We start from the raw sequence: 144179 nt of genomic DNA, 5'->3' as shown, positions 1-144179 counted from the left end.
CAAGACTGGAGTGAAGTGCAATCCACCCCTCCAACCCTTTTCTGTGCTCCTGGACCCCAAGACAGCCTTAGGCAACAGGTTCATCCTGGGCTTGGTGGACCATGCCACCCGGTACCCGGAAGCAGTCCATCTCAGGACAATCACAGCACCCGTGGTGGGCCGTGCATTGATGGGGATCTTTTCCCACGTGGGGTTCCCCAGAGAGGTGGTGTCCGACCGGGGTACCAACTTCATCTCTAGGTACATGAAGTCTCTGTGGGAGGAGTATGGGGTAACTTATAAGTTCACCACTCCTTACCACCCTCAAGGAAATGGGTTGGTTGAAAGGTTCAACCGCACCCTAAAAGGTATGATTATGGGACTTTGGGAGCCCATGAGAGGGAAGTGGGACGTCTTTCTTCCATGCCTGTTGTTTGCCTACAGGGAAATGCCTCAGAAACCCTTAGGGTTCAGTCCCTTTGAACTCCTGTATGGCCAACCTGTTAGAGGACCTCTCACACTGGTGAAAGAGGGGTCGGAGAAATCCCGTGGGAAAACCCCCCAGGATGTGTTCAGCTATGTGCTGGCCATCTGCAACCAGACACAACGCTTCAGGAAGCTCGCTCAGGAGAACCTGGAAGCTAGCCAGGAAGAAATGAAAAGATGGTACGACCTGAATACCACTCTGGTCGGATTTCAACCTGGGCAGAAAGTGTGGGTGATGGCGCTAGTGGAGCCTTGTGCGCTCCAGGACAAGTGGACTGGGCCATATGAGGTGGTGGAATGCAGGAGCGAAGTAACCTACCTGGTTAACTTGAAGACTCCCAGGCAGCCCCTGGGAGTCTTGCATGTGAACCGCCTCTAACCACACTTTGAGAGGTCTGAAGTGACAATGCTCATGGCTACAGATGCTGCAGGGGAAGAGGATAGTAATCCTCTCCCTGACCTCCTGGCAGCTAAAGAGCAAGACGGGTCCTCTCGCCCACCCTGACCCCAGAACAGCAAAGGGACTGTCCCCAAGTGTTGGGTCAGTTTTCCTCTCTGTTCTCCCTGAACCCAGGTGTCACCAATTGGTGCATCCAGGATGTGGACACTGGAGATAGTCTGCCTGTGAAACAGAAATTTTACAGGGTAGCTGACAAGGTCAGGGCCAGCATCAAGGAAGAGGTTTCCAAGATGTTGGCGCTAGGGTTGATTGAGCCCTCCAGCAGCCCCTGGCCTAGCCCAGTGGTCTTGGTACCAAAAGCTGCTGCACCCGGTGCCACTCCAGAACTCAGGTTTTGTGTGGACTACTGTGGGCTAAATGCGGTCACAAAGGCTGATGCACACCCCATCCCCAGAGCTGATGAGCTCGTGGATCGGTTGGGAGCTGCCCAGTACCTCAGTACATTTTATTTGACTTCTGGGTACTGGCAGATTGCCTTAACTGATGGGGCCAAAGAGAGGTCTGCATTCTCAATGCCAGAAGGGCACTTCCAGTTCCGAGTCATGCCCTTTGGGTTGAAGAATGCCCCTGTCACCATCCAGAGACTGGTTAACCAGGTACTGACCGGGCTGGAGGAATTCAGCGCCGCATACCTGGATGACATTGCTGTGTTCAGCTCCACGTGGGAGAAACACTTGCAACACCTGTGTGAGGTGTTTAAGGCTCTGCAAAGGGCAGGCCTCACTATCAAGGCCAGCAAGTTCCAGATAGGGCAGGGATCTGTGTTGTATTTGGGACACCAGGTGGGGAGCGGCCAGGTGGCGCCCCTACAGGCAAACATTGATACCATTCTGGCTTGAAATCCCCCCAAGACCCAGACTGGGGTGAGAGCCTTCTTAGGACTCACCTGGTATTACAGACGGTTTGTCAAGGGGTATGGCACCATCGTTGCCCTCTTGACAGAGCTGACCTCCAAAAGGCAGCCCAAGAAAGTGAATTGGACCGAAGCCTGCCAGACTGCTTTTGATGCCCAGAAGACTGCCATGTGCACAGCACCGGTGCTCAAGGCGCCCGACTTCTCCAGTGAGTTCATAGTGCAGACAGACGCTTCAGAGCATGGTATGGGAGCAGTACTCTCACAGATCAATGGCGAGGGATGGGACCAGCCTGTGGCTTTCATTAGTAGGAGGCTACTCCCCAGGGAACAGAGGTGGAGTGCAATTGAAAGGTAAGCTTTTGCTGTTGTCTGGGCTCTGAAGAAGCTGAGGCCCTACCTGTTTGGGACTCACTTCCGTGTTCAGACAGACCACAGGCCCCTCAGATGGTTAATGCAGATGAGGGGTGAGAACCCAAAACTGTTGAGGTGGTCCATCTCCCTGCAGGGAATGGACTTTACGGTGGAACACCGCCCTGGTACAGAACACGCCAACGCTGATGGTATGTCCAGATTTTTCCACCTTAGTGAAGAGAACTCCCAAGAGGGTGGTTAGTTCTCCCCACTTTCAGCTGGAGGGGACAAGTGTTAGACCTGGCATCCTGGGCGTGGTTCCCCCCTATCTTTTTGCCTCTACCACCTGTGTTTTTGATGCTGTGCTGGATTTCATTTTTGCTGGTTTAGATGCTTTGGACACTCTGCCACTGCTGATCAGTGTCAGAGTGTAAGTGCTCCTTGTGCAAATTGTTATTATGATTGGATATATATGATTGGCATATTTGTATCACCATGAAGTCCCTAGTAAAGTGCACCGGGTGTGCCAGGGCTGGTGATATCAAATGCTACTAGTGGGCCTTCAGCACTGATTGCCACATGAGTAGCCCTAAAATTGTGTCTCAGGCCTGCCACCGCAGTGCCTGCGTGCAGTCTGTGAACTGCCATGTCCTCCTGGTCAGGGTCCTCACTGACCAGGCCTAGCCCTTCACTTTCTGTGCACATTGGGCACCCCTCTTGAAGGGCAGGGTGCAGTGTATGTGAAAGGTACAGCATGTACTTGTGCTGTTCAGGTGACATGCTCTGGTAGTGAATTACAGCCATTTTTGTTTTTTACTGCTGCAAGGCTATCTTGCTCCATAGGCTATCATGGGGGATGCTGGCTACAGTGGCTACCAGCATATCTTCCCACAGGAGCAAGATAGGACATAAAAGTCTGGTATCCCTGAACTCAGAATTTAATAACATCTTTTAGGAAAGGTGGTTTTTAACTCCTGGGTTTGAGAATAGCACTTTTAGAAAGTTGCTGTTCTCTTGCCTGACCTTTCTGTGTGCCTTGGCCTGTTTGTGGATTGGCTGTCTGGTTTAGGAGTGACAGGGGCTGGGGATTCCCCAGGAGGCTGGCTGAGTCAGCCCTAGGCTGAATGACTGCATTTGCAACTTGAGTGGTGGGAGGAGATAGCACCTGGGCCTGAATAGGGCTGTGCCTGCCTTTCACAATGCTGGCTCCACCTCCTGCTGGGCGGCTGATGACCCTTTCCCTCACTCTCAAAGGAAAGGAGAAGCCAGGGAAACAAAGTGCTCAAGGAACACCCATAACTGGTTCAGACCGGGCTCAGAGCCCCCAATGCACAAAGGGAACAAAGACTTTTAGGGGTATAAGTACAGGACCCCTGACAACAGAAAATTAGATCATCCTGGAATCAAAAAGGAACCTCTGCCGAGGAGAAAGATGAATCTGAAGAAGGAAGACTGTCCTGCTGTTGTGCTGTGTCCCCTTTCTTGAAGGAATCTCCAAGGGCCTGAGAAGAGCTGGCTCCCTGTTTTTGAAGTCCCAGGAACAAAAGGACTTCACCCCCAGCTTCCCTGAACTCTGCTGAGAGAGTTCTGTCGTTCCTAGAGTGCTTGGGCCAGTTGTGGTGCCTCTGGAAGTTGTACCTGTGCTGGGGAGCTGGAAACTAAGATTGAGAGACTTTTGCAACTGAAAAGTTATCGCATCGCTCGCTGCGGAGCGCATCCCCGACAGTGCGAGAAAATTCCTGCCTCTACGCAGGCCGACATCGCCGCAGCGGCTGTTGCTGCTGCCTAAGACGACGCATCCTTCTTTTGTGGGAAGATCACCATCGCTGCGAGTTTCTTCGCAGAGCCTGTCATCGCTGAGGGAGATTTCCGCACCGCCGGCTTGCGGACCGCATCACGTCACTGCGAGCATCGTCGCAGAGCCATCGCATCGAGGAGCTGCGAGAGAGAGGATCGCCGCTGGATCGCGCATCGTCGCCCCGGAGATCGTCGCAGCCCCTACGAGATCATCACATCCTGCCTTTGCAAGAACACACTTCCTACGGAACCTACGCACCAGAATCCATACAAGTGGCCTTCCTCCCCATACAGACTGGAGTCATCGCAACACGCCCGCTGGTGCAGCGGGGTTGTCGCAAACTCCTCCCCAGGGTCGCAGGACCAATGCATCGCTTGTTTTCCACCGCACCAGCTTCTGCTTTTGGAACTTTGTCACAACTACAGGGACTGTTGGCTAAACGTGACGCAACTGTGAACTTTTCACGCATCTGTGGATTATTTTATCGCAACCTTAAGAACTCTTTTGAAACCATATTCTTGAACTGTGTATGTTGGATTTTTGTCCTTTTGGTCTTGTGTAGTTTAGATTAAATACCTTTATTTTTCTAAACTGTTGTGGAGTCAGTTTGTGTTGTTTTCACTGTGTTACTGTGAGTGTTGGTACAAATACTTTAAACATTGCCTTTGATAAGCCTTGACTACTCTTGCCAAGATACCAAGGGGGTGAGCAGGGGTTACCTCTGCCAACTAGAGACCCCCAGTTCTAACAGTATTAAAGCAATATTTCAGCATTATCTTCCTGCTAGGCAGCTCAGTGCTCAAATAAGAATATTTTAACAGTGCTGAGGTTTAAAAAGGCAAAATGGGAAGGCAGAGCTTTTTCTACTGCTGCTTCTAAGTTGTGGAACTTCCTCCCTGAAGATCTCTCTGGTCAGGTCTCACACTCTCTCTTCTGTCAGGCCTTGAAGACCTAGCTTTTCACACAGACCTCAGTCTGAGCATGTCTGTACATTGGTCCTGCTACAGCACCTTCACGCCCTTGTACTAAGTTAGCGCTTTGAAAGTTTAATATTCATTCATTCATACAGCCTGTGTTTCCTGAGTTGATTCCCAGTTAGGGGACAGGGCCAGAGCCTATTGTCTCGGCTGGCTCTGCCCTGTTACTTATCTTGCGTGCGCCATGCTGCTATAATTTAGATTGGTGCTTGGGGCCTATTACCTTTGGGCCCGTCCCACTGTCCTTTCGGGTATTCCATCCAGCCACAGCGTTGTCTTTATGCGCTCCCCGAGCGGGATGAGTACCTGTTTCTCCACTGGTCACCGGTTTGTCTGTCCCATTCGCTATCTCCCGGGGCTTCGCGTTCAGCACTTCTGATCTCGGGGGGCCCCGGCGGCAGGAGCTTTGCCGCGGGATCGGTTCTCGGAACCCTTCCAAGGGGTTTCCACACTTGCCCAGCCCCGTCGCCAGTGACCTGGTCCGTGTAGGCCGGTCAGAGCTTACAGCCGCCGCTGGGTACTGCTACGGATTTTGTGGCCTCTATTGTCGATCTAGATACGCCCCCACTGCCACTTGAACTTGGGCTTTTTTCTACGCCGTCTGCATTGAAGTTTGAAGTTTATTTTTATTATGCTTGATTAATTAAAACCATTGCATTCAAAAGATAAAAATTTCTTGTGTTAAAATTGTTTATATTAAATGGTTTTACTTCGTATTAAAATAACACAAATTATTAAAACATTCTGTACATTAGCCTTGCTCATTACTAATATTATTTTGAGTATGGCTATTCTTGTTACGTTCCAGTCCAGCCCGCAGCCCGTCTGCATTGGATGGTCTTCTGTTCATCTATTAGCTGTATTTAGCTCATTGCAGAGGATTATTTCAGGATATTTGGGGGTTTACTAGGCTCAGTCTGGCGGAGCTTCTCTAGCTTGTGGCCATTTTCGTTAGTGGCAAGCCACGCCCCTGACAAGGGCTGTTTCTGATGTACAAATTCGAGTTGCTGGCAGCAGAATCCTTCTGCCTTAAATGTCATTAAAGGAGCTGGAAATGTACTTCCCTGATGGATGAACCATTTTAATACACTCTAAACTTCTTAATTTAAGAGATTTAATCGGTGGATCTATGCCTCCTTTGGAAGGATTAGAGGCCTGCTTGACTGTTGAGTTAATCACAACTGGGCATGACGTGGGTCCCATTCTGGGGTTGGTTTGGAAATATATTTCGGGGACATGCAGTTATCTGTGAGTTTGTTGTCCCCTTGGACACCACTCTCTGACAAACTTTGACTCACATCTTTGGGAACTCCCATGTTAAATTGTCCACCACAATACAGTCATGGTCTAGGCCATATGTAACTTTCTCACCCAAAGAGTAATATTGAGAACCATGGGGGATCATATTGTGATGACACAGCAAAGATTGAGATTTCATTTGAGAGAACATGGGAATATGCTACCAGTCAAAAAAAAGACCAAGCCCCAGATTCATCAAAGTCCTGTTTTGCGAGTCCTTAATAGCTATTTTTAAGGAATCGCTATTAAAGATTCGCAAAACGGGATGCATGTAGAAATCGCAATATTTTTTCCGATTTCTACTGCTTCCTTATTTGCGATTCGGAATCGCAAATAAGGAATGGCTTTCCCATTCATTCCTATGTGTCTAAAGGCCTAAAGATATCTTGCATTTACTGTATAATAGAACATGCATTAATTAAAATTGCATTTTACACGTATAACGTGACTATCAATATATTTGTATTCACGCAGTTATAATGTGTGTTGAAATCTTAGCTTTACCTAAAGGCCCATAGGAATGAATGGGGAGTCATTCCTTATTTGCGATTAGCAATTAGCGAATCGCAAATAAGGAAGCGATTTCAAGGGTGCCAGGGTGTCCAAAGGACACCCTGTAGCACTCCATAAATGGTAATGTACACTGGTGTTGCGCACACACAAGTCCAAAGGACATGGGTGTATGTAACATACAACATAGAAAAATGCACTTTTGCACTAAAGTGCATTTTTCTAAGTTTTCGCTATTTACCACGTAGTTAGAGTTCACGGTAAATAGCGGCCCCAGATTGCGAATTCGCAATTTTAAAATGGTTCATGAATTGCATTTAAGGAATCACAAATTGAGATTCCTTAAATGCAATTATTCGCAATTTAGCGATTTCTAGAATTGTGATTTTTGCATTTGGGATGATGAATCCCAAATGCAAAAATAGTGCTCGCAATGGGCCAGATTCTCAGAATCTGGCCCTTAGCGAGCAGATTTTGGCTTCATGAATCTGGCTGCAAGCTCCTTGAGTTTAGCACAATTATACAATTGGAGCATATGTATGAAGTATACGTTTCTGGTTGGTCAGAGAAATCTCAGGAATTGCACAACAGTGAGATCTTGATTGTTCACAGAGATTATCAATTGCCAATGAAGTCAGCAGCTGACTATTCTCTCTATGGCGTTAATGCTGAGACAGTGGCTGTGCCAGAAACAATCTCAATTTCAGAGGATGAAGCGGAATAGCCATAATAGCCTGGTGAGAATGAAGAGGAATGACAACTGGCACAGAAACATGGGACTGATGCAAACATCCAAGGAAAGGATACACCTAAAGAATGACCCTTTCTTGTATTTCACATGATTATGCGGCAAGACACCTGACACATAGCGCAGCATCTCTGGCACAAGCAACAGGGCGTATGGAACAGGAGTTACTAGATGGCAGCCTTTTGTGGCTGCGCAGGAGCATAGCAGGGCCAAACATTAACCCCTTCGCCTGTCACTGCTTAGGACATGCAGGCTTGCACTGAAACAAGCATAATAAAACATATGTTCAGATAGTCATCCGATGCGAATATGGCATTATCTGAAGAATAATCCTACATCCTTTCACCCCCGATAAAGGAGAGGCCACTGAGGTCTGCAGAGCCAATCTCTGTCCTGTTCACAAGTCATTCCATAACATGGCCTATCACAGGTGCAAGTATACCAAATCACCATTGCTGGAAGGAACAGAAATCCATTGAGATTCCCAAATGCTGTGACTTCCTTTAGTTGTTTTCCCATAGCAGTGTTCGGGGGCAGATGGGATTAAGGATATGCAGGAGGGTTAATGTGCAGTAAGCAAGCAGTTTTAGAAATGGATAGAAGAAGGGACTACGAAATGCCTGGTAGCGCTCAGTGTACGAAGTCACATGGGGGCAGACACTCATCCTCAAAGGCTGCTTCCTAGCTGGTGACCACACAAAAGATTGCCCCCTTCTCAATTTGCTTGTAGTGAAGGACCAAATGAAAATTAATTAAATCTAGTCCGGTATATTTATTTTTACCTGTTACTCGTATTGTTTCATACAAACATGATTTCAAATAGCAAAAAGGAATTACACAATACAAACAATTATTAACATTCTTACAGATTACAAACTACCAAAAAACGAATTATAAACATTCTCCAACACAAAATGACTTCAATATTACATCCAATAAATCATACAGATTGCAATGCAATGATTTCACATTACATTAAACTATTTCATTGATCCAAATTCGATAACATGGAAAAAATTACTTGATCACAAGAGAAAAAAGATGCATGTGTCACTTATTACTTTAGACTGCACTAAAATGTTACAGTTAGCTCTTGCTGAAATTGCCGACGCGTTTCAAGTTCGGGCCGTTAATGTCCAAACCATCATCAGGGCGATGTTATTTTTCTGTTGGGATGCACAAAACGAAGTTTTTAATACAACCTATTTACCTCTTATCTTAAAAACAACCGTTCGAATGAAGGATAAATATACCTGTATGTTGTTATATAGTTGACCAGGAATAGCTCTTCCGGTCTCACTAGGGCAACTTTATCCACGAACAAATCTGGGGAATGAACAACAAATCGTCCATATTTACAGGACGTACTAGTGGAGTAACTTCTCAACCCAATATTATATTTAAGGGAAAGTCATACCTTAATCTGAACAAGCTTGCGATGCAAGGAGGGGCGGAGGAGTATCTTTGTCTTTTTTCTTTTCTTTTCAATCCTGATAGAACGACACACAGCTTGCTTTTACCAACTCATTATTTATAGATCGAAATCGAAATGCTAATGTGCAGATAACTACTTCTCATACCTGTAGTGCACACCGTTTGGGACGTGGTCAACTGCTCCGTTTTTCCAATAATTGTTGCCACGGGAACCTATTTGGGCAATACACTTGTGAGTGCAAAGGTTTTAACAACTTATCAACAAGCAATGCGTTCAGCTTTGGACAAAAGGTGCCGGAGGATCGCATACCTGTGTTAGCGTGGAACGAGGCAATGCCTCTCGCCCCTCGTCTACTGACCCCGTCCGAGGCTAAGTGTCTCTCTGGTTGGACTTCTCTTTACTACTCGCATATGGCCGTGTACACAATCGTTCTCTGGAAGGAGAAACAGATTGTCAATTACTTCGCGATAAAAGGGGCTTGCAAAGCACTGTAATACAACCCGCGCGGTCGTGTATGGGACGTTACCTGCTTCTGCAGTCTGCTTCTTAGCGGTGCGTTTCCGCGTTGCTTCTCACCCGGTCGCTTGCTCGAGTATGGAGCCGGCGGCCATACTGCCAAAGTATAAAGGAACTACTCTTTAGCCCAAAGGCTTGTGGGAATTGTAGTGCGTTTTTTTCTTTCCCCCCGTAAAAGCCTGTGCACAGGTTACAATTCAAGGTTCTGTAGTTTATCTCAAGTGTTTCAGAGTGGGCCGCAAGTGTGTGTCTCTGATCGGGTAAATTGCATAATTGAAAGTCAATCGGCGCAATTGTTGATCAGAATTTCAGATTGCTTAATTTTTACCAGAGTCTTTAGCCTGAGCTGGACACCCACAGCAGTGTGGCGCAAAGTCTCAAATTCTTAACAATTCAGACATATTGTTTAGGCCAGTAGTTATACAGTTAAATTTCAAAATGAGGTATGCCTCCTTCTCAAGAAGCATCCTCTCAATGTCACCAGGGCGATGTACGTTACTCATAGTATGAATGACAGACCACCTGAATTCATTCTCACTATGTGACATTTCAACAAAATGTTCAACCATAGGCGCTGTAAGTATTTTGTTTTTAATCCTTGACCTGTGTTGTCCTATTCGGAGGTTCACCTGCTGATTTGTTTTGCCTATGTAAATCTTGGGGCAAGGGCAAATAATTATGTAAATTACGTTTTTGGTTTTACAGTTAGAAAAACCAAGGTGCTTCCACTTGACTCCTTGATGTTGGAATTCATTTCCTTCGATAGTACTGTTGCATGAAACACAATTTCCACACCGATGGTGTCCTTCTATTGGTTTCATGTCCCATAACGCAAGAAGATCATGTTTAGGTTGGGACTTCGGGAGGTCTGCTCGCACAATTTGTTGTCCCAAACTCTGATTTTGGACAACAAATTGTGCGAGCAGACCTCCCGAAGTCCCAACCTAAACATGATCTTCTTGCGTTATGGGACATGAAACTAATAGACGGACACCATCGGTGTGGAAATTGTGTTTCATGCAACAGTACTATCGAAGGAAATGAATTCCAACATCAAGGAGTCAAGTGGAAGCACCTTGTTTTTTCTAACTGTAAAACCAAAAACGTAATTATTTGCCCTTGCCCCAAGATTTACATAGGCAAAACAAATCAGCAGGTGAACCTCCGAATAGGACAACACAGGTCAAGGATTAAAAACAAAATACTTACAGCGCCTATGGTTGAACATTTCGTTGAAATGTCACATAGTGAGAATGAATTCAGGTGGTCTGTCATTCATACTATGAGTAACGTACATCGCCCTGGTGACATTGAGAGGATGCTTCTTGAGAAGGAGGCATACCTCATTTTGAAATTTAACTGTATAACTACTGGCCTAAACAATATGTCTGAATTGTCAAGAATTTGAGACTTTGCGCCACACTGCTGTGGGTGTCCAGCTCAGGCTAAAGACTCTGGTAAAAATTAAGCAATCTGAAATTCTGATCAACAATTGCGCCGATTGACTTTCAATTATGCGAATAACCCGATCAGAGACACACACTTGCGGCCCACTCTGAAACACTTGAGATAAACTACAGAACCTTGAATTGTAACCTGTGCACAGGCTTTTACGGGGGGAAAGAAAAAAACGCACTACAATTCCCACAAGCCTTTGGGCTAAAGAGTAGTTCCTTTATACTTTGGCAGTATGGCCGCCGGCTCCATACTCGAGCAAGCGACCGGGTGAGAAGCAACGCGGAAACGCACCGCTAAGAAGCAGACTGCAGAAGCAGGTAACGTCCCATACACGACCGCGCGGGTTGTATTACAGTGCTTTGCAAGCCCCTTTTATCGCGAAGTAATTGACAATCTGTTTCTCCTTCCAGAGAGCGATTGTGTACACAGCCATATGCGAGTAGTAAAGAGAAGTCCAACCAGAGAGACACTTAGCCCCGGACGGGGCCAGTAGACGGGGGGCGAGAGGCATTGCCTCGTTCCACGCTAACACAGGTATGCGATCCTCCGGCACCTTTTGTCCAAAGCTGAACGCATTGCTTGTTGATAAGTTGTTAAAACCTTTGCACTCACAAGTGTATTGCCCAAATAGGTTCCCGTGGCAACAATTATTGGAAAAACGGAGCAGTTGACCACGTCCCAAACGGTGTGCACTACAGGTATGAGAAGTAGTTATCTGCACATTAGCATTTCGATTTCGATCTATAAATAATGAGTTGGTAAAAGCAAGTTGTGTGTCGTTCTATCAGGATTGAAAAGAAAAGAAAAAAGACAAAGATACTCCTCCGCCCCTCCTTGCATCGCAAGCTTGTTCAGATTAAGGTATGACTTTCCCTTAAATATAATATTGGGTTGAGAAGTTACTCCACTAGTACGTCCTGTAAATATGGACGATTTGTTGTTCATTTCCCAGATTTGTTCGTGGATAAAGTTGCCCTAGTGAGACCGGAAGAGCTATTCCTGGTCAACTATATAACAACATACAGGTACATTTATCCTTCATTCGAACGGTTGTTTTTAAGATAAGAGGTAAATAGTTTGTATTAAAAACTTCGTTTTGTGCATCCCAACAGAAAAATAACAGAGCCCTGATGATGGTTTGGACATTAACGGCCCGAACTTGAAACGCGTCGGCAATTTCAGCAAGAGCTAACTGTAACATTTTAGTGCAGTCTAAAGTAATAAGTGACACATGCATCTTTTTTCTCTTGTGATCAAGTAATTTTTTCCATGTTATCGAATTTGGATCAATGAAATAGTTTAATGTAATGTGAAATCATTGCATTGCAATCTGTATGATTTATTGGATGTAATATTGAAGTCATTTTGTGTTGGAGAATGTTTATAATTCGTTTTGTGGTAGTTTGTAATCTGTAAGAATGTTAATAATTGTTTGTATTGTGTAATTCCTTTTTGCTATTTGAAATCATGTTTGTATGAAACAATACGAGTAACAGGTAAAAATAAATATACCGGACTAGATTTAATTAATTTTCATTTGGTCCTTCACTACAAGCAAATTGAGAAGGGGGCAATCTTTTGTGTGGTCATTATAATAGGTTCCAGCCCTCCCTCAGCCCCGTCAAGGACCTACCTCCTTTTGCGCTTCCTAGCTGGTAGCACATTTGCTAGGCTATCAGATGCCAGCATGAACTCTTCCATTGGATAGCGGCTAAGTCAAACCAGTGAGTTCATACTCCCCTTCAAGTCAGCAGTGACAGGCTGTGAGCCAATTTGTACAATGTGGCACTCAGGGTATCACAATCAGTGCAGCAGCCCTGGGTGGGCACTCTGCCTTACATGCCATAGGTAGCCTATGCTAGGAAATTATAGGGAAGAGAGTTTCTGCTAATCGAGGACAGTCATTCGACATATAATTTAGGATGGGTTAGAACGCTGGCACTGATGTCAGGTTAGCGGGCCTCAGGGCACTCTCAACCCAAAAACTTTCAGTGATAGTCCAAAGATTGGGAAGCATGAACACACAAAATAGGCAATTCCTTAAAGTACACCGCCCATCCCCATATGGCAGAAGCAATTAGCGATGTCAGAAAAACAACTAATACTGCATGTAAGTAGATGAGTCTATATCCCGCCTAAGAAATAATAGGGTTGCCAAACTGGTGAGCCTTGGGATGCATAACGGTAGGGACGCTAGAATGGTGCAACAAAGGAGGCAAGGGGATATTTGCAACCTACAGGTGCGCTCAAACTAGTGGAATGCCCTGGAACAAAGTATCTAGCCAAAAATGGGGGAGCTGTCGGAGGTAAAAAAAAACACCACCAGCATGGCTGAGAGTTACAAGGTTTTAGCAAGAAATAGATTCACACATGGACGTAGGAAAGTTGTTCGAACAAGATCCTTGGGATGCCTCATGGCAGGGACACTTGAGGGCAAAGAAAAACAATAAGAAATGGTCAACGCTGGGTGGACACACCACTTGCAGCCCGGCATGGCCACAGGGTCACAAATGCTGGACATTCTGTAGCAAGAGAAGCCTCAAAGCAGGAATCCGCTGTACCGAATAATCGACAGAACGAGAGCTGTCAAAGCAGTTGAAACAAAAGTGACTTATGACAACCCTTAAAGAAACATTATTCAATTCAATTCAAAAAGTCTTTATTCGATTTTTTCAATCATAAAAAGACATTTACATAATTAAAAAAATGTTTGTTTTTACCCCCCACACCCCACAGAAAAATACAAGATCCACCATGAGTCATTTCACATAATATTAAAATATCAACCTAGCTCATCCTTATTTACATAATTTTTAAATATATTATATTAAGAGATTAAAACAATCATTAAGAGAAAAAACGAAATTCATCAGTGCATAATATGTCAGTTACTTATCAAGGTGTGCATAATATATCCTTTACTTAATACAATGTGCAAATTTGAATAGCAGCATATAACAACTGGCCTTAGGGTTATTCCAGGCTCATTTTACGAGCCCGAATTATCCACATCCAGTGAAGAAATTTAGACATGGCTATAACAATTAGCTGCGATGTATCAGTTCTTAAAATCCTAACAGCCTCATTCGCAGATTTAAGGCCCAACTGGGCACAAATCGGTTTTAGCCATGATCGTCTGGGGGCATTATATTCAGGGCAAGCAAACAAGAAATGGCCAATATTTTCTTTTTGATCCGGACAAAAGGGGCACCTCGAAGTTTGATTCTTATACCATTTTTCAGTTAGAGCATTTAAAGGTAGTGTCCCCACCCTCAGCTGATGATACTTCTTCCGGTCCCCTGGGACGGTAATCAAGTCCCAATAAAGTTCTAGAGCCGGTGAATGCTTGAGATCTAGAAAGTCGGTAGTAAAAGATCGATCAATACGACTTTCAAAGCACTTGGTCTCAACCATATTCCAATACATATCTCGAAGTATTTTCTCAGGTGGGAAGGCATTCCTTTCGGGGTCGTCCCATAATTGAGATAAACCCATAGCCATTTAAATTGTTTTTACCTCTCTCATCCATTTTATTTTTCGAGTTTTGTCCAAGGCTCTGACCTCAAGGAAACCCTGAGCGTACTGGAGGAGTTCTGGAGTAACCCATAACCTCCTCCAGTAGGCTACTGATCTGTACCTGGCCATATCCTCAAAGCTATGGAATCCCGGATCATAATGGAGAGGTAACAAAGGGGTTGATATTGGCAGACCAGTAATGTTGCAGAGAAATTTATTTTGAGCTACCGTCAACTTTGTAAGATTACTAGGCCCCCAAAGTTCAGCCCCATAAAGGACTGCTGCTCCAACCTTTGCATTATAGATATTTAAGACCGGACGAATGGGTCTAGTGTGTGAAGAAAATAATTCCTTAATGAGAGCTCCTGTCAATTGTGCATGCCTCGTAGCTAACTGATTAATATGCTGCTTCCAGTCTAGTTTATATGACAGGGTAATGCCCAGGTAATTAAAAACCTGGGTCTGTTCTAGTTGTACCCCGTCCATAATGACCTTCCCTCTTATATGCTTCCGATTGTGCAGTACCATAAACTTTGTTTTACTTGTATTAATGACAAGGCCATGGTCTGCGCAAAATGCTTCAAAAACTCCAATGGCTCTCTGGAGTCCCTGCTGAGTCTTTGATATTAGTAGGGTGTCATCCGCGAACATCAACAGGGGGATCGGTCTTCCTGCCAGCTTTGGTGCATCAGTTGGTTGTTGTTCGAAGTACCTGATCACCCTGTTGATGTATAGCTAGAAAAGTGTTGGAGCTAGGACACATCCTTGACGTACTCCCCTAGCAATGGGGAATTTATCAGTAACGCTACCCTGCTGATTCCATCGAACTTGTGCAAAATTGTTCTCGTGCAATCTAATTAAAAAGACAAGATTTCATTTGGAATGCCCTGTTCTTGTAGGATATTCCACAGCTTAGCACGAGGAACCAAGTTGAACGCTGATTTTAGATCAACAAAGGCTGCGAAAAGCATACCCCCCCAAGAGCACTACGCGCCAGTATAATAAAACAAATCTAAAAACTTGGTCAATGGTACTGGTGTGACTACGAAATCCTGCCTGCAAGGGTGACAATATGTCCTGTTCATCTATCCATCCATGGATGCGCTGCAGTACAAGCCTCGCCAATACTTTTTGTATGCATGCGATAAGGCTAATAGGCCTATAGTTACCTGGGTCCGAGCATGGCCACTTTTTAAAGATAGGAATGATCTCGGCACCCTTCCAAGTCTCAGGGATAGGCGAGCCCTTCGCAATACCATTGGCTAACAACTGGATATAGGTAGCCCAAAGATCTTTGTCATGCATGAACAAATCTGCAGGGACAGAGTCTAAACCTGGGGCCCTAGCTTTAGGGATGTTGTTTAAAACTTTTAGGACATCAGTTTTAGTAAAAGATAGGTAGATCGTAGTAGTAGTATTTACAAGTAGTTCACACCCTTCTTCTTCTCTATCCTCAGGAGCAAAATGGGTCACATAATGGGAAACCCACGCGTCTGGTGACACATAATTCGTGGGTTCTCCTCTTTTGGCCCCCCTTCCCCATTTGACGATGTTCCAAAAGGAGGTCATAGATCTTTCTTTGCTGGCTCTTAGGAGATCACTCCAAAAACCTTCCTCCCATTCCCCCTTTGCCCTTGTTTGTGTTTTTTTATACATGACTCGGGCATCCTTGATCTTAACTTTGTCTTTTGACTTAACTGCATCAGACAGGGCCCTATAGGCAGCCCTGCAGGATTTATCGTACCATTGATCTTCCTTTCGTGCTGGCCTGCGCTGTTTTTTAGTAACTTTTTTGACAAAGATGAATTTCAATTTATTAAAAAACACATCGTGGATCATGCTAACTTTAGTTATCGGAGTCTCCATAGTGGAGTTACTCCTTATTTCTGTGATAGCCTGTGTTGTCAAATCCCTCATAGCTATTATGTTTTCCTCATTGGCTGCACAGTTTGACCATCTGATACGTCTATTATCATTCGAGAGGGCTATTTGAACATTATCCCTCAATTCACCACTTTTCAATAGGTCAAACAATTTAAATGTTAAAATTAATGGGTCATGGTCACTTTCGGCCCTTGGCTCTATCCACATGTTATTGACACTGGCCCAGTTCTCCTTATTAATCAGGATATAGTCAATACGGCTATGTGAGGTGCCATTATTGAAAGTAAGGGCACCCTGTTTATCCGAGCCCGTTCTTCCATTAGTGGCCCTTAGCCCATGCTCCATACATAAAACTTTAAGTTGTAGTGCAGCCTCTGTCCACTTTTTAATAGGTATTAAAGACAACTGCGGGATTTCCCAGATATAGTCCTCTTCTACCGTGAGATCTATATCATGGTTGTCTAGGGGTTCAAAACAACAATTAAAATCACCGCCAACAATTACATTAGCGTTCAAACAATATTGTTTTAAGAAAGAATCTAACTGGTTAACTGCCTCAGTGGGTTTTCCACCTGGCAGCCCCCTGGAGTAAATATTAAAAATATAAAGATCCTTGCAATGTAATCGCTGTAGTTTAACCAGCAAAATATCAGGACTATTAGTGACCAATTGGAGAGCAGAATGGCCACTATTCTGTTTGACCCATGTCACCAGGCCCCCCTTAGGCCTTCCCCTTAAGCTTGGTGTTGCCGGGATATAAAAATGTAGATATCCTTGTATAGGTTCAGGGGCTATCTGCCAAGTTTCCTGGAGGAGGATTATGTCCTTTGTATCCAGGAAAGTTAGCCAGTCCAGTGATGTCATTTTACTTTTTACGCCTGCAACATTCCATGACATTAAAGTGTATATGGCAGAAACATTATCATTGGAAGGTTTCGTGCTAGTGGGTTGATTATCCCTATATTGTTGAGAGTAATCATGTTCACATGCATAACTCTCAATTGCCACACAATTTGAAGATAACTTTACATTTGGACTGTTATCAGTGATGTGGCCTAGTCGGCCAGAAGAAGAATGATGGGCTTCCTCTGAAGCCATCAATATGTCCTGTCTGCTCCTTACTTTAGTCTGCGGTGTGGGAGTATCAACTAACACAGCATTTACCTGAACTATCGAGTCTCCCACTGTATATTCACCAAAAGGATTGGGGCAAGCAGTGTTACATCCCCAACCCAGTCAATCACAATCATTTAGCCCCGATAAAGCTTCATACCTATTTCCTAAAGCCATTCCCCATTCATTACATGGAACCTTTATTCCTCTGTTGTTCCTAACAATGTCCCACACAAGTCCCGGAGTCTTGGGGAATGTTACGTTTTGTTGTTCGCCATAGAAGAATTTAAGAGTAAGAGGGACAACAGTCCCAGATCTTCTTTGTGGCGGGAAAATATTGTTTAAGACATTGGGTAATACAGCCTGATGGGAAAAAGTCACTGTCACACAATCTCCTGTAAACCTTTTCGGTCGATTCCCAATCCAAGCAACCCTTTTCACTGTCTTAATTTCACCTGCAAGCTGTTGTTTTCCTCCTGGTGCCATATGCATATTTCCTGTTAACCAATGCAGTGCCTTACTGGACAAAGATGCTGGCGATTCCAATTGACCATTCGCTAGAGGTGGAACATTGCCCAGCACCAATACCACTGGAGATGCTTCTTCAATGAATTGAAAAGGATCAATTTCCTGGCATATTACTGGCGGTATGTTTGATGTTACTGGGACACCATCTGTGGCCAGAGATTGGTTGGTACTATTTAAGGAAATTTGAGCAGGACAGGCAGTAGGCGTCGAACCGTTCCCCTTTTTTGTAGTACTCCCCTCATTATCCTCAGTTGACTGAGCCGCTTTTATTACTATTGTTGTTAGTTTGTCCACCCCATCCACAGCCTTACTCTGGATTCCACTCAATTTTTTTACCTCCGCATTTAATTTGTCAATCTTAGCAACTAGAGGTTTAATGATGGTTTTGATTTTGGAATCTATCATATCGGCTATCTTGAGGAGCAATTCATCATCCCTGCTGCATTTTTCATTTTCATCCCCATATTCAATGGTTCTGACCTTAGTTTTCCCGGGAGGTGTTGCCCTTTTTTTCCTCATTCCTGAACGTAGACCTGTCCTTTTTTGTTGTGTTTTTCTGCGTGTTTTTACCGGTCTAGTTTCCTGCTCGGAAGAGGAGGCATCATCATCAGAGTTAAAGACCCTAATCTCAAGATCAGAATCGATATTTTCTTGATCAGTTGCAACTAATGTTGCTGTGTCAACTAACGGGAAGCTATTTTGATCAGCAGGGTTGTGACTTGAGTGTACCGTAATGTCTGTCAAATCAGTGGGGGCGTCAAGCAATGTAGTATCAATCAGTGAGGAGTTTAAAGTTGGACTCAAAAGCTGCAAATTAGGAGACTGACTTAACCCCAGTGACTGTCTCCTCTTGCTATTAATTTTTGTAACCACCTGAACCAAGTAGTTGTCCATTGTTTTAGTATTGGCAGGAAGCAATTTTTTTGGCATGTTGAACACCGAAATATAAAATTCCAACAAGTGGCAAATTAATAGCAGTCAAATTTCCTTGCTTCGCAAACAAGTGGAATGGCTAGGTCGAGTCGCAGACAGACTCAAATTGTCTAGTAGATTTAATTGGCGAAAATATACCCAGTCACAAGTGCAGAGGGGACATATCATGAGGAAAAGGATACTCCACTTAATTTCCCAATAAGATAGTGAATGATTCCTTACTTGAATGCCACGGGATATGGCCCAGTCCAGTCGCGGACAGTCTCGGACTGTCTAAGACTGTCCGCCCTTTGTCCGGGCTTCGTCCGGCGTCCCGCACATGCGTCCCGCTATGCGTAAGGGGGCAGGTCTATATAGGAGGGGCAGGGGCGGGAAGAGTCACCAGGTGCGCTGTGTTTGGTTGCGCAAGGTCCTCTGGTACTCGCAGTCCCGACCCCTGGGTGTAGTCCGAGATTGATGTCCGGGTTAACAACTAGTCCCCCACTGCAAGGCTCCCAAGCGCTCCGCACCATGAGAAGGCTGAGGCTGAGACTCGATTCAGGTAAGACTCCCAAAGAAAGAAAACAGCGGCGAGCGGCTCCCGCGAAGCGGGGGCCGCGAGCTGTAAATGCGCGCTAGTGCAGGGCGGGGCAGGGGCGGGAAGAGTCACCAGGTGCGCTGTGTTTGGCGTGCGCAAGGTCCCCTGATACTCGCAGTCCCGACCCCTGGGTGTAGTCCGAGATTGATGTCCGGGTTAACAACTAGTCCCCCACTGCAAGGCTCCCAAGCGCTCCGCACCATGAGAAGGCTGAGGCTGAGACTCGATTCAGGTAAGACTCCCAAAGAAAGAAAACAGCGGCGAGCGGCGAGCGGCTCCCGCGAAGCGGGGGCCGCGAGCTGTAAATGCGCGCTAGTGCAGGGCGGGGCAGGGGCGGGAAGAGTCACCAGGTGCGCTGTGTTTGGCGTGCGCAAGGTCCCCTGATACTCGCAGTCCCGACCCCTGGGTGTAGTCCGTGATTGATGTCCGGGTTAACAGCTAGTCCCCCACTGCAAGGCTCCCAAGCGCTCCGCACCACGAGAAGGCTGAGGCTAAGACTCGATTCAGGTAAGACTCCCAAAGAAAGAAAACAGCTGCGAGCGAAACATTATTCCTTTAAAGATGATGCATTGCAAGATTATACAAGTTGTGGTTATTAATATGCAATAAAGATGAGATGTACACTGTACATGAACAGAATGAGAGATGCCATTGTGATAACTTATGTGCCAGCTTATGATGTGAATAAACTGTGGCCGTTCTACACAATAATGGTCTTGGTGTCCATGATTGATGGGAAAGATTGGAACAGCATGTGATGCTCGCACAGCTGAGGGGAGGTTAAACACTATCAATGGTTGGGTATGAAAAATATCTCATTCTAAAAATAATTATTTGTGCTGCACATTTTTAATTGGCCAACACTATCCACGCTAAATTCGTCTGTAGGAGAATTGCCTAACAGACATTACAAAAAAAATCTTATAGATTTGGAATAATTTTTTTGCTAGGGTGACTTTGATATGCTTCCCCTGTGAGATTTCCAGTTGCTACTGTAAATGTCTCTGATGGTATTCATTTCTTCGGACAGTTCCTTGTTTCAATCAATATAGCACACTCTTTACCGCTGAGCCTGGGTCACCTCATGCTGCCCATAATGGCTCCCTAGGGATGAATATAGGGAACTGAGGGTGATAGGTGAAAACAACAATTATTTCATTCTAACAATTTCCTCTTCAGCACTATATGTGTTGATAAGTATGCATATTCCTGTTTAGGACTGTGCGCGCATGTTTAAGGGGCTGTGCAAGGCCAAGCATAGCTGTAACTAATGTAAACCACTTTCTACCCATTTTCTTTCTTTTCATTTACTAATACCATATGTCCTGAGCTTGATTAGTACAAGAAGCCTGGACGAAATTGCACGCGTTTTTTTATATCAATTAATGGAATTTAGCAAAAAATATAGGAAACTATGCAAATGCCTCACAATTAGGTCTGTGCTCAGTTCGCATAATTGATGAGCCTTTACGCTGAAATGCAGGGAATGTCCACATAATTCCCAAAAAGATCATAAAATACCTTGGCCCGGTATGTCTCCTCACTTTTAAACAGAACACGTGGGGGCCTCATTTCGTTCCCCAACTCAAGCTGCACAGCCGAGTGACTGAATGAATCCAATCAATTCAATGCTAAACGTTTTATTCTTCTGTCAATCCATAATTTTTTCTATTTCCTTTTCCTCCTGTTTTTTCAAATATCTTCAATTCATTTTATTCATTCCAGTCCAATGCATAGTTGTTCATGCAAACACAGGAGGCGTAATAGTGTCCAAATGTCACGGCTTTATTAAAACGACCCAATGCATTTCGGGAAAAAATCCCTTCATCAGGGGTATCTAGAATACAGAAATTAATATATATATACCATTAGCATAATTAATGTACATCAAAATCGATAACAAAACTTCCACAGTTCATTGGGCTCTGTATTTTGTCTCTTTATCAATTATACTTGCTAACTAAATAACCAACTACATTTAAACCACCAGGGTCATACAACAAACTAAAGCAGCGATCCCCTTTTCAAAAATACCCACATCGTTATATGCTGCCTTAAATATCAAATTAAACTTCCTGCGTTAAGAAGACGCCTCTCCCATATTTATTCAAAGCACCTCTTCAAATACACTTTTTTTCAGGCAATTGAATGTCTCTCACATAAAAGTTAATCTCGGTACTGCAGGAGACTGGGTCGAGCTGAAAAACTCTCTCTCGGAGTCCTTTTTTGCTTGAACCCGTCTCATTTGTGCAAAAGCTCATTGCAAAATGGAGAAGATTTTAAAAAAATGTATTTTGATGGTATCTCGTAAGAAATGGTCATGTGAGACAGGGGTGCTGGAAGTAGGGGTGATTTTCTTACATATTTTGTATACGAACCTAATCATCACTTACCTCTTAATCAGTGCATGATACACGGCAGCCATGCAAGTCGAAGTAGGGTTGCTCCTGCCAGTGAAAGGCCATCTGTGGCTTTGAGCTGAAATTGAAGCTATGGTACAAGGGAGCCTTCAATGTAATCTAAGGGCGGCCGGCACAGGTATGAGTGGTGCGGTGGAGAAGGGAAGAGTCGACAGATGACAGGAACGGTAAAATAAAATACAAAATAAATAAAACCGATTAGTACAAGGGAGCCTTTAATGTAATCCAGGCGTGGCACCACAGGTAAGTGCGGTGAGGTGGGGCAGGTGGGAGGCAACAGGCGACGTGATAGGTAAAATAGAATACAAAAATAAATAAAACCACTTAGCTTGCGCTTGTTGCATCGCTGAGTCAGTCTGTTTTTTTTATTTTTTTTTATTTGACCTTACCTATCCCGTTGTCTGTCGACTTCCCCCACCCGCTGCGCCCCACTGCCCCACTGCTCTTACCTGTGCCTGCCGTGCCTGATGTAATCTGATCAGATCAGGGCATGTGCAGGCCAGTTATTTACTATCAGATTATTTGCTTCAGTCCAGTAAGTAGCTGTATCATTAAACAAACCCTGGGGCAGATTTAGCAAAGGTTTTGTGTCACCCTTGCACCACGCAAGGGGATCCAGGGCCACGCAAAAACTAGAATGGAGGAGTTCAACGGGTGGTATATGGGTGTTACGACTCAATCCACTCATGGATTTTGCCATATTCCAAGATTTATCTTGAGTTGTAAACCTGGAAATGTGTATAAATGGTGCGCCTTTCCAAGGGAGCCATTATGAGGAGAAATATGTTTATTTCTCCTCATTCTTTCCTCTTTCTCCTTGTGCTGCACTCTGCAACACACTTAGAAAGAGAAAAAACCTCAATGGACTGTTTTTGTGCATAAAGATATCACTTCCTGCACAAAATGAATTCTGCCTGGTTTGACACCAGGCCGCACATAGTGTGCCAGTGCAAAAAGGGGACAGGAGTGCGCCATGTAACGTGATATATGGCACATCCTTTTCTTCTCCCTGTCAAGCAACGCAGCACAGGAAGGTGTCTTGGTGTTTTGTGTTGCATAACATTTTGATAAATCTGCCCCCTAGTGAATGGCGCATGCAGAAGTGCTAAATAGTTTGAAGATCAATTATTTTTTTAAATTTCATTTATTTCTCAGAGCTCCTTCAAACTATGAGTGTCTTTCCCAACAATGCATGGGTTAAGACAGTACTACTGGTAAAAACAAAAGGCCATGTTTCCTTTCTCTGCTAATGATAATTTAAAATGGAAACTGAAGGGGCGTGCACATATGTTCCTGAGCATCAGGGCCAGAGGTAGAATTTTCAACTTCTTCTAAGAAAAAGACTGGTCTTTTATTCATGTTTTCCAAGTTTGTAAGCATCAGTAGCTGTTATTGGAGTAAAATGTAGTATAAAATTCCATGTATTTTGTTTAACCCCAGTCCTATGTGTTTGCTTTAGGAATAATTTAAATTTAGTTTAAACTGTTTAGACGCACTGAATTAATTTTACCTGATTTAATATTTATTTAAATATATAAATGTTACATTTTAAAGAAGAAAAAGACCAACTTTTTCTGATGTTCCCTTTTTTTTGTACTGGATTTAACATATAAGACAGACCACGGCGCTAACATGCTTACCAGATGGCACCCTTACCAGAGCATTTAGCACCATTTGAACATTGGATTCACTTGGCCAGCATCCACACTCGTAGGTAAAATCACACAAAATATTTCAAAGCATTTAAGGAACAAAAACTTGGGCACTGAGTTGCATAGCAAACAATGCCATTTAAGTAATCATAATCTCAACACATTTAGCACCATTGTGCATCTTAAGTAGCCTTTTCAATTAGCTCCTTTGCCAACCGATACTACGGTTCAGTCATATTTCCAATCTGTCTGCTGTGCAAAAGACACTGGAACATAGAAATACAATCAAGATAATGAAATAAAAAGTTATTTGAATGGAATTCTTATTGAGGCAAAATGGCACACTAATTATGCAAATACTTGAGAGTATTTTTAAGTCAAGAAGGGTGACCATTAAGAAAATATTTCTTTTAAGTATTGAGTTCTATTAATCAGATGTGTGCACCAGAGAACCGGGAGTACCTTGGACTTTTTGCAACTGCGTCTGTGGTTTTAACATGTCACAGAATATGTCTAGAGCACAGTCATATTTTTGTAGATTCACTACCCAATTAATATAGGGTCACTGAAAATATTGCTGTATTGGATGATGTGTTCGCATGCAGAACTATCTTTATAAATTATAACATTTTAACCAATGCAATTGAAAACCTATTTTAAGGCCTCGCCTCTCTAAGTATTTCTCCACCAAAGCACCCCTAGAAATCCTTACCTAGTCCACTGTTCCCTCTTACTCTGTAAAACTGCCATTGCTAGCTCCTATGCTGCTTGTGTGGTGTCACTAAAGCCCTCACCCTCCTCAGAAAATTGGTCCAGGACCATAGACGTAAGGGCATATCTTAAACTTAAAAGTGACACAACATACCCTCAGATGACTGGTTTCTCTAAGCAAGCAATTTTCTACTCCAACTTTTAGCCTCAAAGCAAAATCATGGAATAAATACACAGCTGTGTATGCCTTGTAGAACTCCAAGGTGTACAAGGAGTTATGGGTGGAATGCTTGAATGAATCTCAGCCAGTTGTAATTACTCGGGTCAAGCTGCATCCCAGTCCATTGTTATTTTGCACACCATGCCACCTTAGGGGCCCATTATGATGGCGGTTTTCCCTGGAAAACCACTGCGGACTGAAAAAGACCCCCGCCAGATTAGGATGGCTGGGGGATCGTTTTTCAGTCCGCAGCTTTTCCGCCGCGGTCGCGCAATAACATGGCTGGCGGTGTCTATCAGACACCACCAGCCATATTATGATGGAGTAGAATGTATGCTTTTCCACGGCGGCTTTTCCGCCGTGGAAAAGCATACGGACCTTCACTTCGGGGGCCCGTTGCGGGCCCCCTGGGTGAAGGGGGTGTGGGGGGTGCACATGGGTGGTACCTAAGGTAACCCCCCTGCATTTGCGTGAACAAAGCAGCAGGCACCGCGCGGTGCCTGCCGCTTTGTGCACGCAAATGCGGTGCATGCATTTTTAACATTGCGGCGGGTGCAGCTTCAAGCTGCACCCGCCGCAATGTTAAAAATACAGGATGTGACCGCCAGGGTGGCGGTCACATCCTAATTTGCACGGACGGTCCCTCCTACTTTATAGTGGCGGACGGACTCAGGTCCGTCCGCCATCATAATCGGCCCCTAAATTCGGACCTACATATTTGCAAATCAGTCTTGACCCTACTCCAATGGGAACTGTGCAGCCCTAACTGCCAAGCCAGATTCTCACTGAACCAGAACACAAGCAACCTAGCACCAGTTTGCCCTAGCTAAGTGCTCACCAGATAAACCCTTGCTGGCTTTTAATTCCTTGTCAATCGATATAGGCTCATTCAAGAACTCTCTGGGACTGTTTTCCAGCCAGACAAGGTTGATCTCGTCAAAGTATTTCTCAGTTGTTCGAATGGTATATGAACTTTTGATGTCCACAACCATCTACAATACCTAACAAACCTGCCACTCTGTTTTATTAGCTGTTAGAGTCACCTCCCTTCCCCTGGACCCTCCAATTAAACAGCAGGACTGCAAGGTCCATTTCTCCATAATAACCAGGCCAGTATTGCACCCGATATGGGACAGCGCCCAGTAGGCATTCAGGCAATTTGTCTGGCATTGCTTTTATGATGAGATTGTGCAAGTGGGAAGATTCAACGAGAATTAATGCATCAGTCACGCCAAAATACGGATGGTAAATTGCAAATATCTATGGGGATTTGATGTCTTACTGTTACTACACAATAGCACAAAAACCTAACACAAAATGCTATAAAAAACGATTCTCTGTAGCATTCTAAAGTGAATCGATACATTGTATGCTTTATTATGAATTCCCATGCTCAACTGCCTTTAAAGGTTAAGAGGATCGGACAGCTTGTGTTTTTGGCATTCACAGAAAAAGCAAGACATACCACTCTTTTGGAATAGTTTAAGGTAAGACTGAAGTGGCTCATGTGAGGGGATGAGCTGAACTTCCTTTTTAATGTGTTGGCGATGATTCGGGGCACGTGCTTCCAGAAGTCTCAGAGCAGTAATTGATTGACTTTAGCTTAAATGTCAGCCAGCAAATGTTTTTCACCCTGCCATCTCTTTGATTCTTTTGACCCTCGATTCTACCTTCTGAAATCTATGTCTTCTCATTTAAAGGTCTAACTCCTTCGGGGAAAAAATATGTCCATCCAGTTCACAATAACAAGGGCCCATTAATGTGTTGGTTCCCTGCTCCAATGTAAAAAGAGAAGCATTGAAACAGGTTATTTATTTGGAATGATTATGATTAGTGGCTTTAATGGAAAATACCAGATGAATATTGTGACTTTAGAGGATTATCCAAACTTCCTTTGCTTAATGTTTGGATGCACACCGCAAATAATTGTCTCAGACTGGTATTTGGCCGGAATTAAAGTAAGAATACTCCAGTGAACCCTTTACATGCAGAATATATCATTTTTTTGGTTCATTTGAGTCCTTCCTATTTACGTTGGCACTCAAATCTCTATCTTCTCATTCAACTGGTGGTTCACATAGAAACAAAAAAACTCCGGTGCGGCCCCAGATGGACATTTCCAGAAAAGAGTTGCAACTTCACATTATGCAATACCATGTATTCTCATTAAGAATTTTTGTACCTCTGCGTGTCTTCCCTATTTTCCATTTTAAGTAACTGTAATTTTGAGGTGTGTGGGACCTGTGCCAGCTTCATGCCGGGCACAAAGATGAACATTTTACCTCACCTTAAAAAAGCGTAGAAATTCACTTAAAAAACCAATGGTTAAAGAGACATTATTGTTAGGAATTGTAATAATGCCATACTTTATATTTACGAAATACTTTAGAAATTCCCTGAGAAAGCTAAAGGTTAAAGGGATGCTACAGTTTGATAAACATGTCAGTATAAACATACTAACAAACTACTGAAATGCACTCGTTATAGTTCTCTAAAGTAGCTATAAATCATGCCCTAAAGTAACTATAACCAATCACCATGCATTGAGTATAACCTCACATATTGCATCACTCATGACATATTCTATAACATCATTGAACACATCACGGCAACATCTGAAACGACATCATTGATGACAATACTCTGCATAATGGTTATACTGATATCATTCTTATTGATGGTGGCTTGTGAGTGGTACTCAAAGAGAAAATCATAAGTTGTTTTTGATAATTACCCATATTTTCTATAAGAAGAAGAAACCTGTGCAAAAGGGGGACTCTGTTGCTTCTAGTTGCGCCTTCCAGGTACGTCTTGTCTACTTAATAATACCTTGTACATATTTTTAAATGAGTTGGTCTTTTGTCCCTTCTGGGTTAATCTGCATGGTAGATAGTTATAGTTTACCTTGGTTGCAAGTTATTAGAAACTTCACATAAGAGCAAATACCACCCACACCACCCACAAGACATACATCCCTCCATGAACTCAAACAATTACCTTTGACAAAATCTTAGATTCATCCCAGACACTCAACACTTTCTATCCAAAATAATGTACCAAACTTTTAACAACTACTCAAAAGTTACCTGTGCATCTATCCACCTCCCTCCATAAAATCTAAAATGCCTAAAAAAAACCCTCATCACTCTTCATAACTTCTGAAAACCCTGCCCACCCGCAACACAACATACAATCTTCTACCAACTTATGATCCTTCCCATAACAACAGAAGACATGTCTAACAATACGCTACCAACCAGGATCTTTAAGATGGTGGATTTCACAGTTCCTCTGCGCTGACTGAAATGGTTTAAAGCGCAGCTGAGTGATAGACTAATATGGCCTTAGAGCCTGACCTAACGGGCTAAAGCGCAGCTGAGTGATGGACTAATATGGCCTTAGAGCCTGACCTAACGGGCTCTACCAGCCATTAAAGGTCCGTTTCAGCACGAAAGGCCTGAGCCAAAGGTGATGGCCTTTAACAAGGGAGCAAGCCTTTAATGGCCAGTAGAACCTGCTAGGAGGGCTCTAAGGCTATTAGAACATTAATCCACTAAAAGGCAGAATGTTCTAATTAGTAAAAACGAAGGCCCCTTGGAGCCCAAGGGGGTTTAAAACCCCTCAGGCTCTTAGAGGCCTTTGTTCACAGCAGCAGCTGTGAAAGGAAAACAATGTGGAATGTAGCTCTCCGAGCTTCTACCAGTCAGTAGAAGCCAGGAGCACTACATTGTCTTCAATACAGTGCTCATTCCAAAGTTCTTATTCTGGATACATTCTGTTTATATAGTTTATACCTCAGTTTTGTGAAATCAGGCCATATGTTAGAAGGTCTAGCTTCTTGGTCTAATTGCTGGTAGGTTTGCAGCTTCATGTCTTGTGACTCTAGCCAGTGATGTCTGTTGCTGTAACAAATTACATGCAGCAGCAGTGGTGGGTTACATTACTGACTGCTCTTCCTTCTCTACCTACCACCAGCAACAGTTATGGCATCAGTGTGTTTGATCTAAAATCGCCTGGTGATGGCCTACCTTCGTACTGACATTTTGTTCTCCTTCTGCATCGCTGGGTAGTTAAAAGCACCCGTTACATTATACACTGCATGTTGGACTTGGCCTTTTCTGCAGGGTCATCCCCGAACGTTTTGCCATTACTCCTCCAATGTATGCAGATATCGTTTTGTTGTCAATAGCACTCGTTGCACTTTACAACTGCTAACCAGTGCTAGAGCGCTTGTGCTGTCTGCTCAAAACATGGTTACAGTAATACACCTGGGAATCATACCACATACAAGAACACCAATGTGGACCACCACAGACAAATCAGAGCCACCAAAAGGGATTTCATCCACAACAAAATCCTTGCCAGCTCCAGCAACTCCAAAGAACTCTTTTAATGTCATCCAAGAATTCACCAACCCCCGCAGTAAAGCCTCTGACATCACCCTGTCCTAAGACCTCTGCAACAACCTCGGATCCTACTTCCACCTGAAGACCAAAAACCTCTATGACAACTTCAACGACCATACGCCCGACTATGCAGCCAGTGCGCCCTCCATCCACACCAGTCTGCCCACCATCTCCTCCTGGACACCCATCACGGCCGAAGAGACCGCCACAACCATGAAAAGCATCCACTCAGGGGCCACTACTGATCCCTGCCCACCACATATCTACCACAGACCTGCCACCGCCATTGCACCCGAACTGCAAAGTTCCATCAATCCCCTTCAAACCCGGCACCTTCCCTGCCGACTGGAAATATGCAGATGTCAGGACCCAGCTCGAGAAGCCCTCAGCCGGCACCATGGACCTTAAGAACTACAGGCCTATCTCCCTTCTCCCCTTTGCTGCTAAAGTTGTGGAGAAAACTGTAAACGTAGAACTGATGACATTCATCGAAGGCAACGACATCCTCAAAATGTCTCAATCTGGATTCCGTTCCAACCACAGCACTGAGACCACCCTACTCGCTGCCACAGATGGCATCTGCACCCACCTTGACCATGGCCACTCTACATCCCTGATCCTACTCGACCTATCAGCAGCTTTTGACACCATCTCCCATCGCACACTCAGAGCCAGACTTCACAACGCTGGCATACAAGGAACCGCTCTCAACTGGATCCGAGCATTCCTCACCGGCAGAAGCCAAAGGATCAGACTGCCGCACTTCCTCTCCAACCCCAAGGAAATCACCTGCGAAGTCTCACAGGGGTCATCTCTCAGCCCAACGCTTTTCAATATCTACATGGCCCACCTCGCCGCCATAGCCTGACAACACGGACTCAACATTGTCTACTACACCAAGCTCATCCTCTCCCTTACCAAGGACCCCACCCTACCAGACTCAACTTCCTGAAAGAAATGCAGGATGTCGCAGCCTGGATGATCAGCAGCTGCCTAAAGCCCAACTCCAAGAATACAGAAGTCCTCATGCTCGGAAATACCCCTTCAGCATGAGAAAAGCACCCACCGACCCCCACGGACCACGGCAGGAACCTCTGCATCATTCACGATGCCTCCCTTGCCATAAACCGACAAGTCAACGCCGTTGCCTCCAGCTGATTCAATACCCTTCGCATCCTCCGGAAGATGTTCAAATGGATACCTCCCGATTCAAGGAAGACAGTCACCCAAGCACTCATCACCAGCAGGCTGGACTAAGGAAATGCATACTACGCCGTCATAAACAAGTCCTAATCCACGAACTCCAGATGATACAGAACACCACCGCCAGACTCATCCTCGGCATCTCTAGACATGAACACATCAGCCCACACCTGTGGAAACTCCACTGGCTCCCCATGGAGATGAGAGTCACTTTCAAGATCCTCTCCCAGACCTACAAGTGCCTACACAACACTGGACAAAAAAACCTCAACGACAGAGTCACCCTCAACGTACCAAAGAGAAACCTCCAATCAACCATCCTCGCCCTCGCCTAAACCCCCTACATCCACAGACCCAGAGCAGGAGGAAGTGCCTTCTCCTACATCGCAGCCAAGACCTGGAACAAGCCCCAGACAGACATCAAACGCGCCCCCTCCCTGAACACCTTCAGGAAGATCCTTAAGACCTGTAAACAGAACTGCTGACCCCCCCACCCACTCCCAGCGCCTTGAGACCCTCAAGGGTGAGTAGCACACTTACAATTCCCCTGATTGATTGATATGATCAATTGACATTTAATTTACTTATAAGTCTTTAGGAAAGCAGCACTACACGTGCCCAGGGACTGTAAATTAAATGCTACTGGTGGCCCTGCAGCACTGATTATGCCAGCCTCTTAAGTTGCCCTTTAACCATGTCTCAGGTCTGCCATTGCAGCCTGTGTATATGCCGTTTTAAACTGCCATTTCAAAATAACAAAATAGACCTTATGTATGTAACTAGAAAACCCTAAGATAAACTAGAACTAGAGCACACTACTGAAATCCCAAGGGCTGCATGTTGATAAAAAACGTGTGCAAACTTGTGGTGTATGTTCAAAAATCTTTAAACAGTAAAGTAGTGGCACTATCATACACAGTTTATTTATCTGCAAAAAATGGCCATATTTGACATTTTTGACCAGTTTTTTATGCAAGTGGTAATCCACACTTGAACAAAAAACAAAAAAACAACATATATCGAAGTGTTGTAGACAATCCTAGCGTGATTCTGTAGATGTTACCCAATGTATTCTGTGTGTGAACACCCTTCGTCAGGGGTAACTATAAGTAAACAAAGATATCATAATCCGCATTCACAATGTGAAAACAAATGTATTACTTGAAAAGAACAATATTTAATATCCAGGGGTGCGCAACAACAAGACAACTCAAAGAGGTGCTGTCCTCTGCATGATTGCAAGAGTAAAGGCCAAGTGTCTCAGAGACAACCAACAATATCCCATATAGAATCCTGCAATCATCCTTTTTTTTTGTCCTCATACTGCCAACACTCATATTCGGATTCCTCCTGTCTCTCCTTATAAACCTGTGCCAACCCTCGGTGGAGAGAGCTTCTCGGCAAAGATATTTCTGTTTCTGTTTCCCACTCCTGTTCACTTTAGGTGCTCCGGAATGTTACTAAGGAGACCAGGACCAACAGTAAGCTTGGGATTGTGCTGCTAGTAATCTCAATCGGTGTACCATTCCATTGAGCTGGTCTGCTGAGTGATGCGAAGCGGAGCAGGAGCAGGAGCTGGCGCGAAGAGGCGGCTTGCTTGCGGTTGTGGCGTAAGCGGAGCAGAGAGAAGTGAGCTGCGAGTGAGCCGCGAGCCGCGAGTGGTGACAAGAGCGAGACCTCATGCGACCATTTCGCAGCTAGTACTTGCAAGTGCTTGTGCGGTGACGGCAGCGGCTTGTGGGCACGGTCTTCGGCTGTTGGTGGGCGAAGGGCCATAGCCAGGGCCAGAGCTGCGAGTGGAACCTCCCGCAACCGTCAACCATTGACAGGCTCCCGTGAGTATTTGTGAAGCTGGCTAAGGGAGTTCTGTGGCTCTCACTGGTTTATTTGCCTGGTTACGCTGCCTGCCCGCCTTTCACATGGCTGCTTGTCTCTCCGCCTGAACTTGTGCTGAGCCCCGAGTGCTCTTCTAAAGGAGTCTATAAGACATCAACTGAGCATACGTGAAGCATAGCAGCTGTGCTCCCCCCTACTGAGTTATTAAGTCACTGAGCCACCTAAGGCCGCTGGGAGCAGGAGAGAGCAGCAGATTTGATTGTGTGGGTGCCGCTACTTCGTGGTTCGTTGTTACCTCCACTGACAGTTTTGCCTCAGTGCTCACTTAGGTCACTCTAAACCGGGTCTTCTGATTGTCCGTTTGTTTCCATTCCTGCTCACCTGCGGTTGGAGAGGAGAGGACGCAGAGGCAAGCAGGGAGCCAGAGACAAGCGGCCATATACTGCATCTACTGCATTTACTGCATTTACTGCATTCTCACTGCCCACTGCTCACTGTGCCCTTAAACGCCACAAGCACAGCAAACAGCAAACTTAAGCCATTCCAAATGCTTGTTCACCTAGGCAAATGGAGCGTCTGGAGTGCAAAAGACTTGTCAAAGTGCTGCAAGGGCTGTAGGGCTGTTAATTTACTTACAATCTTTGCGCCTTTAGGCGGACTTCATGCGAAGTCATGAGGTCGGGAAGAACTAGGGAAACCCTTGCGTCTAAACCAAAGGGGAAAAAAGAGAAGAAGTTAAACCCCAGTGTAAAAAATATTGCTGAGCCAAAACTCATCACAATCGAGCAGGATCCGGTCGAGGATCAGGGTACGGCAGCAGTAAAACTGCAAGTCACAAGCACAACATGCTGCGACCAACCAAAGATCTACACAAATTTCAGCTTTTTAAAGGATGCGGGCTCTGCCATTTTTCCCAGCAACAAATCCCTGCAAGGCCTGCAAACACCATTGCTACCAGCATTACCACCTTCAAAAACGCTAGCATTTGCCACAAGCCCTTTGCCTCCAGACAAACTAATGGCACTACAGCACCAAGGCGAGACTTCAAACCATAGAAACCAGGGTAGTTTCCATAGGAGCCTAATGAAAGGAGAGTACCCCCATGAATCAGTTGATGCTCCGCCATTACCTCTGTCACAATACACAGACAGATCGGAAATTAGTCACCTGGGCAGCAGCTAGAAGATTCCATCTGTAGAATACAAATTACAAAAAACAGTTATTACATCACCACACCTAGATGCTAAACCGGTAAACTGGTCCACCGAAAGATCTAAAACCAAGCAGGAGCCTGGGGCAGAACTAAGGATAAAGGAAGAGGAACAAACCAGGGAAATAAATTTCAGCCCCTCAACGAGCATGCTGACCAGAGGCCACAGTACGCCGATTAAGATAATAGATCTAACGATCAAAAGACCATCATCAAATCTAGATCCCCACGCCCATGCCCAAAGTAGCGTGCCTACCAAACTGGGAGGATCAGGGGTAGGGTCTCAGGACCAAAGCCAGAAAGAAGAAGGTAGGGCAATGGTGTCTTACCTAAATACACTAGAATGGGAAGACATGCTTGCAACTTACAACTCAGACCAGAAAGAGCACCTTCAACAAAAATCCCCACAGGAGTCTCCCCGGGTCATCAACCGGGCAGTCCACAACGCCAACAGACGCATGAACGAGAAAGAGCTCAGAAAAGAACAAAATTCTGGCACCTGGACCTCTCTTTTAAATACAATCCAACTGGCCGTCGAAGCATTGTAATTCCAATCAGAAAAGATGGAGATACAACTAACACTTCTGAATACATTGGCAGTTTTTACAGCTGGTATTGACGAAAAGCTGGGAAACCTGAACGGCTTGATAACGAGAGCACAAACAAACACCTATCTTAGTTGTAACTGCAATCAGGTTATCGACAAATTTTCTACTCTGCCCTCAATGCTAAGTGGTCTTATAAGCGATATTAAAAATTCAACAGCAGAAAACACAACAAAAGATCTGGGCACCACCGAAAGCGCAGAGGGAATACCCAGTAGGAAAAAACTTGGCAAAGGGCTAAAGGACAATTCTGAGGAGCACAATGTGGAGATGGCACGGACTGGAAACGGGAAACTTCAAAAATTCAACGGCAAACAACGTCATCAACAAAAAAAGGAAAGGGCGCAACCAAAAGCTACAAACAAATACAATAAAATATTTTTCTATTTTCACAGGGTCCCAGAATAAACATGCAACTAATGTCATCGATGTAGGGCCAATACATCAGGCAAAATTGTTACCACAACAGCAAAAACCAAATAGAATAAGCATGGATCATGGTGAAATAAAGGGCCACAATTTGCCAATAAAAGAGAAAACAGAACAAAATCAAGAACAAAATCAAGAAATAAGGAAGATGCGTCCGTCTTTAAAAATTGGCAGTGGCAAGATCAGTCAGGGGAAATACAGTCAAGATCTAAGGAGAGAACCAAGACTCCCATCTAATGAACCTGCACTTTTAGGGCAAGCATGCGGACAGATGTGCAACTCAGAGGCAATAAGCCCACTCGAAAGCAAGCAAACAACCCCTACTTCAAATCCCAACACAGGGGACAGAAGAAGAATCAACGGACCAACGATTAGGCTAAATCAAGATTTATCAATAAGGGACACAGAAACGTTGTTTACCTGCTGTTAATCCCCAAAGCTTGGAGGCAACTAAGACAACTTGGACCTCAAGCAACATTGCAGACTCGGTTTTAGCTGAGCTGGAGCTTTTTAATAACTGGGGCATTAGCATTGCCCCCTTTCAAAAACCAGCCTACCCTCTACCATTTCTGAGCATGACGAGCTCAGTAATAAAGACACATCAGGCACACTCTAACAGTGTACTTAGAGGCGCACGGGGAAGTTCGCCAAGAAGGAGCACCAGTAGCCAATGGGATTGACTAGATTTATGGTAGAAGGCAGCTGCTCAGTCATATCAAGGCCCAACAAGGGAAGCACTGTCTCGTACCATCACCATACGCCCCAAGGAGGACGGACGCTACCTACAAGATAGTGTTTGTAGTAGGGGAAAGAAACCAATCCTAGGCCTATGCTCGTGGAACATTAAAGGATTAACTACAAAAATAGACAATCCGGATTTTCTGCACTATGTCTCCCTTTTTGACATAATATTGCTCCAAGAAACCTGGCTCAAGGACCCACAGCACCTCAAGGGCTACACATGCTTTGCCACACCAGCCACAAGGACCAGCAGGTTTGGCCATCACTCAGGCGGATTGGCTACCTATGTCTCCATTACAACAATAGCGTCAGTAACCCTTTTGGACTCAATCTCAAATACAACACTAGCAGTTAAAATAAGCATTGTCCTTGAGGGAAAAGAAATGGAGGTCTGCATCATCAATTCATATGTACACCCAAAAAATAAAGCAAAAGATTCAACCAAAATCAACTGGCCGAGTACGTCACTCAGATGGAAAATCCACTCTTCCTTCTGACAAGGGACCTAACTCAAGATCTTATTGGATCGGCAGAAGGGGAGGAGGTACAGGCTTTAAACGGAATTTACAATATACCATCACAAAGCGTTCTACTGAACAGAAAAAATGTTGCAATAGTCGCTTTCTCAATTACCTAGAACATCAAAATCTTCGCTCATTGAATGAAGATTTCCAGCAGACTCTCCTCCAGTTAATTCTTTTTAGTCTACTACAACAAGTTCCATTCTGGACTACACCTTTGCTAGCCTCTCGCTTTTCCCACACATCTCTGGGTTCAGAATGGGTGATATGGGTGACAGCGATCATCTCCCCCCGGAATTTTATATAATACAAATATGCCGACCTTGATTAGGTCAGATACAAAAATGGGGCTGATCCACTCCTTGAATCAAAAAAGGATTAAATGCATGATTACCAAAAAGAACTTCCAGGCCGAAGCTGCACTTCAACTTTTCGATATTCAAGCATCGACTATAGCCGGCCACATTACTTACTAAGCTCACTTTACTGCTATACTGCTAAAAAGCTTGCAGCTACTTCCCTCTCAAAAGACAACCTTCGTAAAGAGGGTAGCAAAAACAATTTAAAGAAAGAACAGAGAGTACAATTAAGGAAACTCAAAAGATCAGTAAACTCGACTCTACGCAAGTTGAGAAAAGCCCCTAGAAACATCAGCTTACAAGTATTTTTGAAACATCAAAGGGCAGCGCTCAAACGACTAAAATGGACCATCAAGAGAGATGGTGAGAACGAAGTTTGGGCTAAATTCTTATACGACATAAACAGTAACAACTGTGCCCGCTTTTGGAAAACAGTAAACGGGATAATGCGTCCGCAATACAAAGAAATAGGGTCTCACATCTCTGAAGAGATCTGGATAAAATATCTCTCCAGTCATTTCAATGACCACACAGAACATCTAGGAGTCCAAATGGGGGCTAGCGGGATTCCAAAGAGAAAACGGGGAACAAGCATGCCAGAGATACGGTAACAGGCCTATTCAAGCATAAATATCAATCTTTAAGAGACATCGAGGAGCCAGCAGTTAGACTTAATTAAAAAAACAGATAGCTAAAGGCAGGAAAGAAGGCACCCCGGGACCAAATGGCATTCCACCTGCCCTTTACAAAGCAAAGAACAAAGAGTGGGCGGATATCCTGCAACCTCTATTCTTGGAAATCAGGTCGTTAAAACAGAATTCCAGAATCCTGGAGGGGTTCAACGATTGTTCCAATTCACAAAAAAGGAGACAAGGCTGATCCAAACAACTACCACCTAGTAGCTCTTATTGATAACAAGGCTAAATACTTTGCAGGCACCATACTAGAGGAGCTTACACTTTGGGATGAGTCAAACCTGATAATACCGCTGAATCAGACAGGTTTTCGAAAAATGACTGGAACATCAACAAACATTCTCGCCATCTCTTTAATATTTGATGCAGCAAAATCATATAAGATTCCTTTACATCTGTGTTACATCGATTTTAGCACCGCATTTGATAATATTGAGAGTGGCAGACTATGGGGGAAACTGGCGCAATGGGGCCTACCACAGCCGACCCTAAACATGTTGATGCTCCTACACACGGACACCTCGGTGCAGGTGAAACTAGGAAGTGGCACTCACCTGTCCTCAAAAGTACCAACTACTAAAGGAATGAAACAAGAGTGCATGCTTGCGCCAACCTTGTTTAATCTTTTTATGGCGGACTTACCAAAAGTGCTTGATGCCTGCACCTCCCACCTGACCAACCTTATGTATGCAGACGACGTAGGGCTACTCAGTCATACCTACATTGGACTTCAACGACTACTGACTGAAATGCAGAAATACGCCACAGAAAATAACTTAAAAATAAACATTAGCAAGACACAAACAATGTCAATAAATAACAACAAAAAACAACAGAACATTTGGGTTCTTGGTGTCACAAAAATTGATCCAGCTTGTAAGTACAAATATCTGGGAGTCACATTTGACAAAGAAGGATCTTTTGTGCATAAGAAGCAGGAAATAAGAAGGAGAGGCTTATTGATCGCCATGACGATGAAAAACCTAGCAACCCAACTGATGGGTCTGACTATGAGCCGTTTTTTAAGGTAATTCAGGCTAAACTGCTCCCCTCGATCACCTACGGTAGTGAGGCAATGCGGGCAAGAGACTCCAAAGACCTGGACAGTACACAGGTTAAAGCCTACAGAACAATGTTCTCCCTCCCGCTTTACACATCTTTGGCTCAAAAAAGACTGGAGGTCGGATTGCAAAAACAAGGCTTAGCTAGGCATGGGGCATATACCATCTGTTGGCACAAAGTTGGATGTGCCACTACAAATACACTAAACTATCTGCTATGGCGCGACATACAACACTGGTACGTCTCTGAGGCAATAAATTACGTTCAGCTAGCCTTGGAAGTCACTAAACTCTCAGAGCTTTGGGATTTACAACTTGGTCACAGCAATTTAAAAAAACTAGTTTGGAAAAATGTAAAATCACTCTCCTTATTGGAGGACAAGGCATCATTCTCAAAAAGATCCCATGCATGGATGACTCTAAATTCTTATAATCATTAACTCCCCCAATATACTTCAATGAGGGTTACCCCAAAGCTAAAAAAATTAACTTTTTAAAGCACAGACTAGGAATTCTTCCATGTACAGGGCACCTACCACCATGGTTGAGGAAAGACGGAAACGAGACCTGCATCCTTTGCAACTCCAATAATGGTGACATCCTTCACGTAATCTGTTTATGTGAAGAGCTGCACCAAGCATGACAGCTGCTCCTTAAAGATCAATTCAAGCAAAAAGGGATTTGCACCAGAATACAAGTGGCGCTTGCCTGCCTGAATCGTCAAACACCAAACTAAATTGCAGATTTGTGAAATTTCGGATGGTGGTTGAACAGAGAATGCCAAAAATGGTAAAAAATGCTATACAAGATCTATAGAGCCAAGCTGACCCGCAGATGGACAATAGGATTTAATGACATCTTATTAAATATGTCCCTTTAGCACTAGGGGGACAACTTTATGTAAGTAGAGTCCACGTGGTAAACATAGTATATGGTTGAACTCGATGAGAGCAAGTGAAAACGGGCATCAGCACTTGCCAGCAGTTAGTGTAGAAAGTGTGTCTTAATCAGTTTTATTGAAATACCATTTTAAACTGTAATGAATTTCTCACTTCTTGATTCTTCTTAATGGTTTTAAACAATGATGTTTTTAAGAATTTTGTAATATGTATTGCAATGATTTTAATTAAGTATGCAAAATGAAAATAAACTTCAAACTATTAATGTTGTACCCTGAAACCTCGCCAAATCTCTCCGCCTTCTCTGTCAGCCTTGTATTTGCTTCTTGAGGGTTTGTCATATATAAAAGCAAATCATCTGCATATATTGCTATTTTGATTTCTAACCTTCCCATCCTGAATGGCAAAATTGAGGTGTCTTCTCTAAGCCAACTAGCAAACGACTCAATATATAGGTTGAACAGGAGTGGGGACATAGGGCACTCCTGCCTAGTGCCCCTTGTGATACCAAACCAATCTGTTAGCTCCCCATTTACCAACACTTTTGCTTTAGGGCTAAGGTATAGCTTTTTCACCGTCTTTACAAGATTATTTGGAAAGCCAAAACATTTTAGGGTCTCCCACAAGTATGCCCAATTTACCCGATCAAATGCTTTGGCAGAATCTATTGCCACTACAGTTAATGGGACATTTCTTGCTTCAGCCGAATCATTGGCCCCTATTACCTGAAAGGTCAGTTCACTTAACTACCTCCATGGTATGAAGCCTCTTTGATCGGGATGGACTACCCCTTTTATTACCTTTGAGACCCGTGAAGCAACTATTCCTGAGAAGATCTTATAATACGTGTTTAGTAAGGATATAGGTCTATAAGACTCAATCCTCTGGGGGTCTTTATTTGGTTTTTAGAATCAAAGTGATTGTGGCTTCTGCCCATGAACTAGGTGGATTTTCTCCATCTATATAGATTTTATTAAACAAGATTTTTAAAATTGCCCCCAGCTTATTTATGATACTCAAGTACAACTCTACTGCCAGCCTATCTGGGCCTGCTGCTTTTCTTCTTGCCATTTGTTTTACATTGTGCCACTATTACATCCTCAGTATTGCCTTGTGCCAAAAAAAACCTTTGTTCCCCTATTAATTGGGGAAGTGCTATCTGTTTTAACCATTTCTGAAATTTTCCTTGTCCTGGCTTTATATTCTCTCTATACAGATAACTCATGAAGCTTCAAGCTTCTTTACGGGTCTCTCGATCTGCTTGTATAGTTACTTCTGACCCTCTTTTTATTATGTTCTTAATCGTGTTCCTTGCCCTATCTGACTTAGACTTCCATGCCAATAAGGAGCTGTACTTCTTCCCATATTAAAAAATGTTGGAACTTGCTTGCCTTCCACCTTTCTAGGAGCTTCTTATCTATCTTTGCCTGGAACTCAGCCTGCAGACTCTCCAGCTCTTTCGCTAATGTTGTAACTGTACTTAAGCTTTCCATTGATGCAGTCTCTAATTCTCTTTCTTTTTCCTTAATCTCATTTATTTTCCGTGCCTCCTCTTGCTTCAGGACTGTCCTTTTTCCCACTGTTATAGCCTTCATTATCCCTCTTAAGTCGGCCTTAAATGCCTCCCATACTATCTGATCCTTAGCTGTTCCCGAATTATATTTGAAATACTTATCCGTCTTTTCCCCTGGATCTCTAATCACTTCTTCATTTGATAACATCAGCCTATCTACTGTTCACCTTCTCTGTATTTCTTTTTGCTGCAATATCAAATTCATAACAACTGCTAAATGGACTGATAATATGGCGGGAATATGTTTTATCATCTCTGCCTCTGTTAACAATTCTTGATCTATAAGGAAATAATCAATTCGGGAATGATGCATGTATTTCTTGCTGTAAAACGTAAAATCTTTAGTTTCCCCGTTCATACTACGCCTGATATCGACCAAATTAAACTCCCTCATCATATTTTTTAAGCTGGAAAATGTTTTAGGGGGCTATTATACTTTGCTTTCGAGGTACGTCTATTTCCTTATTTAGAACCAAGTTGAAATCACCCCCATTATGATAGGAGCTGTCGTATCTAGCATATTAGCTTCAAGTTTAGAGAGTGCAACCGGGTTATCTTTTTTGATCTATAATACACTGCACAGACCAAAGGCCTATCCTGCATTGTCATGGTGGCCACTAACCATCTCCCCGACTGGTCTGTCTCATACTTAACTATTTTTATACCTGAATTGCAAATTATAAGTAATGCTACTCCCCTTGTACTTCCACTTTGCTCAGAACAGAGGACCTCCTGAACCCCTCTCACTTTTCCAAAACCATTTTACACTCTTGTGCTTCTAGGTAGGTTTCTTGTAAAAAGATAATATGTGCTTAAGTGCCGCTTAAGAACTCTATAACCCGAGATAGCTTACTCTTCCTCCTCAGCCCATTCACCATCCATGTTAATAGTTTAAGTTTATTGGATTTCTTCATTTTTAAAACTGTTTTCTCTATAACCTCCTAGCTTCTTCAACATGAATCTAAAGCATGTATGAGGACTAATTTTTTTTATTTTTTCCCCACTTACTCCCCACACCCTGTGCTCCCCCCTCCCCCCAGGAAAGCCTCCTCTTTCTCCTTTGGCTGTTCAAGAACGCCGTTCGGAATCCTCCCATTGCAACGGGAGGCATTGACACACAATAGAAAAAATCCATTCGAAAAAATAGAAGAAAACCTGTTCTATTCTTTTTTTTTATCCCATCTGTTATATATACATTATATATACACCCTACCATTTCGACCAACATAGACTAGCTTTCTGGTCTCTCTTTTTTTTTCCAGGTCAGGCTTATGTCTGCATATGTGCCAAAAATATGTCGACTTCATCTGGACTAATGATGTTATGCATCTTATTTTGCCACATAATTTTAAGCATAGCTGGAAATTTCATTTGGACCTAGGCACCCCGCCTTTTCAATTCCCCCATTCTGGTCCTGAGTTCCCACTGACTCTGAGCCATTCTTTTACCAAGATCTGATCTGATTTGAGAGCTAAAGGACTCAAGTGTTAAAAGTGTTTCTTTCAAAGCTCTCCCCAATACTAGCTCCTTAACTGCATATGTGAGAAAATTAATTAATATTTTCCTGGGAGCCTTTCTTGAGGGATTCAGCATGAAGGGGTCTCTATGTACTCTCTGAATCTCTTTATTCAGCTTTATGTCAGGTCTGTCCTTCAGGATTTCTTCTTTCAGCATTTACACATAAAAGCCTTAATGTGCCCACCTTCTGCGTCCTCTGGAATTTTAAGGACTCTTAGGTTATTCCGCCTCGCCTGCATCTCTAACCTCTCCATATTCTCCTGCAAAGTTTTATTTTGCATTTTTAGTTTTTCTAGGTCCTTGGTATTTCCTGACACTGTCTCGGACAGTATCCTCACCTCGCTCTCCAAAGTCCCAGTTTGTGTGGCGATATCGTCCAACTTCGCTTCAAGGACGTCGCATTTGTCGTTTATACCTTTCTGATTGATCTCAGAGAGCTCCAATTTCGAGAATATGTATTTTCTTAGACTCAGAAACATAATATCGAACTGGCTCTTACCACCCTCTGCTCCTTGTGTTGGATCTGTATTTTCCTCCTCTAAGATGCTACTACTACTTGGGGTTGGCTAACACCGAAGCCTAATGCCTTTACAGTTTTAGTAGGGGGGAATAGCTGTAGTGTGAAGGGAGTTTGAGTATCCGAATGCTTCCTGGGACCCTGCCATATCATTACCTAGAGCTTCCCCACCTTCTCTGCTTCCTTCATCCGCTAGTAATGCATAGCGGTTTTGCCAGCTGTACAGGGACAGAATTAGTCTGGACAGGGTTTATCTGCGCACTTTTTTCCCCCTTTAGGGGCTGCAACCTGCTCCATTATTTTAAAATAGGAGGTTAAGGATGGAGCAGTTTTTCTCAAATTTCAAGCAGCCTTATTACCGCTCCGCTTCTGTCTCCCCCCTGGTTTTGACGCTTTTATAGCTCATTTCTTAGGTGTAATTGGTACAACCTCTCTAATCGCCTTTTTCTCCCCCGTGTTATTTTTACACCCTCTATTTTTAACCTCTGGGTGAGATCTTAGCTGTTATCTATTTCTTATCTGGTTGACCGGGACTCCTTTATCAGTTGGTGTAGTTGAGGTGTCTTTATCTGCCCCCCCTGGTACCTCTAACCCAGGTTGGACATCATTTGCCCTTTCTATGGCCACAGCACTCTCACTTTCCTCCTCCTTCCCCCTCTCTTTATCGAAATTCTGAATCAAGGATGGAAGATCCCTTTCCATCGATCAAGCCTCTATTTCTTTATTTTGCACTCCCCCCAGCTCCTATGTCTTATCCACTCTTTCTTTGCTTGTGGGTCCGAGCTGAGCTCCTCACTGCTTCGTCCTCCTCGGCACTGTTTCCCTTGTTTCTCCTCCAGACCGGCTGACCAATGCACTGTTCTGATGCTCCTACCTCCAACACGGAAGCCTATCCGTGCTGCCACTGACCTTGTCTTCCTCCAGAGGTTTGTCAGGTGCTTCCAGGTCCCGTGCTCCGCTGCCTCATTCAGCCTTGTTTGCCTCATAGGTCCAACCCGAATTTGACCCAACTTCAAAAATTGCGGTTTTTAGAGGTATTCCATATATATGTATGTATATATATATATATATATATATATATATATATATATATATATATTACCTACTGGCGGTCGCCAGTAGGTATATATAGTTAGGATTTTTTCTCTATGGGTTTTTTGAAAATTCTATGTCTAATAACTTTGGCGTTTGTGGACGGAATCGGCTGAAATTTTCAGGAAAATGGCACATTTTGTTTCTGAGCAGCCCTTGAAAATTTGGGGGGGGTTCGTCCAGTGGGGGCCGAGAAAAAAGGGGGGTCCCAAAACGTGTTTTTAACATTGAGTTTTCCATAGGGCGGTTGGCCTCACTTTTAGCCCGAACGGCTGAATGGATTTGCACGAAACTTGGCAAAATTGTAGGGACTGGTAGCCCGATGTGCCTTTTGTAGGTCTCAATATATGTGCTCCAGTGGATTTTGAGAAATTAACGTTTAAAAAAAGATATATATCTGTAACAGCGGACCGGTTAGCGCTCTGGTTCGCGGACTTTTCGCGCAACGGAGCTTTGTGAAGCGAAGCTGATTGGTTCTCCGGCGTCTGTCAACATTCCAAACAGTCCGTAGCGGCCGCCATCTTGTCTCTCGGTAGGATCGAGAGACAAGAGGAGGTCAAAACAAAGGGGGAAATAACTATAAGGGGGCATAGTAGATCCTCGCTGACCCCCTAGGTTTGATGTGGAGGTTTTAAAAGGGCCCCGCGGGGCAAAAAAAAAACAAAATAATAATAATCGAACGGCTGAATGGATTTGCACGAAACTTGGCAAAATATTAGGGACTGGTAGCCCGATGTGCCTTTGCTAGGTCTCAATATATGTGCTCCAGTGGATTTTGAGAAATTAACGTTGAAAAAAAGATATATATCTGTAACAGCGCTCCGCTTCGCGTACTTTTCGCGTTACGGAGCTTTGCGAAGCTGATTGGTTCTCCGGCGTCTGTCAACATTCCAAACAGTCCGTAGCGGCCGCCATCTTGTCCCTCGGTAGGATTGAGAGACAAGAGGAGGCCAAAGCGAAGGGGGAAATGACCATAAGGGGGCATAGTAGATCCTTCCTGACCTCTTAGGTTTGATGTACCATTTTGCCAAGTTTGGTGTAATTCCGTTCAGCCATTCAGGCTGTAGACGTATGTAAATGTCCTATGGAAAATTGCATGGGGAAAACACATTTGAAAGTGTTGAAATTTAGAACCAATTAAAATGTTACTTTGGTTTTGTATTTGTGTGTGATGAAAGTTAATTGGTTATGTATATATGTCAAATGAGAGGAAACCACAGCCATTTTGTGATACTACTGTCTGAGGTACATTTGTGAGGAATTTTTGGTGGTGAATTTCTGGTGTTTGATTTACACAGTACTAACACTTCTGCTACTTTTAAAAAGGTGAGTTGTTAATTTGTATGGGGAACTATGTTGTACACTTGAAGATAATTTGAAAAATGTTTTCTGTTATTTATTTGCAGTCCTTCTGTTATACTAAATACTTGATAAAGTTAGTTTTATATTATGTATTACTAAAGACGATAAATGAAAGTGATTATTTTTTTCTGCAATTTACAGCAAGCAATTTCAAAATAAAATGGCTCACAATGAAGAGACCGTGGCAATTTCTTTTGAATTGTCCAACACATTGATTGAAATTGAGAGCACCAATAATGAAATATTGTCACAAGGAGGACATGACTTGTATGATTCCATTAGATTGATTGAAATGGACAGCACCAAGAATGAAATATTGTCACAAGGAGATGACTTGAATGATTCCACTACATTGATTGAAATTGAGAGCACCAATAATGAAATATTGTCACAAGGAGGAGATGGCTTGTATGATTCCATTAGATTGATTGAAATGGACAGCACCAATAATGAAATATTGTCACAAGGAGGAGATGACTTGAATGATTCCACTACATTGATTGAAATTGAGAGCACCAATAATGAAATATTGTCACGAGGAGATGACTTGAATGATTCCACTACATTGATTGAAATTGACAGCACCAATAATGAAATATTGTCAGAAGGAGGAGATGACTTGAATGATTTTTTTGATCAATCTCTTGATGGCGAATTTATCGAGTGTTTGGAGACCATAGAGTTACAAGAATCATCATTGCAGACTTTTAATGAGGAGATTCCAGATGAGATGATTGAAGAGGAAATTACTGATGAGGACATGATACTAGTTCTTTCAAATTTAGAAAATTCTGAAGAATAAATGTATATTTAGAAATCAAAAATTGTTTGAGACATTATTCATTTTTATTTTTAATTTATGAGGTTGTAGCGAAGTGATTGTAGTATAAAATGAGACTTATAGTATAGAGTGCAACATTTTTATGTTACATGGTAAGTTTACTCATATTTACTTCCCTTCTGCCACTATATTATCTCCAATGTGTATTTGACATGTCTTCTTCATCTCCGGCCTCCTTTCTCTCACTGTGTGTCTCCGATGCATCTTATCGCTGGTATTTTGTGTAATTACAGAAGAGAGTAAAATAAAATAGTTCGGAACGTGAAAAGGGGGCAAAGTAGAGTACTCCTCACCCCCTAGGCCTTTTTAGGCGGTCCCAAAAGGATCAGTTTCTGCTTTCCTGAGAGATTATGGTATGAGTTCCATATACCACAATAACTTGCATTACAACATGCAAGATATCTATCTCCTATTACCAACTTTTGGAGATATTCGCGCTAAGCGCGAATATCTCCAAAAAGTAACACCTGCCCTGAGCAGTTCTTAGCCATGTTATCCAATGGGAGGTGGATAACATGGCTAAGAGTATTAGCTCGGTAATGCATGAATATCGCTGAGTTTTTAGCGATATTCATGCATTGCGGCCGTTTATTATCGCATTTGCGATAAACCTTGATAATAGTAAGGTTTATCTTCGATAATTTCTGACGATGCTTAGTGGTAAAAAATTGGTTGGTAAGCATCGTTAGCGATAAATATCGCTTAACTTTGGTAATATGCCCCAACGTCTGTTAACGTTCGATTCGAAGGAAATGAGGAAGTGTTGAAAAACATTGTCTGCGCCATCTTGCCTTTTTTGAAATGCCACACTTTTGTCGTGCACGGCAGCCATTTTAGATGTCTTGACCAGACCCACTCTCTGCACGCTGTCGATTCGTAGCATGGCTCCTCACCCTCGTAAGCATCTCCCCCAGGCACTGGTCACCACCGCTCTCTGTCTTATGCATGGGCAATAAACCTTCCCCCATCTGCGCTGCTCTTCCCTGAGAATCACACTCTGTGCCCGCCCGACACCTCCCTTTCGCCCTATTCACTACCGCACCCTCTGACACTCCTCTTCCTCTGTGTCCGAATGTCCAGGCCGGTCCTAGGCTATCAGCTAGCCCTGCAGATGTAGTTTATGGCCCCAGCTGTAAAGAATCACCCCTCTTCAAAGGAGTTATAGTAGATCAAGGCCCACACCCGATGTGATCCGTCACAGCACACGCGTTCCTACTATCTGAAAACCATCCTGTATTGTGATTGGGGAGGGGACCGAGCCTGAAGCGGAAGATTCCAGGAATGACTCTTTGTACATCAAAGTTTTTACAATTATGTGTCACATTAAAAATATATAGCACTCCAACAAAGTAGTAGGAATATAAAACTTTAATAACATATAAATATATACAACAAAACAAAAACAGTAAAAACATTTAAACAACGAAGAGACCGTGGCAATTTCTTTTTAATTATCCAATAGATTTATTGAAATTGACAGCACCAATAATGAAATATTCTTGTCAGTAGCGGTCTGTTGTGCGAATAGTTCCAAGGCAGCAGAACGCGCTGAAATCTAGATGGCACGAAAGTGATGTCTAGTAAGTTGCCGCCCAGCAAAAAACGGCGTGGGGCGCCGCGGGGGTGAGTGAGTCCAGTAGGCACCACAGCTATTCTTACCGGCATTGCAGAATTACTGCTGGGGACAATGCCTGTGCTGTAGCAGGGTCACAGCAGAAACAAAAAGGATTCTGTTGAAGATGTTGTTGGTTTTCAATTTGAAAACAGTTCTGGTGTCAACTGCTATGCTAATGTAGTGGTTAATGTTTTGTTTTCTCTAGAAAATGTAAAAGAGGGGGAGGCAGTCCAAAGTTCCGTTAAAAGGGCAAAGGAAAGGATCGGTGGTTTGAACTATCAGTCAAAAAGGGGAGGGGGTGCAATAATTTTTCCTACCGGGTCACACTGTGCTTTCACCGGAAGTGAGGTCTGCAGGATTGTAGTAATTCAAAGTGAGGCTGGCGCCAGCATGGGAGCGCCGACGTCCCGCGGATACAGTTTCGTCACTCCACGGGCGATCATGGCAGTCATTCCCCATCGGGGGTCGGAGACTCCCGCGGCTCCTCTAGAATCTTCAAGGTCGTGGAGGACTACGGTGGTGGAGTCAACCAGTGACCGGGCCATTTCTTTATGTTGGGCCCGCTCTTGCCAGGTCGACCGCCATTTTGAGAGTTCAGCAGCTACCGGCGATCGCGGGGTCACATGAGCGGACGGGCTCCACCCTGCCGGGCGAGACGTTGCAGCATGGCCACAGTGGAAGAACCGTTATCTAGGTCGTTCCGAAACTGTGCAGCACTGTAGTTGTTAGGATGCCACCGCCTGGAGCGCTGAGGGTGCAGCTGGGAAGCCTCCACCTGGGGAGGCGGGAGAGGCCTGTTCGCACCGTCTCTCCCTCCCAGTGCACCCCACGGCGTCTCGCTTGAGATTTGTTATGGCCGGACCAGGCGATGAGGACGAGGGGGGGGTCGGAGGCATGTGCAAGACATCCCCCTCCAGTGTTGTCGCAGCCATTATAAAAGAAAGAAGTGTCCCGTCCGTCTTCGGGCCGGGCTTCCGGTGGATGTCGGCCGGACGCCCCTGGCTCTGGCCCCATGAACGGGTTTCTTGGTTTATCGGCTGCAGCCGGATCCCGTCGGCCTCGGCCCCCCGACCGTTGGTGGTCGGACCGGAAGAGCATGTGGCGGGACTACCTGCAACTCTCAAGGGCCACCGCGGCCGGACTGGGAGAGAGAGGGGAGGGTCGAGGAGACATTCCCCCCCCCCTGCAACTGTTCAGCGTTGTAAAGGCAATCCCCTGGCCGGGTCCCGCTGGTCTCGGCCTCTCCTCCGGCTACACCCTACGTTAGGATCTCCTGGCCGAGGCGTGGCAGCAGGACCTGCCTTATATGGGCTGCTCCCGGCTGGGCGTAGCCGGAACCCTGCCCCACCTTGGAAGTTTCCAGAGTGGGGGTGGATGTTCTACTGACTTGCATTTTCCCTAGTCTATCGATTTTTTTGGCGTGGCAGGCGGTGGGACAGCGAGGGGTGATTTGGTTTCTTTTACTGTTTTTCTGGTCTCTCACCACTGGCATATTTTAACGTTTTCTTGTTTCTAGGACATTAATAGGTTTTATCATTACGTTATGTTATCGTTTCTTTGTTCGTTGTTTAATAAAAGTTCATGTTCATCAGTGGCCTACTGATTTTCGTTTTCCTATTTTTTTCTTTCCAGGTTGTTTCATGGTAAAGTTTCTGTTAACAGGATACAGTGATCACTTCGTTATTATTGCATATGTCCTTTTCACTAGGGGTGCTCTCTGGTCGGGCCAGATGACGTATCTCTAGTAAATGGTCCGGGTGAAAAAGGTGCATCAATCAGTGGGGAGTAGATAGGCATGACAGATTACAACGGGGGAGAACGGTCCGCATTACGTACCCTTTCACTACTTGCAAAGATTTTCCTACGTTTATTTGCAAACAGGGAATACCTCCAAAAAGAACTAATTCCCAAACAGTCAATGTTCGGACAATCAATCAATCAATGAGGAATGAAATAGGTACGACGTGTTAAAGGCTTGCGTTACCTACCCTTCACTATCTGCAAAGGGAGATAGAATATTCCTATTCTTCCTCGTTTGCAGGTAGAGAAGATCGTTAAGAGAATTAACTTCGAACAATTCAATGCTCGATTGAAACAATCAACAAGGGGTACTGTGAACACAAATGAACGCCGCTTATATACATACGCATTGCTATTTTCAACAGGTTGTTCCTAATGTTTCTATTTTAGCGAGGTCAAAAGAGATCCCATTAGTGGCCTACTGATTTTGCTCGATTCCTTTTGTTTTTTTACACGATTTTTCGCTATCTGCAAAGACTAAACAGAGTATTGCGACTCTGTGCTTGTTTGTAAATAGAGAATGAACCAAAGAGAACAATCAATCAAATGGAGAGAGAAGCAGGCACGACGGATTACAAAGGGGGAAAGGGCTGCGTTAACTACCCTTCACTATCTGCAAAGAGAGAGTACTCCTAATAGAAATGAGGGGTGGGGGGCAGCAATCAAAGCAGATCAGTGTGCATAAACACGAAAAAAAAAATTCTTACCACGTACTTGACATTCGACAGCTTATGATATTTGCTATTAAAAAACCATTGAAATTCACTGAAAAAACCATAGGTTATAGACCATATATAGTTAGGAATTAGCATTTACAAAACCTTGAAAATTCACTGAAAAAACCATAGGTTATAGACCATATATAGTTAGGAATTAGCATTTAAAAAACCTTATTTTACTCACACAAAACCATTGAAATTCCATATATAGTTAGTTGCACTAACTATATATTGCGCACCCGCAATCCACTGCTGATGATGTCACATATTACATCATTCATGACATGGTCAGTGACATCACTGATGACATCACTGATGACATCTCAAATGACATCACTGATGACATCACTGATGACATCTCATTTGACATCAATGACCACATCACTGATGATATCATTCATGTGACAATACAATGCATCTCCTCACATTTTAATATAACCTCTGTTTCACCCAGTGTTAAAAACAGAGTATAATTTTTGAAACCATTGACACACCAATACTAGTTACTACATACGTACTCACTGATTCCTACGTCTACACACACATTCACTCATTCACCCATACAATCATTCATACATACAATCACTCATGTTTACAACACAATCATATGCACTCATACACCTATACAGACACTCACACTCTGCCACTCATCCATGGAGTTACTCACACACCTAGTCAGTCCTGTAAAGAATCAATCACACTTCCATTTTCTACTCTATACAGTTAAACATAGAGCACCTTACGTTTTCAACCATATACTAACACATACTTACTCTCTTATACAATCATTGATACAAGTACACATTGATCTGTACAGAGTCACACACCTCCCATCCAGCCACACACACACTCAGTCTCCCATGCAAATACTTGGGCAATCAATCAATAACCCATATAGTTACTCATATAGCTACTGATCAACACATGCAGCAGTTTACAGAACAACAGACATAATGATGCACAAATTAAGACAGTTTAGTCACTAACCCATGCACTCAGTGAGACACATTTAATCACTCACTCATACATTCAGTCATGCACCTACTAAATCCTTCGTCCAGACACTTATACACACTCATTCTTCAATATGTAAGACATATTTTAACTTTACAGAAACATAGTCACTGGATGTTGTCATCAGTGATGTCATCAGTGATGTCATTTGAGATGTCATCAGTGATGTCATCAGTGATGTCACTGACCATGTCATGAATGATGTAATATGTGACATCATCAGCAGTGGATTGCGGGTGCGCAATATATAGTTAGTGCAACTAACTATATATGGAATTTCAATGGTTTTGTGTGAGTAAAATAAGGTTTTTTAAATGCTAATTCCTAACTATATATGGTCTATAACCTATGGTTTTTTCAGTGAATATATATATATATATATTACCTACTGGCGGTCGCCAGTAGGTATATATGGTTAGGATTTTTTCTCTATGGGATTTTTGAAAATTCTATGTCTAATAACTTTGGCGTTTGTGGACGGAATTGGCTGAAATTTTCAGGAAAATGGAACATTTTGTTTCTGAGCAGCCCCTGAAAATTTGGGGGGGGGTTCGTCAAAGGGGGGCCGAGAAAAAAGGGGGGTCCCAAAACGTGTTTTTAACAGTGAGTTTTCCATAGGGCGGTTGGCCTCACTTTTAGCCCGAACGGCTGAATGGATTTGCACGAAACTTGGCAAAATTGTAGGGACTGGTAGCCCGATGTGCCTTTTGTAGGTCTCAATATATGTGCTCCAGTGGATTTTGAGAAATTAACGTTTAAAAAAAGATATATATCTGTAACAGCGGACCGGGCAGCGCTCCGGTTCGCGGACTTTTCGCGCAACGGAGCTTTGTGAAGCGAAGCTGATTGGTTCTCCTGCGTCTGTCAACATTCCAAACAGTCCGTAGCGGCCGCCATCTTGTCTCTCGGTAGGATTGAGAGACAAGAGGAGGCCAAAACAAAGGGGGAAATAACCATAAGGGGGCATAGTAGATCCTCCCTGACCCCCTAGGTTTAATGTGGAGGTTTTAAAAGGGCCCCGCGGGGCAAAAAAAAAAAATTTTTTTTGTTTTTTTTGCGTGGGTAGCGCCCGGTCCGCGAACCTTAAGCGTTACATGAGTCTGTCAACATTCCAAACAGTCCGTAGCGGCCGCTATCTTGTCTCTCGGTAGGATTGAGAGACAAGAGGAGGCCAAAACAAAGGGGGAAATAACCATAAGGGGGCATAGTAGATCCTCCCTGACCCCCTAGGTTTAATGTGGAGGTTTTAAAAGGGCCCCGCGGGGCAAAAAAAAAAACATTTTTTTTGTTTTTTTTGCGTGGTACGCGAACCTTAAGCGTTACGGGAGTCCACCATTTTGTGTTTCAGTCGAATTAAGATACAAAATGGAGGGCAAATAATGTTCAGAATGGGTAGAAGGGGGCACGGTAGACTTATCTTGACCCCCTAGGTTTTGTGAGGATGGCTGAGGAGGCTTATATGTGCGAAAAAAAACATTTTTTTTTAAAATTTCGCGAGGTTAGCTCCCGGTTCGCGTACCGGGTAGCGCCCCGGGGAGCGTACTTTGTTGAAAATTAGTGAAAAAAGTTAGAGTAAAATAATAATTGTGAGTGATCAGATGTAGGGTAGCTCTGAGAAGAGCTTTTGGGTTTATGGTACATTTAGGTACTTATAAGTAGGTACCAATGCACATTCTTAAATTCAGAATGAAAATTCTGTTGCCCTCATCTGAGAAGTGAACTCCATCTCCTCTGTAGATATCTTGCATGTAGTAACGCAAGTTATTGTTGTACAGGGAGCCCATTCCATGGTCTCTCATGTAAGCTGAAACAGATTTGTTTACATGCTTCCTCGACTTCTCAATTTGTGGACAAAATTGGTTTGACCACCTCCATTTCTGTCTTTGGCATATATTTGAATATACCAAGGCAGTCTGAGGAAAAAGTGCCATCAATTGCTCAAAGGTGTCCTTTAAAAGCATTTCCAGACCTACCCCAGTCAAAGTGCCCAAATCATTACCTCCACAGTGCACAATTAACAGGTCAGGTTTGGGCAAATGCATAAAGGTTTTCACCAATGGTATCAATTGGTGACATTTTAATCCTCTGTGGCCAAACCACTTAATTTCCACATCTTGTAAATTGAGGTTAGGTAATTTTCTGTTCTCAGCATACCTGTGAGCCCAGTGGATATAACTATGTCCAACAATCCAGACAGAAAACATGGTGAGAGAAGGTTCTGCTGCAGTCAGATGAAGTGTGGCAATGAAATGGCAGTTGAAAAAATGAGAGTTTAAAATGAAAAAAACTGTGGAGTTTCTGTGTTAATGAAGCAGTAACAGTGATTGGTGGATTTTGATTGCTGAAAACAGAAAGTTAGGGTGCATGGGTGAGTTCTTTGAAAGATGTATTTTGAATGGTCAATAAATAATCATTAAATGAAAGATTGCAGTGGATATGCAGGTGCACTGAGAGTTCAGAGTTCAATTGCAACATTGTTGTGTGAACTTGCAAACACCAGAGGTCTTGCAAGAGGTGGTTGCTATGCAGAAAAGGCATGAAATGGCAGAGGGGGGAAGGGTTTTCATTTGAAAAAAAGTGAGGGAAGAGTTTTGATTGGGTGACATGAGAGATATGTGTGAAGAATTACAGCATTTCTGTGCTTTTGATAGCTGCAGACTCTGGAGTGCATACCTTTTGCTCTGCTGAAGACAAATTGGTGTGTTTCTGAGCATGTTTTCAAACTCAAAGTATTTGCTAAGGTGAGAAAATATTTCTTTAATTTAGATAGAGAATAGTGTGCTTTAAGGAGAAAATTATGAAGAAAGTTGTGTTTTTCAAATGTTGCTTTGTCTCAAGTGTTTTACAAATAGATTTTGTTTCTTTGAGAAAATGTAATTGGAGAAAATGTGAAGTATTAGTACTGACAGGGTGTTTTTCTGCATAGGAGCTGTGGAGTCTTTTCAAATTATGACTTGAGAATCGTTTTTGAGGAAGATGAATGGTTATAATATTTCTGACAAGGACATAATGGTGTATGCTTCTTTATAATGCAATTGAATGTCTCTGATGTTATTTTTCCCATTTTAATGTAAGACCTTTCTCTGTGGCGCAAATTGCTTGTAAATATGCTCCCACCTGTGCATGGTAAATTTAGATTTTGAATGTTTGTGTTACATAGCCATGTTAAAAGTGATACAAACATGCTGCAAAGGCAATCAAAAAACGCTTTTATGTGTCTTAAGGACATTTAAAGTAATTTTCCCATGTGCAGTGTTTTGAAATTATGATTTGAAAATCGTTTTTGGGGAAAAGGAATTGTTTTTAAAATTAATAACAAGGACATAATGGTGTATGCTTTTTTATAAGGCAATTGACTGTCTCTGATGTTATTTTTCCCATTTTAATGTAAGACCTTTCTCTGTGGCGCAAATTGCTTGTAAATATGTTCCCACCTGTGCATGGCAAATTTAGGTTTTGAATGTTTGTGTTACATAGCCATGTTAAAAGTGATACAAACATGCTGCAAAGGCAATCAAAAAACGCTTTTATGTGTCTTAAGGACATTTAAAGTAATTTTCCTATGTGCAGTGTTTTGAAATTATGATTTGAAAATCGTTTTTGGGGAAAAGGAATTGTTTTTAAAATTAATAACAAGGACATAATGGTGTATGCTTTTTTATAAGGCAATTGACTGTCTCTGATGTTATTTTTCCCATTTTAATGTAAGACCTTTCTCTGTGGCGCAAATTGCTTGTAAATATGCTCCCACCTGTGCATGGCAAATTTAGATTTTGAATGTTTGTGTTAAATAGCCATGTTAAAAGTGACCCAACCATGCTGGAAAGGCAATCAAAAAACACTTTCATGTGTCTTAAGGACATTTTAAGTCATTTCCTCATGTGCAGTGTTTTCAAATTATGATTTGAAAATCGTTTTTGGGGAAAAGGAATGGTTTGTAAATTTATGACAAGGATATAATGGTGTATGCTTCTTTAGAAAGGCATTTCTGTGTCTCTGATGTCATTTTTCCCATATTATATTAAAAGACCTTTCTCCGTGGGCCACATTCATTGTAAATATGGTCACACTTGTGCATGTTAATTTTGGTTTTTACTGTTTGAGTTACATAACCATGTTAAAAGTGACCCAAAAAAATTGCAAAGGCTTTCAAAAAACACTTTCATGTGTCTTAAGAACATTTTAAGTAATTTCCCTGTGGGCAGTGTTTTCAAATTATGAATTGAAAATAGTTTTTGAGGTAATGGAATGTTGTTAAAATTTATGTGCGCCATATGCCCCCAAATTTCTTTTTCAGGGGTGCAGCAGGGTGTTCTTGAGACACACATGCACCCTTGGAAAAATTCCTAATTTGCGATGAGCTAATTGCTAATCGCAAATTGCACCTTCATTCCTATGAGCCTCCTAGCCCATGGAAATGAATGGGTAATTTGCAATTAGCAATTTGCTCATTGCAAATTAGGAATGGTAAAGAATTGCTATTTATTCCTTAAAATTTGCTTTTTTGGAAATGCAAAATAGTTATATGATACATATGCCGGTTGATGTCTAACAAGATAAGAAGCTTAGGGATACATTTATGATGACTGGCGCAATGAAGTGGACATTACTTACTTCATTGGTAGAGCTTTACATGTATTATGTCCTCTGTATTCTTCATCAAGCGTAACTTTAATCTGCAATCCTGAGTAGGCCTCACCTTAAACAAACCTCTGGATAGGCCACACCTTATCGTCATCATGAATTAATCATTTAAAATGCTAGGGACAGATTTATGATAGGTGTATGCCTCTTTTGCGCCACTTACAAAACACTGTCCACGGGGAAATGACTTAAAATGTGCTTAAGACACATGAATGTGTTTTTTTAAAGCGTTTGCAATTTTTTTGGATCACTTTTAACATGGCTATTTGACTCAAACAGTCAAAATCTAAATTCACCATGCACAGGTGGGAGCATATTTACAAGGAATGTGCTCCATGGGGAAAGGTCTTATAATGTAATATGGGAAAAATGACATCAGAGACAGTGAAATGCCTTATAGAGAAGCATACACCATTATGTCCTTGTCATACATTTGCAAACCATTCCTTTTCCCCAAAAACGATTTTCAAATCATAATTTCAAAACACTGCACATGTGGAAATGACTTAAAATGTCCTTAATTCAAAATTTGCTATTCCTTATTTTGCGATTGCACTGAAGGATTTGCAAATTTTGCGATTTCTTAAATGCAATGTATCAAACAAAAAATATGTAAAAAATGACATTAAGGATTTGGAAACTACCACCAACTTCTAGTTTGTGGTAATTTGCGAATTCTTTTCAAAAATAATTTTTTTTAAAAAAAACAAAAGGTGCCACATGACGCCAATACATGCCCTTAGGGCATGTATGTGCGCCATATGCCCCCAAATTTCTTTTTCAGGGGTGCAGCAGGGTGTTCTTGAGACACCCATGCACCCTTGGAAAAATTCCTAATTTGCGATGAGCTAATTGCTAATCGCAAATTGCACCTTCATTCCTATGAGCCTCCTAGCCCATGGAAATGAATGGGTAATTTGCAATTAGCAATTTGCTCATTGCAAATTAGGAATGGTAAAGAATTGCTATTTATTCCTTAAAATTCGCTATTTAGGAAATGCAAAATAGTTTGATGGTACATATGGCGGTTCATCTGTAACAAGATAAGAAGCTTAGGGATAGATTTATGATGACTGGCGCATCACCAGGGATGTGCCAGTCATCTTGCGCCGCTGTTCCGCCACCCATGGTGTGCTGCATTTACAATGCGGCGCAGCATGGGGCAAAAATGGCACAGATGCGTGACGTATCTGTGCTGTAAAGGTGGCGCATTGCTGGAATTGTATCGCAAGTGCGATGCAGCTCAAGCAAGGCTCAGGGGTGCCCCATCTCCACAATGTTGCGTCAAGACCTATGCCTGCTTAAAGCAGGCGCAGGGTTTTGACGCAGCTTTCTCCTATCTGATTGTAAATACGGCACACCATGGGTGGCAGAGCAGCGGTGCACGTTAACTGGTGCATGCCTGGGGATGTGCCATTTAACATAAATCTGCCCCTTTACATTTAAGTATGTGCAGGGGACACAGAGTTGGTGAGGCTTATCCAAGGTTAAGAAGAGATGAGTCCTGTTCACTGAAAAATTAGACATAGGCTTCACCTGCTCAGCATCGCTGGACATGGCTAAATAATAGCTGCAAAATGTTACTCTTGTTAAACAATTTTACTATTATAATCTCTGAGATTTGTCTCTTACTCTGCAACATCTCATTGTTGTTATCTTTCTTTAAAGATAAAGACAACATCAACATGAGCGACAATCTGCAATCAGTTGATTTTGACCTCATCATTGAACTTGTAATTGAAACATCAGTGGATGTTGATCCCTTGGATGATTTAAATCCTGAGGATGAAGAAGAGCGTGATGAGGATGCAGATTTGTCCGAATTATATGACATAGGGTGGGAAGCTGACCTGCTTGAGCCTATGGAACTATAAACATTTATTTTTAAAATTTATAATAAATAAAAAGTAAAAGTGTAAACCGTTTAATTTAAAAATAAAGACACCTTCAAAAACAGGTTATGTGTAGTGTCTTCAATAAAATATTAAAATATGCTCATAAAATTAGATCAGATTCACATATAAAATAGCACAGGTAACATGAATATAAATTCCATTTCTTTTCTGCTATTTCTGTATTGTAAATTTGCCAAGGACTAAAAAATCTTCTATTTAAAATGTCAAGTAGTGTGTTAAGTTTTTGATCACTGTTATTGATTTACTGTTTGGTAATAGTGGTTAATAACATTTTTTAATATATTTTACCACAGATTCAACTGCAGATCATTTCAACATTTCACCATGCCAGCGAGAGAGAAAGGCTGCAAAACGTCAAAGACAGCAGGCCAATCAAAAGAAGCAGCAGTCCTCTAACAAAAAGATTTGTCAAGTCACGAAGAAAGCACCGGGTAAGAGTACAAAAACATTCATAAGAAATATGTGTAGTAAAAAAAATATTACTACAGAAAATGTTTCAGTCCATAAAAAGAGAAGCAATTCAAATGGAAAGGAAAGGCCAATCAAAAATGTTACTGCTAGAGCAAGAGATAACTCTGTGCATGATAGTAGAAGGAAACAACAGTTTAGGGACATTCGTAAACGAATGTTCCGCAACAGGATAATTGGCAATTTGTTAAAAAATATTAAGAAAGGTCAACAGAAAGTGGTTTTTTATAAGAGAAAAAAAAAAGTTGAGAAAGTTATTGATCAGGCATTTGAAATTAAACGTAAGTTATTTATTTTGATAATCAATAGAATTAGGAAGCTAAAGAAGGCAATTTATGATTTCAAAAGAAATAGTAGATGGAAGAGAATAGTTAATCGTAGTAATTTTTGTGAAGTTTTTTCTGGAGAATGGATGCATAGTTCAAGCTCTGAGGCATTTTTTAATGAGGAGAGTTATTTCCAGGATAATGATTTGGTGCATGCAGTTGACACCATTGGTCGTGCTTATGAAGTGAAAGATGGTTGTCCAGTTGAAAAAGAAAAACTTGTGACAACAGAGGCAGAAGAGGTGTTAGGTAATGAGGTTTTAGGAAGACGTGCTAAGGGTCCTGTGTACACCTGGAAGTGTAGTAGTATTTGTAGTGTGCGACAGGATTCCATCAATTTGCTTTGTGATTTTGTACGGTCATTTAATAAGAAAAGTTTAAAGCAGAAAATGATGTTGTTGCAAGAATTAGATCCTTGCAGAGTGAGAGAAGTGACAGGTTTGCATGGTCATTCACTGGCTTGTCTTTCCAGGAGAGTATGCCAGAGTGTTTTTCATCATTTCAGGATGCTAGCAGTGCATCATAATAAAGTGAGGAAATTAGTTAGAATGTTGTATTATGCTAAGAGTCCAGCAATTATGCTTAAACAATTATGCGCTGCTCTTTTGCATGGTTCTGAAATAGATGTGAAGAATATATGTGAAGAAATTGAGTTTTGTTACTTTGGAAGTAAAGAGGAGAATGTTGAAATTGACCAAGAAGAAGCGGGTAATGTGGAAGATAGTGTACAGGTTTCCAGTACAGATAATTTCCAGAGGGAAATTGCGACGTTTCAGGTCAAATCAAGTGAGAGCCCAAATTTCACTTGTGTGTGTTGTCGACGCACTTATTATAAGAATCAGACTAAGTTAGTGGATTTATATGCAAAAAGTGAAAGGGAAAATAATAGTGAATGGAAGGATTTCACAACATACTTGATGGTAGAAAATTGTTTTGATTTGGGATTGGATCAACGTGTGTGTACTTATTGTTGTAACAAATTAAATCAAAACCAGATGCCTGCTAGAGCAGTTCATAATAATCTGGAATTGATTGAGATTCCTTCTGAATTGAAGGATTTAAATACTTATGAATCTATTTTGATTCAAAGTATCCATCCCTTTCAGGCTATTGTAAGAATGGAGCCAAAGACAGGGAAATTGCCTCCATCAGATTTACAGAGAGGATTAAAGGGAAGAGTTGTTTATTTGCCTCTAGATTTGAAGAAAAACATTAACACAATTGGAGTAGAAAAAGTGGACGAGGAACCTCTGGTTATCTTAGTTAATGGGGTTCCGACAAAGAATAAGAAAATATGGCAAGATTTAGTAGATGTTAGGAAAGTTAAAAAGGCAACATTGTATTTGAAAAATAATAATAAATTCTATAAGAATGTATATGTTGCAGAAGAGGAAGTAAGTGAGGGAGAGGATAGCGATTTGTGTGCTGGTCAAATTGAGAAAGTAGAACCCTCTACTAGTGAAGAAATATATGAACATTATAGTGTTCATCCTTTGCATTCCAAGGAAGTCATGGGGAATGCTATTGAGTTGTTTCAAATGAAACAAGCCAAAGGGAGTCCCATTAGTGTTTGGGAGGAAAGTTTGGAAGCTCGGTGTTTCCCACAGCTTTTTCCAACAGGTCAGGGAGGAAGATATGATGAGCGACCTCATCAAATTCCTGCTTCTGAATACCGGACTTTGCGATTGTATGCAGGAGATGCTAGGTTTCGACAATGCATTCCTTATTTGTTTCATCTCCTGTTTGAAAGCGATCTGTCTGGACTGTCATATGCAGTGAACCACATCTTGAAAAGTGGTATACACATGCAAAACATCTCGGCAAGTGACTTTATGGATAAAGTCAATGTCCAAGACAGTATTTTGGATTCTCACCTGATTAATCTCATGGCGTGTCAGCGTGGTACTAATGAGTACTGGTACCGTCGTCATGGTGATTTAAAATGTATGCTGAGGATCCAGAAGACTCAGTGATGAGTTTCATCCAACAGTATTCTACGTGTGCTGTTCCAAACGCAAAGGAGAAGAAAAGCCTAAGAGAAAAAGTTCTGCGTTTCCAAAGCCATCGATGTGGAAAGTACTGCCGTCGTAAATTCCGAAACAAGGACAAGTTCTACACCAAATGTCGTTTCGGCTTTCCACGACCGGTGATTTCTAAAGGAAGAGTAAACAGTTTGATGTCTTCGCTGCGACATAATGTGATGAAGAAATCACCTAAAAACACATACAATTTGAAGAGGAACGAAGAGTCCAAGTACATCAACGACTACAACCCGGTGATTTTGTCCATGTGGAATGCTAACATGGATATACAGTTTGTGGCTGATAACTGTATGGCTGTGGCTCGGTATGTGACATCTTACATCACCAAAAAAGAGAAGACAGAATTGAAGGATATGTGGGAGGACATTTCCCATGAAAAGAGCCTCAGCAAGAAGTTGTACAGTTTCAGTCTGAAGATGTTGTCGCATCGAGAAATCGGAGCTTACGAATGTTCTGACCGGTTGTCTTCAGCAAGTCTCTATGCCAAGTCCAGGAGTATCGTTTGGGCGAGTGTTGGTCTTGCTGCAACGCGTAATCGAGTTCTGAAACCTGTGCGGGAAATTGAGTATTTGGCGGAAAAGGAGCCAAACAGTACCGACATTTTGAAGAGCAACATGTTGGATACATATTATCCAAATCGAAGCAGTCACCTCGAGAATGTTTGTCTGTATGAGGTTCTGCAAAATTACATATTCAAGAGGAACATCAAAGAAGATACTGAGAAAGGAGTGTATGCTGTAATAGGAAGTGAGGGATGTCTGGTCAAGCAAAGAAAATGCCACTTGATAAACCATCGAAAATTGAGTGGCGAATCTCCTGAAAAAAAGGAGTTTTTCTATTTAGCACTTTTGCAACTTTTTAAGCCATGGCGTGCAGAAGAGGAACTGCTTGGAGATTTCCTTTGTTACGAAGACTCATTCAATGCTGCCAAGGAGACCATAGAATGTCCTGCTTTTCCCAAATATGTAGAAATGTTGAATGTGGAAATTGAGCAGGAAGCAACGATTGCAGCCGAGATTGCCAGAGACAGTTCTCAGGACAGTCAGAGTTCTGCTTCATTGAGTCAGGATCCACTAGGAGGACCTCTTATCGAAAATGAAGCTGCCACTGCTATGAATGAAGTGGAAAGAGCCATGGCACATGCTCAGGAGGATGCGGTTAACTTAGAAGAGTTGGAAAGACAACTCAACGTTGAGCAGAGGAAAATATATGACGAACTTACCATGCAAATTGATCATGGATTAAGTCATGACAAGAAAGAGTGCTCATGTACGTCGTTGAAGCCTGTCCGACTGTATGTGAGTGGAGAAGCAGGAACTGGAAAAAGTTTCCTTATTAAAGCAATTTCATGTTATTTGCAGGAAAGGACAGAGTCATCGCTGTCTTGTGTTGTCACCGCTCCAACTGGACTGGCAGCACATAACATTAAAGGGATTACTTTACATCGTTTACTGATGCTGCCAGTGGAGCATGACAACAAATTAGAATATCACAAGCTATCTGGAGATGCTTGTTTTGAAGTTTCAAGAGTCTTGAGGAAAATGAAACTTCTTATCATTGACGAAGTAAGCATGGTTTCCAATGTCATGCTTGCCTTTGTGCATTTGAGAATGCAAGACGTTCTCAAAACAGAGTATGATGTGTTATTTGGTGGCAAACACATCATTGTTTTCGGAGATCTTCTGCAGCTGACACCAGTGAAAGGGCAACCTGTGTTCAAAATGCTCACCCATGAAGATACCAGGAAGTGCTTAGGGAGCATTGGCAACGTCAATATATGGTTAAACTTCAATTATGCTGAACTGCATGAAAATATGCGTCAGGCAAAGGATGAAGTTTACAAGACTATTCTACAAGATTTTAGAATTGGAAAAGTGACCGAGCATGGGAAAGAAGCTTTACATGCACGATTACTGACAAATTTATATCCAGACGAAGATGTTGTGCCTGAGAATATTTTTCAGAAAGTTACTGAGAAAAAATCTGGAATATGTTTGATGCCAACTCTTGCAGAATATTCCAAATTCAACAACAAAATGTTGCATTTAGAAAAGCAAGAGATTGTGAAACTGGAAGCTATTGACAGAGTAGAGCATATGGGATCAACAATTATTTTGTCTGAGAATCTGAAAACAAAATTGGATTCATTAGAGAAGAGTATATCTAAAACTGCGGGTTTTGAAAAGACTCTGAATGTGTGCTTGAACTGCCGTATAATTTTAAGAAGGAATTTACATGTTGAAAGAGGTCTGGTAAATGGATCAATGGGTAATGTTGTTGATTTTGTGAAATACAGAAATAGAGATGGAATTGAATTTTTAAAAATTAAATTTGATGGCATTGAGGAAGTACAGCTAATTGCTCGTTGTTCTGCTAGATTTTTGCTTGTAAAAGACTTATATGTTCGTCGTAAGCAGTTTCCTGTTTGCTTGGCATATGCGGTGACAATCCATAAATCGCAAGGTTTAAGTGTAGACTGTGCATTGGTGAATATTGGCAGTTCTGTGTTCAAGGAGGGTATGGCATATGTGGCATTGTCACGAGTTAGAACTTTATCGGGATTGTACTTGATTGAGTGTGATGTCACAAACATTTGTGCGGATCTAGATTGTGTTAAGGAATACAATAGGTTAAGAAGAGAGTATGCGCCACATTTGCCTCAGTATCCTTTGTTTGAGAAACGTGTGGTAGGCCGGAAACGAAGAAATGTGACCAATACTGGGGAGGTTGTAGCAAAAAGACGAAAAGTCGATGAACCTGAAATTATAAGCAGAAACAAAAAGGATTCTGTTGAAGATGTTGTTGGTTTTCAATTTGAAAACAGTTCTGGTGTCAACTGCTATGCTAATGTAGTGGTTAATGTTTTGTTTTCTCTAGAAAATGTAAAAGAAGAGATTGTGGTCAATTCTGATCAAAGATTTTGCAGTTTGTTAAATTCTGTGTTAGAGAAATGTAGCACTGATAGAACAAACATAGAAAGTGTGTCTGAAATTCGAAATCTGTTAGACAGATGTTCAGGCCAAACACAATTCTCTCAAAATAGTCAGCAAGATTGTCAGGAGTTTTTAATGTATATGCTTGATGTATTGAATGATGAAGGTGTAGATGTAGATCACCTGTTTGGGCTTTCTTATCAATGGCATCATGACTGCGAGAACTGTAGGGTATCAAGTACTACTAGTGTAGACTCAGAAAGATTTATATATTTAACTTTGCCAGACAGTAAATCAGTCTCTTTTAATAAGCTAGTAAAAGCAGCTGATCACAACATGGAGTGTAGCCAATGTAAATCTGAAATGATGTCCACATTATTTATACGAACATATGGCCAGTATGTCATTTTAATGTTCCAACGATGTAGGCCTGATGGAACAAAATTGACAACTTTAATTAAAAATTTTGTGGCTTCACAGTTGTCAATATTAGGAAGGACTTTTGTAACTGTAGCAATTATATATCATGATGGTCCTTCAATAACATCAGGACATTATACAGCTTATTTAAAGTGTAGAAATGGCTGGTCATTCTGCAATGATTCTGTTTTAATTTTAAAAAAAAATTGCCGTATGACCTTAAAAACTCTTACCTGGTGTTTTTAAAACCAAAATTTTAGGGAAAGAATCTCGGGATGTGCTCTGAGGAATTTCAAGAAGTTCTAATGGCTCCTACACGATTTGGCCTTGAGGATAAGTGTAGTACAGAGACATAACTTCTTACCATAACACTGGACGTCATGGAGAAATACGTGCACTTTGAATGAGTTCAGAAAAACTGTTTCTTTTTATAAGCTAATTGAAGCAGCCAATCAAAACATGGAGTAGAGGGAATGTAAGTCTGCAATGCTGTCTACTGTTTTACATTGCTTTGTCATTAAAAGTGATGTAGAGAATTAAATAATTGTACTAGTCATAAAGGTAGTGTAAGTCTGCTTCATAGTAAGCAGTATCAGTGTGATAGGAAATGTAGAACATGATTGAGCAAGAAGGGGAAGATATTACTAGTCCAGGATTGTGAAAATGATCTTCAACATTTTAATTGTGAAAGTTGCGGAAATACAACATGACGGGATTGGCTTAAAAGAATTCTAAGAGTTATAAATGGCTCAGACACGATTTGGCCTTGTGGAAACGTGTGGTAGAGAGCGAGAAGTCATTTATTGTATGTAACATGTTTTTGAAAACGATGGAGGTTTTCTTTCAGAAAGTGGCGGGTTGAAAGTAATAACAGCACAACAGAGTGTAAGCTGTTCATAGGACATCCTTGGCCGTCATGGAAAGTAAGTTAACTTTAAGGAGTTCTGAATTCTGATTTGTTATGTTGTATGGGTTTTTTAAACACAATCATTTTGATTGTGTTTTTTTCCCCGCTGTTATATGATGAATACCTTCAAGTCACTGTTTTAGTGAAATTTGATACATTCTGAGAAAAGCAAAAATAAACCATTTAACATGTATAATTAATTCTGTTCTGTTTGCATTTATGATGTACATGTAGAACTGTGTAGGAGGCATGGAGAAGGTGAGGCTTCTGTAAGTGTCAAAGTTGTTGCATACAGTGCTCATATTCTACGTAGTCTTTTAGATTTCATTACTTTCACTGTTTCTGACTGATCTAAAATTTTTTTTTTAAAAAGAACAGTAAGTATAAGGGAAGGAAACAGACAGTTATGTTAAAAGAAACACAGCTATAGGGAATAAACTAGGGATACTGTTACCCGCAATCCTCTGCTGATGATGTCACTGAGCATGTCATGAATGATGTAATATGTGACATCATCAGCAGTGGATTACGGGTAATAGTATCTCTAGTTTACTCCCCTATAGCTGTCTTTCTTTTAACATAACTGTCTGTTTCCTTCCCTTATACTTACTGTTCTTTTTAAAAAAAAAAAATTTTGGTTCGCTTCCGGTTCGCGTACCGGGGAGCAAACTGGGAAGCGAACTAAGAGAAATAGAGGTTGGCACAGTTCCAAATATTGTACCAATTTTTTAATAACGGGGAGGTAGTTCTGAAAAGAACTTTTTTTTAAATTGTTTTTGTTGTTTTATATTTTTTTTATTATTTTTCTGAACATTTTTTTACTTTTTTTGAATTTTTCTGAACAGTTTTATATTTTTTTTGTTTTTTTTTCGGAGGGGGCAACGAAAACGATTCATTGTAAAGGGCTCAACAGGAGCAACAAAACAAAAAAAAAAGAATTTATTGTTTGGGGCGTTTCGGACAAACATGAGCATGATTGTCAATAGCTCTGTTGATCAGAGTGATGCTACTTTCTCCGTAGCAAATGAATCCACTGCAATGTACGCAGACTTGTTTTACTTCACGAAATCTCGTTTGTATATTTGGCACCATCTCCCTGCCCTCTGGTCCCGTTACTTCCGGTACAACAGATCTTCTGGCCATAATAGGGAGATTATCTAGGTCGTCCTGTTCCTCTTCTTCCTCTTCTTGCTGAATTATAACTTTAGCAGGTGGTCCACTCTTCCTTGGATGTGGTGGAGGTGGTGGGGAAGCACCAGCTGAAGCTACTAAAGAAGCCATTGCTCACTGGTAACAAAGGGTCTTTCTCTCACAATGATGAAAGTCAGAGTGAGGAAAGAAGGAGGGATTTTCATCATTTGGGAAAAACAATAGTTCTCAACCAATGAAAAGTGTTCATTTTAGATTATATGACCTAGTCTTACATCATTAGGAAACCAAAAGTGAAATGAACCAATGAAAAGTGTTATTACCAAGTCACATGACCTGCTGTGTTTACATTACGCGCTTTGCAGGGCCTCCCGGTTTGCTTCCAGAAACCTGTGCTTTGCGACTCGGTAAGCGTACCAGTTCGCTAACGTAGCACGTCATATGACGTATCACGCGACAACGCGAAACGTCATGCGGACAGGAGGCGTCACGATGTTGTTTTCTAACGCGGCAGTTGCGGTAAAGAAACGTTTACCGGCTCGCGGTCTATTTCGCGGCATCAAGGTCAGCTAACGGGAAGCTTCCCGATTCGCGAAGCGGGAACGAAGAAAAAAAAATATTAACAAAAAAAAGTTATTAATAATCATATAAAATATATTTTTGGATTTAAAGAAGAATACATTTTACAGCTACAGATATTAGCTGTTAAAAAACCAATGAAATTCACTGAAAAAACCATAGGTTATAGACCATATATAGTTAGGAATTAGCATTTACAAAACCTTGAAAATTCACTGAAAAAACCATAGGTTATAGACCATATATAGTTAGGAATTAGCATTTAGAAAACCTTATTTTACTCACACAAAACCATTGAAATTCCATATATAGTTAGTTGCACTAACTATATATCGCGCACCCGCAATCCACTGCTGATGATGTCACATATTACATCATTCATGACATGGTCAGTGACATCACTGATGACATCACTGATGACATCATGACACACCAATACCAGTTACTACATACGCACTCACTGATTCCTACGTCTACACACACATTCACTCATTCACCCATACAATCACTCATACATACAGTCACTTATTATTACAACACTATCATATGCACTCATACACCTATGCAGACAGTCACACACTGCCACTCATCCATGGAGTTACTCACACACCAAGTCAGTCCTGTAAAGAATCAATCACACTTCCATTTCTTCATCTATACAGTTAAACACAGAACACCATACTTCAGTGACATCACTGATGACATCACTAATGACATCTGAAATGACATCACTGATGACATCTCAAATGACATCACTGATGACATCATGACACACCAATACCAGTTACTACATACGCACTCACTGATTCGTACGTCTACACACACATTCATTCATTCACCCATAAAATTACTCATACATACAGTCACTTATTATTAGAACACTATCATATGCACTCATACACCTAGTCAGTCCTGTGAAGAATCAATCACACTTCGATTTCCTCATCTATAGTTAAACACAGAACACCATACTTTTCACACATCTACTAACACATACTTACTCTCTTATACAATCACTGATACAAGTACACATTGATATACACAGAGTCACACACCTCCCAGCCAGCCATACACACACTCAGTCTTTCATACATCCAGTCATTCTTCAATATGTAAAACGTATTTAAACTTTACAAAAACACACAGACACTAGATGATGTCATCAGTGATGTCATTTGAGATGTCATCAGTGATGTCATCAGTGATGTCACTGACCATGTCATGAATGATGTAATATGTGACATCATCATCAGTGGATTGCGGGTGCGCGATATATAGTTAGTGCAACTAACTATATATGGAATTTCAATGGTTTTGTGTGAGTAAAATAAGGTTTTCTAAATGCTAATTCCTAACTATATATGGTCTATAACCTATGGTTTTTTCAGTGAATTTTCAAGGTTTTGTAAATGCTAATTCCTAACTATATATGGTCTATAACCTATGGTTTTTTCAGTGAATATATATATATATCAAAAGTATCTCCTCCCCAATGAAAGAGCAGTGACCCGAAGAGGAGTTCAAGAAAATGCTTTATTGAGGGATCTTGTTGGGCGAATGCATTTCGGCATGTCCTGCCTTCTTCAGCGCCTCTCTCAAACGTGCTTCCTCTGCCCTTGCGGCGAATGCAGTCCTGTCTCAATAAATAACACCTCGCTCCGCCCCCGGAAGGTCATGCGGCTCACCTGTGCAGTTCTCTAGTAACAAACTTCACAGACCAGAATGCCGCTGTGTGGTGCATTTCTGGTCGGGTGATGCCGAGGGGAAAAACACTCGGGGGAACAGGGAAACAGGACAGGCACAGCGCTGGAGTAAACCAAGGAGATAACAATAGTCCCACAATTAGCGATTTCCTCGGGACCTCTTCATAACCGCCACAACCCTTCTGCTAGGTGTCCATCGCGGGGACTGACATGAAAATGCGTGCCGCCCAAAGTGGGAGGTATGAATACCTTCCAACCGCAGTATCCTCCTTGCGTCGTGGTGGGTTCCAGACATCAGGGCTCACACACTGCCAAAGTTGTATTACATTGCACACGTGTTGATTCTTCCTGAGAACACGGCTAACTTTGTTCAATGCCTCGCGCTGCACCGGGAGATCCCACGACAGGCGTCAGTCTGCCGCCATGTTTCCTTGGCTACGCCCCCCCAACAACCTTTAATCATCCTGACAGACCAGACAAACTGAGTCTATTGTCAATCAGATATGGGAACAATTAGGCCAAGCAAGAAATGAATGAAACTACTCATAAACTACTAGCTGAAAACATGCATGTGAAGAAAAGAATAACCACAAGACTACAATACCCAATATGCAACATATCGTGAATTAAGTCTGTTGAATGTACTTGTGGTCCACGTGTACTCATATGAAAGTATTTTGAGCCATTCCAGCGCAGTAAATCACTTTGTTGAAATACAACCGAAGATGGTCCTTAAGAAACAATAATTAACTATGAGCGTCTATAACAGAATGAAAAACAGCTGCCCAAACTCAACACCTTGTGGTGCAAACATGAAAAAATGAAATACCTGAAGGGATGTTTGCCTGGACATGGCTTGATGTGCCAAAGGGCAGGATGCAAGTCAATTTTATAACTTTATCAAAGGAGAAAACATTCAGTCCACCAAATCATTCTAGCAATTGAAAGAGTCTGGGTTAAAAAGCCACCCCTGATAATCAATGAGAAAATCTAAGAAAAAATCTAAAAGAAAAAGTGATGAAACTTCCAAGTGTACGAGGTGCTGCTAGTCATGTAAAAGAAAAAGGGTGAATTTTCACAACAGTTTACTTATGCAGGGCAGTCACATATAACATAAAAACACAATGGTAAAACCAATGATCCTAAAGCCCAGCACGATGATAGGTCTCTTAAGGTTAACAAGGTCAATACATGATCTGATGAAACCCAGTAGGGTTACAATGAGTGACACAAAAAAAGACATTATTACAGAACATTTTGTTAAAAAGATGTTGAATACAAATTAAATTAAATTGCAGCAACTGATAAGAACTAAACAGTAGTTCTTTAGCATGTCATGAACAATTGGATACAAATCATCAATCAAAAAGTGCAAAATGGAAAATTAATCTCTATACATGCCTGGGCCTGAACAATCGCAATTATGAACTAGCTGAACAGCATGATATACAATTTGATAACAGATTTGTCACAAATAAGTTGGTCACTTGCAGTAACACATCCAATGATTGTGAAACATTAGTAAGAGAAATAAATGGTAACATAAATGTAACACGTTGAAGGTTTGACTCAATCATGATGTTTCCGAACTTGTCATGAACAACAAACAGACATAGTTACTGAGCCAAGACTCAATGAGTATACAAACGTAGTCCTAAACAGTGAAAGATGCACATTGGGTGACATCATGGTGTAGTTGTACAATGTTACAGGAACATTAGTGACAAAAAAGGCTACAGGGAAACGGGCCATTTCCAATTTATCATTGAGGCTATTAGGCAGGAGACTGTCAAGGTACTTGAACCAAAATGTTTTCCATTGGGAAAGGACTCTCTGATTGTTAGTCTACAGGTTAATCTTGATGTGTTCCAGAATGATGAACTGAAGTTGGGCTATGTTGTGGTTATGGTCCAACCAGTAGACTACAAGGCTTGAATTCCTCGTTTTGTTTCTGATCATGCTATTATATTTGGTGATTTGAACCATCACCTTCCTCTCAATCCTGCTGACATCCAAGCCACAAGGAACTTTAATTGCATATATCACATTTTTTAAATTACAGTTTTAAGCATGCCAAACTTTAATCAAGTTGCTTGAACATCGTGTTGCCAATGATAACTTTTGGCAGTGAATGTAATTGTAACACTTTTGCATGCCTTACTGGTTCACTGAGTGAGTGCTAAGTGGAAGATGGTATTTTTCTCAAATTTCTTGTGTGAAAATTTGCGAAAAATTATTTGTTACAGAAAATTCCTCTGAAGTCTGGTTCAGTCTGAGTAGATCCCAACGTTTGCAAATACTGCATTTGATTTCACAGAATTTTGTGGAAAATTTGTATACAAAGTCCTCTTGTGAGGGTTTTTCAGTTAAAGAGTGTTGTAGCAATGAGGAACGGTCCATGGCATATACTCGCAGTGCTGTGCTAAGTACCTGGATAGGGCAACCTCATTGCTTAAATTGGGACTTATATGCCAACAGTGTCTGGTTACTCACTTCTTGGTCTAAAGTAATTCTTTTAATGGGTAAACATTGTGACAGAGGTAAATGATATTTTAGTGATGGAGGGTGAAATCTGATGAAGTGAAGAGTGTTGTGCTTTTCTGTTCTTTTTCTGAAAACTTTGGTGGTTAGACCAGCATGAGATAATTCAAGATGAACATCTAGATATGTGATACTGATATTGCTGATATTATGTGTGAACTGTATCTCTGATTGTGGCTATTCAATGTGTGTATATGTTGTTCTAAACATATTCTTGGTCAAATCTATATGATGTAAATGTAGCTCAAGTTGGTTACTAGGTTTTCCTGCCAATCCTTAGAGGGGAAGATGAATTGATCCTCAAATGTGGCCATGAAGATATTGACATACTGCTAGGCTTGGCATGGTTTCCCCTGACTTTGCGGGATTTTATTTTTGCTCGCTTAGATGCTTTGGGCACTTGCCACTGCTGATCAGTGTCAAAGTGCAAGTGTTCCCTGTGTAAATTGTTATTACAATTGCTTCTCCCTGATTGGTATTTTTGATTTACTGGTAAGTCCATCGTAAAGTGCAATGAGTGGGCCTGCAGCATTGATTATTCCACCCACATGAATAGCCCTGAAAAGGTATCTCAGACCTGCCACTGCGGTGTCTGCAAGCAGTTTTACACTGCCATGTCGAAAGTGCACCTGCCAGGCCCTAAACTTCCCTTATTTTACATGTAAGGCACAACTATTTTAGGCCTAAAGTTACCCCATGGGTAGGGTGCAGTGTGCGTGAAAGGCTACGTGCCCAATTGGATAGAATGGGAGACACTTTGTAACATCTTACAAGTATAACTTCCCATTGGGACAAGATAGAGAAATAAAGTTTAGGTTCTCTGAACTCAGAAATTAGTCTCACATCCTTTAGTAAAGGTGTTTTTTAAACTGTGTTTGAAATGCCACTTTTAGAAAGTAGGCATTTTCTTGTTTAACTATTCTATGTGCCACTGCCCGTCTGTAGATTGACTGTCTAGTTGTGGTGTCACGGGGCAGGGGCTGGGCATGTGCATTCACTGTAGACAGCCACATTGGGTGGTGCTTGTGGTGTGCCTGGCCCTTCCTGGATGACTCAGAGCTGAGCTGAATTTGGCTTGGCTGCATTTAGAGTAGTGGGAGGAGTTTTCCTTGCACCTGAATAGGGCTTGTCTCCCTTGAACAATGCTGTTTCCGCCCCCTATGCTCATACTACACCATTGAGGACAGAACTGGTTTGGAATGGACTCAGAGACCTTTGCATAATGAGAACCAAGACAAAATAGGGTATAAGTGTAGACATTAAACCACAAAACCTTCGATCCTTTCAGGACTCAAGAGGAACCTTTGCCAAGGAGAAGAGCTGAAGATCTATGAGGAGGCATACTGCCCATTTGCTGTGTGCTGTGTGGGGTTGGCCTGCAGTTGCTGTTTCTGCCAAAGAAAGGACAAAGACTGGAAGTTTGCTGTGAACCTGCTTTAAGAATAATCTTCAAGGACCTGTGTGTGCTTGCCTCCAGTTCTAAAGTCTCAGGTACACAAAGAATTCACCCAGCTCCCCTGAACTCTGATGGTGAGAGTTATGACCTGACCACTAAGCACTTTATCTTGGTGCTGCTGCACTGATTTTTTCAAATGTTTAACAATTAAATCCACATTAAAATTCAGTACTTTCTTATTTCAAGTATATCCACAAGTTACATCATTTATATATTTCTTTAATCCCAATACATTCTTATAATTATTTCAAGATCACAAAACCATATCCCTTTAGGTGCTGCCGTCGGCCAACGGTCGTCACGGGCACTACCTCCCCAGTGCTGCGTGCGACCGCTGGACGTCCAGTTCAGCACTGGATAATGGACAGCGCAGCACTGGGGAGGTTTGTTTACGAGCTCCTAAGGTGATATATATGTCCAACATTTCTCATAATTCCTCCTGTGCCCAATGGATTTCAAGTCGTTTGCCCTTCTTCCGGGGCTCAGATCTAAAATAATACAATACAGAAATCTTTGACTCAAAATATACACTCTCTGTGCAGGGAATTCTATAATATGCACTATATCTCCTTCAAAATCAGACAGAATTTGAATAAGGTGGCCAAGTGAGTATAAGATCAACATGGGGATGATGTTAGGTGGAAACGGTATGGGTGACGGTTCAGTATAAACTAGTTCATTGGTGAGAGGTTAGGGTTAAGTTCCTTTGTTCATTCTTTTTAAAATCTTTTTCTCCTCTTTGTTCTTTTCATGTTTTCACCTTCATAATTGACCAGTGGATATCTTCCTCACAAGATTTTGGACTAGATCACTGTTAATATTGACAATAGAAAATACTGAATTTTCATGTGGATTTAATTGTTAAACATTTGAATAACTCAGTTATATTTGTGCAGCAGCACCAAGATAAAGTGCACAGTGGTCAGGTCATCTCAGACTTGAAAGGGTGGATTAGGACAAGGGCATGTGTAGACAGCATGCCATCCACTGTGACACGCTAATAAAATAATTGAGGAAACGTTGATTAAGTTGATACATTAGGAGTGCTTCACTCGTTCACTACAGTTGAGAGTTATGACCTGCCAGGACATGTCTATTCCAGGTCTGGTCCTCTGGAGGTTGTTTCTGCTGTTGGGAGCTGGAAGAAACCTGAAGAACTGAGAAAATTGACTCATCGCCCTTCATGTTGCTGCAGAGATGACACAGTGGCTGTCACGGCTGCAAGAATTGACGCATCATATGATCACGGCTGAAGAAGCCGACGCAGTGATGATTGCTCCTGCTGCATCGATCACCATCCGGATTTCCATGAATCACACTTATGCGGCAAGTATCCCCAGACATCACCTGCAGACCAGAACTGTCTTGGAGTCAACGCATCACTTCCCCCTACAGTCTGACTTTGATGCATCACTTCTACGTGCAGCAGAACTGTCGCATCGCCTCCTCAAGGACTCAGGAACTGACGCATCTCTCTATTTCTTGACGCTTCCCTTCTCTGCGGCTCTTTGGCCTAGTGAATTTTGATGCATCTACAGGTACTTTGCGTAGAAACACGCATCTATAGACTTCTGTGGACCAAGTTGGTTGAAACCTTTGGAAATGTATATTCTTATTACATGTACGTTGGATTTTGGTCATTTTGGTCTTATTGGGTTTAGATAAAGATACTTTATTTTTCTAAACTGGTAAGGTGTCCATTTGTGGTGTTAACACTATATTACTGTGTGTTTGAGTACAAATACTTTACACATTGCCTTTCAGATAAGCCTGTATGATCATGCCAAGCTACCGGGGTTATCTAGAGTGTGTTTCCCCCTTACCCTGAATAGAAGCAATGGTCCCTACTTGGAGAAAGGTACCTACCTCTACCAACTAGAGACCCCCATTTATAATACATACCTTCGGGCTCCAGAAAAGCCCATTGGTGTACCAGTTTTTGTAAATAAAATGTATCCTTACATACAAAATAACAGTGCTGATAGAATTCCTTGTTCTTTGCATGTTGTGTTCCTAAATCGTGTAGACTGAAAATTCATCTGTTGGAGATCATTCTTAACTAAAGCTTCAAATGTGTCCAATGGCTTTTGTGATTTTGTGGCTATGAGTATGATGCTGGGTCTGAATTCTTGATAGTCCACTTCTTCTGGTTCATTGTTGCTTGGTGGAAGATTGTCCAAAAAGTATCACAAGCAAAGCTTGAGCTTGAACTTGAATAGTGATAGCTCACTTTCCAGGAGATTGGTCTGATATGTAGGAACACAAGAAGTCCCTTTATTAAGTACAGCCTTTTGGGCAGGACTCAACTCTATGGAAGAAATATTGATAACTAAATCTTCATTTGGCTCCTTAAATGCATTTATCATTTCTTCTCTTTTTCTCTTTCTTTGTCCTCTGTGGGTTTTACTAACCATGTTGTGCTATGACTGGAAGAATCTGGTAGTTTGTTCACCGCTGGACTGGTCAACAAAAAAGAAATCCTAGATTGAGTTGGATCCATAGAAGGAATGGGTTGCTTATGAATGGGCCGTGATCCAGTGTTTTTTGGTGTGCGAGTGGGTGCTATGTCACCATCAGCGGCTGTGCTCTCCTCTGATGACATTACATTTGGTTTCCTAAAGACTCATTTTTTAGCATAACCCTCTGCCCAGGTGTAGGCCTCATCCAGTTTATAATTAAGAATGTCCCCCCTGAACTTAAGCAATTTTCTCTCATGAATTTCTCTAGCATGCAAATCCAGTTTTTCTTTGCTTGGCACAAGTATTACTTACCCAAGGATAAGGAGTGCTATAAAAAGGAACTATCCATCTATCACCGAGGCAGAAAAAAATTCCAAGCAAAGTATCTTGCTGATGAAACTGGCAGATCTAATAATAAACTTAAGGAGGCTTTTAAAATCACAAAAAGGTGTATCAACCCTTCTGCTCTTTCTCACCCCCTGGAAGCATCTTCAAAACGTTGCCCTAAACAATCAGATTTTATTTAGATGAAGATTCGGGCATTGTTGGGTCCTTAAAGGCTGCCGACACCAGTAACAAGACTGACTCTTAGGGGTCAGTTGGCCAAAGTGCATCTACTGCCATTAATAGCAGTGAGGTTGTTTGCTCTGGTAATCAGACGCTGTTAGGGCTCATTATTCATGCTCATTAACAGAGTTTTCCTCTATTTCCTTGGAGGATTTTGTGCAAGTTCTTAGAGCTAGTAAGTACGGATCCCCTAATGAGCCTTGCCCTTCCCGAGTGCTGGAACCTAATACAGAGGCTATAAATCCCACTTTGAATGTACTGTTAATTAACTCATTGCACCAGGCCATTGTTCCCAGCTGCAGGAAGAATGCCAGGTTGATTCCACCGCTTAAAAAACCTTCGGTAGGTAGATCTGTCCTGGCCAACTATAGGCCAATTTCCTTGCTATTGGCCTTTTCTAAGATTCTTGAGAAATTAATTAACGTCCAGCTTTCTAGCCATCTTGACAGCAACCAGTTGCTGAATCCCTTCCAATCGGGCTTTTGGCCCTATTGCGGAACTGACTGCTCTGGTCAAGTGCTCAGATACTATTAAAATGGCAGTGGACAACAGGAAGATAGTGGCTTTGCTGCTTTTAGACCTTTTGGTGGCATTTGATGTGGTTTCCCATTCTATCCTGATGCACAGTTTGTGGGACATCTGGATAGGTGGGACCGCATGGGCCTAGCTGCGTTCTTTTCTATCTAACAGATCCCAGTCTATGTGGATTCCACTCTTTACATGTGGCTCTAAGTCCATTGAGTTTGGGGTTCCCCAGGGTTCTGCCATGAGTCCAACATTGTTCAATATCTATATGTCTCCTTTGGCAAGCCTGGACGAACCCTTTGGAGTGCAGGTCATCTCTTATGCTGACAAAACACAGATTATTCTAACTTGTGATGGGAGCATCTGTAGTGCCCTACGCAGATTCGAAACATATCTGTCAGCGGTGTTTCAGTGGATGTGCCAGGGAAACCTACAGTGTAAAACAAGCAAGACAGAGGCACTTGTGTTAGATCTCCCCCGCCTTTGTGTGGTGGTGAGATGTGGCCAAGTTCTGCTCCATCTCCTCTGATCCACACTGTGGTAGTACAGATCCTTGGAGTTTGATAATAATTTGTCCTTCAAAGTGCAAGTGGAGAGGACAGTTGGGACTTGTTTCAGCCTCCTGCGATTCCTGAGGAAGTTTCTGTTCCTTCTTCTGGCCTCTTGTCAGAAAATCGTAGTCCATGCCCCTATAACACCTTGGCTGGACTATGCTTATGCACCATATTTGGGCCTTCCGTTGTACCTACTTAAGAGACCCCAGTAAGTACAGAATGTTGTGGCTAGGCTCCTGCTTAACATCCAGAGGAACACTTCCGTTCAGGTTCTATCTTAAGGAGTTACATTGGCGAGAGTAAAGTTAAAGGGACTGGTGCTTGCCTACAGAGCTTTTTATGGACAGGTCCAAGATATTTATTTAAGCGACTCTCTCATTACTTGCCCTCCAGAACCCTACATTCAGCTGATACACTGCTGGCCATGGTGCTTAAGACAAGGAGGAAGAATTGAGGAGGGTCCACCATTTCTGGGCTAGCCGCTGCTAGTTGGAATTCTCTCTCCCGACGTCTGAGACCTGTTGAGGATGTGGGCAATTTTAAAGTAATCTAAAAACCTGTTTTTTCAATGATGCCTTTTTAGTTTGAGTACCCTCAGTTATAGATTTTGGATCAGGGGTCTACATACCTGCAGCGTAGGGATACCAATTGGAGTATCTGTGCGAATTATAAACTCTATTTTGATTTAATTCGATCTTGGGTAATTCACCAATTGTATGGTCCCAATCTTAATTTCAATGCATTTTTAATTTCATGTATTTCTTCAGCCAAGTTTTTCAATATATGTGAACGTTCCTCAATAATAAAAAGAATGAGATTGAGTGAACTCTTTTTGAGAATTGCATACCATTTGGGCATAAATTATTTGTTGAATTTGAAAAGCAACTGTTTGATGGAAATTATCAATCCTTGATGTATGCATTTAACCTTGTGGTACCGTATCAATGTTGTAGCATGTAAGTATTGGTTTATTTCCTTCCTTATATGATTTTCAAGGTAAGTTGTTGGTTATCCACACCTGGGCTAAGGGTTATGACCTCCTTGATGAGGAAATATATATGTCAGATGCCTTATTTGCAGTATAGGCTGTAGTCCCAGCCTTGTTCTCAGTAATGTGTTCTTTTTCATCTTTAAATTACATTGTTAATCAATGGTGCACTATACAAATGTAGACAGCAACAATATTTTTTAAATATTGGTTGCGGTGCACTTTCTCAACCTGTTCATCAATTACACGCATAAGGATTAAAAAGGAAAAACAATAAGCATGTGCATTTCCAGACCGAGTCCTGGTAGTGCTCATGTAGAAATTGTATGTAACTAAAAAACCCAAAGGTCACTGCAGTAACGTTATGGTTGATTACACGGTGTCCCATCCAAAATCAGGCAAATTGATCTAACTTCAGCACACTTCAGACTGTTATTTACAAAATGTGATATATGCAAATAAATGTCCTTGTGGCTTGCTACATGTTGAAAAGACAGAATAGAAGGTGAAACTTTGAATCACCAATCATAGCATGATCAGAAACAAAAACAGGAATACAAGCCTTGTAGTCCACTGGTTGGACTGTAACCACACCATAGCTCAACTTTGGTTCACTGTTCTAGAACACATCAAGTATAACCGAGAGACTAACATTCAGAGACTGCTTTTCCAATGGGAAACATTTTGGATCAAGCACCTTACCAGTCTCTCGTTTAATGGTCTCAATGATAAGTTGGAAGTGGCCTGTTCATTTAGAATTTACTGTCCCTAATATTCTCGTAACATTCTACAACCACACCATGATATCACCCATTTTGCATCTTTCATTATTTAGGACTACGTTTGTAATCACGTTGAGTCTTTGGTTCAGCAATCATGTCTGTTTGTTAATCATGACATGTTAGGAAACATCATAGTTGAGTTACACCTCTGACATGTTATATTTCTTGTGCTAATGTGTTACAATCATTAGATGTGTTACTACAAGTGACCAACCTATTTGTAACAAATCTGTTATCAAAATGTATATCATGCTTTTCAACTATGTCATCATTTCTATTCTTCAAGCCCATAAATGTTTAGAAATTCATTTTCCTTTTTTCAGTGTTTGATTGATGATTTGTTTCAAATTGTTCATGAAACGCTACACAGAACTACTGTTTAGTTTCTCCACAGGTGATGTAATTTAATGTTTTTTATATTCAACATCCTTTTTTTTACAAAATGTGCCGCAATAATGGTCTTGTTGTGTGTCACCTGTTGTAACTCTACTGGGTTTCAACAGAATCCTTTCTTTTTTACGTTACAGCTGATCGCACTGCATAGGTTCATCTCTTTCTTTTACATGACTGTGTTCGAGTGCTTCTGTCATTTATGTTTCTTACGTTTGCATCACTAGCACATAATCTAGACTTTTTAACATGCATCAACTTCATATAGTCACAATGAATGTACTGGCAGCACCTCCTTTTTTTAAGTTCATTTATTTATTTTTTTGGTCCTCATCCTGCCAATTAACCTGTTGGCGATACTCACTTTCCCCTGCAAAAGTGAAATGGGAATAGAGTCTTTCCAGACAAGAATACTAGCTGTTTCCATTCCAACCCCTCTTACACTTGACATACAAGAATACAAAAGAGGGGGACCAGGACCGACAGCTATTTGTTGGCTTAATCATTGGACCCCGTTCCTCTGGCACCACTCAACCAACATGGCCCATATATTTCCTCGGTTTTTAAGATAACATGCCATGTCTTGTTGACTTATATGTATAATGCTGTTTTTACAGTCAGAGAAAAGTGGTGGGACAGCCAATTTCCAAGCTTTACAGATCACTCTTGAATACTATCCTGGCCCAATCCAAAAAATATAAGTGCAGGCTTTGCTTCAATTCAGATTCCTGTTACATCCATCAAACATTCACATACATACATGCAAAATGTTGTAATTGCAGGGCAAGTTAAAAACATGTGACTAACATTTGCTAAAGGATCCTGACATCTTGAACACATATGCTGAGTTCCTGTGAATTTTGTCAATTTCGCCGGAGACCAATAAACTCAATAAAGAGTAAAAAGATGGGTTTTCTCAAAGTAAGCCAGTTTAACTGTCTCACAGAGCAATGTAAACAAACTCAACCAAACATCTCTCAAATTAGTAGTATCTACAACATCGCCTCAGAGTTTTGGGATATCCTGACTCATATCATCTTCTGATTCAATCAAAGTTCGGTACCACAGAGCCACCTCTTTTGAATACTCCCAATTCTCATAGCTTGAATTAGCCAGGCATCATCCATCTGTTCCTCCCACTGTTGCCGGGCCCACCAAGCAGACAGTATTTGAATCTATTTAATTGACCACCGGTACACAATATCAAGACTTACCTGCTTGTTTCAATGGTAGGCTAAGTAGATTGTCTAAACATGCTGGAGTGCCTGGGGAACCCCAAATTAATGAATAATCTGAGAAATATGTAGTTCCCAATTTTTTCCGTATAAATATCCAATTCTTTAACGCCCCTGCGAGAATTTATAACCTTACTCTTTTAAAAAATTTCGGGTGTCCGAACTTAAAACGGAACTGATCTTGTCCGTCCCCCAAATCACTAAGTAATGCTTCATGAATTATGCCTAATGCAGAATCATCCTGCTTATTTCATAACATCCGGAAATTCTTAAAATGAAGTACATGTGCATAGCTCCATAGGTCCGGAAGGGCAAGACCACAACTCTTTAACCTTCTCCTCAGCCTCCTCCAAGATATACGCGGGCCTTTAGATGCCCAAACAAAACTTCCTATTTTGCCCTGCAATTTTGCAACCTCATTCTTATCAAATGGGAGGGATATATTATTAAAATGAAAAGTAATCTTAGGGAGTATAATCTTTTTGATCAGATTCACCCTTCTGTATAAATTAAGAGGAAGATTGGCCCATCTGATCAATAATCTTCCAACCTCCTGGCTGATCTTTCTCCAATTGACCCCGGGGAGATCTTTTAACTTTTGTGTGATTATAATGCCGAGATATCGCATTTGAGATTTCACTTCAGGGGTCTGAAAGGGTTGATTCCACTCCATTACCTCAGTCTTATCTCTGTTTATACTATATCCAGAGACCTTCCCAAATAAATCCGCTTTATCCCACAACTTAGGAATAGCCTTCTTAGGATTCTGAGTGTAAAGAATAAGGTCATCCGCATAGAAAGCTACTTTAACCTCATGGTTTTTATATCTGAAGGGAAAGATGGAAAGTCTTGCCTAAATAAGACTGCGAAAGTTCAATATATATGTTGAACAAGAAGGGGGACAACGGGCATCGCTGCCTTGTTCCCGCATGATACTGAATCAATCAGTTAATTCTCCATTAACTAGAACTCTGGCTTTAGGTGTACTATAAAGCAAATGTAACGCTTTTATAAAATTTATAGGGAAGCCATATGTTCGTAGAGCTTCCCAAAGCTAGGACCAGTGAAACTGGTTGAACGTTTTAGCAGCATCTACTGCCACCATAGTCACTGGAAGATCAAAAGATTTGGACAAATCTATTTTACCCAACATGGTAAAGGTGAGTTCATTAAGCTGCCTTCCAGGGATAAACCCCTTCTGGTCTCCATGAACTATAGTCTTTATAATCTTAGCAACTCTGGTTGCCAATATCCCTGTGAACACTTCATAATCGGTGTTCAACGGGGATATAGGCCTGTAGGACTCTACTGCCAGCGGATCCTTATTTGGTTTTAAAATTGAGACGATTGTTGCCTTGGCCCAAGACCTCGGAGGGTCCTCCCCTTCTATTATAATCTTATCAAACAACTCTTTAAATACTGATATTAGATTATACTCAAATGATCGACACATTTCTATCGGAAGGCCATCTGGCCTGGCCGCCTTACCTGTTGACAATCTTCTCAACTGTTCTCGAATCTCTTCTTCAATTATTCCCTAGGCAAGATAGACTCTTTGATGTTCATTCAGGGAAGGAAGCTCAACTCTACCCAAAACATCTTTAATCTTTTCCAACCCAGGTGTAGTATCCTCTTTATATAATTTGGCCACATATCCCCGGATTTCAGCCCCTATTTTTCTACTTGTATCTAAAATCTGGCCCGTAGAACTTTCTCTTAGGGTATTTATATAATTACAAACGTTATCAGTTTCGGCTTTCCAAGCCAAGAGCCGGCCACTTTTCTCAACGTATGAGAATTTTTGCAATTTACAGACCTTCCATCTATTTATTATGATCATATCCAAAAGTCCCCGGTATTCTAATTGAAGGTTCTCCAACTCCTTAGGGACCTCACTAAAAGACTTTAAGGAGACAATTCCAACTCCTTAATTCAAATATTTTTCAACAGGTCATTCTCATGTTGCTTAGAGCTACGCCACTATTGATGTTCCCAAGGCCACAAGTAATGCCTTAAACGCATCCCAAATAACCTGGCTTTTTGCTAACCCATTATTATCTTTAAAGAAAGTCATGACCTCTTCTCGGATCTTTAATTGGACCTCCTCATCTAGTAAGATTGTCAGGTCTAGAGTCTATCTAATTATACCCCTTTTTTCCTGAAATCTCAAAGAGAGGCATACCGCGTAATGATTGGAAAGAGTACCAGGGAGATGTTTGACCCTTTCTACTTCCTCCAACAAGCATTGAACTATTAAAAAATAATCTATACGGGAATGGTGGCCATATTTTTTACAAAAAAAAGTATATCCCTACTTATCCCTCATTTTAATTCTCCAAACATCGACCAAGTTTAATTCTTGGATCAATGTTGTAAGTTCAGCCATTGAGTGTAAAGGAGTGATATATTTTACTTTCGACATTCTATCTAGCTCAGGTCTTTGAACTAAATTATAATCACCTCCAATAATCACAGGACTATGGATTAACAAAAGTTCAGCCTCTAATTTAATTAACAGGTTTGGATTGTCCTGATTTGGGCCATAGTAGCTAACACACGCTAATGCCCTAATCTGAATTTTAATATTGGCTAATATCCATCTACCTCAAAGAATCGGAAAGATGGCTTTCCAATTTAATTCCACTATTTGACCTAATAATTATTGCTACTCCTCTTATACTACCGCTTTGACTGGAGCAAGCTACATCCTGAACCCAGCACCTTTTTACAAGCTCAGCTAAACATTCGCTTTCTTCTAAAAGGGTTTCCTGTAAAAGGATTATATTTGCTTCAGCTTTCTTAAGGAACTCCATAATAGGGGCCAATTTTCTCTTAGATCACATTCCATTCACATTCCATGAGATGAAATGCACCAAATTCTTATCCATTTATATAATACCAAACTCCCTCCCAATCAATAATCCAAATCATTCATTCAGTCTGTATTTAACTTTAGAAACCAATAAGACCCAAAAAATTCACAAATTGAAACCAATCGTAAACGGCAGATCGAGGACACAAATTTTTTATTTTTCTGCTCCCAAATGCTCCCAACAACCTGTGGTCCCCCCACCTTCCCCCCACCTTCCCCCCACACCCCAGGGAAGCCCCCTGATTATCACTTAGGGCAAAAACGCACCTCCAATACTCAGCAGTCTCATCGATAAGGTAATCCATCACTTTTTTTCTCGATTTTTCCTTTAATTTTATCACTGGTTATCAGGGGTGGCATTTTAGCTCAGACTCTTTCAATTGCTAGAATGATTTGGTGGACTGAATCTTTTCCGCTTTGGCAACTTTTTAAAATTTACTCGTATGCTGCCCTTTGGTATGTCAAGCCATGTGCAGTCAATTGTCTCTTCAGGTATTTCCATTTTTCTTTTTTGCACTACACATTGTTGGGTTTGGGCACTTGTTTTTCATACAGTTATAGAGTCTCATAGTTAACTATTGTTTCTTCTTTTCTTCACATGCATGTTTTCAGCTAGAAGTTCACAAGTGGTTATGTTTCTTTCTCCCTTGGCCTCATTGGTCCCATATCTGATTCACACTGGACACAGTTTGTCTGTTCTGTCATGATGATTGCATGATTTTATATGGGGTATCATTGGTAGTCTCTGAGACACTTAGGGCCTGATTACGATGTCGGTCGGAAAGCTTTCCAACCGACTCCTTGTCAGAAAGACCGACTGATTATGATGCTTCAGACCACCATTCAGAAAGTGTCCCATTGACTTCAGTGGGAGCCTGTGTTCCGACTGACAACACAGGTTCCCGTTAAAAAAGGGGTGGTTTCGGAAAAACCTTGCACCCTGTGGCTGGCACCCAATAGTGCTTGTCACACTTTTCATAGTTCTACAGTTGGGTCCCTGGTGTACCCACATGGCCCCCAAACAGAGACCTTTGGATGAAGGGGCGCCTTTGAGGCAGCCTTAGTGACTAACTCATTCAATTACAATAGCATGAATATAAAGTTGAAACATCTTACAAACTGTAGGAGTAGTAACATAATCTATATACTGTTCTTCCCTTGTGGATTGGTCTATGTGGGGGAGAAGGGTCGCGAATTTCGACTGAGATTCAGAGAACATAAGTCCGCTATTAGGACTAAAAAAGTTACTGCACCCCTAGTACAACATTTTATTGATAAACAACACCTAGAAACAGAATTGAAATGGTGTATAATTGAGAAAATTCAAAGCAAAATAGGCCAACTAGTCGAGACTACACGAAGAAAACGTGAGACCTTTTGGATTTTTCATTTAGATTGTATCCGGAAAGGTCTGAACGATGATATAGCCTGGTATGTTACTAAATCCTAATAAATGTACTATTCCATACCTGGTCTGCCCACAGTTAATTTAGACAAAATAGGACAAGTTGTGGTCCTTTACAAACAAGAATGGTCTACCAGTTTATTCTGTGAACAATAGTCCTTTATTCTCTTTAGTAGTGGGACAGGCTAGTGGTGTTGTTTATATCTATACTTGTCTGCATCACATAGGTTAGTTAGATACCATTTGACTGTGTCTTGACAATGTTCACAGTGGAGGTCTGGATTAGCTTAGCCTTTTAACCAGCTAATTCAGTGTCGGAGTCTTTCTTTCATGTTTATTGAAATATGAACTGAAATTAAAATAACAATATGCATCAAATAGGTTATCTTGAGAATATACCATGGTCAACTATTAACATATGGTTATCTGGTTTTGACTCTTTGTGGGTCATTACTCATGTATTTTATAACACTGTTCCTTGTGAGCAGAATCTCCAGTCTAATTCTTTCAGATTTATTATCTCAGCTTAGCTGATACAGGAGATTTGATCTCATAGGTACCGTAGTATTTGTTGTCTTTTAGAACCATGATGAATCGTTGGTTCAATCGATAATTTCTCCCCCGAGAATTCCAATATGGCGTCCATCTATCACGCGAAGATGACAGTCCTCTTTCTATGCATATGTTCATTGCCCCATGTGATGTTGTGGCGTTAAGCGTTTGCAGCCTTTTGGAACTATTTAAAAGGAGCATCCAAATAGGTCTCCCTTGTTTTGGGAGTGTCACATGAGCGGCAGTTTGAAAGACCCTGGTATTACGTTAAGAAGGTTAGAGACTCTGTCGGGTCGGCAGTCTCAAATGACCCGTAATACGCATTTCTCTATATTCGGTTCAGTATAGTTAATGGGGTCCTCCGCTTGATTATGAGCAAGAGCATTATAAATCAAATTGTCTGTCGAAATTTGTTGACCCTATAGAGTCGGAGTACCAATAAGTGTGTCAACTGGGCGCATAAGAGTGGGAGTCATCGCCAGATAACGAGATATCGTTTAATCGGTTCCTTTCAGGTTACAGTAGGCATTTTGTGTAGATTTGGTTCCATGCTTTATATTCTCGATGTGTCTATATTTGGACAAAACATTCCTCAGTTTTAACTGAGAGAGAGGTTAATTCATAGTAGAGACAGTGGAGCCAGTAGTGGTATCGACTAGGTTTTTATTTCTATCTATTTTTCCAGTTTAAAATATATTCTTCTCTTGATTTTTCGCAGGACTGAAAAAAAATAAATAAGCGTGGTCTGTGGAGGCTTTTTAACTATGAAGATGAAATATAACCAACAGGCATTATACGATTTATCATTTTGAGGTCAGTATTGTACATGATTGCCTTTGTAGAGCTGGTTGTAGAACTTTGATCACTCATGTCTATATTCCATTGGTAAGGTCTCTTATTTTGTTACTCTGCAGAAAGATTAGTAGTACGCTCTCCCTCCATCTAATATTTGACATGCTGATACATGAATCCTACATGTGGAACTCCTGAAATATGAAATGCAATAACAATCTAAATTAGGGGTAAGAACGGGATACTTTTGAACAAACAGAATTTATTGGTGTGAATTGTGTTTACATTAGCTTTGCTAATGGAACGTTTTTTACACAGGACAGACAGAGATAGTCGGAACTGGTGATCCGGCTGGACTCCAGGACTGGTTATGATAGACATTTCCCTTCATTTTTATGTATGGGATGTCTATATAAATCATTAATCCCGTAAGTGGAAGCAAATTAATAACAGTGAAGCTCTGATTTCTCTGCTTCTGTTCAGTTGTCCTAATTTAACATGGATTCATGTTTATCTTATTCTCTCTTGGATTTATCTCTCTCTTTTTTTCCATGGTCTTTTCCAAACTTCTTAATTGCTTTTGCACACTTTATGGTGTCCTGTATTTGGGAAGTGAGAGTGCTAGCTACTTTTCTATTTTCTTACACTGGTCTATGGCTCGTTTTTTTGTAGGAGGATTTCATAGGCACTATTCAAGGAGGTTACATGTCTCTAGAAGTATTAGTAAATGTTCAAGGTATACACTCTTGTGGTACAGCATGCTGGGTTTAGGGTGGGTCCAATGCCCCATTTTTTAGATAGTATAAGTAGTTAGTTCTTGAAAGAAATTATGTCTCTTTGTTTAGATACAACATTGCTCTTTTTGTATTTATAGATTCCCTGGTCTTCGAAAGTTTGGAGCAGATATCTGGATAGGTCCTGAGGAAGGTGGTCTTGACATCTTTATCCCACCGAAACGCGCGTCAACCTTGCGTGAAACCCTGTATTGCTTACTGTAGTCTCCTATTGTGGCAGGAATTTCCTGACCACAATTCCTACCCAACTGTGTACAGATATTGTGTGTTTGTGTTTGGTATGAAAGTGGTTGAATGACTGTAGGATGGGTGTATTGATGTAATTTGAACCAGGGTACTGTGTATTTTTGTTCTTAAAAATAATCATATTGTAATGTTACTCTATGCATTTGGGGAAAATACGTGTCTTTGATCGAAATTCTCATTAATGAATATGGATTTATAACCATGATAAAAAAAATATGAAATGTTTATGTATAATGTGCTTTTGAAGTAAACCTTTTAAAAAAAAAGAGAAATATATATATTTTTGATAAATAAAAAGAACAATGAGATAATCATATGTGTCACTGTTGTACTCTGATGGCAATCGAAAGGAATATAAACAATGTTTAAAGGAAAGTATATATAGGCTATGATGGAAATATTCAATTTAGTATAGGTCCTGCTAGGGGCCCCCAAAATCAGTTTTCAACAGCTTTTTTATGTCGGACAGACCGAGTCGAAAAGGCTGTCAGAATCCGACATCATAATTGATCGGTCGGAAACGCTGTCCATTGAGCTGTACAAATTGACTCCGACCGACTAAGAGTTTCGAATGCTGGTGAGAACTGAGACAGAATAATTGAATGGTTACCTTTCCATCAGAATTGGTCAGTCGGAAATGTTTCCGACTCGGTTGGAAACATAAGTTTTAACACGGTTTGGATATTGAATATCGTTCTTTTCAAGGTATAGATTTTGTTTCACATTGTAAATACTGATTGTTAGAAATAGGGTCTCTAGTTGGCCGTGGTATGCACCCTGTCAAAGTAGGGACCCTTCCTTCTAGTCATGGTAAGGGAGTTACACACCCAAGATAACCCCTTCTCACCCCCTTGGTAGCTTGGCACGAGAAGTAAGGCTTTTTCAGAGGCAATGTGTAAAGCATTTGTACAAAAAAAACACAGTAGCACAGTTAACACACTACAAATGGACACCACACCAGTTTAGAAAATTAACCAAACTTTATCTAATCAAAACAAGACCAAAATAACAGAAAACCAATATACAAACTCAAGTTAACACCTTTTAAAGGTCTAAGCAATTCATTCCACGGAACTCTATGTATGAGTTGATTTTAGCACAAAGTACCTTTGATGCATCAAAATTCAAAATGTAAAACAGCCACAAAGGAAGGAAGTGTCAGAAAACACAGCGATGTGTTGATTCTTGAGTCCCAGGGGAATGGAGACGTCAGTTCTGCTGCACACAGGTGAAGTGTTGCCTCGATTCCTTACTGCTAGGAGAAATGATGTGTTGAATTCTGAAAGCGACAACTTACTGTGAGGTGATGTGATGGAAACTTAGTGTGTAGGTGCGATGTGTGTAAAATCCAGCTGCGCTGGATCGAAGCGGCGGCGAAACAGGCGCTGCATCAATTCTTCCATTAAATATAATGGGGTAACCCAGTGACCCTCAGAACCTGGGTAATACGTTATGTGCAAATGATGGTTCTGTCGGATTCAAACCAATTTCTTTGCTCAGTTTCAATTATACTTAGTGTTCTTTATATATTTCACAATGTTAATCATGGAAACATTTTCGTAAAAAGGACACACACCACAAGTTATACTTTTCGCAAAGTTGTAATTATTCAGTCACTTTGCAAATCTTATTTCAAACATACTAATCTCCTTACAGACCTTTCGGCTCTGCAGCTTAATTCCCTTATCCACGTTCCTACCCACATAGCCGGCCATACCCTAGATCCGGTATTCACCAATATCCAAGAGGCTGTCACAGAGATCCCCATCCCGATGGGATGGACGGACCACTACCTCATCAAACTAACGGTCCCAGCCCCAGGACGACAGTATACTTCTGAATCCAACCGTCGCTTAAAAAGACCTTGGCACAAACTCTCCATCCCCACTTTTCATGAAACATTAGGAGGATTTCACTGTGAAGCCAATCAGGATATAGACACGACCTATACCTCTTTCACTACCTGGATCACAGATGGGCTTGATACTCTCATTCTAGCTAAACTTACTAAAGGACGACTCACACCCTCTAATCCCTGGTATGATGTAACCCTTAAAACCATGCGTAAGGACTGTAAGAGAGCCGAGCGCCAATGGAGGAAAAACTTTGACGGCCAGGATAAAACTAACTACTTATCCAAGCTCAAAACCTATCACAAAGCCATTAGCTCTACCCGCGCAGCTTTTTATGCTGATAAAATCAGTTCCAACCCGAACCCATCTAAAGTGATCTTTAAACTTGTCAAAGAGCTACAAAACCCTAGGTCACCCTCTCCAAAAATCTCATCCAACGAACAATGCGAGCAGTTGGCCACATTCTTTGTGGAGAAAGTCCAAAAAATCCATGCAACTTTTTTGCAGAATTCTCCTCATTCTGAGGAACGCAAGAAACCAGCCTCTACCAGCACCCCTCTTACCCAAATCCCTGCCATTACGGCTACTGAGCTGATTCAACTTTGCAAGAGAGTGAAATCTGGCTCCCCGACGGATCCCATGAGCCCTTCTCACTTTCTGGATTCGATTGACTTTTTCCTACCCCCCATGATGGATATTCTCAACCTTTCCTTCACTTCCGCTTCCGTACCCATAGCTTGGAAGCAAGCCTGGGTATCACCTATAATCAAAAAACCCACCCTGGACCCTTCAAAGCCGGAAAATTTCCGACCAATATCCCTCCTCCCCTGGATATCTAAAATAGCAGAAGCCCAAGTCAATGGCATTCTCTCTAAACATGTGCACCTAAATGGAATCCTGGACCCATCCCAAAATGGCTTTAGAGCAGGTCACAGTACCGAATCTGCCCTATTGGCCACGAACGAACATCTCCGGACGATTCTAGACTCCGGTCAAAGTGCTGCGCTGATCCTCTTAGATCTCAGCGCAGCCTTTGACACGGTATCTCATGACATCCTTCTGAATCGGCTGGAGATGGCCGGTGTGTCTGGCCTCGCGCTCGCCTGGTTCCACTCCTTTCTTAAGGACAGATCCTTTAAGGTATCAGCCCCCCCTTTTCTCTCAAAATCCCATCTTATAGCACAAGGAGTTCCCCAGGGCTCAGCGTTGAGCCCCTCCCTCTTCATCCTGTATGTCCAGCCACTTGCATAGGTGGCCAAAGAGTGGGGGCTCACGCTGGTGTCGTACGCCGACGACACCCAGCTGGTTGTCTCTCTCACGGAAAGCCCGTCCTCCGCGGCATCCAGGTTCAGAGAGGGCATGGCAGCAGTGGCACAATGGATGACGGATAACCACCTTCAACTCAACGCCGGAAAAACCGAGGTGCTCCTCCTTGGCAGAAACACCAGCCTATGGAACGAGCACTGGTGGCCGTCATCCCTTGGCACCACCCCACTCCCCAAAAACTGTGTAAAAAACTTGGGAGTTTGGATGGATGCCAACCTCAGCTTCCAGTCACACACTAAAAAGGTGGCAGCCACCTGTATAGGTCTTCTAAGAAACCTCAGGCCTATACTCGGATTCTTTGATCCTAAGGTTCGATAGATAATTGTCCAGGCAACCATTCTTTCATGCCTAGACTATGCGAACGTCCTCCTCCTGGGAGCAAACAAAGCAGAAACGGCTAGGTTCCAACGAGTCCAGAATGCGGCAGCTAGAATGTTGGTCGGTCTCCCACGGAGATGTTCAGCCAGAGCCACCATCCGCAAACTCCACTGGCTGCCCGTAGAACACAGAATCAAATTTAAAGTTCTCATTACGATCTTTAAAATTGCCAAACAGGGAAACCCCCCTCTGTTGCGATACCTGGCTTGCCCTTATGTCCCTGGCCTTGAACTACGCTCCTCCAACCAACTTCTCCTGAAAGTACCCAGAACAAAGCGCTGTCGTACGGGAGGCCGATCCTTTGGCGTTCTCGGTCCCAAACTTTGGAACGATCTTCCTCTCAGTATACGCTCCATAGATACTCTCTCGGTCTTTCGTAAGGCAATCAAAACTTTCCTTTTCCCTGCCCCCTAGGGTATCTCTCCTTTCCCCCCTTCCCCTGTCCAGTAAAGTGTGTGCCTGTCTCTCAGCGCCGGGACGCCCCATTGCTGGGGTAGCTGTTGCGCTTCACCAAACATAGAATAGAATAGAATAAAAGCTCGATTGTCCACAAAGGTTGAGAACGTGATAGCGATGAAAGGTGCAGAAGTGAGTGAACGTGATCAGTGATTAAAAGTGACTGTTTTGTGATATAGTTTCATGGAAATACAAATAAAAGCATAGGTCCAAAAATAACATCAATTCTCTCAAACAGTACAATTATTCTTATTATTCTGTTGAGACACAGTATGGATCAATTGGTTAAATAACGTCGACGTTTCGACCCTGCGGTATGGTGCAGATTTGTTAGCAACCGTTTCAGGTCTTCATCAGGACATAAGAAGGGGACAACCTGAAATTGAATAGAGGGTGCCTGTTTTAGTACTGGGTATGTGTACTGTTGCAAAACATGAGTGGAAAGCACAGCCGGGCCTGCTCACCTGGAATTAATAGAGGATTTGAGGCGTCTAATCGTAGCCTCCGGGGGGTGGTATCTACCCTCTCCTTTTTCACGCGTGGTATCTGTAGGTTAATTGTGATATTCAGTACCATGCATTAACGGTTCAAGATGAACACACATGGTTCATAGTAACACGTACCTTCTTATTCAACGAGAATTTCTCACCAGCCGGTGGAGAATTCAGGTGTAAAGTGCCGCAGCCGCGATCACCTAAATGGTAAAAAGTCTCGGTCAGTGCTGAAACCATATTTTCACTGACACAGCCCAAAATGGGGGAGTTAAAAAGCTGCATTATCCTTTACAGTTAAAAATGGAAGATTATCCATGGATGTGCTCGGGGTACCGGCTTGGTAACCCGACCGCTTATGGCAGTAGCACGGCCCCCAGGGTAACTCTTGACTGGTACATTTGAACAAGGGGACAGATCCCTACATATTGTAAGGGCATCCGTGGTTGGGTCTCAGGGTGAAGTCAGACTTACTTGAGGAACATTACAGCAGCCGTCTGTTTCTAACTCCGGTTCATCAATGAATGCAGATGGGTCGCGACTGGTTACCTGTTAAATCCAGTTCGCGTGTGGTCTACGTGCTGTACGGCACGTCTGTCAACACGTCATTCAAGATGTGTGGGGCAAGATAGAAAACCCGGGAAACAAGTTGTTTCGCCGGACCTTCTGGAAAACCTGGTCAGGCCGTGGTTCTAATGGTGTATAGATCATGTATGTCACTCGCGGGGACGAGTCCACCAGTAGTGGATGTGTTGTTCTTACATAGTGCGGCATATATGAAACAAACAGTTCTTCATAGGCATCAATCACGCATGTACATCTGACATAATACCAAAGCGTATACAACTAGAATTCACATGTCATGAGGTGTATACAGTTTATACAGAGGTATATACAATAAGTTACTAGAGCCTACTCATTTGTATGCAAGTTTCCTCATGTCCATTCAATCCCTGCGTTACAGAGTCTAGGATGAGGATCCAAAGACACTCTTTGTAGTTCAACGTGGAGGCCATGTTTCCCCCTCTTTGGTGCAATTCAATTTTTTCGAGTACCCACCACTCGAGTTGGTCTTGTGAGTGGTTAAAAGTATTGTAGTGCTCAACAAGTGGTGCCCCTTGAACTTTACACCTGATTCTACTTTGATGCTGCAGAATCCTATTCTTTACTCGTTGGGTGGTTTGTCCTACATACAGCAACTGGCAAGGGCATTTAATAGCATAGATGAGGTTTTGGCTATTGCAATTGGTAAATTTGGTGAGTGTGTATGTTTTACTCCTGTGGGTAAAGGAATTTCCAGTCTACGTGTACCTGCATACTTTGCAGTTCCCACATCTTTGGTGTCCTATGACAGGTGGCAGTCCCAGTTGACTCCTGATGTTACTGTTCTTTGGGGTATCCAGGTAAGAAGAGACCACATGATCCTTAATGTTTTTAGCCCTTTTGAAAGTACACATAGGTGTATCCTGGATCCCAATTTCTGGTCCTACTAGGTTCCAATATTTTTTGATTATTTTGTTGATGTCATGACTCCTGGTATTGAACGTGGTTACACAGATTAGTCTCTCAATTGTCTCTTTTCTTGCACTTCTTGCAGCGTTTCCCTGGGTCGGTACCATGCCCTTTTTCATGCTCTATTTAGAAGGCCTTTGGGGTATCCTTTGTCTCTTAGCTTGATAATCAGCGTGTCGGTCTCCTTGAAATAATCACATCGTTTAGTACAATTTCTACGGATGCGTAGAAATTGACCGTAAGGCAAATTATCACGTAGGTTTCTGGGATGGTGAGAGCTGTATTGCAGTAATGTATTGCGATCTGTTGGCTTCTTATACAGATTCATTATTATCTTTTCATCTTCCGCCTCAAATGTCAAGTCGAGGAAGGGTAGAGAGTCTCCATTGCATGCCATCGTGAATTGAATGTCAGTTGAGCGGCCATTTAGCCAAATTAGAAATGTTTTTAAATGTTCTTCAGTACCAGTCCATATCATTACCACATCATCGATGTATCTATTCCATTTGGTTATACAGTTAGAATATGGATTTCCTTCGGCGTAGATGTGTTTCCATTCAAAGTCATCCATAAACAGGTTAGCCAGACTCGGAGCAAACCCAGCGCCCATGGCAACTCCCTTGCATTGGATGTAAAATTTGTTCTGGAACATAAAGTAATTTTTGGACATCGCTATTTGTAATAGCTGTACAAGGAATTCTGTTGGTATCCAATGGGGGGCTTGGCGGGTATTCAATGTCTTCTTTATTACATCCATTGCTTCCTCCTGTGGTATGCTCGTGTAAAGTGAGAAAGTGTCATTCAAGGTGACAAACAGTTGTTCCTGTTTGTTAAATGGTTGATTCTCGAATATTTGGATGGTATGCATGGTATCGCGGAGATATGATCTGGTTTTCAGGACAAATGGTTGGAGGAAGTTGTCCAGATATTGATTTATAGGTTCCAGTATCGATCCGCATCCGGAGACAATAGGTCTTCCCGGTGGTTTAATCAAGTCCTTGTGTATCTTAGGTATTGTGTGGATAGTTGGAATTCTTGGGTTTGATTTATTCAGAAAGCGTGACTCTGGGTCAGAAAGGAATCCATCTTCTACTCCCTGCGCAGTCAGGTTCTTTATCAGTTTCACAATCTCATTTGTTGGGTCACCCGGTATTTTTGTATAGCTGTCTTCGCAGTTTAATTGTCTTAGGATCTCCGTTACGAAGTCTTCTCTGTTTTGTACTACCACAGCCCCCCCCCCCTCTTGTCTGCTGTTTTTATCACAATCGATTGGTTGGTTTTTAGGGCAGTGAGGGCCTGTCTTTCAGCTTTAGTGATGTTATGTTTGATAAAGTTAGAGTCTTTCAATAAGTCCATTACCTCATTCATAACCATTTTTTCTTGGGCCAGGATCCTATCATTCATAAGATGGTTAGCCGGATTGAATGTAGATCCTGGTCGAAAGTTGGTTGCTGCTGGTTTTCTAATGTATTCTTCCTTTTTCTGGTAAAAGAAATATTTTAGCCTAATCTTCCGGAAGAATTGTTGTAATTCAAGTTTCAAGTTGAAAGTATTGGGTGGGGTGGTGGGTACAAAAGATAGTCCCTTAGATAGGATATCATGTTCTAATTTTGTGAGAATGTAGTCCGAGATGTTCACAATAGGGTCTTTCGTATTGGTGTGCGGTTCTATCTCCTGTTCTTCCAATATTGCGATTGTTGTTGACTCATTTACCACCTGTATGTTTTTTGTCTGGTACTGATCTTGCCGTGGTTCTGCTGGGGTTGAGGATGGAATCGTACCCTTGTGTTGCCTCTGCGGTTGTTCGATCCCTGGTTCCATCTGGACGGGCGTCGCCAGTTGGGGTCTCTGCTGTTCCAGGTGGGATCCCCTAAAAAAGATAATGTAGAGGGACCTTGGTATTGTGCTCCCGTTGGATAATGAGCTCCAGATGGAAACACAGATTCTTGTTGGTTGTGGCTGTTCCCTTGTTGGTGTCCTCTGGGGACTAGGTTTTGGTTGGTGTTTTCTGACTCACTTTCAGATCCGCTACCAAATGAAGAGTTAGAAAAAGTTGCAAATCTTCTAGATGTTTAGCGATTGCGATTCGTATAGTAACCTTGTGCGTCTTGGACGTAGTAATCGTCGTTGATGTAGGGATAGGTGTTTTTTATCATACGATTTAATGTCTTTGTCTAGCTTTTCCAATTTCTTGTTAAGGGTTACTGTGTTGAATTCCGCTGTAGCTTTTTCTGCCCGTTCCAGTGCTTCCTTTGCGTTGGTCAAGGCCTTATCCTCCAAGATTTCCTTTTTTAATTCAGCAATCTGGTGGATTCGTTTTTTTACGTATTCCAAAGCCGTTTCTGCTCCCAACACCATCCAGTATCGGGAGCAGTTATTAGCCACAAAACTAAAGCCTTCTCTGAATTTTGGAAGCTCTATAAAGATCCCTGGCTCATTTCTGACTTGTAGGCCCTTAGGGATTATATTAGCCGCAAGATATTTTGTTAATAGGTGGCCATGAAGTCTTGTCCGTATTAGTTTTTTCTCCAATCTTTCTAATTGTGAAAGTTTGTCATTCAATGTAGTATCAGTAGGTGTTACTCCTGTACCCAGATAATCAAATTCTGCTTGTTCTTGAATCAATCTGGCAATGTATTCTTCTGTATAATATAATGTTTCTGTATTTGACATAATCTCTTTATATATTTACAAGCTCTGTACAGATGCTAAAAAAAGGAGACCCTCGCAGGTATGCACCTGCACTAGATAACCATTAAATATAATGGGGTAACCCAGTGACCCTCAGAACCTGGGTAATACATTATGTGCAAAGGATGGTTTTGTCGGATTCAAACCAATTTCTTTGCTCAGTTTCAATTTTACTTAGTGTTCTTTATATATTTCACATTGTTAATCATGGAAACATTTTCGTGAAGTGGACACACACCACAAGTTATACTTTTCGCAAAGTTGTAATTATTCAGTCACTTTGCAAATCTTATTTCAAACATAAAAGGTCGGCATCAATTCTTCCAGCCACGGGCAGGTGGTGCGTCAATTCCTTCAGCCGCACTGCAGGGTCTGCATCAAAGTCGGAGTGGGGGTCTCAGCTGACAGAGACAGTGTGCTCTGGACTCAGGCTGAGGCAGTTTTTTCAGCTGTGAACAGTCAATGTGTTGATTTTTCAGTCGCACCAAGGCAATGCAATGTTTTTTCAACCACACGGCAAGCTTGCAGAGGGAAAAATGCTGCTGAAGGGTGATGCATGGATGTTCAGCACTTGAAGCAGCAAAACCACCTCCAATGGCCCAGAACTGGAGTTGGTACCACTTGGCAGGTCAGAATTCCCAGCAAAGGAGTTCGGGGGATCTGCACATGAAGTTCTTGATGGCCCTGAGACTTCCAACAGGAGACAAGCACACACATTCTCATGCTCATGCACATGCTCAGATCTCAACATATGGTAACATATGGTAAAGTGTCATGTACTGCTCAATCCCTATTCAATGCTCTCTTCTGAAAATGGTTTGTGTTGTTTTCTGAATGTTGTCCTGTACTTCTCAAACAATTGCACTGATGTCATGAGTTTCACAAACCAAACTTTGTATGCACAAAAATTGTCAGGAATTACCACAAGGTTGAATATAAACAGTCCATACAAAATATTACACTTGAATGTTCCCATGATGAGTAATGCCAAACATCCATCCAAGTTGTGGACATTTTGGTTTTGCAGTCAGCTAGGCCTTGGAAATGCCAACTCAATTACACAATTCACCTCTACACTGTTTTGGCCTGAATGTTTGGGAGATGGTCCCTAATCACTTCATAGACAATTCAGGACATCTTATTTCCTGCAGATTTGATGTTGTACTGTTTGAAATAGATAAATGTTAGGGCAATGTGTGGAATAATCTATACCTATTTTGTATTCTAAGTATCAACATTGTCCTTCTCCAAATCAATTAATGGACAATACACACTTTTACTAATAAAAATGTTCTCCATTTCTCCATAGGTCTCAAACTGCTAGAACACATGGGCATGCTCCTGCCACTGAAGACATCTTCACTCCATCCCAGGATCAAACCGTGAGTAAGGACAGTACTCCTGGTGATATGCAGGAACTTGAGGAGACTGGCACTCCCAGGCTCAAACCGTCAGTAAGGACAGTACTACTGGTGATATGCAGGAACTTGAGGAGACTGGCACATCTGGTCAGTCTGGGCAGACAGCTAATTAACACTCCATGTGGCTACATCCACACCTCTCACTCCAACTTTAACACCTCAGCAACTCGAAGACTCCACATTCTGTATTCCTACCACTGCGACACCGGTCGTGTGCCCCTCAGTCCCGGGTAAGAGACCACACCACCACCTTCAGCTCATCCAGAAACCAGCCGGATGGGGCACACTGTGGCAAGGGCACGGCTAGTGAAGGTAGGGTTCATGGGAGGGTCTTTGTGGGCCAGCAGACTGAGTCCACTGGGGTCACTGACACCGGGACCACCATTTCACAAGTCTTGGGAACCTACCATAAATCCAAAGACATGATAAGCGAGGTACTCATTGAGCTTCGAGTGATTAAGCAGTTGCAGATGGAGCACAAACAGCAGTTGGAGGCTCACAACTCCAATATGGGCTCCCTTATTGGGGTGCTGCAAGACATTTTTACCCATATGTACAAGGGTTTTTCTAGCACCATCTACCCCTCTTGTGGTCCAATAACATCTGAGCCATCTACATTGGTCACAGCCACCGGAAGGGACTCCCTGCCACTGGAATAACCACCTGCAGCTTTCCAACCCCCATAGCTGTAGACCCCCCTGCAAGAAGGGAAGACCATCCAAATGACCAGGAGGTAAGGATGGCAAGACCTCTGACACCCCCAGCAAGCCATATCAACACTAATTTCCTCCAGTGTGTGCCTACCATTCACTCAGTGGACTATTTCTGGACACATGTTTCTTTCTGATACCAGCAGTATTTTGGACATTGGACTACAAACAGCTCTAGCTCTACAACTATGGTTTCATTCACCAAGATTGACTTTTCCACTTTTTGATTTGCGTTTGGTATGTTTGACCCGGGTCGGCACGAACAGCGCGTACACACAGGACGTCAGCAACGGACACAGAAGTCCGCCTGGAGCTCGGCCACCTGATTGTAGCGCGTTAGTTACACGCGTGAGGTACATTGAGACCTCCATTACAAAAGAAACAGGTTGATAATTTCCCTATTTCTCACCACTGTTTTTAGAGCACCTTATATCTATAATTTTCTTCACATTATTCACCCAGTGGTCCTGATGAACGCCCGTAAGTCCTAATTAAGGCAATTGAGGCAGAAACATGTCGACCAATTTTAAACCCCCTCCCACTATTTTTGATTCTTATATTCTGAGTGCATCTGTTACTCTTAATAAGTCCACGATATGCACTATTCAAGAGTTTACCAGACCCGAACCCAGACTTAATAAATTTTTCTATCTGGTTTTCCGGGCTTTTTAAATACCCCCCTTTCCTCACTGGCTCACTACTGTATCAACCTTGGGTAAGAACATCCCGGTGGAGGCTGCATAACCTAATCAACCTGATGATTATGCACACACGTGATTAGATAGCGGAAAACCAAGATATACCGCTAAGTTACCACCATACCCATCACATGCATGAGGGTCTTTTCAACTGGGACACCCCACGTTTCTCCTGCATACCTAAGGTTGTGCAGGAATAGTGATCCTTCCCCTTTTGATTAGTATATTTACTCAGGAAACTGAATGGATCAGTTTTTCACCTCCCCCCTCTGATCAGAGGCCACATTAATAAGGCAAAATGTGGTGGACACAGTATCACAAAGCAGTCAGAAGAAAATAATGTAGCTGAAGACAGTAGTCACCATTTGATTAACAAACTCATCTGGCCTGTTTTTCCCTGCAGTTGGCTTTACCAACAAAGTACCACCACATACTTCTCTCATCAACATATCCATAGTTGGTGAAACAGTGAAAGACATAACATATAAAGATAGACTTACTCTCATAAGAAGAAGTTGTCAATGACACAGTTGGGATAAGCTGAGTCTCCTAGATGAAAGACAAAAAACAGAGCAAAAATATGTAACACCATTTCTGATTATTACCCAAACAACAACATGACAGTTTGTACTTACCAAGCCATGCCCTCTCAGGTCTAAGTTGTGACATTTGCTGGGGTATGGGCTGTCCCACAGTACAAAGGAATCATGGGCAGAGCCGGGCAAATAGGTACAGAAGCTTGTAATGTACACATCCTGTAAGCAGACAACTTGCATGTTATGTTTTAGTGTTTCCGATTCTGGTATACGTGATCCCTAGCGAGTGGTGACACTAAAGCAATATGTGTGCCATCAATTGCTCCAACTACATGTGGTAGGTGATCCAAACCATAAAAGTCCCCCTTCACATTGGCTAAATCCTGGTGCCATGTAAACCGGATGAAGCTTTTGATAGATCTCATCATTTAAGAAAGACGTTCTTGAAGCACACCACAGAAAGCTGGTTGTTATATGCCACCAGTTGCTGCCACAGTGTTATGGAAAGAACCTGTGGCCACAAAATGAAATGCTGCCATGAGTTTGACAATTTGTATAATAGATGTGGGATTCCTGTTTTGAGGCTGAAGAACTGGCCCCAGCTGATGGCATGAATCCAGTATGGTTTTCCTATTTAACCAGAATTTCATGAATATATCCCTTTCTTCCATTGTGGCCAGGTCTGGTAATAGGCCGTACACCAGAGGCATTTGCCTCCTCACTCTCCCAGAGTTCACATGTCTGTATTGGAAGAACATGTGAACATGTATTACATCATCCAGAGCAACATATTTGATGAGTAACACAAGAGGAATGTAATTTGTCAATATGTATATGGTTTAATACATAATTTGAGCCAACATTTGCTTCTTGTCCCTTATCCATCACAAATGACAGTTGTGGTCTTGATGTCTAAAGATCCCGCCGAAATGAGAATCCTGACAAGGTGGAGTGATAATATAGCCGAGGGTAAGCACAAGACCGTCAGTGCCATGGAGAGTATGTACAAGAAAATTCGTAAAGAAATAATAAGGTTACACGACCAGCGTAAAGCAGCACAAGTAAGCGAGAAAGAAAGTATCTCTGATCCTGAAGAGGAAGAGAACGAGAATCCCGCCAGAATAGCGTATGTAGGAAAATCCAGATTTCCAGATCGCCATTTACGTCTAGAACCCAAGTCTATTTTTCATCTAGCACCAGAACAAGGTTCTCTAGAACAAGTATTTCAAGCTACCGATCACATTCTGAAATCACGAATCGGTTACAGTGAATTAAGTACCATGCATGAACAAGAACTAGCCCGATCAGCAGTCCGATGGATTACTGATTCTACCACTTTTCCAGACGAAATAGTGGCACAAATGTTTCTGAAATTGCCCCCAGCCGAGCAACGACTGGTGGGTATGTATATGATCCAGTACCTCATTACTCTGTATGAGGGTCAACATTCTGATCCAGGTCCGTTGCACGATGTACTGAACGAGTTACTCCAGTATAGATGGAGAGGTCTAGGTACCGATTTAATTAGTGTCATTCTAGAACAGCGCCACAAATATAGAACGTTCCTGAACCCGCATTTTGTTCATGTCTCACCCCCAGAAAGTAAGTCATTCTACATAGACAGACAGAATCCGTTACGAGAAGTCCACCCAGTCCAAGGGGCGGGTGGCGTAATGCAACGAGTGTTCGTATACACTCCAATATCAAAGATGGAACTTCTTGAAATGAAGAAATTAATCCCCTGTCATGACAAAGATCCAGCAGGGTTCCATAGAGAATTAAAAGACATGCTCCGTATGGGAGAATACACTTACCCAGATATCATTAAAATGTTAAAGATCCTGTTACCCGCAGGGGTGTATGAAAAGTTAAAGGAAAAAGAATGGGAGGTGGGAGAGAAAAAGATCGATTGGGCAGCTCTAGAAGCTGAAGACAAGGCACGAGTACCAGGTACCGGTCTTGGAGATAAATGTAAAGAATTACCAGAATTACTGATTCAAGTTTTACCCAGATTATTGACAACGAGAAAAGAAGACTGGGATGCAATCTCAGCCTGTAAACAGAAACAAGATGAAGATATTAGTGATTTCTATTCTAGATTTGAGAAATGTTTCAGTATCAACAGTGGTCTCAAGACAAGTAGTGAGTCATACCCTCACCTTTTCGTTACCAAATTAGTCGAGAATTCAAGCCCACAAATTAAAAATCGAGTTTTGAAAGTCGAAAGCACCTGGCAAGCAAATACTCCGTCCCAGATGCTCCAGATGCTCCAGTATCACCAGAATAGAATCAGGGAAGAGCAAGAACACGAGGGAAAACGTATGAAAGACACGAAAATGAAAGTGCTAGTTGCACAATCTGTTCCTCAAGACAGTCAAAAGAGGGGTCTAAATCAAGCCAATCAAGCCAGTCATCCTGCAGCTCCCGTTAAAGGGAACTGCAATTATTGTAAACAGCCAGGTCATTTTATAAACGAGTGTGCAGTTCTGAAACATAACATAGCTACTGGTAAGACTAAAGAAAGACCACGTCCGCCTAGACAAGAACAAGTCTCACAGATTCCTCAGTCACAGAATGCACAACAGACAGTTCCCGCACCGCAGCCTATCGCTGCAACACAGCACGTTACATCGCAGATGTACCAGTATGCACAGTCCGAGTATCCAGAGTACCAGTCATATTCATGAAACAGCCTAGAAAGGGAGGTAGGCTTGCCTCTCATCGAGATACCTGTAGATCAAGAGGGTCCCTATGTTCACAGTCAAGTATTAGGGAAAGACAGAAAGTTTTTGATCGATACAGGGGCAAGTAGGACCACAATTAGTCATGCCGAAGTTCCAGGGGCTCCGCTCTCAGGCTCAAGAAATGTTTCCCTTGGATTTTCAGGAAAACCAATAGTTAATGAAATATCTAAGCCAGTTACTCTAGATGTAGGTCCATTGTCCCGTACTACTGATCTGTTACTTACTAAGTCATGTCCAGAAAATCTATTAGGCATTAAGACACTGAAAGAGTTAGGTGCAGTTATTTGCTGTTCCCCAGAGGGAATACGTCTGTTCCTACGTGACTTTAAGGGTCACTATGTATTACGAGATTTTGATTCAAGATTGTCTAATGTTCCGCAGCATTTATGGGCGCAAGGTCCAACTGATGTAGGTTACATGCAAATCACACCCCATCGTGTGACTCTCAAGCCAGGTGTAGTGTTACCACGAATCAGGCAGTATAGATTGCCACCTGAGGCTGTAGCAGCCTTATCCAAAATTATTGACGAGCTCATGGCTCAAGGAGTAGTTGTAGAAACTGACTCCAATGTATGTAATTCTCCGATCATTCCAGTCATGAAACGTACTGATCCAAATGCACCCCCAGTATATCGATTAGTGATTGATTTACGAGAGCTTAATAAATGTATTATTCCTCAGTACCCAGTTGTCCCAGATATTTCTTCCCTGTTAACAGCCATTGATTCCGAAGCCATGTTCTTCACTGTCATAGACCTTAAGAATGCATTTTTCAGTGTTCCAATTCATCCAGACAGCCAGTTTCTTTTCGGATTCTGTTTAAATGGAAGGAGCTATATGTTTACACGCGCTCCTCAAGGTTTCACAGAAAGCCCTAGTATTTACAGTCAAGCACTCAAGAGACAGCTAGACAATATTCACATGCCAACTGACACTGCCCTGCTCCAGTATGTCGATGATCTACTGATCACAGCCCGTTCTGAACGTGACTGCGAACGAGCGTCACTTACAGTTTTGTATTTCCTTGCCGAGATGGGGCACAAGGTGTCACCTTCGAAGCTTCAATTCTGTGTCCAGCAAGTGGTATACTTAGGACACTTGCTGTCCAAGAGGGGTAGGCAGTTGACACCAGACCGTATCCAGTTAATAGCGAGTCTTCCCCAGCCCAGAACCCAGAAGGAGGTACGTGCCTTTATCGGCCTTACTTCTTATTGTAGACAATGGATTCCCCAGTATGCATTTCTAGCCAAGCCACTGATACAGTTAACGACACAGGAGGCAGCCGTATCGACTGTCCTCCCTTGGACATCTGAACATACACTTAGTTTTAACGAGTTAAAGAAAGCCCTATGTCAAGCTCCAGTTCTAGCTACACCGAACTACAGTAAGCCTTTTACACTTTTCGTTACTGAACGGGAAGGTACAGCATTATCTGTTCTCACACAAGATCAAGCAGGTCAATACAAGCCCTGTGCTTATTTTTCGAGCACATTAGATCCAGTCGCCCAGGCGTTGCCTGCGTGCCTCAAGTCAGTTGCAGCCACAGCACTAGCTATCAGACAAAGTGATTCCATAGTTTTAGGACACTCCCTGATTGTACAAGTTCCACATTCCGTAGAAGTTCTTTTAAACCGAACACAAACACAGCACTTGACAATTGCACGTTTAACGGGTTATGAATTGACACTGTTCCAGCCACACATAGAAATCAGACGCTGCAACGTTCTGAATCCTGCTACACTGTTACCATCAGTTAATTCAAATCCAGACCCACATGATTGTGTGGAAGTAGTTAACATTACGACAAAGCCAAGACAAGACCTGACAGACATTCCGTTATCAGATCCCGACCTGACACTTTATGTAGATGGTTCATGTATGAGAACTAGTACAGGAGAACTAGTCGCCGCGTATGCAGTGACTACTGACACTGAAGTTATTGAAACACACCGTATTGACACCCTGTCCGCTCAAGCAGCAGAGCTAGTCGCTCTGACACAAGCCTGTATACATGCCAAGAACCTGAAAGTTAATGTTTACACAGATTCACGTTACGCATTCGGAGTTGTACACGACTTCGGAGTACTCTGGCAGGAGAGAGGTTTCATGACTTCTCATGGAACCAAGATTCAGCATGGTCTCCTTATTCAAGCCCTGTTAGATGCCATACATTTACCGACATCTATTGCTATCATGAAATGCAAAGCACATACGAAAGTCACTGACATTATTTCCCAGGGTAATGATCTAGCAGACCGCACAGCCAAGCTTACAGCACAGACTCCAGACATTCCAGTTAATCAGACACGTACTCCAGATCCGATTATATGCATGACAGTTAAGGACCCTACACAAGATGTCATAGATATCCAGTTACATGCTACTCCCGATGAAATCAAGAAATGGTCTGAACAAGGAGGGGTCCAGACAGATCAAGGATGGTTAACGAAGGGTAGAGCCACATGGTTTCTCCCTGATTCTATGGTTCAAGTCATTATCAATACCGCACATAGTCCAGCACATTTAGGAGAAAAAGCTATGTTAGACAGTATCCAGAACATTTGGTTCAACAAGCATTTACGAGCTGCAGCCAAGCAGAAAGTCCGTACCTGTATGATATGTTGTCAGTTTAACCCAGGTAAAAGTGTCCCGGTGGAACAAGGTGGTTTCCAGCCCCCTGACCACCCTTTTGAGGTCCTCCAGATGGATTATATTCAGATGGAGCGATGTCGAGGTTTCAAGTATGTCCTTGTAGTTGTATGCGCTTTGTCCAGGTGGACAGAAGCATATCCAGTCCCAGATTACACAGCCGCGACCACTGCCAAGCAGTTGGTTCGTGAATTTTTCCCTAGATACGGACTCCCTAGAGTCGTATATTCTGATAACGGCCAGCCATTCTCATCTGAACTCATGAAACACGTTTCCCTTTTGTTAGGGTACCAGTGGAAGTTTCATTGTGTACGCCATCCTGAAGCAGCCGGTCTCGTAGAGAGACATAATCAGACTCTGAAAATCCGCATTGCAAAAGTCTGTAAAGACAAAGGTGTGGACTGGTTAATAGCTCTGCCAGTCGCTTTATTCTATATGCGCATGGTCGCACATTCCAGATCAGGTCTGTCCCCGTATGAGGTCGTATTCGGCCGCCCCCCTAACATGTGGGGTACTCCTAGACCCCGAAGTATTACCGATGTTTCATGTAATATGCTGACAGATTACCTAGCTTCCTTGATGTCTGCCCTCAACTCATGTCGTTCACAGGTTGCTGCCGCCTTTCCAGACAATACCGAGGTGGCACCGCACGAGATCGTTCCAGGCTCCCTTGTGATGGTCCGGAATTTCGACAGATCAAGTCCGCTGGAACCACGTTGGAAGGAGCCACGTCAGGTCCTCTTGACCACCCGAACTGCCGTCAAGTTGGAAGGCAGGAAGGGGTGGGTCCACCTTTCTCATGTAAAACTTTTCAATCCATTGAAATCAGTCTCTAAAAACATTTCCAAGGATTTCCAGGATTCGAAAGATTGCCAGAACATTGTTTTAAAGGACTGTCCCGCACAAGACATAATTACAACCCCTCCCTTGTTAGAGAAAACTCCGCAACAGGAGTATAAGCTCAAATTAAGGTCTAGTAAAATAAGTCAGTCAGTTTGATTGTATAAGTCCTCCCCTAGGTGAAACGGTTAGACTGTTTCTGACATGTATAAAATAGACCCCCATAGTGAGAGAGTCAGTCGAAGTTCACTTCAATGTATCGTTTTTCTGAGTTTCGTATTATTCATCAGCATAATGATTTCCTGCACTAGTTACGCACTTTTCCTGTGTTTTCCAGTTCCTCATGTAAATATGTCTACTAATGCTACAGTAGAGCACACGTTTAGTGATCTGCCTCCTCACGAATATTCTTACCGCCTCGCTATGCGTAACAACACATTTATCCGTATGTTACATTATTCACACCAGACCAGCAATGCCACTAATTGTTGGGTGTGTGGTCGACTCCCCCCTTTCCAGACACCGAAGGGAGTTCTGCCACTTTTTCCTTATCCATTCTCACACAATGGTTCGTGTGGAGCATGGTCCACGTTAACGTCATCCTCAACAGATATGTCTTTTCTTAACAGTACATGTTTTCCAGACAAGCAAGGTTTCCCCCACAGAACAGGTTTAGATCTAGAAAATGAAGTATATAATTTAGGTAATTATTCGTCGAATTTCATGGTCCTGAATGTTCAGTCTGATACTACTCCAGACTTACCTGCTATTTCAGTACTACCAGTCAAAGGCGAATTATGTGTCCGTAGTTATGGTTCCGTACACGTAGGTCATAGTGAATGTACTACTGTTATCAAGTATAGGGACAGTGGGAAATCTGTTTTCAAAGCTTCACGTCATTCTTATTTTATTTGTGGTCAAACTGCATATGTCCGTCTGCCCCTCGATTGGGAGGGAACCTGTTACATTGCCTTCCTACTGCCACCTGTTTTTCTAGCCCCATCTGATTATCACAGAAACACACATCTAGTACACATTAGACATAGAAGGGAGTCCCCAATTGTCGATTATACTGAAACTACTCTAGAACAGTATACAGATTTCAATAAAGGTTTCTTCTTCTTTGTAGGACCTGTCCAGAATAGTAAACTGATCCGTAGGTTAACAAGAACCCTTGAAGCTGTAGTTAATGAGACTGCCTCTGCTCTAGGTAACCTAACCGAAGAACAATCTGCTATGAGATTTGTCGTTTTGCAAAATCGTCTCGTCCTTGACGTCATACTGGCCAATAGGGGCGGGGCCTGTAGAGTCATCGGATCTAGTTGCTGCATTTTCATTCCAAATAACGCGCCGTCTGTTTATTCAGCTATAACCAGACTCCATAAAATTGCCCATCTGTTACACCAAGATCCAGGCACCTGGACATGGTCCGGTTGGTTCTGGAATATAATTTCCGCATGGGGATGGAAAGTCCTGTCCTTTTTAGGTATTTCAGTAGCGATCATATTCAGCTGCTGCCTCTGTATACAATGTGGCCCTGCGATTTGCAGCATGTGTGCTACCTCTTGTATTCCTAGTCCCAAGCCCCGTTCTAAATCCCGTTCCAAGATAATTCGAGATGAGCAAATGGTACTGTATGAAATGATAGACGGTATCATGAAAATTGATGTTTCCTGATGGAAACGTAGTGACAAGGAGGGAATGTGGAAAAGTAAATTTTGCCATGTTCTGTGTCCCTACGCCTCATCCATCATATGTTATGTGTGCATGACCAATATGCATATGTTATTCCCCATGTCCGATTAATGACGCAATTCCAGTTGTGTCCACCTCTGGTATGTCATTTTCCAATCCTCGTGAATACTACGAATATCAGGCCTATGTAAGTAATGTTGCCACGTTTCTCAGTGTGCACGTTATTCCATTATAAAATCCCCGTTTCCAGGCCTCAAAAGGGCCCGGACCACAGATTCAGCTCCTGTCTCCTGAAAGCCTCGCTGAGGAGCGATACAGCCCCCACCTGTATCCTCGACCCTTCACTTACTTCCTGCTTCGCAGTGCCCGGTGCAGCTTGGCTCTGCCTCTGAGTCTGCCAAAAGTATGTTATGATTCCAGCTATCAGTTCAGTCCTCCTCTTCTGCATTCCTGAGCTACTGAACTGCATCAATAGTTTCCGTCATTGTCTAGCCTACTCGGCTCCATGTTAGAGAAATACTGTATTTAATGGTCATTTAGTATTCTTCATCACGCACTACATGTAGAATAATGCATGGTCCAGTCTTAGAATCAAGTTAGCTTTTCCCCTCATGACTTCTAGTTTATATCAACATGTTCCCTAAACATTAGATACCAGATAGGGTTTAGGTACATGTCGCTCCGACCCCCCAGACTCTAGTCTCTGCTCCTAGCACAGAGTTCATAGCCCCCAGCTTCTCCTAGTAACACGTCATTGCCAGTTTTCGCGCACCATTAGGTTAGAGGTCCCGGCTCCTTAGGTAGCCCCCTCCTATGTTTCCACCCATTCATGACATATTCTGTTACGTTTGCATCACATGTCTATGTATACTCCCAGTTACACCCATTTTTACTGTTATCTTTCGCGACTGCTACGCGTCATGCCTTCTGCTCCACCCACTGCTACGCCTACTGCAATGTAATGCTATGTGTTCGCGTTATGTATATATGCCTGTGTTTTGTTATTGAATGTCAGCGCGCTCATCCCAGACCTAGCCCCAGCAGCTGCTGGGCCTCTTTTCCCCTGTTGGGCCCCAGTTGTCCTGCTGGGCCCTGTCATTCTGTTCCTATGCAGGTTGTCCTGATCCTGTCCTTATGCTGTAATAAACCCGCAGAAACTCCTACTACCTCGAATCTTGACTCTTATTTTATTGAGCTATCTGTTATGCTATAAGTCTAGTCAAAAATAGGGTATTATTTATTTATTTACCACATAATGGCGCCCGAACAGGGACTTGCCCTTTCCCCACGCGTCGGTGAAGCCACGCCGACCCCCTGACCCTCTGCAGTCGTGACGGAACTCTTCTGCGCAGTGGCAGATATTTCTGATCAAGTATCCCTCAGGCCCACGGAGGAGACGGAGGAGGCGGTCCAGCATCCGAACGAGACGGTGGAGGAACGCGGCGAGTCCCGACCAGAGCCCAAGCCGAGAGTCCAAGGTCCGAGGTATCCGGAGGCCCACCTGTAACTGAAGTCCGAAGTCCGAAGTTCGTCGTCCGTCGTCCAGTCCAGTCCGAGGCCTTCCGTTCCGTGCTGCCTGGTGAGTACCATTGCTGGGGTAGTATCTAGACAGGACCAATTTAAATTGACTCCTGGTCCGTGGGTTGGTGGTGCCCAGACTCACAAACGAAGTGTTCACCTAGGTGGATACGGGTCCTGATGCGTCCCTTTATGGGACCGGTATGTTCTGTACTGTTACAGCAGTGCATCCAGTAACTCTAGTCTGTTCCGTTCTCGGGAAAATCTGTTCTATTTCTGTTCTCAGTATTCCAGGTAATATTCTGTTCGAACTGTTATTTATAATGTTCTTCATGTAATTTACTGTTGTGGTATGAGTGCGATGTGATTTCGTGTTTTTATTGTGTATTGTATTGTGTCCAGATTACAGTTCAGTCATGCCTATATTTTCCAAGTTACGTCAGTTAAAAACTAGAAAAGGTTTATTAGAGGAAGCAGTTCCTGTCCCGCCTAGGGACAGTCCAGGTCACTTTATGTATCAGAAACATGGCATAAGCGCCATATTGTATCTAGATTTATGGGTAGAGTATACCAAACAGTTAGAAGAAAAGTATAGATGGCCCGTATCGGGTACATGGGATGCCGAATGTATCATGCGAGTAGAAGAAGCATTATGGAAAAAGAAAGCCAGACAGTCACAAAAAGATGCCATCGAGTTATGGCGTAAGGAAGCTCATAGAAGAACGGAAAAGGAAGTCAGAAAGTCAGACTTAAGTAGAGAATCGCAAGAACGAGCCCAGGAAAGAGAATTAATCGAGATAGGTGAACAAGTCAAAGCCGAACAGTCAGACAGACAGAGGCATGCCCTTATTAAGGGTATGTATCCTCTCCTTGCCGAAGGTTTGCCAAAAGCGACCCCAGAGGCATCCAGTAATTTCCCGCCACCATTAGTTCCGACCAAGCTACGTCACAAACCGACCGCAGCTGATATTTTTATTTCGTCCTATCTGGACGACACAGTCCCCGAATATGCAAATCCTGTTCGCGCTCCGCCAGTCCCTGTAAATCAGGCACTTCCCGCTCCTCCAGACACCGGAGTACCTGTTACGGTACCCCCGGTCCAGCCTACAGTTCCATTTCCCACTCTGCCAGGACGTAGAGCCTCAGTAGACGACTCCAGTCTAGGGGCCGCAGGAGGAGCTACTCCTCAAACCCCGCCGCCACACAAGCGTTTATCAGCACTCGAATTACATGCTCAAGCATCACAGCGTACTCCTAAAAGTAATAAGTCTGTTACAGAAATCAGGCAAGCCCTTAACGAATGTGTCTATGATCCAGTTCCAGGCGAATATACTATGGTTTTATATTCCTTACGTGTAAGGAGAGTGACCGAGTATCTAGTCACCTTGCCGAATATGAAAGAAGATCTAGACAGAATATATCGTTTCATCCGTACAGGGGATGATCCAGAAAGTATTGGCGAGATTATGTCCCAAAGGAAAGCCGAGATTCAGCTCATGATATTAAAGTTCCTGATCAATTGTCTAATAAGAGAACAAGATTACCCGTCTAAAGATCCCGCCGAAATGAGAATCCTGACAAGGTGGAGTGATAATATAGCCGAGGGTAAGCACAAGACCGTCAGTGCCATGGAGAGTATGTACAAGAAAATTCGTAAAGAAATAATAAGGTTACACGACCAGCGTAAAGCAGCACAAGTAAGCGAGAAAGAAAGTATCTCTGATCCTGAAGAGGAAGAGAACGAGAATCCCGCCAGAATAGCGTATGTAGGAAAATCCAGATTTCCAGATCGCCATTTACGTCTAGAACCCAAGTCTATTTTTCATCTAGCACCAGAACAAGGTTCTCTAGAACAAGTATTTCAAGCTACCGATCACATTCTGAAATCACGAATCGGTTACAGTGAATTAAGTACCATGCATGAACAAGAACTAGCCCGATCAGCAGTCCGATGGATTACTGATTCTACCACTTTTCCAGACGAAATAGTGGCACAAATGTTTCTGAAATTGCCCCCAGCCGAGCAACGACTGGTGGGTATGTATATGATCCAGTACCTCATTACTCTGTATGAGGGTCAACATTCTGATCCAGGTCCGTTGCACGATGTACTGAACGAGTTACTCCAGTATAGATGGAGAGGTCTAGGTACCGATTTAATTAGTGTCATTCTAGAACAGCGCCACAAATATAGAACGTTCCTGAACCCGCATTTTGTTCATGTCTCACCCCCAGAAAGTAAGTCATTCTACATAGACAGACAGAATCCGTTACGAGAAGTCCACCCAGTCCAAGGGGCGGGTGGCGTAATGCAACGAGTGTTCGTATACACTCCAATATCAAAGATGGAACTTCTTGAAATGAAGAAATTAATCCCCTGTCATGACAAAGATCCAGCAGGGTTCCATAGAGAATTAAAAGACATGCTCCGTATGGGAGAATACACTTACCCAGATATCATTAAAATGTTAAAGATCCTGTTACCCGCAGGGGTGTATGAAAAGTTAAAGGAAAAAGAATGGGAGGTGGGAGAGAAAAAGATCGATTGGGCAGCTCTAGAAGCTGAAGACAAGGCACGAGTACCAGGTACCGGTCTTGGAGATAAATGTAAAGAATTACCAGAATTACTGATTCAAGTTTTACCCAGATTATTGACAACGAGAAAAGAAGACTGGGATGCAATCTCAGCCTGTAAACAGAAACAAGATGAAGATATTAGTGATTTCTATTCTAGATTTGAGAAATGTTTCAGTATCAACAGTGGTCTCAAGACAAGTAGTGAGTCATACCCTCACCTTTTCGTTACCAAATTAGTCGAGAATTCAAGCCCACAAATTAAAAATCGAGTTTTGAAAGTCGAAAGCACCTGGCAAGCAAATACTCCGTCCCAGATGCTCCAGATGCTCCAGTATCACCAGAATAGAATCAGGGAAGAGCAAGAACACGAGAGAAAACGTATGAAAGACACGAAAATGAAAGTCCTAGTTGCACAATCTGTTCCTCAAGACAGTCAGAAGAGGGGTCTAAATCAAGCCAATCAAGCCAGTCATCCTGCAGCTCCCGTTAAAGGGAACTGCAATTATTGTAAACAGCCAGGTCATTTTATAAACGAGTGTGCAGTTCTGAAACATAACATAGCTACTGGTAAGACTAAAGAAAGACCACGTCCGCCTAGACAAGAACAAGTCTCACAGATTCCTCAGTCACAGAATGCACAACAGACAGTTCCCGCACCGCAGCCTATCGCTGCAACACAGCACGTTACATCGCAGATGTACCAGTATGCACAGTCCGAGTATCCAGAGTACCAGTCATATTCATGAAACAGCCTAGAGAGGGAGGTAGGCTTGCCTCTCATCGAGATACCTGTAGATCAAGAGGGTCCCTATGTTCACAGTCAAGTATTAGGGAAAGACAGAAAGTTTTTGATCGATACAGGGGCAAGTAGGACCACAATTAGTCATGCCGAAGTTCCAGGGGCTCCGCTCTCAGGCTCAAGAAATGTTTCCCTTGGATTTTCAGGAAAACCAATAGTTAATGAAATATCTAAGCCAGTTACTCTAGATGTAGGTCCATTGTCCCGTACTACTGATCTGTTACTTACTAAGTCATGTCCAGAAAATCTATTAGGCATTAAGACACTGAAAGAGTTAGGTGCAGTTATTTGCTGTTCCCCAGAGGGAATACGTCTGTTCCTACGTGACTTTAAGGGTCACTATGTATTACGAGATTTTGATTCAAGATTGTCTAATGTTCCGCAGCATTTATGGGCGCAAGGTCCAACTGATGTAGGTTACATGCAAATCACACCCCATCGTGTGACTCTCAAGCCAGGTGTAGTGTTACCACGAATCAGGCAGTATAGATTGCCACCTGAGGCTGTAGCAGCCTTATCCAAAATTATTGACGAGCTCATGGCTCAAGGAGTAGTTGTAGAAACTGACTCCAATGTATGTAATTCTCCGATCATTCCAGTCATGAAACGTACTGATCCAAATGCACCCCCAGTATATCGATTAGTGATTGATTTACGAGAGCTTAATAAATGTATTATTCCTCAGTACCCAGTTGTCCCAGATATTTCTTCCCTGTTAACAGCCATTGATTCCGAAGCCATGTTCTTCACTGTCATAGACCTTAAGAATGCATTTTTCAGTGTTCCAATTCATCCAGACAGCCAGTTTCTTTTCTGATTCTGTTTAAATGGAAGGAGCTATATGTTTACACGCGCTCCTCAAGGTTTCACAGAAAGCCCTAGTATTTACAGTCAAGCACTCAAGAGACAGCTAGACAATATTCACATGCCAACTGACACTGCCCTGCTCCAGTATGTCGATGATCTACTGATCACAGCCCGTTCTGAACGTGACTGCGAACGAGCGTCACTTACAGTTTTGTATTTCCTTGCCGAGATGGGGCACAAGGTGTCACCTTCGAAGCTTCAATTCTGTGTCCAGCAAGTGGTATACTTAGGACACTTGCTGTCCAAGAGGGGTAGGCAGTTGACACCAGACCGTATCCAGTTAATAGCGAGTCTTCCCCAGCCCAGAACCCAGAAGGAGGTACGTGCCTTTATCGGCCTTACTTCTTATTGTAGACAATGGATTCCCCAGTATGCATTTCTAGCCAAGCCACTGATACAGTTAACGACACAGGAGGCAGCCGTATCGACTGTCCTCCCTTGGACATCTGAACATACACTTAGTTTTAACGAGTTAAAGAAAGCCCTATGTCAAGCTCCAGTTCTAGCTACACCGAACTACAGTAAGCCTTTTACACTTTTCGTTACTGAACGGGAAGGTACAGCATTATCTGTTCTCACACAAGATCAAGCAGGTCAATACAAGCCCTGTGCTTATTTTTCGAGCACATTAGATCCAGTCGCCCAGGCGTTGCCTGCGTGCCTCAAGTCAGTTGCAGCCACAGCACTAGCTATCAGACAAAGTGATTCCATAGTTTTAGGACACTCCCTGATTGTACAAGTTCCACATTCCGTAGAAGTTCTTTTAAACCGAACACAAACACAGCACTTGACAATTGCACGTTTAACGGGTTATGAATTGACACTGTTCCAGCCACACATAGAAATCAGACGCTGCAACGTTCTGAATCCTGCTACACTGTTACCATCAGTTAATTCAAATCCAGACCCACATGATTGTGTGGAAGTAGTTAACATTACGACAAAGCCAAGACAAGACCTGACAGACATTCCGTTATCAGATCCCGACCTGACACTTTATGTAGATGGTTCATGTATGAGAACTAGTACAGGAGAACTAGTCGCCGCGTATGCAGTGACTACTGACACTGAAGTTATTGAAACACACCGTATTGACACCCTGTCCGCTCAAGCAGCAGAGCTAGTCGCTCTGACACAAGCCTGTATACATGCCAAGAACCTGAAAGTTAATGTTTACACAGATTCACGTTACGCATTCGGAGTTGTACACGACTTCGGAGTACTCTGGCAGGAGAGAGGTTTCATGACTTCTCATGGAACCAAGATTCAGCATGGTCTCCTTATTCAAGCCCTGTTAGATGCCATACATTTACCGACATCTATTGCTATCATGAAATGCAAAGCACATACGAAAGTCACTGACATTATTTCCCAGGGTAATGATCTAGCAGACCGCACAGCCAAGCTTACAGCACAGACTCCAGACATTCCAGTTAATCAGACACGTACTCCAGATCCGATTATATGCATGACAGTTAAGGACCCTACACAAGATGTCATAGATATCCAGTTACATGCTACTCCCGATGAAATCAAGAAATGGTCTGAACAAGGAGGGGTCCAGACAGATCAAGGATGGTTAACGAAGGGTAGAGCCACATGGTTTCTCCCTGATTCTATGGTTCAAGTCATTATCAATACCGCACATAGTCCAGCACATTTAGGAGAAAAAGCTATGTTAGACAGTATCCAGAACATTTGGTTCAACAAGCATTTATGAGCTGCAACCAAGCAGAAAGTCCGTACCTGTATGATATGTTGTCAGTTTAACCCAGGTAAAAGTGTCCCGGTGGAACAAGGTGGTTTCCAGCCCCCTGACCACCCTTTTGAGGTCCTCCAGATGGATTATATTCAGATGGAGCGATGTCGAGGTTTCAAGTATGTCCTTGTAGTTGTATGCGCTTTGTCCAGGTGGACAGAAGCATATCCAGTCCCAGATTACACAGCCGCGACCACTGCCAAGCAGTTGGTTCGTGAATTTTTCCCTAGATACGGACTCCCTAGAGTCGTATATTCTGATAACGGCCAGCCATTCTCATCTGAACTCATGAAACACGTTTCCCTTTTGTTAGGGTACCAGTGGAAGTTTCATTGTGTACGCCATCCTGAAGCAGCCGGTCTCGTAGAGAGACATAATCAGACTCTGAAAATCCGCATTGCAAAAGTCTGTAAAGACAAAGGTGTGGACTGGTTAATAGCTCTGCCAGTCGCTTTATTCTATATGCGCATGGTCGCACATTCCAGATCAGGTCTGTCCCCGTATGAGGTCGTATTCGGCCGCCCCCCTAACATGTGGGGTACTCCTAGACCCCGAAGTATTACCGATGTTTCATGTAATATGCTGACAGATTACCTAGCTTCCTTGATGTCTGCCCTCAACTCATGTCGTTCACAGGTTGCTGCCGCCTTTCCAGACAATACCGAGGTGGCACCGCACGAGATCGTTCCAGGCTCCCTTGTGATGGTCCGGAATTTCGACAGATCAAGTCCGCTGGAACCACGTTGGAAGGAGCCACGTCAGGTCCTCTTGACCACCCGAACTGCCGTCAAGTTGGAAGGCAGGAAGGGGTGGGTCCACCTTTCTCATGTAAAACTTTTCAATCCATTGAAATCAGTCTCTAAAAACATTTCCAAGGATTTCCAGGATTCGAAAGATTGCCAGAACATTGTTTTAAAGGACTGTCCCGCACAAGACATAATTACAACCCCTCCCTTGTTAGAGAAAACTCCGCAACAGGAGTATAAGCTCAAATTAAGGTCTAGTGAAATAAGTCAGTCAGTTTGATTGTATAAGTCCTCCCCTAGGTGAAACGGTTAGACTGTTTCTGACATGTATAAAATAGACCCCCATAGTGAGAGAGTCAGTCGAAGTTCACTTCAATGTATCGTTTTTCTGAGTTTCGTATTATTCATCAGCATAATGATTTCCTGCACTAGTTACGCACTTTTCCTGTGTTTTCCAGTTCCTCATGTAAATATGTCTACTAATGCTACAGTAGAGCACACGTTTAGTGATCTGCCTCCTCACGAATATTCTTACCGCCTCGCTATGCGTAACAACACATTTATCCGTATGTTACATTATTCACACCAGACCAGCAATGCCACTAATTGTTGGGTGTGTGGTCGACTCCCCCCTTTCCAGACACCGAAGGGAGTTCTGCCACTTTTTCCTTATCCATTCTCACACAATGGTTCGTGTGGAGCATGGTCCACGTTAACGTCATCCTCAACAGATATGTCTTTTCTTAACAGTACATGTTTTCCAGACAAGCAAGGTTTCCCCCACAGAACAGGTTTAGATCTAGAAAATGAAGTATATAATTTAGGTAATTATTCGTCGAATTTCATGGTCCTGAATGTTCAGTCTGATACTACTCCAGACTTACCTGCTATTTCAGTACTACCAGTCAAAGGCGAATTATGTGTCCGTAGTTATGGTTCCGTACACGTAGGTCATAGTGAATGTACTACTGTTATCAAGTATAGGGACAGTGGGAAATCTGTTTTCAAAGCTTCACGTCATTCTTATTTTATTTGTGGTCAAACTGCATATGTCCGTCTGCCCCTCGATTGGGAGGGAACCTGTTACATTGCCTTCCTACTGCCACCTGTTTTTCTAGCCCCATCTGATTATCACAGAAACACACATCTAGTACACATTAGACATAGAAGGGAGTCCCCAATTGTCGATTATACTGAAACTACTCTAGAACAGTATACAGATTTCAATAAAGGTTTCTTCTTCTTTGTAGGACCTGTCCAGAATAGTAAACTGATCCGTAGGTTAACAAGAACCCTTGAAGCTGTAGTTAATGAGACTGCCTCTGCTCTAGGTAACCTAACCGAAGAACAATCTGCTATGAGATTTGTCGTTTTGCAAAATCGTCTCGTCCTTGACGTCATACTGGCCGATAGGGGCGGGGCCTGTAGAGTCATCGGATCTAGTTGCTGCATTTTCATTCCAAATAACGCGCCGTCTGTTTATTCAGCTATAACCAGACTCCATAAAATTGCCCATCTGTTACACCAAGATCCAGGCACCTGGACATGGTCCGGTTGGTTCTGGAATATAATTTCCGCATGGGGATGGAAAGTCCTGTCCTTTTTAGGTATTTCAGTAGCGATCATATTCAGCTGCTGCCTCTGTATACAATGTGGCCCTGCGATTTGCAGCATGTGTGCTACCTCTTGTATTCCTAGTCCCAAGCCCCGTTCTAAATCCCGTTCCAAGATAATTCGAGATGAGCAAATGGTACTGTATGAAATGATAGACGGTATCATGAAAATTGATGTTTCCTGATGGAAACGTAGTGACAAGGAGGGAATGTGGAAAAGTAAATTTTGCCATGTTCTGTGTCCCTACGCCTCATCCATCATATGTTATGTGTGCATGACCAATATGCATATGTTATTCCCCATGTCCGATTAATGACGCAATTCCAGTTGTGTCCACCTCTGGTATGTCATTTTCCAATCCTCGTGAATACTACGAATATCAGGCCTATGTAAGTAATGTTGCCACGTTTCTCAGTGTGCACGTTATTCCATTATAAAATCCCCGTTTCCAGGCCTCAAAAGGGCCCGGACCACAGATTCAGCTCCTGTCTCCTGAAAGCCTCGCTGAGGAGCGATACAGCCCCCACCTGTATCCTCGACCCTTCACTTACTTCCTGCTTCGCAGTGCCCGGTGCAGCTTGGCTCTGCCTCTGAGTCTGCCAAAAGTATGTTATGATTCCAGCTATCAGTTCAGTCCTCCTCTTCTGCATTCCTGAGCTACTGAACTGCATCAATAGTTTCCGTCATTGTCTAGCCTACTCGGCTCCATGTTAGAGAAATACTGTATTTAATGGTCATTTAGTATTCTTCATCACGCACTACATGTAGAATAATGCATGGTCCAGTCTTAGAATCAAGTTAGCTTTTCCCCTCATGACTTCTAGTTTATATCAACATGTTCCCTAAACATTAGATACCAGATAGGGTTTAGGTACATGTCGCTCCGACCCCCCAGACTCTAGTCTCTGCTCCTAGCACAGAGTTCATAGCCCCCAGCTTCTCCTAGTAACACGTCATTGCCAGTTTTCGCGCACCATTAGGTTAGAGGTCCCGGCTCCTTAGGTAGCCCCCTCCTATGTTTCCACCCATTCATGACATATTCTGTTACGTTTGCATCACATGTCTATGTATACTCCCAGTTACACCCATTTTTACTGTTATCTTTCGCGACTGCTACGCGTCATGCCTTCTGCTCCACCCACTGCTACGCCTACTGCAATGTAATGCTATGTGTTCGCGTTATGTATATATGCCTGTGTTTTGTTATTGAATGTCAGCGCGCTCATCCCAGACCTAGCCCCAGCAGCTGCTGGGCCTCTTTTCCCCTGTTGGGCCCCAGTTGTCCTGCTGGGCCCTGTCATTCTGTTCCTATGCAGGTTGTCCTGATCCTGTCCTTATGCTGTAATAAACCCGCAGAAACTCCTACTACCTCGAATCTTGACTCTTATTTTATTGAGCTATCTGTTATGCTATAAGTCTAGTCAAAAATAGGGTATTATTTATTTATTTACCACAGTAAGTTGGGATGCTACACATACATGAGTGAGCATGTGACCCACATTCACTGGTGACATCAGGATTAGTGTAGAAAGCTGGCTTTATATATATTATAGCACATTAGTTATAGTCTGTGCAGTCCAGTGGATCCCCAGAGGCTTTCAATAGGTTAAAGTAGGTAATACTAATGCTTTATTTTGTGGTAATGTGGGTGAGCTGTTAGGCTTATCAGAGGGCAATGCTAAGCATGTGTTGTACACACACACAGGCAAGGAATGATTACACATACTCAATGACTAAATCCGAGACCAATGGGTGGTGTAAAAATATTACTTTTAGTATATTTATTTTATGGCACCACCAGCAGCACTGGGGTGGCCAAGTTCAAACTGGGGATCTGGTGCTAATGTAATCCAAAGGAGAAAGGGGACAGTCAAACTGGTACTACTTACAGGTGAATAGAATAGTTTGGTTACCCAGTCTCATACTTATACTCTCAGCGGCACAGGGGCCGCCGAGTGCAGAGTACCAACACAGTGTCGGGTGCCCAATGCAAACAAATTGGAAAAAGCCTGCAGGCTCAGGCCAGGAGGATGATTGATTGAAACCTACAGCTGCACAGGTAAGCTGGGATGTGCTGGAGTGTCAATTCACTGTCAGTAGATCCCCCCAATACCCATGGGCTCCGGATGCCGGGGTGTCCTTTGGCGTTGAAATTCAGCTTACCAATGTGGTCGCAGTTGGGGCATCGTCATGCAGAGGTTACAGACGTCAATGTGGAATCCTGTAGGGATCAACCCATGAGGGACTCTTGCTCAGGTTCGCTGGGAAACATTTTCTGGACCGGTGGGCCTCTTGGACTCTGGCCATGGGCATTGGATGCAGAGGTGGTCGACAGGCAGAGCTCTTGGTCTTTAAAGTAGATATACCTCTGTACAGGACCGGTGTCCACAGGAGAACAGGAACCTTTTTAGAAAGCAGGTAGTCCTCCCAGGATTCTGGGAATCCCTGTGCTGCAGGACAAGTCGCTCTTCCATAGCATGGTCTTTAAGGGCTACAGTCAGGCCAGTAGGGCTGGGGCCAAGTACGTAGGTGCCTTCCGTCTTTGCTGCTGCACGGCTCTTCTTTGTCCTCTTCTTTGTAGGTTGTCAGTAATCTCAGTATTAAGGTTCAGGGGTGCCCTTAAACACTAGTTTTAGGGGCTTTACAAGGGTCAGAGGTAGTAGCCAATAGGCTGCTTACCTTTAGGATGCCTTCACCCTTTGTATGTCAACTCCCTCTGGAGAGGGGCAGATCCCTAACCCTACTGGCCGGAGTCCTCCAAAACAATATGGAGGATCGTCAAAGAAAGGGGTCAATTCAGCTCATGGCACCTTAGGCATGCAGACTTAATTTCCTGCCAACCTTGCCACCATAAATAGGGCTTGGTGAGGAGGGCAGGTATCTCCACTGGCTGGTAAGGCCCTGGTAGGCATAACAAAAGATGGGAAGCCTTTGAGGCTCGCTACATTTCTTTGCTGTCCTGGCTTGGGGGGTAGGTGTGAAACACCTCCACCCAGAGCAGGCTTTGTTTCTGACCCACGAGAGCAAAAGGCTCCCACCTCAGGAGATCAGAAACATGTCTAGAGGTAGCAGGCTGGTGGGGACCAGTCAGGTACACACTTTGGAGTTGTTAGGATTTCAGGGGGCAACTCTGAGTTGCCCTCTAGGTGGTATGTCTTAAGAAATCTAACACGGGCTTCTGTGTGGGTTTATTAAGCTGACATGTTTGGTACCAAACATCTTGGAATTCAATGAAGTCATCATGAGGCTGTGGAACTTGTGGTGAAAGGTCCCAGCTCATGTACTCCATATAGCTTCACTGTGAACTTAAAATCTAAGAATGGACTTAGACACTATAGGGGCATATCTGCTCATGCAGTTATGCCCTAACGCGAGGTATAGTGCACCCTGCATTAGGGCTGTAAGGCATGCCATAGGGGTGACTTACCTATGCCTCTTGCAGTGCTAGTTGGCCTGGCACATAGGAATGTGTGTCAGCTCAACTCTTCACTTTTATCTCCATCAAAATACACAGGCTACAGTGACAGTATGCCTGTGTTTAGTGGGGGGGGGGGGGTCTCTTAGAGTTACACAATACATATTGCAGTCTTTAGAGACCCTCTCTGGTCACAAGGCCCTTGGTACCACTGGTACCTTTTACAAGGGACTTATATGTGAGCCAGAGGTGTGCCACTTGTGGAACCAATTGTACAGTTTTGGGAAAGAACACATACACTGGGAACCTAGTTAGCAGCAACCTAGTGCAACTCAGTCAAAGATGCACCAGAATCAGGCAAAAAGTTTGTGGGGGTACTACAACAGAAACCCACTTTCCTACAATTAGTGCCTACATTTTGGATTCTAAACATATCCCAAATTGAGTTTTGCACCAAAAATATTGGTTCATTCCTGTTCAAAGTGTCATATCAGCATGATGACAAATATATGTGTATAAGCCAGTCTGTCTGTTTACAAATAATTGTCATAGGTATACAGTTATTGTGAATACACAGACGAGAATGTGTACACATTGGTGACAGAGAAACACATACCCTAAAGCATTACTTAATGTCCTTTGTCATGTTCAGATGATGATGCAATAAGGGAGATAAATGACATACTTCAAGGGATTTCTCAAGATTGAAAATTCCATGACATATGTGTAGATGTATTCAATAAGGTAACCTCAAAATCAGGCCAAGTTCATGACTCATTACCCAATTGTTGGCATGCATCAAGGTATAATATGTTCCCTAATTCAAGTATTGTGTGAGTCTCTGAAGTAAGTTTTACATGAGAATTAGTGTATGGGAAAAATGTGCTGTGATGGTTTATAACATTTTGGACTACAGTGAAAACCAACATATTCAGTGGAACAATTTTACTGATACACTAAAAACCTCAACTGACTATCAGCCTTTAGGAGTGAAATGTGAGATTCTTTTGCTCAGTACTAGAGTATATTAAGACTATTTTGAGGGCTACGAATTTACTTATTCTGTTGAAGTTATTTATCATTTGCCCCAAAATTCTTTTTCAGACAGTCTTCTACAGTCTAGGGGCCCCATTAGGATGGCGGGTGGATTGCCCCTGCCGGGCCGGCGGTAGCTACTGCTGGCCCGGAGGGGGCGATCCGCCCCCCGTCCTTCCAGCAAAGAACCCCCACCATATTACTATGTATGGCTGGGGGGTCTGCCGCTTTTCCGCCCGGTCGACAAGTTGACCGGGCAGAAAAGGGTTCAATATGGTGGCAGTGTCTCTGTTAGACACCGCTAGCCATATTTGGACATCGACCACAAAAATATAGATTACAAAAATATTGAGGGAAAAATATAGATTACAAAAATATTGAAACCATATACTTAAAAAGGTAAGTACAAAAATGTTTTAGAAAATGTATGATTTACAATAATATAGATGTGATAAATCCTGATTTTAAAATATTTATAATTTACAATATTAAAATGAACATAAATTACTTACTAACTTTTAATTACAACAAATACAACATATAAATGTTCTTATAAAAATGTAAACACGCATATATACATATAAAGAAATAGAATTATACATATATATGAATATAAACTAATATTTACTTAATATTATAATTTAAAAAATCTTAAATAGCATAATATTATTAAAAATATATGTAAATATACTTAAATATACCAAAAACATAAAATGATAAATAAGGAAACAATTTAATTTCAAAATAAAAACTGAACAACACACATATTTTGGAATGTAATTAAAAATAAGTTACAAACAAAAATATTGCAAACTATGATATTATTATTATAATAAATCAAACACATAATGATATAAATTACAGCATAAAATAAATTATTACACATTAAAATAAATACATATACATTTCCCACGATATCAAAAAGAAAACATTTTTATACTAAATAAATATAAAAATAATTAATCCCACCTACCACAACACAATAGTACCAAAATATTTTACATCACACAAAAATAAAATTTAGGGCCCGATTACGATGTTGTTCGGAAAGGCTCTGAATGGGATTTGGTTTTGCAGAATCCGATTCGGAACCCTTGTTTCCGAATGAATCATACACATTTCACAATGACTGATTACAATGCCCTTAAACCGTTCGAGCAGTCTGAATCGGTGACAGAAGGCATTCGGGCAGCCTGAGTCTTTCAGACCCAAGTACAGCTCTATGGAAAAGGTTTCCGGACAAAGCGATTACAATGACCGATTCGGACAGCCATACTGATTTGGTTTGCCTGACACAAAACGGCTGTCGGAATCTGTCTATGGGGGCCCATTGGGGGCCCCCTTCACCTGGAGGCATATGAATGGGGCCCATGCACAATGTGGCAGGCACTATGGGGTGCCTGCCACAGGGTGAAAGATTTTCCCCAACCTCCCTTTTTTCCATGGGAGCCTGTGTTCTCATTTTGAAAACACAGGCTCTCATTGAAGTCAATGCGAGTCCGATTGAACGATGTTGGGAAGCATCGCAAACAGTCATCAGACTTGCAGGATCCGATTAATTCAGAAACGAGTCAGAGATTGATTTGTTCGGAACAGTTTCCAAACGACATCGTAATCGGCCCCTTACTACTCTAACTTCAATAAATATAAAATTGCATAAAATATAACATTACAGAATCCTACAATTTACTATTCCCAGTACATTTAACACAACAATAATATTTATAATTAACAAAAATATAAAGCAATTCCCACTCCAGTCAGTGCAACAGTAGGGAAAGCGTTGGATTGCAGAAAGCTAAAATGTGCTATTCCTACTCCAGTCAATGCAACGAAGGGAAAGTGTTGGATTGCGGAGAGGTAAAATGTACTATTCCCACTCCAGTCAGTGCAACAGTAGGGGAAGTGTTTGATTGTGGTATGGGAAAATGTATTATTCCCACTCCAGGCAGTGCAACTTTAAAAAGATATAAAAAATCTTGAACAAAATGTAATTATTTAAAAAAAATCTAAATGAATTCAAACGCAAATATGTTGAATACAAAATACAAATATATTTTATATTTTAAAGAAACATATTGCAAAGTTAAGTACATATTGCAAATACCTACAAATGTTAATATAAATAAAATACAATCATTATTTTCATATAAATATTTTTTTTATTTTTAAAGTATTTATAAAAAAAAATATTTATTACATACATTTAATTGAGCTTCTTCCCACCATATAACCACACAAAACTAACAGCCTGCACCCAAAACTTAACTGAAAATAAAATGGTATACCTAATAATATAAATATGTTCAACAAACCAATTACCAATAATTTAATTTTAAATAATAATTGTGAGACAAGATATACCCCCACAAAACACAACACACTCATAAAATTTCCCAGAAAATCATTTACACAAATAACATAATAAATTGTCAAATTATTCATTAATATTACTTAAAAAATAAATAATATTTACTAAACATTAATTTACTTACCACCCCTTTCCCCTACAACACCCACAACCCACATCTCAGATAAAAACAAATTTCACAATTAGAGATAATTGATTCTTTATTAAACAAATATTATGTATTAAAACATAATATAAATATATTACAATTAATTAACTTCCCACCCTTTACCCCTATAAGCCCCACAACCCCCACCTAAAATGAAAGTAAACTCATAAACCCAAACCCCACACCAAACAAATGTTACTAAACCATTAATATAGTTAATTATCAATTATTCAATTACATGTAAATAGCAACTAATTATTATTAAAAATAAATGACTTCCAACCATTTACCCATAATCCCACAACCTGTACCAAAACAAAATTACACAATTACCATAATTATTATAAATTAATTAATAATAATAGACATCTAATTAATTGATTAGAAATAAATTACTTTCCACCTTTTGCCCCTATGAACCCCACAACCCACACATAACATTTACCCCCAAAATTTCAAAGCACAGTTAGCACTATTAAATTTCAATTAAATAAATATTATTAAATACAAAATAATCATACATTTATTATAATAAAATTACTTTTTCACCCTATTCCCCTATAAACCCACAACCCTCTACAAAAAATAAAAAACTCAAAATATAATTAACTTAAATGTAATAACTACTAAAAATGTAACACATATAAAAAAACATAAACAATACTTATCCCAAAAAATTGCATCACATACATTTAAAATATATACTAAAATACATAAGCCTAATTAAAAAATGCAAATGATATTAATGAATATCTATATTTTAAAAATCAATATTACTTACTTTAAAATCGATATTCTTTTCCACGATATTCTTGCAAACAATATTTTTGTGTCACAAAATAATAATAATGATAATTGATAATTACTTGATAATTGTATCAGTCTATATTACTGAATCGATATTTTGTCTGAATACCCAATGGGAAGCTATTTCATTGCAGCTTTCATTAATCAATTTTGACAGTTGACATATTTTAGTGTCTTGCAGTGAGTGTTATTGTTTATTGCCCATACGGAGGTGACACGATTTCAGTTTATGTTCTTATTGGTAAAGAAGTGCAGTATTTATGGACTCTTGTTTGTTCATGTAAGACTTTTTGGAGATCTACATTATGCTGAATTTAGGGCTGTGTTAAGAAACTGTACAAAGGTATTTTAAGAGTTTGTCCTCCTCGTTCACAGCAGCCTCTCGTCCATTCAAAACTTGTGGCCCAGTTCCTGTCCCTTTCCAATCCCAATTCCTTATTTCCAGACCTGTTTGGCACACACACACATTCACATGCACACACTCATTCAGACACAAGTAGCTCACCCACACAGAAACACAAACATCACAAGAAATACTTGCCTACATCCAAATATACAGACACCCCAGACACCACCAACCCTACAGTAACCACCCCACCATTGTCACATCCATACAGACCACAAACATCACTGTCTCCACAGTTACTACCCCCACCAACATCACATTCCATTCCATACACACCACAGACATCACGACCCCACAGTTACCAACCCCGCCAACATCAAATCCACACACACCACAGACACCACCCCCAGAGGTACCACCCCACCACCATCACATCTACACAAATCACAGACACCACCCCCCACCAGTTACCACCTCCATTGCATACACACATCCACAGTTACCACCCTAACACCATACCATCCACACACACCATAGACACCACAACACCAAGAGTTACCACCTCCACCACCATCACATCCACACAAACCAGACACCACCACCACACCCATATGCATCACTAAATCAACATACACAACACCGACAACAAGCACATCCACAGCACATGTATCCAAAGACACACCAACCTTACAGTACACACCTACAAAACACAGACACACACAATCAAAAACACAACATATACACAACACAAGAAGCACACATACTTGCAAATCAGACTCCAGACCCACAGGCAACTGCATTTGCAAGAGACACAGGCACATCACACACTGGCACTCCCTCCCTCTACCACCCAAGGCCCCCTCCCTTCAAACAGTTTACCAAGTTCCCCATAGAGAATTGCAGTTTACCCTTACCCTAACCTCTCCCAAACCTGTAACCACACATACCAAATGGTGTTCTACCACCCCCACCTCCCAAGCCACCCTTTCCAAATCCACCCCACTAAGCAAATTCACCCATTCCACTTCCCAACTAACCCTTTGCAAATTGAAATCCACTCCTTCCCCACATAAGGATACCACTGCCAAACCCAACACCCCTCTCATGGAAGATCTGTAAGGTGCCTGTCCTGCCCACTGGATACCCCTTCCTGCCAGGTTTCCCCTGTCAGTGTATTAGGAGGCAAGCTTTGTGCCACAGCCCAGTGCACTTTCCTGTTTCGACTGCAGAACTGCCAATTGACTTGGACGTTATATTGAGGCATTTTTCGTGTTGTTCAATAAATACTTTATTTTGATTTTACCAAATTGGTCCTGGCATTACTTTTCCTTAGCTATTGTTTGATTCCTGGCAAGGTTGCATAGCTGGATGTAAATTTCTTATTTTTGTTGAACGTGATGGATGGTTATGTTACATATTTTTAGAAAGTCTACTTTGCTATATGCATACACTGGTTTACATGCTGTGTGATGGTCATTTGATCTTATGGGTACGCATTCTTCATTGTAATGGCCACTTGCACCACAAAATTGATGTGACATGTTTTATTTGGATGTGTTACTACAGTTGTGTTTGTTTCAACCTGATTGGGGATCAGTGTGAAAAAGGTTTGTATCTATTGCAAATGGATCCAATGCAGGATTTGCACTAAACAAGGGGAAATGTTACATGAATGGAATTGTTGCAGAACTCACATTTAAATATGGCGTTGATTTAACTGGTATTTCAAATGGTAATAGTTACACCTTGTTCAGAGCAATGTCAACATCATGTTTCTTTGCACTTATCCCTATGATGTGTGTTGCATTTGTTTTTCATGTGTGAAATTTAGATATTTGTTTATGCACACCCGGAGGGTGATATTTTGGCATATATTATGGTATCTTTTTGTGCATGTGTCCATTTTTAAGGTATGTTGCTTCCAGCGCATTTATCTATGAATCTAGTGACTTTACAGATGTGTTCATTTGAATTTCCAGCACTTCAACATTACCCACATATGCATTAACATTGATATGCTATTGCTCGTATGTGATATTTTTAAAAACACAAGTCCTATGCATATTTTGAGTGACAAGTCAATAGAAACAGGTAAAAGTGGTGCTTATCATCGGTTTCGTCCACGCCAATGTTGGTTTTCTGCATCATCAAGGAGACAACAGCAGGGGCAGGACTTGTAGGATTGGATTCATGGTGGTAGAGGAAGTCTGAAGGTAAGCACTGCTGAGTTTGTGCCTTATATCTGTTCCAGTCCGCCAACTCAGGTATGAAGGTTTAACCACCCATTCATGTCGCGTGGAAGGCACATCATGATTGAGCCGGCCAGGAAACTGGTGGACCTCTCTATGAGAGTCAATTTGACCTATCCCGCCACCAACACGGTCTAGATTTCCTAGTGGTGACAGTAGTACTGCAGAAGTATTTTGTCTAGGCAATCGCCAAAATGTAAACAGGGCGGGTGGAACGCTGGGTCAGCGGGTGGGAAGACTACCCAAAAAGCAATGATGGGACTGATTCTGCCAAGATTGTAATTAGCCCCTTAGTTTTTAGTGGAATTACTGAAGTTTGCTCAAGATTTCATGCCAAGGGCCTTTTAATTTAAAAGCACCAAAGAGGCTGAAAACATTAATAATGTGCATATCAAACATATTCGTAATTTCCAAAGTAACTTGTATCACATTTTCACAAAAAGAATTATAAAATTCAGTTAAATAAAACATTGAAACAATTTTTCGGAACCTCATTTTCAAAATAATGGGTATAATATTGCCCCAGTGACATTGTACTGACACTCTTTCCTATGTTGAGGTCTAGACTGATCCATCCACACTTTGAAAATTGCCTTATTATGTAAGACCCCCTTCCATGGCTTAACATTGATCTTTGTATTTTTTCAATGGTCAAACTTCCATGTCGTATTTTATTTCCCACTTTTGTCATTTCCCATGCTTTTTACAGTGGTTTTTGTTACTGTGTCATGCATATTAATCCCAATCCTTGCTCGCAGTTTTAAGCTACTGGGTTTACAACGTCATTCCAGATATTACGTTTTGGTCAAAATTCAAAGTACCCAGTTTAAGATATGATCGATCAGTGAAAAAGGACAGTTCAAAGCACACTGAAAGGGACTAACGTGTCCCATTAAATTGAAGGCTGAAAGATCTCTTGTGGCAATCTTTTGTAACTCGTAACTTGCATTTCTTTTCATCTGCTATTTGCACGTTTATCCTCATCATCCAGCAAGGAGCTAGCACTATAATATTTTTCTGAATTTACCCTTCTATGTGCCATGTTTTTATATGCATGGCATTGATGCGGTGAGCCTCTCTTTGAATCCATTTTCACATATGGGAATATGATCGCACAATACCTCATTCGTTTTCCTCCGTATGCCATACATTTGATGAATGTAATACACTTGGAATGGAAAGAAATGCAATGTTCAACACCTGCTGTACCAAACTAATCTCCTTCGTGAATTAGACCGTCCCAGACTGCCTAAAGGGTATGTAGGAAAAAAGTAGGATTGAGAGCCATATTTCCCACCTGAAACATTTGGCTGGTCTTCCTCCTTCCAAGTACTTGTCTCATGATCGGTCTATCTGACCTGATGGAATCCTCATTGGATAAAGACTGGATGGCGATTCTTTGAAGAAATTGAATACGATAAAATGTCAAATTCCAAAGGTAATGCTTACTTAGAAAAACCTGAAGATATCTGGTAACATGGACTCACAAGTTCACTTGATTTTTCTCCACAGTGAAATTTTAGACATTTTCTGACTTATTCCAACCTGCACTTTTGGCTAAACAGATGCTTCTATTAATATTGAATGACGATTAAAACAGTTTTATCCAGGTTTCTGATATCTTGCAATCGGTATCTATTGAAATGTATTGCTCATTAAATAGTTGTGCCATCTCCCCCAGAACCACTACAATAGTAACATTTGAACATGTCTCTAGCTAACTAAATATGAAACTTTAAGGAGCTTTTTGATTTGTCTCTGTTAGTGGAGTTTTCTTGGCAACAATTATCAGTGCTGAACTTTGAAAAAGCAGGTGTGTAAGCTGTATGTGGACTTGCTCCGAGCAAGGGAGTGAAGCAAGCAAGGATGGCCCATTTCCACATCCAGGGGTATTCTCCCACACAAACAAAGGTTTTAAAAGATTTAGGCAAACTGATGAAAGCCAGGGTACTATTTTCCTGGGAAAAGGAGAAGAAATTCAAATAAAAAAAAAAAACTGTTATTAAGGGTCATTCATGAAATAGTATTTCATGGTCTACCAAATGAGCCATGCGAACTCTCTGCCCCTATTGCAATATCCCTGTGATAAAATATAGGAAAATGTAAAAGAGGTTTAGTGAACTTGGAAAAAGTTTGATAAAATATTTTTCTGCTAAATATTCATGTAAAATAACTTTCGACATCTATTTTAAGTATAGCACTAAATATAAAATTCAAAATCACCATTAACTTAATTTTAAATAAAAAAATATGTAAAACATAAAAAAATGCTCAAAATTATATAATAAATTAATTTTGCCCTAAACTAAAAAAAACTATTTTATTTTGCATTAATAATTATTAAACGTGATGGACAGAATTATTGAAAAGTAGTGAAACTATCGTTAATAACATATTGCTACAATACTTGTAAATGAAAATACTGTATTACAATACTTTAAAATTAAATTTAAATTGAAAATATGTACTATTTTTATAAGCATTAAACTATATGTATGTATAACTTTAACTAATAAATAAACATAATTTGTTTGCACATTATTTCCCATGAGGTTTTAATTTATGCTCCAAGCGTCACTGATTTCTATGATGGGTATTACAGTACTAGTGGTTGGCCATGTCTGGTGCTAGACTTCATCTCTCCATTGCAGTAATTTACTATTCTTTGGGTCTCTTTTTGGCTGCAATAACTTTAAGAATTGCATATATGAATAGTACTGGGCATACTCTATTGTGAGTGGGGGACATCCCTCTCTATCCCTTCCCTGACTCTCCCTTATCCTCTTCTTATACTTCCCTATTCCCCTCCCTTTTAGAAATAAACTTTCCCATTCCGCCCGCTCCTCTCTGTCCCTTCCACGTTTGCTCCTACAGCCTAAACTTACAAGTGAGTAGACTCTACACTTGCGGTGGAGATCTCTGCACATTAAAAGATGGGGGAGGTGGAGACATAAACTCTGCATCATGGTTTGGGAATGCCATTTTATAGTACGTTTTGGAGTACTACAAAGACCTACTGCAAAGTGCCCTAATGTGAGAAAAACATTGGCGCTCCAGTTTTCTTCATCTGAGGACAGTGTTGTGAGAATGAGGGGCTTTAATCACTGCCTTAAGCTTTTTGGCACCCACTCCTCGAAGGCTCTAAATGATTGTTTATAGCATCTCTCTGTAGTATACATACCTTCGTGATATTTTTGGCTTCCATATTTAGGCAATGACATTTTGGCAAGAGTGTTATTTTCCACAGTAAACTAATATAGATGGCTAGATGAGAGTTGAAGACATGAGAGATTGTACAGTGAAGTGAAGAATTAGAGACCTGAGTAAAACAGCAAAGGGACACTAGGAAAGTTAAGAGTATTAAGATTGAATGGGAAAGCAGTAGATTAAATGAGAGAGTTCCTAGATTCAACATGATTTCAGGGGATCTAGAAGAGAAATCAGAAAGCTCTACATGAAAATATGCAGCATTGCATTGCACCAATGGTAGAAATATGTGCAGCATCATATGTTATAGAGTCGCATATCAATAATGTCATGGCCAGGAATATACAAAAAGAAATGAACTTTTAGAATAATGCTAAATATTGCACTACAGTGCAAATGGAAATGAGCTCTTTCTTGCATCAGATTTGTAATGGCGATACATCCTCCAGCAAATATTTTCACACAACGACAAGCACTCAAGGATAATCCACTTAAAGTGTATATTTTTGCAAAAATTACATGATACGTGTCAATATAACACAATATTCCAAAGGTCCCTTGCCTACTTTGGTTGGTGCTAGGCTCCCACTGAAAACCAGTTCATACTAATTTCGTGGATCTGACCTAATCCTAGTGATACATGTGTTGTCCCTCCCTGTTATGTTCTAATTGCATATGTTACCAAAGTTTTGGCAGCAAATATATTTTGCAATGGAAAGTTGATTAAAGCTTTTGTTTGCACCATTTTGTGCCATGGAGCAACACGAGCGAGCAACTATGCAACCACATGTTAAAGCTGAAACTGTTGGACAAGAATTAGATGTTTCCAATGTCTTAACTGTCTTGTAAGCTTCCTTCCATGAGAGATGTGCTGAGCCAATGTGAGGCCCTGGCGTTCTTGTCTCTGTTCCACTTTTGCACACTGTCCCCTTTCACATCTGTTTCATTATACCCAAACATCTTCTTGATCATGAGAATTACCACTCTGTAATCTATTGCCTCCCTTAATAGACATCACAATTAGTGGGTATATGTGGTTGATTCTAAGGCAATGCTGTTCAAAAAGATGACGAAATAAGTCACCGACACAGCTCCCTGCTCAAATGTCTTACTCATGGGACATCATGGAGCTGGATATCATCGGGGGATGCCAAGTCTGTCTATACTTTTCTGTTTAAAATTTGACCTTGACTTTGCCTTCTTTAATATAAATACTAAATCATTTTGCTGATTCATCTTGTTGAAAGATAACTCATTTCTGCATGTAATTTTGAAAACATTATTTTTGCTCAACATGATAATTGGACCTATTATTTACTTCTACCACCAGTCAAGCAAATGCTGCTTGCTTAAACAGTTCTTTCTCCACTACTGCTTTTAACCTGGTGAACCTGATTGGGCATGGGACATCTTCCTGCCCACAGATAGGTTGGACCTACATGGTGCTGGGTTGGGCAGACCTAAATGAGATTGTGCATATTTGGACCACTGCAGCCCCCGATCATCTGACAGGGCTCACAAGTACATCTTGGTGGCAGTGAATTCCAGCTCTTGATCCCTTTCAGTATGGCCACAGCAATCGGCTGGTGCCTGAACTGTTATAAAGGATCTGTGAATCTTTATAGGGACATATGCAGTTGGCACACTACATTCGGATTAGGGTCTGGCATTTAGCTCTCTGGCTTACAAAGAGGCCATGGGAAGTGTGTGTGTGAACCTGCCATTCTCGTCCCCTTATCATCTCAAAGAAAACACAGTTGTGGGGAGGAAAAACTGGGACTTAAAGCAGTCTTTACCTTCAAGGGTTAGGCTCTGGTCACAGTTGGGTCTATCAACTATATGGGGACCAGAGGGCTTTGAACAGTATGCCATGAAAGTCCCTGGGTGGTCAGACTCCCTATGAGATCCTGTTTGGGATTAAGATGTGGGTCCCTGACCTCGATAATGCCAGCACAGTGACAGCAGAAACAACTTTTGACATTAATGAACATTTGGCGGTTTTACAGGAATTGAATGATTTATTGGATGAATAAAGCAAAGCCCAAATAAAATGCACCACCACTGGAGAAGTGAAGGTAGTTCTGGCAAGATCCGGCTGTATCCAAAAGTTCAGGGAGCTGTTCCGAGAAAAGATTGGGGAAAGTAAAAATGTGGCCATCTTACAGAGCAGCTGTGCCTGTCCTGGCTGTTGAAGGTACACAACTGTACTCCCCCCGAATCTATGACAAAATATTGACTACAAAAAAGAATTACTATTCCCACTCCAGGGATTGCAACAGTAGGGAAAGTGTTGGATGGCGTAGGGGTAACAATTACTATTCCCACTCCAGAGAGTGCAACAGTAGGGAAAGTGTTGGATAGCATAGGGGTAACAATTACTATTCCCACTCCAGAGAGTGAAACAGTAGGGAAAGTGTTGGATAGCGTAGGGGTAACAATTACTATTCCCACTCCAGAGAGTGCAACAGTAGGGAAAGTGTTGGATAGCGTAGGGGTAACAATGACTATTCCCACTCCAGAGAGTGCAACAGTAGGGAAAGTGTTGGATAGCGTAGGGGTAAAAATTACTATTCCCACTCCAGAGAGTGCAACAGTAGGGAAAGTGTTGGATAGCGTAGGGTTAAAAATTACTATTCCCACTCCAGAGAGTGCAACAGTAGGGAAAGTGTTGGATAGCGTAGGGGGTAACAATAACTATTCCCACTCCAGAGAGTGCAACAGTAGGGAAAGTGTTGGATAGCGTAGGGGTAACAATTACTATTCCCACTCCAGAGAGTGCAACAGTAGGGAAAGTGTTGGATAGCGTAGGGGTAAAAATTACTATTCCCACTCCAGAGAGTGCAACAGTAGGGAAAGTGTTGGATAGCGTAGGGGTAACAATTACTATTCCCACTCCAGAGAGTGCAACAGTAGGGAGAGTGTTGGATAGCGTAGGGGTAAAAATTACTATTCCCACTCCAGAGAAGGCAACAGTAGGGAAAGTGTTGGATAGCGTAGCGGTAACAATTACTATTCCCACTCCAGAGAGTGCAACAGTAGGGAAAGTGTTGGATAGCGTAGGGGTAAAAATTACTATTCCCACTCCAGAGAGTGCAACAGTAGGGAAAGTGTTGGATAGCGTAGGGTTAAAAATTACTATTCCCACTCCAGAGAGTGCAACAGTAGGGAAAGTGTTGGATAGCGTAGGGGTAACAATTACTATTCCCACTCCAGAGAGTGCAACAGTAGGGAAAGTGTTGGATAGCGTAGGGGTAAAAATTACTATTCCCACTCCAGAGAGTGCAACAGTAGGGAAAGTGTTGGATAGCGTAGGGGTAACAATTACTATTCCCACTCCAGAGAGTGCAACAGTAGGGAGAGTGTTGGATAGCGTAGGGGTAAAAATTACTATTCCCACTCCAGAGAAGGCAACAGTAGGGAAAGTGTTGGATAGCGTAGCGGTAACAATTACTATTCCCACTCCAGAGAGTGCAACAGAAGAGAAAGTGTTGGATAGCGTAGAGGTAAAAATTACTATTCCCACTCCAGAGAGTGCAACAGTAGGGAAAGTGTTGGATAGCGTAGGGGTAACAATTACTATTCCCACTCCAGAGAGTGCAACAGTAGGGAGAGTGTTGGATAGCGTAGGGGTAAAAATTACTATTCCCACTCCAGAGAAGGCAACAGTAGGGAAAGTGTTGGATAGCGTAGCGGTAACAATTACTATTCCCACTCCAGAGAGTGCAACAGTAGGGAAAGTGTTGGATAGCGTAGGGGTAAAAATTACTATTCCCACTCCAGAGAGTGCAACAGTAGGGAAAGTGTTGGATAGCGTAGGGTTAAAAATTACTATTCCCACTCCAGAGAGTGCAACAGTAGGGAAAGTGTTGGATAGCGTAGGGGTAACAATTACTATTCCCACTCCAGAGAGTGCAACAGTAGGGAAAGTGTTGGATAGCTTAGGGGTAAAAATTACTATTCCCACTCCAGAGAGTGCAACAGTAGGGAAAGTGTTGGATAGCGTAGGGGTAACAATTACTATTCCCACTCCAGAGAGTGCAACAGTAGGGAGAGTGTTGGATAGCGTAGGGGTAAAAATTACTATTCCCACTCCAGAGAAGGCAACAGTAGGGAAAGTGTTGGATAGCGTAGCGGTAACAATTACTATTCCCACTCCAGAGAGTGCAACAGAAGAGAAAGTGTTGGATAGCGTAGAGGTAAAAATTACTATTCCCACTCCAGAGAGTGCAACAGTAGGGAAAGTGTTGGATAGCGTAGGGGTAAAAATTATTATTCCCACTCCAGAGAGTGCAACAGTAGCGAAAGTGTTGGATAGCGTAGGGGTAACAATTACTATTCCAACTCCAGAGAGTGCAACAGTAGGGAAAGTGTTGGATAGCATAGGGGTAAAAATAACAAACTTATAAATAAATGTATTTTGTTAAATAATAAAAATATTAACTATTAAATAAATATAAACCATTTACAAATACCAATACATAATTATTAAAAACATGATTAGCAAAATATTTTTAAACAAAGAAATTAATAAAACATACCATACAATAATATTTAATTACCAATTAATAATTAATTAACAATTATATAATTAACAAAACAATTAATTAAAGAACATTATTACTTAATTACATTTAAATTACTTCCCACCCTATTCCCCTATAAACCCACAACCCGCTACAGAACATAATTATCAATTAATTATAATTAATTACCAATTAATTAAAATAATTATCAATTAATTACAATTATTTTATAATTCTTACTAATTAATAATTAATTTAACATATTTAAATTACTTCCCACCCTATTCCCCTATAAACCCACAACCCGCTACAGAACATATTTATCAATTAATCAATTAATTAAAATTAATTACCAATTAATTAAAATTAATTACCAAATAATTAAAATTAATTTATAATTCCTACTAATTAATAATTAATTTAACAGAATTAAATTACTTCCCATCCTATTCCCCTATAAACCCACAACCCGCTACAGTACTAAAATACAAAATTTAATTAAATTACATAAAAATCAATTAAATACATAATAAATACATATTAATATACACAAAAATAATTTAAGAATCGATATTAGTAACATCGAAATTATTAACATCGATATTTCTGACATCGATATTTCAAACTTCGATCTTACTATTATCGATATTAAATCTATCGATATTACTTACCTTCAATATTATGTCCCTTCGATATTTAAACTTCGATATTATTGTATATCGATATTTAAATATCGATATTTTGTCTGTATACCCTCCCCCCCTTGCCAGATGCAGAGACAAAAGGTTTGTCTCTCTTTATCTAATCAAACCACATTATGTGGCCGATTCTCAACAGTAAGCCACGTGAACTCCTGGGTAGCTATCAATCTCCGCTCACAGCAGGTTCACATGGAAGCTTTAATTACAAATGAAGCCTGCTCTCTTCAACAAGTAACAGCGATGAACAACAATGAAATATGCCTTCTACCTGTTCCAAAAACAACAACTGTACAGTCTACAAGTACAGAAACACAGATTTCCTTTCTGAATAATGAGAAGAACAAGGTCAACATCAATATACCATAGATCGAGTCTTCATCGAATTAAACCAGCATGCTGAGGTGCCAAGATAGACTGGACAACGTCTGAATACTTCATCAACTTTGATGACTTCTCCAACTCATCGAAGGTTCCACCTCCCCCATCACCCCTGCCTTTCGAACTGAAGGTGCATGTCTTCTATCGTTGGCTGGAAAGAACATACTTTGTTTCTCCATTGTTAGACCTTAGGATTACAAATTTCATTAATTTACCTAGTCCTTTGGATTAGTTTTGTGACTGCGTTCTTCTTTCTTCTAAATGGACACTATATCCCAGAACGTTCTGCAGTACACATTGTTAATTTGGTTCTGAAACCACGCACATCATCACACCGTGAACAAACAGCCTTGCCCCTGGTGAACATTTCAACTGTTCCAGTTCCGGATGGGATTGTATGGGATAGGGCAGGGGTACTCATAGTACGGCCCGCGGGCCTCCAGCGGCCCGGCAAGCCTTGCCTGGCAGCCCGCGGACCGTCCAAACATCGTACCCTTTTCAATATATATATATATATATATTTTAATAGTGTCAGCAAACACCCCTGCGGTAGCGGGAATCAAGAGACTGCTGCTCTCTGGAGGCCGGGGCCGGGCTATTCCGTGGAGCTGCAGGGGCCTACGAGGTGAACAAAGCCTAATTAACATGGAAATGGTCTATTTATTTATTTATTTATTTATTTATTCAAAGTTTTATATAGCGCAAACAGGATCCTTACAGATATCAGAGCGCTTCACAAAGACAGGGAAGGGGCAGTAGGAGTCAACAGAGATAATGGGAAACAGTATAATAGTCAATAACATGGTAATAACATGGATAATAAAAACATACATAAAACCAATCCATATACAATCAGGTAAGGGAGTAATATAGGACAACACAAGTCATTGATCACACTACAGAGGTGTACAGGTGGATCAGTAAACCAACGTGTATCATATCTTGGTCGGTAGTAATAGAGTAGCGTAGTAGTGCCCCCAACAAGTAGAGTATAGTGCCAGGGGATAGGGTGAGCAGTGATACAAAGCAATGCAGAGTCTCTGAACCAACATCTATAACGATCAGGAGATCTTGGCCAGAAGGATGGTTTTCACCTCTTTCTTGAAGAATGCAGTGGAGGAGATCAGCCTGGTTTCAGGAGGGAGCGCATTCCAGATCCTGGGTGCCATCCCTGAGAAGGAGCGCTTGTAAGTTTTCACTTTCCGGAATCTACGAGGTTTCAGGAGAAGATTTTTTGTGCTCCTATTGGATCTCGAACCTCCTGATATAGACAGCTTTTGAGCGAGGTAGTTAGGTGCCTTGTGGTGCACGGCCGCGTGTGTCATAACTGCAATTTTTAGCTGTATTCTGGCCTCAAAAGGCAGCCATTTTAGAGACTTTAGGTCTGGGGATATGTGCGAATGCTTTCTAGAGCCAGTAATGAGTCTCGCGGCAGCGTTCAGGGAGGCTCTTAAGGGTGCTGTTGTGGATAGCGGGAGACCGCTGAGGGCCGCAATTCCATAGTCTATTCGAGGGATGACTAAAGCTTGTACAGCAGTTTGGAAGTCTTTGGCCGGGAGGAAGGGTTTAATTTTCCTCAGCGTGTTAATTTGGAAATTAGCTGCTTTTGTGGCTTTGCTGACGTGCTGCTGCATGTTGAGCTTGGCGTCGAGTGTGATGCCTAGGGATTTCGCCGAGTCCACGATGGTAGGTTGGACATTGAGTGCTGTTAGGTTGTTGAGACAGGTTTGGGTGGTGGAGATTTTCGCCGGGGGTGAGATGAGTAGGAACTCAGTTTTCAGAGCATTTAGTTTGAGGTGATTATCGGCCAGCCAAGATTGGGTGTTAATAAGCGTGGAATTCAGATGTTTGATATCTTCCGGGGATTGTAACTTTAGATAGAGTTGTGTGTCATCGGCGTACATATGGAATTGAACATTGGATGCTTGAAGCAAGGTGGCGAGCGGTTCCATAACGAGGTTGAACAGTGTAGGGGAGAGGGTGGATCCTTGTGGAACACCTAGATCTGCAGGCACAGGTGTAGATAGCACATTGTCGATCTTGAACCTCTGAGACCGGTTGTGAAGGAAGGACGAAAACCACTTGAGAACAGTTCCCGATAGCCCCATTCTAGTACTTAGCAGCTCCAGCAAATTCTCATGTTTGACCGTGTCAAATGCAGACGAGAGGTCAAGAAGGATGAGGAGGCAGGACTCATTGCGATCCAGAATTTGGAGGGCGTCATCAATTATGTGTGTCATAGCTGTTTCAGTGCTATGTTTCGCTCTGAAGCCTGATTGATGAGGGTTGAGGAGGTCAAATTGATCAATGTGTTTTGTTAGTTGGAGTTGGACACATTTCTCCAGCAGTTTGGCCAGTGTGGGGATATTGGTGATGGGCCGATAGTTGTTTAGGTCAGACGGATCAGCTGTAGGTTTCTTGAGTATAGGCGTGACTTGCCCCACCTTAAGGGAGTCTGGAATGTGGCCTTGTTGCAAAGAGCTATTGATGATCTTGGTCCAGAGAGGGAGGAGCAGGGGGATAAAGTATTTTACAGCATTAGCAGGTAGAGGGTCTGTGAGGTGATTAGAGGGCTTCAAGGTGCAGAGCAGTTTGTGTATTGCTTCTTCCGAATAGGTATCGAAGTACTGCCAGGATGCCTTGTTTTTAGGTTGAGTGTCTGCCATTCTGGTGTGGTTGGGGTATCGGCTTACATCCATGATGAGGTCATTTCTTATGTTGTCAGTCTTTAGTTTAAAGAAAGCAGAGAAGGCTTCACAGTGTGGGGTGTCATTTGTTGTGCTGTTTGATTGTGTGGGTTGTGCCTTTGTTTGGGTCTTGATTAGCTCGAACAGCTTTCTTGGCCTGTTCTTCGCTTGGTCCAACTGGCGGCTGAAGAAGTCCGACTTTGTGCGCTTTATTTTCCTAAAGTAGGCATTTCTCTTGTTCTTAAGCTTTTTGAGATGCAGTGCTGAAGGGTCCGATCTCCAGGTGCGCTCTGCTATTCGCATATTACGCCTTTCGTGATTGAGCCTGTCATCATACCAGGGGTTAGAAATTTTGGTGGAGACTCTCTTTAGTTGCAGAGGGGCGACTTCATTGACTATTGTATTCATAGAGTCATGGTAGTGGTCAGTCAGTGATTGAACATCTGAGGCACCTGAAGGGGGAAGGAGGAGGTTGCCGATGTGGGGAGGTAGTGTGGAGGGGTTAAGATTCTTCAAATCCCTTTTCCATGTTTTGGATTTGATTGGTTGCGTAGGGTTAGGTTTAACTTTTTCGTTGATAAAGAAGGTGATAATGTGGTGATCTGACCAATCGCAGGGTAGAATCGCCTCCAGTTGAATAGCGTTCTCTTTGGCAATGATGAGGTCGAGTATCGCGCCTTTGTCGTGTGTTGGTTTATTGCATAGTTGGGTGAGGTCAAGCGCATTGAGGAAAGTTTTGAGACTATTCACCACGGTGTCTTTCTGATCGTTCCAGTGGAGATTGAAGTCACCCAGGTATACTTGAGTGGTCTGCCGACCGGCATTGGAAGTGATCAGGTCCATGAATTGTTGGGTGAATATGAGATTGTCACCAGGCGGGTGATAGATGACATGTAAAGCACAGACTTCTTTGCCCTCACTGGTGATGTCGAGGCAGAGGAGTTCACAGGAGGAAAGGGAGGGGGAGGTGACTTGAGTAACGGAGAGGTTGCTCCTAAAAATGCATGCAATTCCCCCGCCCGTCTTGCCAGGAGACCTCTCCAGCCTAATGATGTGATAATTGGGGGGGACTAGTATGTCCATAATCGGGGTAGAGGCTTCAGTGAGCCACGTTTCCGTTAGAATGGCTAGGTCCAGCTCCCTATCTGAGACGAGATCCGCGATGTCGGAGGAATGTCTCTGGGCCGATCTGCAGTTTAGTAGGATGCATTTGAGTTTGGGAGAGAGAAGGGTGGTCGAGCTTTCTAGTGTGAGGGGAACTTTTCTGAGGTTGTTAGGGACGGAGCCTCTGTTGTTGAGTGTTGGGAGCCTCAGCGGGTTAGTAAGAATTGTGGGTATGGGGATGTGTGAGTTGGAAAAGTCTTTTACCGGACCTGGGCCATAAGAGCGTAGGAGAGAGCATAGGTCGCGGTCCGACAAGGGGTTGAGAACACGACGGGGGCGGTGGGAATTATTGCGAACGGGGATAGTAGGCCATTGCTGGTGTCGTCGGGGGCGAGGGTATGTAGGGAGGGTGCGTCGTTTGTAGGGTAGTTGGGTGGTGGGAGGTAGACTAGGCTGTGAGGAGAGAAGGTCTTTGATTGCGTGGACGTCTTTTTTGATTTGTAAGATTTCCTCTTTGACTTGTTGGAGGGTGGATAAAGTCAGGTCAGGAGGGTCATTGGGGAAGGTGTTGGTGGAGAGAGCCGTTGGTGAGTGGTGGAGTAGTGAGCTGGAGAGCAGGCAGGGTATCGGGGGGGTATACTAGCGTTGTTGAGGGGTTCTGCGGTGCTAATGAGTGGGATGGTATTCAAGGTGTGGACGTGTTTGTGGGCGAGGGGTGAGGGTGTTGGAGGTGTGGCAGGCTGTGGTTGGGAGGCATAGGTAGTGACTTCAGTGGGAGACGGTGCTGGTGAGTAGAAGAGTGAGTGAAGGCTGAAGACAGTGGGGGAGACAGGAGGGTAGTGAGGGCTGAGAATAGGAGGTGGGAGAGAGGGGGATGCGAAGGTAAGGTAGGAGGTATGTTCTGTATCTTTTGTTGGGAGGGAGATAGAGTTGTGAGTGTGAGTGGGGAGGGAGCAGGGAAGGGAGAGGTGTCTGCCATGGGGGGATGGGGGGATGGGTGGATAAACTCCGAGTGATGGTGTGTGCAGATGTAGGCGTGTTGTGGGTGGGAGTTGTTGTGTCAGGTGTGAGAGACTCGTGGGTGGGGGTGGAGAGGGAGATGGGGAGGGAGAGGTGTCTTTTAAAGACCTGTGATTGCTCGGGTGCGGCTGTGTGTGTGTGTGTGCCCCGAAGCTGTCTCAGCCCAGGCACACACAGGCAGGATTTGAAGACAAAGGTGTGTATAAATCTGGTAGGCTTTATGCCTTAAACAAGGGGAAATCTAGTTGAGATTGATGCTAGCTATACCAACTATAGTTTGGCTCCTGAATCTAAAAACATCTATATTTGGTATTTTTGAGCAAACCGGCACCAGGGGGGTGGATGGCTACCTGGTCTTAAAGAGGTACAATTCATCCCCGTCTGCCAACCTACCAAATGGCGCCATTTAAAAGTCAGGGGGCGCTAGGATAGAACCAGTCACATGTCAGACTTGAATCTTTAAGGGAATGAGGGCTTTGGACGAGTGAGCCCTTGTAAGGCCGACGGGGCTGGGCCAATGTCAGCCACACTTGTGCAGCTAAACGATGAAGAAAAACTACTAGGCTGGTCACTGCATTTTAAAAGTGCAGAAAGGCAGATGTATGCAGCAACATTATATCTATCGTCTCACCTTTAACACCTTCTCGGTTTTTACTGATAAATGACAGCTCAGCCGCACTGTTTTTGTTATAGACATGCACGGACTATTTTCTCAGTTTAGGTCCTATCTGGAAATCAAATGAGGAGGGGCGGAGTCAGTCACGTCATGTTATTAGGTTGACATAGAAGGGTTTGTCATTCTATTTGTATCTGGAAGAAAATAGAAGTTGAAACACTATTTTAAAAGGGAAAAAGTGTTCCAAGAAATGGCACACGTTTTTAAGGGAAGACAAAAGCAAATATATGTTATATTAAAATGTCTATATATGGAGAGGAATTTGAGTTTGATCCTTAGTCTAGATGGGGCTAATGAGTTTTAATTAAGGGTCTCAGTTAAGGTTTGACGGGTTGGGCACCGAACCATTGGGCTGGGGCTTAGGACAGATACACATCTACTTTCCCCTGTCATACACTGGGGTGAGTGTTGGGGGGCTTAGGACAGACACACATCTCCCTCCCTGAGGGAAAGCGAGGGAGAGGCAGACAGAGGGAGAGTGAGGGAGAGGCAGACAGAGGGAGAACGAGGGAGAGGCAGACAGAGGGAGAGTGAGGGACAGGCAGACAGAGGGAGAGCAAGGGAGAGGCAGACAGAGGGAGAGCGAGGGAGAGGCAGACGGGGGAGAGCGCGGGAGAGTTATGGAGAGCGAGGGAGAGCGAGGGAGGGAGACAGAGGCAGACAGAGGGAGAGCGAGGGAGGGAGACATAGGCCGAGGGAGGGAGACAGAGGCAGACAGAGGAAGAGCGAGGGAGGGAGGCAAACAGAGGGAGAGCGAGGGAGAGGCAGACAGAGGGAGAGCGAGGGAGAGCGAGGGAGAGTGATGGAGAGCGAAGGAGGGAGACAGAGGCAGACAGGGGGAGAGCGAGGGAGGGAGACATAGGCCGAGGGAGGGAGACAGAGGCAGACAGAGGAAGAGCGAGGGAGGGAGACAGAGGGATACAGAGGCAGAGCGGGGGAGGGTGAGGGAGAGCAAGGGAGAGTAAGGGAGGGAGACAGAGGGAGAGCGAGGGAGGGAGGCAGAGGCAGACAGAGGGAGAGCGAGGGAGGGAGGCAGAGCGAGGGAGGGAGGCAGAGCGAGGGAGGGAGACAGAGCGAGGGAGGGAGACAGAGCGAGGGAGGGAGACCTCAGAGTGAGGGAGGGGGAAGGAGAGAGAGGGAGACAGAGGGAAGGAGACAGAGGGAGACAGAGGGAAGGAGGGAGAGGGAAGGAGAGAGAGGGAGAGGGAAATAGAGTGAGGAGAGGGAAACAGAGAGAGGGAGAGGGTAACAGAGAGAGGGAAAGGGTAACAGGGAGAGGGAAACAGAGAGACGGAGACAGAGAGAGAGTGAGACAGTCAGAGTGAGTGAGACAGAGTGAGACAGTCAGAGTGAGTGAGACAGAGGAAGAGCGGGAGTGAGAGGAAGTGAGACAGTCAGAGTGAGTGAGACAGACGGAGACAGAGAGACAGAGGGAGAGAGAGCTAGAGAGAGGGAGGGAGAGGGAGAGAGGGAGGGAGACAGAAAGGCAGAGAGAGAGAGACAGAGAGAGAGAGAGAGAGAGAGAGAGAGAGACTGAGAAAGAACGAGAGAGAGAGATGTGTGTATGTCAGGTCTGGTGGCTCAGTGGACGAAGGCATCCGCTGTAGGGACCAGTGATCAACCTACCAGTTTTTTTGTTGCACGAGCCCCGCCCCCTTCCCCACAGACCCCGCCCCCACCGGTGCGGCCCTCGGCCACAAACCACACTGTAAATTTGGCCCCCGAGAGAAAGTTTGTGAGTACCCATGGGATAGGGTATCGTTTGATGAGTATGGTCCCACTAAACTCTTGAAAATTCCACATTATTTAAAATATCTTTGAATGAGATTATCACCCAATACTATTTGTGATGATTGGAACATATATATGGAATATGAAATGTTAAAAGATCTAGAACATGCAACTGTTTTTTCTTCTGATGAGTTTTATGATGGTACAGCTAATTTAGATGAGATGTTCTATTTTTAACATTACGTCATCATTTTCTACACAAGGCTAGCACACCTCGTGAAGTGTTTGACTTTACACAATTGTAACATTACCCTACACCACCAAGGGGTAGTTCAAAAGCATTTGCACAGAAGTTTGACTAAGTTTCTGGTTATGACACCATTGGCCCAGCCTCCTTTTATTATATATATATATATAAAAATATGTAAACTGAAACTATGCAGATTTACTTTGCTTCTTATGTTTCCCAACTCTCTGTGCAAGGTTTTTACTTTTGGAGGGATATAGTAGATGTGAAATCTATCTGGGGTACTAAGAGTGACAGGTTCAGGGAACTGAGGCATTATTCAGAGCCTGTTTAATACCACAACTTATGATGTTCCTGAACAAAACTGTGCAGCAGACAATGTGTCTTGGCTTAGTGAAGATAAAACATTTAAACACACTGAGGGTTCCCACTCTCACATGATTTGACAACTGGCAGTATTTACCACCATATGATGAAGTCACTATTGATACTATGCTGCATAAGAGTAGAAAAAACTCATCAGATCCTAATTGGAAGGGATGGTTAGTGTGGCCACTAGATAGATTCCTGGGTAAAATCAAGGAATTTACAGCAAACAGGCTTGAAATGCGTTATGTGCCAAGTGAACATTCTAGGTGGTAACTACTTACAGTGTTGGGAAATTGTGCGTTGATTGGATAAAATCCTCAACACTGTCTCAGATAAAGCAGTATTTGTCCTTTTTATCAAATGACTTGGAATTACAAGACTTCTTATTAGATCCTCGGAAACCATGGCAAAAGACCTTCCTTCATGCTGTCTATAACGAGATATTGAAAATATCTCAACAAGAAGCTGCTGAAAGGCTGTGTGAGATTGACAGGGCAAACTTAGAACAGGCTCTTGCAATAGTGGACAATGGTATGACTACTTTATCATCTACAATTTATTCTTTATTTAACATAGTCTCATCTGCAATTGATATGCTTCAGCAAGACTTGTCTGCAATACAACATGGGCAGTTCCAAGGTAAATTCTATTGTTAACCTGGACACTACAGACATTACATTCTGGCCATGGGCAGTGGAGACACATTAACATCAGTAATTAGTTTTCACAATACTACCTTTCAGAACAGCAGAGAGCTATGGCATGGAAAGATGCGCAATACACAACGTTACACATTGAAAGTCTTGAAAAATTACCTTTTACCATCGCTGAGATAGCATCCTCGGATTGGATAATGCATGGGTACATTAGACTACTATACATGTACAATGGGAGCTTCCATTCATATTCTGGTGCTGGAATAAGGAGACTGAAGTGATTCTCAGCTGCTTAAACTGTGAGAATACTTTAAGTGGGTTCCTAGTATGCTAGGACGTTTTGCTACACAGAGCATGCAATGCATCTGTGGCGAACTTATCTTGCTACTTGCAAGGGTCACCGGCGGTTGTGATACCTCCAACTTTCCGATTTCCCTCAAATGGGAGTTACCTGATATTGATCTGTCAAGGTTGATGTGTGACGAAGCCAGGGGTCACCTATGTGGTGGCTGTATCTTTCACTGTAACATATTGTCCATAAGCCCTGTTTCCACTTGCCCATGTAGGAAGGGTAGGCTGTGGTCTTCAATTAATCTTACTAATGTGCCTAAGCAAACTAAAAGCCTTATTATTTAAAAAAGATGTAGCCTTATCTTAGGCCATGGAGATGTTTGATCTTCAAATGGCGCGTTCATCTGCGGAGATACGGGTGCTTCTCCGTACTAACTTCCAACAACATTTTGGGGAGCTGGCGAATTTTATTTTTACCATGTCTAGTACGACTGAAATTGCAGGGTTTTTCAGGAGCATTGGTTCTGGGTTGGTCAGCACCTTCCAGATAATGTTTGGAGTTATTCCATCATTCATCCACTCCATCTTTAGAGGATCCTCCGCTGGTCCTGCTCCTAGTTTCAGGGATATTGCTTTTAATATTTTAGCTG

Source organism: Lissotriton helveticus, chromosome 4_1 (assembly GCF_964261635.1).
Source record: "Lissotriton helveticus chromosome 4_1, aLisHel1.1, whole genome shotgun sequence".
Taxonomy (NCBI): Eukaryota; Metazoa; Chordata; class Amphibia; order Caudata; family Salamandridae; genus Lissotriton; species Lissotriton helveticus.
This window is presented reverse-complemented; position numbering follows the sequence as displayed.